Genomic DNA, 143,035 nt, shown 5'->3' with positions numbered 1-143,035 from the left:
ATTCAATCTTTCACCTTGTTTAGCAGAACAGGCGATATTCATCCCCGTCGGTTATAGCATACGTTGTGCGAGTCCGATCATTACCCCATCCCTTCTCCTTTCTCTATCCCAACCCCCCCCCCCTCATTCCTTTTATCTCCATCCCTTCCAAGAATAAGTATCTTTCAGAACAGATGTTAATAACTGAGTGGCCCTCGGTGCAACGTATAAAGTTTGGTTTCGTAACCACTTCATAAGGCATGTGTACTGCAATCGGAGTTGTTGCACAATTATTGATGTATTTGTGGTAAACGTTTGAGTGAGAAGAGAAAAAAACTAAATTTTTAACCTTCGTTTTGTCCTGCAAAAGAAATGTTTCGCTTTCGCTGCAACAGTTTGTTTATTAAGTTTGCACATCTTACTGCTGTATCTATTTTTGTTTGTGTGCACAAACGTTTATATCAGGTGCCATATACTCGTAAACACGGAGGTTAAAAAAGGAATATATTGTAAAATATAAAGATTATAGATTCTCAACTTTGGAAAGCGGTTGTAACCAGAAGAGAAATTACATTCATTATTTAACATAAAAGTCTTGTTTCAATGAAAATAACAATAACGATGATGATGATATTGATAATGATAATAATAATAATAATGATGATAATAATTATAATAATAATAATAGTAATTCTTGTTATAATTATAATTATAATTATACATATAATAATTATATATATACATATATATGCTGAACTTGAAGTAACAGTTTCCTTTTCAATTACCCTACCATGATTACACTCCAAAGACTGATATAAGCGCTACGATGTAATCCCTTATAAATTTTGACAGTCATCCAAGTTTGTTGACCCCTATGGGCCCCTTTTTTTCCCCTTCCCCACGTAACCTAATCGCAGAGTCGAGTGCAGGCCACGGTGGGTAGCTTAGGCGGCAATGAGAGACCCGCGGTATCTCCACAGCCTCTTCAACTCATCGACTCCCGCCAATAAGCGGTGTATTGATCCGCGACTATCGAATTCGATGTGACGCGGCACGCGCCGTGGCCAGGCCAGAAGGGCGGTGAGGGCAGGGTGTGATCCGCTAAATTGCGTTCCGCGTCAAATTCCAAGGCACTAAAAAAGGAGGCGCTTGGGACATGATGCTTTCCTGCTTAAACTCTAAACTCCTACAGGGGGGAAACGAAGCAAAGTCGCATGCACCTCGAAGAACACGAAGACATACCACAAATATTTTGCTTGATTCCTCACACAGGTGCCGTTTATAGGCTGTCAAAGAACGGTGAAGTACTTACTACCTTCAGTATAGGCATAGGGAAGTTTATGAAATTTAATGCACGAATTACACGTCTTCTCCTTCTCGGCGTAACGCAAAAAAATTTTGTTTTGAAAGTCGATGTTTGTGGCGACTCCACCGTGCATTCATACACCTTGGAAGACAGGTCGGCTAAACTACCCCCGGGAGATGTTCGATAACCGCACTGCTTTTACTGGGTCGCATTGACGCTGTTTGAACAAACAAGTGAACAGAAACATTAGTCCAAAGAAGGGAAAATGGAGACGAAATGCCAGCAGACTGTAAGCAAAGAAGTGAAATTCGACTAGGACAATCGTAGAGAATTAGGACAGGTTTGGAAACATGAGTAACCTTCCAGGTCATTTCATGGCGGGTCGAGTTCGGCGTAAGACACAGGTGATGTAGTCGTTAACAAATTAGGTTCAAACAGAACGAATGGTTGTTGAAGTCTAATACTACGGCATATTGATCCTTCAGGTTCATGGTAGATCTCAGGCATCAGTCAAACCACCTGAATCTATTTTCATGCACTCACAATTACTTCGTAGTGCTACTTTGTGCTACTTTCTTGACTCCCATCATTGTCAGTACATGTATTAAAAGATGTGTGCTGTATTGAGTATGGTAGGCCATGTGTGTCTCGTGTCGCATTAGAATGAGGCAATTTCATTTATTTTTTTTTCTCATGGAAAATAATTGAATTTCTTTGATTTCTACTCTATTTTTTTTTTTTGCGTAGCGTAGCCTGAAATCTATTTTCATTAGTTCAGTTACCGAGTCAAATTGTTGTTTGTATTACTTCATCACGAGACATACCTCACGCTGATATAGAATGACAATTATGTGCGTGTAGTTCTCCGTACAAGGAATGAGAGCCATCTATTTTGCAACATGAAACAAACAACGAATATGGAAGAAATGTAAATAATGTATCTCGGCTTCTTTGTGCTCCCAGTCAGAGCAGATGAGACTAGGATTTGATGGTAAATTACGCAAAGTAACCGTGATGTGGTTAGATTGATTTTTTTCACAAGCTCTGTCTTCTAATTTCCTTCATTGTAATCGTGTAGAATGGGTATAGGTAATATTATGGTCGTCATTACATGAATGTACATTAATGTATATTGAATCATTTAATGTACCATACACATATTTATCTAATCTCTCTCTCTCTCTCTCTCTCACTCTCTCTCTCTCTCTATCTCTCTACATGTCAGAACCTGTTTGGATCATAAATAAATTATATAACTGTTTGCATCATTGGACGTGTGACTTGTGGTTACCTCAACGGATTGGATAAGCTCATGTGCCTATAATGAGGGAAATTTCAGCCCTGTCACGTGACTAGCGTGCGGCTTTTTGGCGGCTGCCTGCAATATTAGATTCCTTCACATCTGTCGCACCAGGGCGAAGTCATCTCACGTTAAAGGGATAGATCAAACTTCCACACGTTTCACGCTATTATCATTTGATCGAAATGCTTTTTTTTTTTTGCTCACTTTATTACATACAGCGTATATATAATATATACTTACATATATAAGATTATATTATTAAGATTAATATACATATATATAAGATATTACTAAGATTAACATACGTATATATATATATATATATATATATATATATATATATATATTCATTAATCTTGATATTGATATATATATATCATATATATGATATACTCATTTGTGTCTTTGTGTCTGTGTGGTCGAAATCCTAATACGATAGAAAATGCCTTTCATTAGAGAAGAATAAGAAACTATTGTTTATTCCAGCAATTATTCAGAAAGCAGGAGATCAAATCAAATCAAATCACATTACATCACATCAATCATTGCTAACAATGCGTGGCTATAGAAATGAGAGGCGAAAGAGAAATGAACGCTGATGTTGATTACGTTTATATCGGTGCATGATGAATATATGAACATGACAACATGATTGGAGTGGGTTTTAATTAGTAAACTGAGCTCCTTTTAATCTTCTACTCGCCGCGCTTGGGTTTTCATCAATGATTACAAGCCGGCAGAACCGTGTCTTTAATTGGAGGAGCTAATTTTGCAAGGCCCCAAGACTCCCTCACAAATTTGATAATATACTAATAACAACGGGGGCAATATGTGCCGCGTAATATTGGTGTTATCAGAAGAAAAAAAGTCCTGAAATCTTTGATCCTAAAAGAAGGCGCTGAAAGTATCAATCACCGACTCAAACGCTAAATTTTCGTTTTTTGCAACCGATAGGGAATCAATGCCTTGAGCTATCGCAGAAACAGCGGGCAAGAAAACAAAATGAGAAGAAAAAAAAAAGGTGTTCTGTTCATTCTTTGTTTGTTTCTCGACTGTGGAAGGTCCGTTAAAAAGTGGGGTATAAATTCAAGATCTATAAAATTGAAAGCAAATAACAAGGAACATAAGAGTAGACAATTTCATTTCACTTTAAAGCTAATCCTTCTGACTAGGCCGACGAGCAAATGACAATGAGTATGCGTTTCGAGGAGGGGAAAAGTGCTTGGTAAGCCCAGAATGCCTGTTTCATACCATGAAGTGGTTGTGATTGCATTGTCGAGAGATGTAAGGCCGATATCTCGAAACGGAGCCCGGAGGCGGAAAACGACTAGAAAACCTGACTCCCCCATATTGTATGCATCGCATTGTTTTTTGTCTTTAAGACAAATCATTTTTTTTTTCATCATGTCCTTGGTTATCAGTGTATTATGCCTCCGTGTCTGCAGGCATATGTACGCTCCCAGTACGATGGTGTGTTTAAGCTTGAGAGCGGAGTACATGAACACTTGAATGAATGGTCCGTTGGATAAGTGGTTGTAGGTTTATAACAATTGTGCATGAAGATGTGTCTTGGTAGTGTGCACGGGTGCCTGATGCTAAAAGACACCAGACAAGATGACATTCGGAAACAACAACATAACACTCCACGCTTTCATTTCACGAGTGATCCCGGGTGTAAAGTCAAAGCAGCGAATGCTGTATTTTTTTATTTCTGTTCATTAGGAGATGAGTAGAAACTGATTTTGCCATACGGCAATTTATGATTACATGTACACATCCTGTCGCGTCTGAAATATGAATATGAAAGACTGAAAGACACGCACTAGCACACACAAGGTATGCAGTCAATATCATCGCTGTCTTCACTCATTTCGGCAATAAACACTGTTTCATCTTAAGTCTATACAAAGTAAGGAAAGTGCACATAGTACTTATGAAGACAAACAGAAAAAACAAACAAACAAACAAACAGATCACAGCTGAACGTTACCAAGTGACGTTTACCTAATATTTATACCTTGCATAGTAGCATAAACCAGTTTACAATACTAGAGAAATACACACAAAATTAATGAATTGAGGGTCAGTGGCAGTAAAGTATGATATTCAAGATCACAGGGATGGTGGCGTAGGAGAAATCTGAGGAATAAGTTCAGCAATCATGTTGGGTATGCAAATGGGAGTTGCATTGTGCACGGTAGAGGGATATACAGTATAGGAGGTGGGGAAACTGTTTTCTCACCGCATTTTATATGCACCTGTTAATTAGCATGGTTTCCAGTTATTCATGCCTACTTGGCGCATGCGTATCTATGGCAACGGGAGACAGGACGGCATCATTGTCAATCAATTTATATCAGCAAAAAAAACATTCATTCCTTCAACATTACTTTGTATGCATTTTCCCTCTGAAGAAATCTGCGATCGAATTTTCCAGAATCGGGTACTAAAACGTGAACGCTTGTGGTATTCTACAAACTTTGCAATGTAAAACTCACCCTCCTTCCTTAGGGACGTAGTGAAAGGCAGTAATATCGTTTAAGGTAGAAATAATCAGTTTGTGTATGTTGTCATCAAAAGAAAAACACGTGAAAGAGGAAGGCTAGAGTGAAAAAAGAAAACGAAGCAGATCATATTATAATCTGACGACCTTTGTAATGTTTGTAGGACTGCGTACGCAGAAAAAGAAACACAATACAGAACCGTCCTAAAGGCTAGGGATAATTTACTTTGTTTCTGCCTCTGATCAATACTATCCACTAGGTAAGCACGCGCACGCGCACGTACGTGCACTCTGAAATACACGTGCGCAGGCACACGAACTCATAGATACATACACACAAGCAAACGATTTTAGTTCGTTATTCCGAAGGTTCGTTTATCCGAAAATGAAATAGGGTTCCTTATTCTGAAGGTTCGTTCGATCCAAAAATGAATGACAAAAGTTTCCTTATTCCGAAGGTCCACTAAATCGAAAATGAAAAAAAAAAGTTCGTCATTCAAAAGGTTCTTAAGTATACACCATTTTCCTTTATTATCGGATTATCTAACTTCCTTCGGAACAACAGACCTTATTCCATTTTCGGATTAAAGACCTTCGGAATAACGAATCATTTTTTTTTTTTTTTTACATTTTTGGAATAGCGACCCTTCGGAATAACGTACCTGGGGAATAAAGAATAATGATCGGATTAACATACATGCAGGTATACGGAATTTGTTGTTTCGGAATAACGAATATCACCCCAAGCAAACCTACATAATACACATTATTTTACACAACAGAATGCAGAAGAAACACAGGAGGTGAGGAATCTCGTCTTACAGTATGATTACGGAACACGAGAAGCATATTTTTTTTTTTTTTTTTTTTGCGCATGTTACAGTTTGCAAATCGATAAGCGTGTCGTCAACGATCAGGAAAAGGCGCTTTTTACCAAATTCATGTTTCATGATCAGGAAAAGGTGCTTTTTACCAAATTTATGTTTCATGAACAGGATAATGAGAAGACTTTATGAAACTTTCATGAGACCTGTACACGCAAAGACTAACTCGTCATTTTCCAGGGGTGTTCGACACAAGCAAACTGAATTTTTTCTATATGCTTGGAGGTCGACAGGGAAACTGCAAGAATTCTTTACTCTGTGAAACATGATCGATGGAAATGCAATTTCCTCCAAGACAATATTATTCCCTAATGAAAGATTTCTTCGCTGTTGACGACTATACACTGTGTATTTATGATTATATAAATATTAGGGCATAACACACCGTAGAGGTGGCATCCCCTTGTGCCAATCAAAGCCACAATCAACAGATTATCATCAGCAAAAGAGCGTTGTGGTGCTTTCATATACTTAATTCATAAACATCCTCGGTGTAGCTTAACTTGCTCATGATAATTCAATTAACTGAGGCGTTGGACCGCGGCGCAGTGCAATATTAATGATCTGAAGGAAGTGTACAATCCAACATTTGTCCAAGTCCTCACGACTTCATGTTCCTTGAATTCTAAATGAGTCGGTTTGGGCATTGCTATCGCTTGCGGTTAGTGATGTAAATAATCATTTTCCGCCATCTTTTTGTTTGTTTGTTTTTTTTTAACTTTCCGGGAGGGCACTGATAAAACAGATGTTAAAGATCTCCCGTGGCAGACCAAATTGCACCCAGGAACTACGTGTCAGAAGTTCAAGAGGTCTTGTGTGAATTGCATGCAAGATAGATGAGGGTGTTTGGATGAATTTTTTAGTTACAAGGGAAGGCCGAGTCTCCCCTTTAATCAACGTCACCGTATCCCACTCGGTAGGTCGTGTGCATTCGGGTCATCTTCAACGCATGAACGCTCCCCGCCTTATGAAGGCATTAGGCCTTAATATCACTTTAATTGTCAGATCGAGAGGTGGGGGCCTTTCGTGAAACGTCTTTCTTTCCTGATCTTTTGCTGGGTTCTCACTGGCGTGCGAACCAATAAGCACGCCACGACTGGACACTAGCAGTTGATCGTGGACATCTTGTTTATGTCTATCACCATCTGCGCCACTGTTGAAATCATGGTGATCGTATCAGATCGTGAGGTCATTCGTGGCAATCGCAGTGATCATAGAAAAGTTTTGGACGGTTCCAAAAATGTCTGCGACCAACGCAATTGCCACGAATGATCTCATGATCTGCTAAGATCTGATACGATCACCACGATTGCTCCACGATTCACTCCAAGGTTTAAATTGTGGCGCATGTTGTCATAGACATAAACAAAAAATTCTGCGATCAGCTATTAATGGGCAATCGTGACGTGCGCGCAGCGGATCGCACGACAGTGGGGGACTAACATTACGAATTCAAGCAAAATACTGTGAACGGCGAGAATGAGTCCAGCAAGGGAGTCATCGTCAGATCGCAAAAACTTAAAAGGAAATAAGAAGGAACAGGGAATCAAGTGAAAGTGGACTACGCGTGATGACAGTTGAAAATATTGGTAAATTGCCATTTCTCTCGGTATTTCGGAGTCACCTGCCCCTAATGGTTCTTCACTATAACCTCTCTTTGTCTGGATAAAAGGATAACCACTTTCTCATTTATTTCTGTATCAAAGTGTTTAATTGATGGACTATACTCTCTCTGTTTGAAGACATTTTGATTGCAGTGAATCGATATCACTTATAAATAACCTTTTAACGGGTATGCATGAAGAAACAAGAGAGATGTAATGAATTCAAGTCCTATATTTGAACTTGCTCTTAACGCGAACCTTATCGATCATGTACAAGGTCCATAAATATTTCATTATCGCACAGGAGACGGTATAAAAGGCTGTAGCCGTTAAAACCTTCGTTCTACTATCGGTAGCTTGACAAAAACATTAAAAAAATAATTTGCATATACCCTGATATTTGTGGTTTGTATAAAAAGCGCCTTTACGGCATACATATATGATTCCATCATTAGGTAGTATGGATAATAAAAGGAAAAGTAAGGATCACTCTGTCATTTAAGTGATGTGAATAGATATAACTTCCGCTTGTGTTTGCGCGCAAACAAGTGTAGGTCGGCAAGGAGACTGCATATCAAGGATGAAATGAAAAGGAGCTTATATAGAATTTTAATATTTAACACAGTTTCCCCTGTTGGATATTACCTGCATGAAAACCGACACACCTGCTACATAATCCATTGAGAAGCATTTGTATTCTTATGTGGCGATGGCCACGCAGGGTAAAAAAAAAATGCAAAATTTCCATCAGGCTAGTTTGCGGTTTCAGTTAATCTCAATTTATAATTCCATCCTATTTCTTTTTTTTCTGTGCAACGCGTCAGCCGAGGCCAGACGAATGTGACCGCCACACGCACACGCTCACACACACACACACACACACACACACTTATATTGTACAAGCATGTATATATATATATATATATATATATATATATATATATATATATACCCGCTTACGCACACAGGTGAGTCCCCTTGATTATTAATGATATCAAATATGCTATCGTGCGATAATCCACACTTTTACCTGACCGCCCCGGGTGCCGCTCTGATGGAGAGAGAGAGAAAGACGGAGAAAAGAGTTCTTTGGCCAGTTACGCAGACACAGCAGGGAGGGCAATAATGCTCAGTGCAACGATATGGCCCCGGGACATATAATACTATGCCATCGCCTCCCTGCCAATTTCAAATTTTCACTAACATATTCATTTAAAAAGATAACAACAACTCACTTGTCTCACCTCATGATCAACTCTTCACCCCCACCCCCCTCCACACACATACAAGTGAAATAAAAATAGTCATTGAGATTTGACCGATCAAGATCCCCCTTGAGACAGCATTACATTGGATATCAAATTTCCTATTGCACTCGACTCTTTCAGTGAAAATGGAGTCATCGCAGTGAAGTGGGCTTATCCGACACACTAGCCAATTTTTCAAGAATCTTGAAACTTTTCACTATACATAATTTCCTAAAACTCATTAGGTGAAATATTTATCCTTCCATGTATACGCAGCAATCTACTTCTTCTCATGCCAACAGGAACCAGAGTGTTATATTTTCAGTGGTTTAAAGTGGAGTGTCGTTAAGAGGTTTGGTTAGTTACGTCACAATTCCTCCAGACCTCGTAGTCGTCGGTAACAGCCTCCTCAACCGTACGCGCGCGTCGAGTTGTCATTGAGCAGTCTTGAACGAGTCATACATCGAAAGTATTCTGAAGTGTCTCCTTTATATATATATATATATATATATATATACAATATAAAGATATTCTGTCGTCTTGACAGTTGTTTTTGCTATACCAATGTTAACATTTACCTCCCTTCTTTTGGCATTCTAGGAAATTATAAAAATATTTAGTATAGTCAAACAATGGTGGATCTTCCATAATACTATGAAGACTGTACTGCGAAAATTATTTAATGCCGTTCCATAATTTGAATATCTTAAGTATCATATTAGCTTAATATTATGTGGGGGGGGGGGGGGCTCAGACACGAAAGATGGCATCTGGTTTTATATTTCAGTTATGAAAGGGGGTGTGGCGCGTGAGTGCAGTGACATTGCTTTAAAGAACGTGTCGTATGTAGCTTCATTCGGTCACCCCAGACAATATTTGCTCCGCTCAAATTCTTCCTTATCTCTCTCACTAGGGAAAAGGATACCTGCCATGGGCGTTTCGTCCGCCTTAGCCTCATTTCAAGACGTCCTACAACAATGAGCTGCCTATATAGTCTCGGTATAATCACTACTCTAAAAAGAAATCGTCTCGTATAGCATTATTGCTTGTAACAGTCGGTAACATTTAGTTTTGCAGAGGAACTGCGAACTGTCGTGTGCAACATAACACTGTACTTATATCTATACTCTTCGTGAAGATGATTTCAGCATGCGAATCTCAGGAGAAATAAACCAACCTATTGACGAAGTGACGCCACGGATATCGTTTTATAGATAATATAGTCGGAAGAAAAGACACTGCCACAATGCTGATATACTTATTTTCCAGCGCAATTTAATGATAATCTGAACAAAGGGCGTGAATCATGATTATAACAATGCGGCCTAAAGGGAGGAACAACCTGAAGTGGAGACTACTGTCGTCCTCTCTGGCCTGGCTTGCCCCGGTGGTCTCACAGCCCGTGTTTGCGGATGAGGATTCATTTTTCGCGGTAATACCATCACTTTGCGTTCTTTTCCCCTGGAGCGCCGACCAGCATTTTCTTCTCATGATTTTTCCCTTTTCTTTTTTTTTCTCCCGCCTAATCGGAGTACGTGCATCACCATCTGCTCGATGCAGGGTATAGTCCCTATAGGAGTCCAGCTGGTCACCTTTGCCGATATAATAGAAACGTAGGCAGCCTTTAAGAGCAGGCTTGAAAGTCTGAAGTTCATGATGATGAATACAATGTGCCCATCTTTAAATCTATTCGAAGTCTGCGGGAAGAATATTATTAATGATGATAGATCATCTTTCTTATATGAAACTATACGTATATAGCTTATAGGGGCATATTTTGCATTGAATACAGCTTAAAAGCGGAATTTCATAAGAAGATGACTTATAATTGAAGTATACCATCAGTGCGTCGTGATATTTTCATATCTTCCGTAGATTACACTGGATTATATATATATATATCCTTCAACGTCTTTTTATTTCAAGTCCTGAAACAATGAATGCACGAATGTTTGAGAGAAACGGTGAAAGGATAGTGCTAAAACAGTCTCATCATCATATTATTGGATGAGGCAGACAAAATTTCTCACATTGTGGACCATCCGGCTCAGTGCAACAACATTTAACACTTCGATCCGGAAACCCGGGAAAGGGTAAAGCGGTGGGACTAATCGCACCATTGACAAAAAAGAGCCGTTTGAAGGACACGAGGCAGCTCATCTTTTGCGATGATTTAAATGGATTCATCTTAATTTCACGCGGATGCGGCTCTTTTCTGAGTCATTTGGTCTGTGATTAGTCCGTGCTATAATCACCACAGTTACAAAATTAGCAGTCTACACGTTTTATAGATAATCGTGTTTCAGATAATCATATTTCGGCATTTTCACAAAGTAATCTTAACGTTACAAACAATTTTCCAAAATAATCATAGATTGGACAAACACACACATATAATATACCAATTAAACAGTACTCGTTTATTGTAGTAACACACAAATATTATTTGGAAAATCATATAATTATGATTCAATCAAATTATTACGGACAAATGCAGGAGACTGCCATTTTAAACGGAAGCTTGACATTGATGATGGCCTATATCAGGTAATAACACTTCTCCCAAACAGAAGACTAATCCAGCAGGGTAAATGAATTGCCATAAATGATATTCAAGGCGTTGTGTATTGACCTGCTGACACCATTATTGTTGTAGCTGCAATCTCGATTGACAATGCATTCGTTCTGAACGGACTGTGGCGCGTAAAGTCTATATAGATAACACATGAAAACGCAAATCAGATATTCTTCTCTTTTTTTTTTCTTTACCCACCCCCTCCCCTCCATTTCCTCGAGTGAGGGCAATCTCGGCACTGGGAGAGATCGACCCGTGATATGATTGAAATCACCACTGTGGCGGAATCTCACTTCTGTCACCATGTAGAAAAAAAAAAACACTACAGGGTAGCTCAAAAACAAGACAACAACTCTATGTCTACGGCGTAGCATCTATACCTGCCCGTCGTTTCCTCTGTTAAGCCTCAAATATATATAGTTCTGTGAAAATTTCAGTTGCTATTCGATTTGATTAACACGATATGGTGTATGGTCATAAGTCATACATCTAGCAGTGACAAAAATAATGAATATATACATATATAAATATTAGATAGACACATGAGGAGAGAGCTACTCGGGAAAGACGTCACAGTTTCAACCTATGACCTTTGTTTATATTTGTTTTTTCAACATAAGATGAGAACTGTTATCGCCTCTGTTCTCTCAATTCTTAAAAATCCAGGCAACCGAGAAAAAAGAAAAATGAGTGAGTGTCACAATTTCTTTCTTTTTCAAGTAGATCAACTTTGAAATCTATTTGTTGTGAGACTCGAACGGTTCATTCAAATTGTTGAGACCATAAACAAAATACATTCAATATAAAAGAACTACAAGTAACTGGGTAGACAGGTAGGACAGTCTAATACGTATCAATCTACATTAATGATTCAGCTTTGGGGAAAGCAACCTGATTTTACGTCAACTCATGATTTCTTCATTTTTTATATTCCATCAAAAGTATACGAGGATATCTTTACTATTTATTACACAATGCCCTGGGAATATTCGACTATTCTATCTGCTGTTATCCTATTACTAATCAAGCATTGATCTATCAGTCAATAACCTGCTTATACATAGTATATAATTTCTCTGGGTTTTTTATGGAAATGTAATTTGAATCTTGAATCTTGAACCTATTATCAAGACAGGTAAGAAACCGAACCGAGACACGAAAACATATCAATCCAATTAGCACCTAGGCCTATCGGAAGCAGAACAGTATCAATTGTGTCTCTTTTTAAAACGAATAATAATGCTCTAATCTTGTAATTGACATGATGATAACGTTTTCTTACTTGATAATCGTACTAACGTGTAAGTTACCTTATCTTGCACTGAACACTGTGGAACACGTTTTTTTCAGTGAATATGAACACATTGATGCTATACTGCCATTCTCAGATCTGTATTCCAGTAGGCTTGGGAAATGTATGCACTTTTTTAAAATCTGGTTGATTTGGGGTTCAGGTGCTTTCTGTCTGGATAACCCTCTTTCTACGTAGTTAATAGACTACGTAGTTAATAAACTGTTAGCCTCCAAACTCCTTTTCTTCAGAGGAACACTTTTGCATGTTTGATAATCCTTCATGTATTTTGTTGGGTCAGATATATATGATTTTAATGGATCATTTATCGTAATAAGCCTGAGAATCACATCTTTCAGGATTTGACCTCAACCGAGAAAAAAAAATCGAATCTGGCAGCGTTTTTCTCGTTTTATAAGGCGAGGTCACATTTTAACATTAGGTAGAAAATGATGGATTGTTGCTCTGTTTGCTTCAAGGATGTTTTCTAAAAAGTAGCGTTCCTATATATTCTATATTTCCCTTGTTTTGGTGGATAAGAATATCCAAATTTGATGAGTTCTATATCATCATAATCATACAGCTGAGAATCTCCCTCTCAAGGATTTAACCTTTACCCCAAAATCTTGTTTGGCTACTTTTCTCCTTTTTTCGAGGATGTCAAAAATGATAGATCGTTAGGTTGTTAGCTTCAAAGCTTCTTTTCCATAAAGTAATATTCCTACATGTTTGAATTTCCATTCAGGAATATCCATCTTTGATGAGTTACGCAGTTTAAATTCTCCTGTTTTCAGGACATGGCCTTTACCCAACAAATGCAATCTTTATGTTATTCGTTGTTGAAATGCAAGGTCACATTCGTTTCTCTAGTGCATCACAAGTAAAAAGTGATAATGTGCAATTTGAATAGGCACCTGTCATAATCTGGTATTCCGACACGTGAATAGTATAAGTCTGTGAGTCAGAAACCGAATTGTACAGTCATGAATTTGTCATCTTAAAAAAACGAAGGTCATGAACAGTTTCTCAAGGTTTCAAAGCGCCAAAGAGAATCAAAAATGCGTCTTCAAGTTTTCAATGCATCAAAGAGAATTTGGCCTTCAATCTTTTTTTTGCGCACTTTTTTTTTTTTTTTTGACACACGTTTTCATCTCGTTAATCTGACGGAACAGATGCGGCGAATTTGGCCGCCGACGAAGTACATCCCTATACGCTTGTCTCCATACCTCAGATTCTTCCCTGGACGTTTAGAGTCGGATCTCGTGTATCCATTCTCCCCTTCTCCCCTCTCCTCATCAACAACACCTGTCTCGATCAGTCTCGCTTCAAGACTGAGAGGGGGATTACAGGCTCCTCTCCGCTGTCGCCCGATGTCAAGGCCCCGCCCTCCCGCTAACCGCTTTCCATTACTGCACAGCGGCTACGTGCACGCTTGTTGATTATTACATATCTAGCATTGTTTCCAGACGTTTGCCGTTTGATACGAGTGGGGACCAGCAGCGGGAAATGTAATCAAGGCTGAAATCAAATTTGAATAGATTTATTACACACAGTATTCTCACTTTCATGTGTGTATGACTGGATCTCAACATCCAGATTTTTTTTTTTTTTTTTCCGGGGAGGAAAAGATTAAACCTACTAATTCAAGATATGAAATCGGGGAGAGTTAACATGTCATTATTGTCAAAAATGTCTGCATATAGTAGCGTGGAAACAAGAAGGAGAAATCTAAAAATAAGTAGAATAATGTTGCATGACCTGTTAAACATCTTCGATTTAAGAGAATCTAAATCAGAAACTGTTGGAACAATGAACGGATTAGGTCTCTTCTTTGAACTGATAGCAGCCATCCCTTTAAACTGTCTCATAGATCACATGCATATAAGATCTAGTTTTCGTTTGCCCAAAATCAGGGTAAAAAAGGAATCTAGGGATTTAGAATAAGAATTGGGATCGTGGTTAGAGCCGGTGTCGTGGTCGTGGTCGTGGTCATGCTTATAACGTTGAGCATTAGGTTTTTAGATGAAATTCGTGGCTTGAGAAATTGATTCTTTGTTTTTTTGTAAAGCAAGATAGAACTTTCAAAATGAAGAGCAAACCAAACGTGATTAGTCAAGACAATGGCTTACATAACCATCTCAGCATCAACCTCAACATAAACCTCATTTGCAGCTTACAGCTGTTTCAATGTCTCTTTTTTAATGCAAATACACACACTTACACACACACACACACAAATATATATATATATATATATATATATATATATATATATATATATATATATATATACATATGTATATATATATATATATATATATATATATTTGCATAATATACGCATATATATGAAAATGTTTAGTTTTATATTATAGTAGTCTTATGTTATATAGCACACACAACACGAGGATATCAAATTGACGTTATTGTTGTACACCCCCATTACAACCAATGGCACGGGAATGATCAGTTTGATATGATTATATATTTATGAAATGCACCTAATAATATGAAATTAATGAGTATATATTATTATCATTGTATACATACATCTCTCATCTTCTCATGTTTTGTTGAAATCACGTCTAATCCAATTATTTCCTCTCAAGTTCCACTTTTCTATCCCATACCCCTCCGTTCGTGGCTATTTCTTTGGTACTACATATGATTGCCCAGACAAATAAAGCTTACGAAGACAGAAATGTCCAATGCTCCTAAAAGACTGGTCTCCTGCGACGATTTTTCTAATCATTTACACACATATGTTATATATGTGTATACATATGTTATGTATGTTATACATATGTGTGTATATATATATATATATATATACATATATACTTGTTTACTCTTTAAATGTCTACTCTTTTGCAACATACAATGAAGTGCAATCATTTCGTATTCTCCTAAAAAAAAAAGAGGGGTAAAAAAAGAGGAGACTGCAATCACAATTATAATTTCCCTGGCTATAAGAGGACATACAGATATCGTGTGTTGAGGAGGTTGACTGTGGTCCGTCAGTCAGTGTTGTAAGCCGTGATCGATCCTGGGGAAAAGTAGGAAAAGAATGGCGGTCGATATGACGTCACCGCCACGCCTCAGTGGGTCTGGTAGCCCGGAGGTGATGAAAACATCGTCATTTGATATGAGGATTCACGTCCGTGTTTGTCGCGCACCGGCGACCCTGGTTTCACGGATGGCGGACGACGGGAGAAAGTGGGGGGAAGTGGCCATCGAGAGACGGAGGAGGGGTGGGGAAGGGCGGGGAGGGGAGGGGCAGGGAGGGGCGATTCAGGACTCAATTTCGCGAGTTGGTTGTATCAAAGGTTTAATCGTCATGCGTTAGCAAAGCATGCTAGGAAAAAACGCGGCAGACATTCTTGCGTAAAGCCAATTTCAATTCACAGGTAGAGAGGGTGAAGCGCATCAAATTTTATGTGTGTTTTCATGTTTTCCTTTTGCGGTAGGAATGATCTGGCAGGGTTCAAGCAAACATATCGTTCAATCAGCTAAGTAGGATGTAATAAAATGCTGCTGCAAACGCGTATGGCTCGTTGGGAATGGAAAGTATTTTTCAGCTATCGGGGTAAGGGAATCTGCTTGCAGAATGATGTTACACGATGAAAGAAGAAGAGGCGGTTGGAACAGGGTATGAGAGATGTTCGGAATGATTGCCAGCGTTTCAAGTAGATGTGTAGACAAACTGGAGCATCAATTTGGGATGTTTGAACAACATCCTTCTCTTTTGTGCCATATTTATGTCATTCTTCCTATATCATACTGACTCACCAGGAAATATAGTGTTGTAATGCTGATTATCTGTGTTGTGTAAAAAAATGAGATACACCTAAAGTTGAATTGATACTACAAGCCGAGCTTCTTTTTCCGGAAATATCAGAAAATGCTACAGTAGGTAAAACCACAAGACACTCTCTTATATTAGCGACCTGGTTAATGCTTGTGTAGTGTTCCACCAATTTCCCCAATGTCAAACACCATTCCAATTGACATCTCCCCCATTCCATTTGATATTTAAATCAACATTCGATTGTGTATTTTGTCTGTTCCATCTTTATGGACAAGAGAAAATAGTACCCCCGAGTGTTTTCGCATATACACGATTCATGAATTCCGTTAGGCTCACTACAGAATGGCTTTGTTCAATATTGTAAAGGGGCTATAGGAAGTATTCTGACCACGCCCATCGTGACAGGTGTTTGGGCACTGCGCCCTGGCGTGGTGTGGTGGTCGCCAGTGAATGTCGAGCACCGGCGCGCCGAACGGTCGTCTCCGTGACGTAGTGATGTCCCTACAAGGTATGACAGACTCATGCATCAGTACCGATCACGAGGGAATTCCCCTGCATCAACTCTGGCAGGGGTGGACACGTCTCAGATGTATGAGGTCTATTAAGAAAAATGTGTAATCGTTTATCAGAGCCTAGCGTAGAAACAGGGAGATATCCATCATGTCTATCAGAAAAGGAAAAAAAAAAGTCATCTCAGCAGATCGAGAGCAATTATCTACCTGTGCTGTTAAAATGTCACTTTCATGGTGCGATGATTCTGTCGTGCTCATTATTGTAAGTAACATGTCTTGTTTTCCTTGTCATCGATTCATTCTACATTCAAAGTTATTTATGCATTATTTTATATACATTTATATTCACACATTTGAATGACAAGGAGTGCAGATACACCACATGGATGTGTCAAACTGGAGACTCTCATTTCACTTTCATCAGCTCTCCAACTCTCTTGTCTCTCCCCCCCCCCCCCCCCCCAATTGTGGTCCAATTTGATCGAATCTCTCCGCCGCCTCTCACGAGATATGTTTGGGTGGCTGGAAGTGGGGGTGTGACTATACACTCCTCCATCTCCGAGTGTGCCGGTTGAGACGGCCAAATAAGATTTCGGTGACAGAAGCGTCTAGCAAGATCCAATTCAGGCCGCGAAGAGCCTCGGTCACGAGGGCCTCACGCGACGAAGGAGGGAAGAATGGGATTTCGGGGACAGGGTGGCGAGAAAATGAGACTCTCAGGGATCTTCGACATCTTACATAAGGGAAGCATGGAAAAAGTACCTGTTTCAATAAACTTCAGGTCCTTTTACGTTTATAGTGACAGCGCTGTTACAATAACAGTAAAGCATGAGTAAATATATACAGACCATGGATGCTTGTACGTCCAGCCGCGAATGGGAAATAAACAATCTAAATCATGAATCACAGACCATGAAACCGTATCATGTTGATAATGTTAGGGTCCACTTTTGATAAACTTTGGTCTCGGGAAAATTTAATAACATCTGCTCAATTTTCCAAAGATAAACACTGAAAATTGAATGTATGTGTCACCTCCTAGGCAGCAGATTCGGTGGCGCCGAGAAGCGCATCACAAGAACTGGAATGTTTTGAAGAAATGTCCCATCATAAAACATAAGTTTCTCTGTCTGTCTTTCTGTCTGTCTCTCTTTCTTCGTTTCTATTCTAATCTTTAATTTGTTGCATTTGTTTTATTTTTCCACTTTCTAAAGTGGTTTGTTTTCATTGATGAAAATAAAAATCCGCAGAAGCTCATTGGTTTATTTTGCTTTAGGTGAGTTTCCCTTCCATGACCAGCACCGGTCTTTCCTGTTCAAAAGATGAACAAAATCTAATCAGCCGAATTGGCATTCACGAGGATTCACAGCCTCAAGATCTAAACTTTTCTTGACGAGCCTCCACGGGGATGTGCGTTCGGATCCAAATTAAAAGACGAAACTTCAATCGACAGACTGCAAGGGCGGTGAGGAAACAATTCCACGTATTTGGGAGGCAATCTTGGGGTGGGGCACTTGTGAAGAGGAGGAGGAGGAAGAGGAGGAGGAGGAAGATAAGGAGAAGACGGAGGAGGAGCAGGCCGAACACCGTTAAGAGAAGGGGGCAAGTGTAACAATTTTGTAACAAGTTTTAAGAACATTCCCCTTCCGTAAGATACCATGGGGATCATGACAGACACAAGCAACAGACAGACAAACCATAAGCTTACATACAGACAAAAGACAGATCATGGGTAGAGGTAAAATCGTGGTAGACATTCATATTCATACAATCACCTACACATTGTAAATAGGGAAGATAATCAGTTCAGGTTTACCGTTAAAAAAAAAAAAAAGTTCATTTTGTTTTCAAGATTTCATCATTTGAAACCAGTATCATGTACGGCTCAGAGAATACCAACGGCCGACATAAGAAATAGGTCAGGTCAATTTCGCTTCAAAAACATTGTCTTTTCCCGCGAGAGAACCCACGTGTATGCCCATGGCACTCTGCCATTTCTGTAACATTTTCGCCAAACTTTAATCATCTTCAGTCGGATCGATCTGACATCATCCGGCTGCATTGATCGCAAAAAGCTCGAATGTCACAGCAGCTTTTCTAGGCCCCGGCCCCCTCGTTACAATTTGTCACATAAAGGAGGGCGTCTTGAGGCGTGGGGGTCCGATGTGTTAGTTCAAGCCGTGATTGTGCACTGATTGGACAAAGCGGTGCGTGACAATCTGAGCAATCGACCAATCATAATGCAATTTTAGAGGTACGCAATATCTCCGCGTTTATATTTTGTCACCGGTTCAGGTCATTGACCGGAACTGAGTTCTTAACTTGCTCTCTCACTCATTCTTGAATGATAATATTGTCACTTTGAGTGTCATCTGGGGACAGTTTCTTCCCCCGAGGATTGGACGTATCAAGGTGACAAGGATGTGTTTTCACCGACTTCGCAAGATTTCTTTTTTAATCTGACAGCGATCCCGTCATCAGTCATGATCATGAACAGGTTCCTCTGGGTGCAATTTCCCTCTTTTTTAACAATCGTACCCATGCGACTCTCCCGACAGAAATACGTTAATTTTTTACATGTGGCTAATACACGTATTACGCTTTCCATAATAGCAAGCTTGGAATAAAAAGAGAGAATTGTTAAAAGTTTGAAAGTTGCCTTTAACTCTCCTCTTAATTCGCTGTCGTACTATCCGACTTCCTCACTAATGGATTTCGCTTAGGGTCTTAAGCGTACGTGTCAAAGGAAACTGTGAATCAAGGCATTCCCCAACTATACAGTTGGTGAATGAGGTAGTCTGAAATTTTGCGGTTTCGTTCACCTTATTCTACAGACGGAGTGAAATTGGGAATGGCTGAAAAAAAAAATCGAAGAGAAGAAGTCTGATGCTTGGTATTGATATTCTGGCACAAAAATAAAGAGTTACGGTAGTTTTATGCTGTAAGTGTTTGTCTATGCTCATTGAAGTCAGTTTACGTCACACACACACACACACACACACACACACACACACACACACAAGCACACACAAACCATTGCCTCTTTCGCAACCCTACCCCCTAATTACACAAATATTACGTTTCATTTCATTTACTCATTTTCAGATTCAACAAAGAATATAAGTGTACAAACAATACGCTAAGGAAAGCAATATGAATATTCCAAATATATACCAAAATATAGTAATTATCACCAATAAGTTGTGAAACCAAGATACATGATATTTACTTAATAGTGTTGAAAATTTCTTCACCTTACAATATATAAAAAAAAAAGATAAGACGATTTTCAACGTTCACAGTTTCCTCGTCAGGCTATTGTCTGACCAGTTTCCATCAGGGTCATGCTTGTGTGTGCCCGTATAGGTTTAATACAACTCTTCCTCGGTCTATTTTGGGATTCCGCACAATATCATCATGCTTAATCCTACAGCTGCTATAATGAATGTCGTTATCACGCTGGCCAATTATCCGAAAATGGATTCCTTGCGTCAAACCAATCACTGCGAAGCAAGAGTATTTTTTTTTTCACTGTTTATGTCCTGTTTTTGTTTGGTGTTCATTTCATTTCAAGCTCTACATCCCTCGGAATATAATGCTTAATTCAGAGGTTTTTCATTTAAGTTTTCATGATGAAATATTGGCATTTGTTAGTTATTGTCAGCAACGCTCATGAAGTACATCACTTTTACTCTATTCACACAGTTAACCCCAGCGGGCTCATCAACATACAATTCTATTAACTTCGGGTGTACGCTGGATTGCAGTGATCGTGACAGAGTTAAATTGAAGTCATTTGGGTTATGGGGGGGGGGTGAGAGGGGGGAGATGATATCCGTAAGTAGCAACTGAGGGAACTTGGTTTATGAAGTAGGCCTATATGATAAAGCAAATATTAAATGAACATCTCGTACGGCACAAAATATTGTATGGATTCGCCATCTATTGCATAATGGCGTCTCAATCCAAGTCGTTTCCTCATGGTATATAGACAATGATCTTCATTTTAATTCTTTTAAAGAATCGATCATCTTTTCACATACCCTAACATTTCGAAATACTTACGTATAATGATGTATGTATTTTGTGATAAAGATTTTCGACTAATTGAAAAATGTAAAGAGAAAATATAATTTTTTTAAATCTTAATCGTGGAATACATAAGGACATTCAAAGTAGAATAAAACAAGAAAAATAAAAGCAATAACATCGTCCCTCCCCCCTCCCCCTCCGGAATGGATAATATTAATTCTCTTCTATCTTTAAAGTATTCTTGCTTCCCTTTTCTTTCAAGAAATTTTTCACCTCTCTCCAGTACAGACGGTAACCTTATTAGAGAATCCGTATGCATGGCTATTGTTGTTGTTTTTGTTAATTGTTATTTTTATTATTGTTATTGTTGTTATTGTTATTGCCCTGTTACCGGGACTCTGTTGTGTTAAAGATACAAGAATACATTTTGTTAAGTGTCAGTATTTTCCTGCCGTTTCCCTGTTTCAAGGTCGTGTGTGTACATACATATCTGGGTTCTGTTTGTGAGCAAGTGCATGACTGTATATTGTGAGCATGCGATTGTGCGTGACTGTTTGTATGTGTGTGCGTGCCTGTAGGTGAGTGGATACAATGTGGGTTTGTTTATATAAAAATGCGTATACCTGTTCGAGTGCATTTGCATAGGAATAGGACTCGCGTTCTCTATAATTTTTTTTTTTTCATGTTTATATTGGGCTGTCCTCCTTTTTCGGGGTCGGCGGTTTTGATTTGTTGCAGCAAAGTGAAATCCAATCATCCAGGAAATATCAAATTCGAAAAGAAAATTAAATTTTTATCAAATTATGGTGCATGTGGCCCGACACGCACACACACCAGACATAGAACTCATCGGGGCGGCATGTTGCATGTTTTATACTCACCGAGTCAACTTGAGGGTATAGAATGAAAAAAGCCGCATTCATTTTTTTTTTCCTCTCAATAACTTGAATTGTTTGAATTGGCAAGCCTTTCTACAGAAACAGTCAAATTGACATATATATATAATATATATATACATATATATATATATATATAGAGAGAGAGAGAGAGAGTGTGCGTGTGTGTGTGTGTGTGTGCATGTGTCGTAAACATCTTTTTAAGCTGCCAGTATATTGAAGTAACAACCTTTATAGTCTTGTCGGTGCAAACAGTAGAAACATTGTTACCATTTTAAGCGCAAAAAAAGAAAAGTAAAGGGAGTGAGCGCTAATGACTGATTAGAAGATGAAATAATGCTGACTATAATAGTAGACGAAAACATCTCTCTGCGAAAAAAAAAGAAAGAAGATGGGCGTGTTGTGTCTGACATTCGAGAGAGTGTGATGCCACAATTTGTCCTCGTCCATATTCTGCTCCCCGAGTGCACTCCCTGAAGAGACACCAGCCATGGTGTGACAACAACAACAAGAAAAACAACAACACGACAAGCGGGAAGGTGCCTTATCTTGCTGGGTAGCTCATCCCGCCATCTTCTTACAGGCTGTTGGCGTATTGGACAGCGCATCCCAAAAAAAAAAAAACGCAAAGGAAAGGTATATGCGGTGAAAGTGCTGCTGCAAGCACACACGCACACCGTCGACACACCCGCCGCCGATCAGAACTATACTGTGTGAACGAATCGGCGCCGAAAGTGGGGCTTCCTAACGGTCTCCCTGAAGGGAGCCCTCAACGTTGATGAGCTACCAGGTCATCTATTTCCTGACTTTTCTCCGCACTGGCTCTCGAACTCGCATTTGACGATCAAGCGATCGGCTGCTGGGCCACTTTCTGCACTGAAATGCACACACGCCGCCGACACCACAGGAGAAGAGCGTAGCACGCTTTTTTGGGTGAAGATTCGTCTCTCGGCCGAGGAGCGAAATCTTTTTCTTCGGAGATTTGTTCTCCCCCTTCTTCCTTGGAAGAGAGTGGCTTGAATGTCTCAATCATTTGTTGTTTACTCTTAAATCTGACTGAAGAACAAGCAGGGAGAAGAGGTGTATAATGGTAAGTACGTTTTCGCTGATTCGATATTCAGTGATTCTATTTATGTGCTTTTATATATATCCCGATGTGCATCAAGCTTTTGGTTCAAACAGCGCCAGTAAAATAGTTTGGACTCTTTAATGTGTTAAACGGAAAACCATTTAAAAAAAAAAAATGGTTTAGCTATAAGTTAAAGTGAAAATTTTGTTACATCCGTTGATTAATCACAATAATTTTTAATCGCGGAATGGAAAGTATTCCATACAGTACAGACTCCAAAAGAATTGCGTTTGGAAAAACAAAGGATTACCATTTCGTGATATTGTGCGTCAAGCCGTAGTACTCCGAACCATCAGTAAATTTGTATGTCCTCTTAGCGTGTGAGGTGGAGCAGAAATTGCACGCGAGTACACTTTTAACTGCAAACAAGAGTGAGTTCAAGAACTGGAAAGGCAGAACAGAAAAAAAAAGAAGTGATCGGTCTAGCAGAAGCACGCAAACACATCTGTATCACCTCGTCGCAAACTATGCTAGAGATACCGCAATTATTTGTAAAGCATGCGAGCCAGAGCTTGGGAGGTTTTTGAGCTTTGCGTGTATACTGAGCTCGTGTCTCCAAAAAACGCGGCAAGTAGTTGCTTAATCCGGTTGCACAGGGAATGAGGTGCTAGAAACAGAGGCAGACAGTCAGAGCCTGGCGAAAGAGTGGCGGAGACGTAGCCTCATCCCCTCCCATGGCACGGCATTGAAGAAAAGACAGGACGAGGATAAAAGGAGAGAGAAAATATAATGAGAGTGAGAGAAACATATAGAGAGAGGAAGAGATAGTGAGAGAGAGAGAGAGATCGCAGGTAGGAGATACGATATATATAGCTTGTCCTGTCCATGCACAAATGAATTAAATTCAATTACGGCGGAGGATTATGAAATAATAGGAGCACAGAACACCACCTCCCTACTTACTAAAGCCATCCGTCATTTCGTTTGCCTGATGACTCGCTACCTCTCACGTCGGTCGGCGGCCGCAGGACAGGGTGCAAATTACCTAACGATGTGCTGGAGACAATGTAGGGATTCCATTTTTCATAGAATACGGCATATTTAATGAGAAAGCAGCGTTGTAACGGGCAGTTAAGAAAGTGATATAAGAAGAAAATGTATCGAGCGAGGCGTCGTGCTGCCTCTGCACGACCGCAGCATGATCGAAGTTTCTTTTTCTTCAGTTTCGCGGATGCCTGCCTGATTTACGTTCGTCGCGTGTCGGTGAAATAACGCCACCCATCATTCTTTTCTGACATTGCCAACTCTCTGCCAACAGACAGAAAGACAGACAAACATGGTATACATGTACGCACACACACACACACACACAGCTATTAAACACAAGCAAGAAATGACACACTCAGGCATTATTTTAGCCTTCGCGTTAGACGCGGGTGACGATGTATGTGCTACTTTGGCTGGTAGTGAGCCTGGTGCAGCTAGGCGGAAGGGCGTGAGGTGGATGTGAATACCCCCGTGACTAGCTGCATCCTTTCGGCTCATTGTGCCATCCTCTTATCGCGCGAAACCACAATACCTACCAACAATATTTATGTGATGTTGGCATAACATACGAGTAGAGTAGTGCGCGAGAGTATCCCCTATGAATGTGTGTGTATGTGTGTGTGTTTATACGACATTAGGTCCGTTCACATGCAGATGTGTTCTTTGTGCTTTGCACATTTTTGTTTGTGTGCATTCATTAGGTGTTTGTGTATCATCAGGAGTTCGCCAGGCAGCCTTGGGGACGAGCCTTGCTGCTGAGTGTGATTGATTCATACAAGGGTCAAACGCTGCGGCAACCTTAAAATACGCCCACTTGTCATCCAAGCACTCCTGGTCGTGTTACACCGTAATTTGGTCACGTGATAAGTTATCTGAAATATAATGAAGACAAATGGCGCACAACCAAAGATAGCCAGAGGAAAAAAAAAATAAGGAGACAATCAACAAGCGCTGTTAACAGTAAACCGTCACTGACAACTGACTGCAAATACAAATCAGAGGATAACTGCTTAGATCTATCTCCATCAGAGAACTTGAACAATGCCACAACACTGTGGCCTTTGGTGACCTGTTTTCATTCTGTTGTACATACCTATATCTGCCTATTTTGACTTGTTGTTCATTCAACTGTCGAGTAGCTCTGCAGTGTGAAAAACAAAACAACAACATCTCACGTCTCCTCTCCTTACAGTGCATTCTCACTGTAGAGCACGTTTAAGGCAGAATGTCTGCATGCATCCTTTTTGTGGCCTAATCCTCCTCAGGGACAGGCAAAATGATAAACACATACTCCGATGTGTATTGTTCTTCCCATATTAATATAAAACAGCTATCATGAAAATGTCAAAACGGAAATGATCATGCCTTGTAACAGCGGGATTTTTGTCTTCTATATATGAAGCACCCGAGTGGAAAGAGCCCGCTTCATTAGAGTATTTTCTTTCAGTACCTGCGGGGATTTCCTCTTGCTCGCAAACTAGTCCTCTCAAATACCTGTTTTCCCATTGCCTTCCGTCTTCTTTCCCCCCTCGGCAATCCTAGGGATTGCTACATCTAGCTGTTTGAGGAATTTCCGAGCAATTACGCTCTAGCGCAGGGCCGGAATTTATGTACCAAACAGTGCTGTCACCGCTTCTAGTGAGATGTATTTACCAACATGATCGCGAACGTGTCTCCGCACAAAGGTGGTTTTAAACGCGAGATAGTTTGAGCAAAGCCCGAACCCAGGTTTGCGGACGCATTCAGGGAGCAAGAAGTTAAAGAGCGCTAGATCAATGCGGGTAGCTAATTGGGTCACACCAGCAGGGGTGGGTGGGTTCTGCCGGACTGGTTTTTCCCCCGGGGACCGGATGTTAATGAGGGGTTGCTAGCAGCCGGGGGACACCTCTGGGCACTAGTCCCTCCTGTAAACTTTGATGTATTATCGATCTGTCCTGGGTACTACCGCATCGCAGCACACCTTCAGGGTAGTAAAGGAAGATGGGAGAAAAAAAGGAGAAATTGTCTGCGTAAGACGATGCCCGGGATGGGGGGGGGGGGGAGAGAATTCTATTCTTCAAATATTCATTTCATGTGTAAGAACGAATGATGGACAGCTTATGCCTTCTCGCTGCTTCTACTCTTAAAAAATGCAGCACTGAGCACATTAATCTCATTAATCTCATTAATTAAATGAGGCCAATATCACTGACTAGAGCATAATTGGTATCTAAGCACTATGTTCTTTGCTGTTGATGTTTTTTATTAACCGCATTTTTAGGGATTTTTTTTTCCTCGTGTCTCACCATCGAAATGTCACGAGGAATGGTGTACTAACTGGCGTCGCACCGCTGGGCGGCTTTTGTCGACAAATTACCAAGCTAAATTCATTTACCCCGCGCTAGCATTATACCCTTTCTTTTGATTCTCCGTGTCTATCTGTCGCACATCTGATTTCAGGAGCATAAGTCTGTACACACTTTCTCTATCGAGTTTAGTGCAACGTGAATACACGTCAAAGTAAAACCAAAGAAGGCTTTCACAGAAAAGCTAGCTTAGCAACTGATAAAGTCATATTACGACCCTAAGTATTTCCCTAATCTGCCTTTGCAACGTCTAAAATTATATTCTTTTACAGTGTGAAAGTACCTGCAATCAGTGCTAAGAATAGATACATACATGCTTACTGTTGTCCTCGAAGCTGGAGATGGCGTCGGGCTGATGTTAATCTGAACATTACCTTTGATACATGCTCTGAGAGCTCCTGGCCAAAAGCACTGTATCCAACCAAAAGCATGAACTTAATCATCATCTCAAATTAATTCCATCTACGCCCACCTAACCAGCTACGGTACATGATTCCATTTTTACTTCTTGATCTTGATGCACTTCCCAATTCATACGGCAAGAGGTACTGGTTGTTTTATTCAAACGTCCTCCCAATTCAAACATGGCTCTGAATCTTATTAGATAGAGGATTCTCATCGTCAATATCGGTTCTTCTTCCCCACTGGTTCACTTGTTATTTCATTCTCATCATTTCCATCCATTTCATAATGCTGTTGACCATGATTCCTAGTCAACTAAGAGTGGGGTCATTGGAAAGTGTGTGATTTATGTCGTCGACATATCACGACATGAATTCATGTAACATTCATTTCACCCGTTACATGATTCCATTTCTGCATTTTTTTTTGAATGATACCCAATCACCTGACACTCATGATTCATCCGCCCATGCACCCGTCGTTTTAGTGCATTGTTCTCATCTTGTAATCCCAGTCCTCTGCCCCATTTTGATTCCACGAGCTAACTTCTTCGGAGTAAGCCTCCATTTTCTTTTTCTTTTTTCCCCCCAGTTGGAACCCCTATGAGTCGCAACAAAATATTCGAAGGAAATCTCTTGTACAAGGAAAAATCAGATACAGGATCTGGGAGGGATTTGTGCGGCATCACGTCCTGTCAAACTTGGATGACAATCACTATGCAAATACAAGAAATTCATGAAGTGTATACGATCATCCGCACATTCATCATCGAGGCAGGGAAAGTGAATATTTTCGATTTTGACTCGTGCAGTGCCAGTCACGTCTAAAAAGGGATTGTCTCCGCGCATTAAGGGCATACCTCTGACGCAGGTGAAGATTTCTGTGATTGGAGTGACACTTATTAAGTATTTTTGGTGTTGTACTATAATAATGAAGAGGATGGCGCTTTACATTGGAAATTGTAAAATCCTTGTCAACGGGTAGGATAATGAGGATTAATAGGTAAATGCAAAGCTAAGGCCTACACAGAGGTAGAAAGATATGTATATATATATATATATACTAATGTATCATTTCATGCAAATGCATTCATACGTATATGCACGCATTTGATTTTACATAATCATTATTGTGCGTAAATCTAAAGCTATACGGATATATCTACCTGCACAGACATATGCATGTCTATAGTTTTTGCACTTTGTCATGATCGGATTGGGGAATAGAGTAGCCCCCCCCCCCCAAAAAAAAAACAAACAAACAAACAAACAAACAAACAACAAACAAACAAACAAACAAACAAACAAACAAAAACAAAAACAAAAACAAAAACCGAGACGTGTTCAGAAATCACAGCCCCCATCTCACTGTTATGTCTTCTGTACTTCACTTCCTTTTATCGTAAGGCGCGGATCCGTGCCGTCAGCTAATAATAATGTGACCTGGGATGGTATTTTCAAGCTAATTTCTTATTGAAAGTTCGACCCACTATATTGCTCTGTTTCTTTTTTACGAGGCAAAAAAAGCGGGCTTGCCTACATCATATTTTGCATGATTAAAGCGAGTTATGTTTGATTGGACACGCGTGTGCACGCATATTTCTTATTATGCCTTCTGACCGCTGCACCTCGTTATTTCGCCCGGTGTTCCCTGCCTTCCCCTGTTTGTGCGGCTGGTGAATGAAAATGCCCCCCGCTGGGTGGGTCAAAGTTATCAAGACGAACACCGGGAGTGCATCGGTGTGCTCACTCGTGATCCCTCGCTGATTCTTACTCCATCCACGACGCAATTTGCGTACAAATTACATTCCTAGATCTGCATATATCTTGTCGTTATTGCCATTTTCTTTTGCCCTATATTGTTGACGATGGAATTAGGTTGGAATGGGATTTGTCTCAAAACATGTTAATATATTTGTCAGAATTAAAGATGATCCTATGTAATGTTAATTAGTACACCGTCATTTGCTTTATGCTCTCGTTATGCACACGATACCGTATTTCTCTCAAGCAATTCATGTCATTCACCCAGCAGCCGCAGAAACCTGCAATCGTCATCTGACACACACACAAAAAAGAAAAAAACAAAGCAACACACACAAACAGACATACACACCCACACGCATTCTGCATATGCGTGCTACTGGATAGAATAATTGCCCTAAGACAACTGAAACGTAATACCGATATATAAACACACATCGGCAACAAGGCTTTAGTTGGTGCGCGCGCTTGGTCTGAGCGATATTGCGCCCACTCGATGAAGGATGATACGTGATTGAAATCAAACGGTGCTCGTCCGTTTCAAAGCAATTAATCACGTTGAATAAACACCCGCATTACGAACAGCCCCTCCGAGATTCTAACAATCCCATGACTGGCAAATGCAGACAAGCCCCTTGTATACAACGTGAAAGAAGCTTAAAGGGAAGCCCCGTTCCGAGTTCAAGTTGACTTTCATTCGAAAAGAAAAAACAACAACAACAACAACAAACTGTAGTGTCAATAGAACTGCGAAAGGCTATCAAATTCGCAGGAATCAGATAAGGTAAGAAACTTGAATCAAAACATAATCATCACCACGTCAAACCCTTACATTAGTCAGAGCAATGAAACTGTAAAAAGAAAAATAAAGTGTTCATATTGTCAGTATTACAACAATATATCACCATTCAGCGTAATATATTACATACCATAATCTTATCCAGCTGTCGAATAATTTGATGCGGTGTATTTAATTTCCTTTTTGTTTTCATTTCTGAAATTCATTTTATTTCAACAGAAGGAATTTAGTGTAGATTTGTGAGGGACTCCATCACCTTGTCTACTAGCAAATTTGCATAAATGTGAATATGACCCAAATGGCTAGAGTTAAACGTCTCTTTAAAGGAGACTTGCAAATGATCTTTTTTTTTTTTAATTTTGAACTTGATTATCTATAAATTGTTTATTTCCTGAATTGAGCGGGCTGGTGTATTTGTATTTTGAATAGGCATTTAAGACCATCAAATTTGTGCTTGTATAAACGGTTTATGATTGTATTCAAATCCCATCTGATCTATTTTTTCCTTCTCTGATATCTGTTGTTTTTTGTTTTTTTATAAGATCTTACTTAATTTGGTAAACCCATCCGGGGTTTTTTTTTCCGCAAGAAAGAAAACACATCATAAACGAGTTATCAAAGTTATTATTGTAATCATTATCATCCTTACCACGATAAGTCTCGAATCATGTCTCATCTTGTTCAGTGGAACACACACACACACACACACACACACACATTTTCTACATACATATATATATATATATATATATGAAATTCTTCACGCTTTCGACATGCACGATCTGAATGAAAAAATAAACAAGTGTAGTTATATATATATATATATATATATATATATGAAATTCTTCACGCTTTCGACATGCACGATCTGAATGAAAAAATAAAGAAGTGTAGTTAGGGAGGAGGTGTATCAAAGTACTGTACCCAGTGAGGAGTAAAGGGCAATTTCCAAGGTGCCATATATCTTTCCTTATATAGATTCCCGGAAATACTTTCGGAAAGTGAATCATTATGAAAAGGAGGCAATTGAATTCACCATCTCCTCGACACGATATTTTAAGATGTTGTGGTTCGTACTTGTTTACAGCAGTCAAGTTTATGGCTTGGGGGCTTAACGGTCCGGGAGCAATCTCGTATATGAAGCAACTAGATTTCGTTGAAATTGGTTTTCGCGTTCTCTGAAAACATGTTCTCAATGTAATTATCGATGCATGTAGAAGGGCATGGCAATTTGTGCGTGGATCTGCACATAATAACGTGTGTTTCAGTGTGAAATCATGACTGTGTAGGTCTACCCTTTTGAATGTGTGTGTATTGAAAGTGTGTGTATGTTTCTGTGTGTGTGTGTGTGTATTATTTGGATGCGTGTGTATAAACATATACACAGAGGTATATACATCATATCGTTCTATGGAGTGTATACGACACCAGGATGAACAACTGCGTCACTGCATTGTGATAGACACACACACACACACAAACTACTTCCCTGCGATCTTCGTTGATTCCCCTTCTATACACGGCATTGAATGCTTAATCAGCCGAGGATCGGAAACGAAATTAGTTGTCGGGCAAACGACTCAAATCTGCAATCTGATTTACTGCTGTAATAGCCAGCTTTTCGGGCAGAATTTAGCCTCTAATTGACGCATTTTGTACGATGATATTCCCATGACACGGCCCTGCCAAAGACATCACCGCAACCAAAGATTGATAGCGGTAAAGCGCAAATGTATAAGTGGTGCATATTGAAATCAAAATTTGTATCTCTGGGACTGGCAAGCGAAAAATGATTGTATAATAGTCGGAAGTGAAAATGCCCTTTGAAACAATGTCAGTAGACAATAGACACTGATAGAGGTAACCCGACGAAATTAAACGGAGTTCTGTATGTGCGTTTTATACGAATGTGAATTATTTACAAAATTTACACAACTGTACAATATGTACAGACAGTCTACTGCATTTTGTCCAAATTTGAACAGTAATGAATGTTACATTAGGGCCTACTTAGAACAGCATATCTGTCTTTTGGTGATATAGATTCCTAATCTTGTAAGATTTGTATGTGTGTTTATTCAGTACGTGAACACTATTGACTATGTGCGCAGAGCAATTAACCTTGTGTTGATAATGCTTTACAAATTAAAGTAAATGTATAGGATTTCTATACTCACATGTACTGTATGTGTTCATGTACATACATCTTTGTGCGTGTGTGTACACTTACCCATGTACATGTATATGTGTGTGTATTCTGTATGCACCGTTTGTGCGTGTGTGTACACTTATTATGCATGTTTGTGCTTGATATGTAATTTGGCATTTTATAACACGAAAAACGAAGTATTGATATGCATGCGTATGTAGATATAGAGATAAGGAGATAAAGACAGAGAGAGATGGGGGAGCGGACTATAAAATGCCACCTAGAACGTCATGTCAGTTGTTCAAGATCTACGTTAGATAAGCTATAATACATTTTTTTTTTCCTGCGTATGTTACTCTCGTTTTTGCTGACTCATCTCTTCGTATCATGCGTTTCTTTTCCTTCTAACATGGCTCTCTCCGTATATTCATACAGTGAAAGTATTCAGGAGACGATGGCTGAAGAATTGTGAGAGAAAAAAAAAGAGAAGACTAAATCGTGGCCAAGTATTATGATAGGAAAGCAAGGCTCTCGGTGAAGAGCTCGTAACCCCGTGACTTTTTGAGTGTGAAACGCGTGCATCGAATTTGCCGCGGTAAGGTAAGAGAGCGAGCGAGAATTCGCCGGCGAGTTGGCATTTTCTGGGGAAATACAACTACCGCGTGAAGACACGACCTCTCTCCGAACAACAAGAGTAGGATACCAGGGTTGAAAACTATACCTTCGTCACTGCGCCACCAATCCCCCTGGTGCTGATAGATGGACTTCGTATAGATACGTGCAGGTTGGTTACTCGCAACCGATAGATGGCGCTGGAACAATTATCCCAGCTGGAAAACCAGTGTACGAGTATTTTTTTTTCTTCACCTTTATTTTCAATCTTCGCAATTTACGCACGAAATTGGTAAATGTAGCTAAGCTGCGAAAATACCTTCATCCCATTTGCCCATCAAGTCGGACCAATTGTGCATTATGCATCGCATTGTTCGCAGCAGGGTATGCAAGTAGATCTAGGTCAAAATTAATGCATTGTCGTCACGACTGACGCTTGGTCAGTTTTCATTTTGCCGAGGCACTGTAAGCCTGTTATGAATAGATGACAAGCTCTTTCATAGACGTCTAAGGGGCGTTCTCTCTCTCCCTCTATCTCTCTCTCTTACTCTGTCTCTGTCTATCTCTCTGTGTGTGTCTGTCTCTCTATCTTTCTATCCATCCATCTATCTATCTATCTATCTATCTACCTATCTATCTAACCATCTACATCTATCTATCTATCTATCTATCCATCCATCTATCTATATCAACCTACCTCAAGATCTATGCATCTATATCTATCTATCTATCTATCTATCTATCTATCTATCTATCTATCTATCTATCTATCTACCTACCTACCTATCTATCCACCTACCATCTATCTATCAATCTATGTATCTGTCTACCTATCTATCTATCTCTATTTCTCTCTGTTATGTTTTCCCTGTCTGTCTCTATCTTTCTACTCATTAGTCTCTTTTTCTCTTTATCTCTCCTTTTATCTACTCCTCCCCCTCTCTTTCTTCTTGCATAGGAGTCTATAATATGTGCCTCTCGCTCAATGTCTGAACACCCAATAAGCTTGCTGTCCCTAAATCGACATGAGATTGAAGGCTTTTCTTGGTTGCCTAAATATAGTTGTGGAATAATCTGGGTACAAGAAACTCTGTACGTCTGACAGTTCAATGAACGGCTAAAAGATTACATGATACAGTCTTAATCTTTATTATCATTACCATCATTATGATCAAGATATTTATCTAACCCAGTCTATCAACCTATCTATAAATATATATATATGTATATATATATATATATATATATATATATATATATATATATATATATATATATGTGTGTGTGTGTGTGTGTGTGTATATATATGTATCTATCTACCTATCTACCTATCGATCTATTTATCCAACTATCTCATTTATCTATCTATATCTATCTATCTATCTACATCAAAGTGTCAATCTATCTATCCATATATTTATCGCTCTATCCATATTTCTCTATATCTATCAATCTATCTCTCTGTCTATTATTATCTTGCATGCGTACCTATTTATCTGTCTGTGTGTCTGTCTATATCTATGTAACTTATCCCTTTATCTAAATCTGTCTGTCTCTCTTTCTCTCTCCCGATCTTGCACCAAATTGGTTCTGGCAAGTTGAGGGAGTAATGAGATGCGATCCTTCCTCGTTCATGGCACGGCATCATCTACCAGCCGGGAGGTTCTCCGCACAGAAGTGCTAAAAGCAAGTGACAGCTCACCAAGCTGCCGTGGCGCGCTCCACCCTTTGGGCAGCTATATCAATAAGCAAGGTGCACGTCACATGAGCACATTGTGAAGTTGCAAATGGGTTGTGGAAGACATCCATAAGGGCAGAACATATTATCGTATGCTGGAATATTGTCCTGCGACTCTTGCAAGACCAAAATTGAATACAAAATAATGTTCTTCTCTTTCTCTCAAATTGTTCTCTTATTGTGTGTGTGTGTGTGTGTGTGTGTGTGTGTGTGTGCGTGTGTTATGGGTGCCCTCCTTATTCCAGGTTTTTCCTGACCTTTTACCATTTACTCCGCTGACTTCAAGGAGAGAGTGATCGAATCCAATTATGATCGGAGCCGTACGATGGGGTAAGGCAATGTCAAGGGTGCAATTTCGGGGTGCAACGCTCGGAGCTTGGAGGGCGCGGCAAATAATGTGAAGAGCTGGTTGAGAACCCGAATACCGTGGATGATCGTTTGAATTTGAAAGGGGCTCATCTTTGCAGATGTCAGTGACACTCCATCATGTCGTCCCATCCATCATGATTGCGACATAATATATATCTCCTCGGGATAAAATCTTTAACTAGGACAATGTGCAATTATCTTCCTTATATGTCAGGAATAAGGGTACAAGCGAACATTGAAATAATTAATTTGAAATGTCTGTAGTATTGTTCATACATCATCTTTCTCAACATACTTTGTTTTCTCATTCTCTCTCTCTCTCTCTCTCTCTCTCTCTCTCTCTCTATATATATATATATATATATATATATATATATATATATATATATATATATATATGTCCTATGAACATGTCAGCATCATTGTCAACTTTATCATCATCATCATCGCCATCATCATCATCTCCAACAACACCATCATCATTTCTTTTTCTGCATGCCATACATCGCGTGGACGTGTGCATGACTCAACTCATTTCAGATTATTAAACCACTATAATGTTTGAAATTGTTCGGTCATTGGTCAGTTTGAGGAACATTAGTTAGATTGCAAGGGTGTATACAAAACATAACAATGTATATACTTTTGTAATATACAAGCACTACATAAAATTATTTTCTTATATTCATTACAAAAAACTTCAGGACAGAAATGCATGATAATCTTTGCTATAACAATTTACTCATTTGATTGTTATGTCTAACACGAGAGCATCATAAACCCAGGGTTAAGGTTTGTTTTTATGGCTTTTAGTTTTTGGCTTTTAAGGAAGTTGAGGAAAAATGTTCAAATAGTCCGTGGAAATAATGTCTCGATTTCGTCAAGTGGGACTGCATCATGCATTTGACCTAGCTTTGATGCCATCCTATAGCTTACTTCCTGTAATGTGTTCCTGTAGAAACAACTGTTATTGTTGGTGTGTGTGTATAAATACACAATGCCAGCAAACTGTAATGCTCTGCAGTGGGACTAAACAAACTCCGGCGCTCACTCCTCCAATTTGGCGCGGGCATCCCGGACTCCCTATTCAAACAAGGCGCCTTGAACATTGCATTTGGGGATCGCCTCAGAAAATTCTACTCATGTCCAAATACGAGTGAGAGCCTGAATATTACACAGATTCTAACTTCTCTGTCACAGAAGAAATTCGAAATCGTGATAAGATTATCACATTCTCGCGAATTACCAATTAATAGTTGCACATACGAGCACACATATCGTGCATACAAAATATGATTTTCTTCCCCTTTTTATGTTCCTTGTAATAATGATGGGGATATCAAGTAGACACTGCGGGATAATATTGCCGCAAACATCTAATGGTTTCGACATTTTCAAATTGAAAATCGGTCTGACTCTGTCATTCATTGATTTCCGCTTCTACGAGGGAGAAGCAATTACTGAATTAATGGTGAGGGGGGAAAAGCTTCTGTTATTCACCAGCCGCTTTAATCAATTATTCATTCTTCATTCAACGATCCGTATTGCATTAATAATGTATTTTCAGAAGACTCCGCGAGTAGGAGATTAATAACAGGAGGGAGATGTGGCATATAACGGTATATAATATACATTTATTTAGAGAGAGATACAGGCAAATTGAATTATGTGTAATATGATGCTATTTTTACCAAACGCTTTTATCATCTTGGGAAGGATGATATAATTGCGACAATGAAGACGATAGGTGTCACACGATATCTATCTATATCTATATCTATCTATCTATCTATCTATATGTCTGTCTATATATGGATGAATATTATATATATATATATATATATATATATATATATATATATATATATATATATATATTGAAACAAAGAAAGGGAAAACTGACCAGAAACAAATAATAAATAGTGAAAACTTTGAGCAAAGAAAACCGATGAAAACCCATTTTTTTTTGCTCAAAGTTTTCACTATATATATATATATATATTCATCAGCACCGATATTCTCATTGTACTATCCAATTATATTTCAAATTGAATGGTGCAGTGGTTAGCTATCATGATGATAAGAATTCCAGTGATCATCATAATGTTAATTAAAAAATGAAATGGCCAAATAATGATGGCGAAGGCAATGATTGCAATCGTCTTCGCCGTTACTGCGATAAAGCATGGCAGTTGAGATAGGTGAAGAGGGGGTGAACTAATCTTAGAGATGATTCCGTCTTGTCCACCCCACCCCCTTGCCCCTCTCTCTCTCTCTCTCTCTCTCTCTCCTTTCCCCAGTTCTATAGGTTTAGCGTGCAGCGCGAGTTTAATGCGCACGATATGATATATATCTCAATCAATGACTTGAGCGAAGCGTGGGTAAGTTAATTGGCCTTGATGGCTCCAGCACGTGCTTTTCCCCCTCATTGCCGTATCTTTCCTTTCCAGATCGAGATGTCTCCTATTAGGACATCAGGCCTTCTCGAGTCAATAGAATTGGAGAGAATGCACCAGTCAACCTGACTTACCTCTCTCCCTCTCAAAATATTCCCACTCTCTCCCTCTCTCTGTCTTCCTACCCCCCCCCCCCTCTCTCTCTCTTCTCACTTACTTCTGCTTTCTAGAAAATGCCAATATACAACATCGACAATTTCCCCCGGTGGGAGTATGCCGTATTCATACATTGCCTATTTGCCCAATACGCCTAGTTAGATTCATTTTGTCGTAAAGTTGACGCGGTAGACTCGGGCTATGTAAAGTATTTACAGGAGCAACATGGCTCGATATTGGACGATATTGTTTCGACGATTCCGCATGACAATACCAATTGTGAGTTCGCATTGCGGCAATGTTTGGTTGTTGTTGTTTTTTTTTTTCATCTCTAGCACGACAATCCATTCCATATCTGAAAACGCTGGAGTACGTTCGAGGCATGTACGTATGTAACCTTGTTAACGTGCGTCCGCAGATAAACGCAAGTCAAATGGCAACGTGGAAACCTATATGGACATTTTGACTCGTTTTGAGCAAAGGTCAGTTTGCTGTCCAAATGCATTCTTCCATTTTATCCGCGTCTAAATGCTTTACAACATTTTATTACTTACTGTATGGAACTTACTTATTTATCTTATAAAGATCTTTTGTGCTTGCAAATACTAATACAATGTGTGGTATATAACTATATTGTGGTGATTACGAATGCAGTAGAAACCAGATATGAATTCAGTGTCCTCAAAAATCTACACTATCAAAAACTTCATAAGATATCAGCAATGTTTAATATCTTCATTTCCCATTTGGCCGTTGCATCTAAATAGTATCAAAATGTTTGTTTCTACTGGTTGGAGAGGAACCAAATTCTAGGTTGCGCCATGTTACATACCTCAATGTTACAAGAATTTGGACAAACGACACATCCTTACCACCCGAACAAACCCATCGCTAGCACCCACTCCCTTGCCTGCCCGCCGCCAAATAGACCGTTCCACTCGCCCCTTACGTCACTCAGATGAATAGCAATGCAACACACGGTCCCACGCGGGCACGCACAAACAACAGACGCGAGAACATCCGCACGTTCAATCAAAATGAAAATGATGTAGTGCAAACATTGACACACCGTGTATATTCGGCTTAAGAAAGAAATTCTTCTTGGCTGTGGGTCTTTTCTTTTTTTTTTTTTTTTTTTGCTCTTTTTTGGTTTAAGCCTGATGTAAATTCTGATTTGTCGCTTGACATAATGCTTGAGGAGATAGGCGACGTCTGACTGATATTATTTAATGTAATGCATGTTGTATGTAAGTCTTTTCTCAATGAACTGGTGAAATCAATGTTATGGACCACTGCCAATTATAGCACGCCACGCATATGGATATACAGATGCGATTCATCACGTCCGAAATGTCGTTTCAATGAATTCATTTCGGCTGACCAATGCAATCAAATTACGCATTTAATGTTCAACGAGAATATCTCATATTCAAGGGGGTGCGTATACTTATTTGCATCTTAATGGAAACAACACAGCTGCGTGTGTTACAAATAATATGCGAGTGAAAAATGATTTCATAGTAAAACATTGACGACAATGATGAGGAAAATGATGACTATGATGATGGCAGAATGGGGTTATCACTAGTTACGTTCAGACGGTGATTCTTTACCTCGAGGATAGCCATCTTGGAGGATAAGCTTTAGCCCCTTAACTAAGCGTGTTCACACGACGAAGCTTATCCTCCCCCCCCCCCCCCCCGGGTGGTTGATAGAGCGTCAACCCTGAGATATCTCGTGGATAGTTATCTTCAAGTTAACTTCATGTAAGGTATCAACGAGTGCGTCTTTTAACTACGAGCTTTTCCTCGACGAAAAAAAAAAAAAAACACACACCTAACCTCGAGGTTAAGGATCACAGTTTGAACGTTACTATATAGTAAAAACAACAAAGACAATAAAACAATAATACGAAGAAGAAGAAAGAAAAAAGACCGAAGAAGAGTATAGGAATAGGGAATTTAAAAAAGAGAGAGAAAGAGAGAGATAGGAAAGAGATACCAAGAGGGTGAGTGAACTTTATCGTTAAGGTATACCTGTCAGGGGGTCGCTCGGTTGACGATTTCATTTCACGTTTCCAAAACCAAGAGATTATTTTAATTCAAGAAAATGGGGCTTTCGATTCTGATACAAAATACAGCTCTACAGCTCAGATCGGGAAGGATAATATATTACAAATTCAGACTCTGAGATGGCTTTTATCAGGCAGAATGTAGCATTTCTTCATTCACAATGATCTTTGGAGTCTAGAAAAAGACGGGGGGGGGGGGCTTGTATCGTGGCTTAAAACGACAACGTTGACGTCACACATGTCACAAGTCTTTTTGTCATGATGCCCATGGAACATTTAAAACAGAGCAAAATGTTATGTCTCTGCACGCGATGAAGAAGGGTCAAAAAGTCATGTTTACCACTACAAGAAGTTATACAGTTGATTCTTCCTTTATTTCTTGTCGATTAAAGTCTTCTCTGAATAGCAGGGCAAGCCATTCAATATATTGGAAACATGCTTTTCGACGGAGCGCTGCGAATAAATGATGGTCGGAGAGTAGATATCCATATTTCGTATGACAAAATAGATTACTCAGGCATTTTGTTAGGTACACATCGGCAGGACGCGAATGATTATAATAAAAATAAGATATAATGTAAAATAAAATGTAAGTATATTTCCCGCACTGTTTAACTGTTGATTCTGAAATGTGTTTCACGAAATTCTGCTCCCAATATCCGTCTCAAAATGAGATCAAATTGTTAGTTTTGTCAACTTCCTGAAGGAAGGTTTACCATAGCTATATTTCTCTTTTTTTTTCGACCTCCCTTCATATTTGCTTCCTTAAATTCTTATAAATGTGAAAAGTTTACTATTATTTCTCTGCAGTAATAGTCCTTTAATTCCCCGGATCAATGCTTCTCCTCGGTTTATTGACCGGTTTGCAATTACCATTCCGCTTAAAAACCGAATCAACACGCTACGGCTTTGTAATTAGCAGAGGACACTTTCTTGACTTGGAAAAAAAAAAAACATAAAATGCGTTGTGCAAATTTGAGGTTTCCAAATAGACCAGGCTTAAACAGAAATGCCCGAGCACTTAAGAGAGATAATCGATATACGTGGTCCAGTGCGCATACGAGAGGTTCTGCTTTTTTGATGGCATTTCTTGTTAATGCAATCTGATCCCGCCTAAACGGCGAGTTTGCACTTTTTCTCTCGAGGCGGACCGACTGAAAGTATCCGAACGATAAGGTGTTAGTGACGATCACACAAGTACTGTTTATCTAATTCTCTCCTGCTTGACTGGAATGGCTGAACTGAAATCGGAGTAGCACCCATCACACATACTTCATGCTATATATAGCATTACTTGATACCTTTAGCTGAATATCTGCGCACGGGTTCCAATGCAGCTTATATGATTAATGTCGTGATAAAAGGTTCGACTAGTCCAACCCGTGTGGCTACATTAAGTAGATTTGTAAACCTTTTGAAATGTTTGAAGAGATATTATGCGCTAGAGAGAAGCAAAAAAAAAAAAAGAAAAATTGCTGATGAACTCTCTTTAAAAAACGCGCGAACCCTGGTGGTCTTGTGCACTAAAATAATGCGAGATTTTTATACCCTGACCATGCATGTCTTGAGTTATTTACGCAATCGAAAGGGGATAAACTTCAGTTTCCATTTTAGTTGTACTCCGCTATTTGAAATCGGTTAGATATATATACGATTCTCTTAACGTTAATGAGATTGGTCTACCAGAGATAATCCTGAAAATAAGTGGCAACGAAATGTTTGAGATATTGAAATTCATCCGGTTATGTGCGACATCAAGATCGTAATAAGTGCGTCCATCAGCTTGAGATAGATAGGTAGGTAGATAGATATATATATGTATAGATAGATAGATAGATAGATAGATAGATAGAAAGATAGATAAATAGATAGATAGATAGATAGATAGATAGATAGATAGATAGATGGATAGATAGATAGATAGATTGATAGATAGATAGATAGATATGTTGGTAGATAAATAGATAGATAGATATATATATATATATATAGATAGATAGATAGATAGATAGATAGATAGATAGATAGATAGATAGAGAAGAAGGGAGGGAGAGAGAGAAAGTGAATGATGAAAGTGTCAGCTCGTGTCAGGAAAGATATTACAGCCGTTACGAGTTTTAAATTCGTTAAGGAAACGTCACAAATAACAAAACGGGATGGACACACCTCACCCACCATCAAATCGCATGCATGAGGAAGTTTTATGGTGAATCAGAGCAACTGTCTTTGTAATGTGTGAAAATGGCCTTCGTACAGATTGAATATGTTTAGGAGTCGATTGCACCCAATATCACAGTTCCTAAGGAGACCTGGGCTGAGGAAAGTTGAGGGGGGGGGGGGAGGGCTCTTCTGTTACCCCCAAGAGCATGGCTACCCTTCCTCCATGTCGTAAATGTCGGAATCCTGCTGTTCGGAGTATGTTTCTCCTCAACGCTAATCAACGCAGCACATCACTTCCAAACTAATTTATTGATGTATCTTAATGAGACTTTAATCTTGCCGACAAAAACGGACCGTTCATTTGAGTGTCACTTTGAAATGTTTATCATTTTTAAATGTCGTTCCTTTTTTATTCAGTGAGCATCGATTAGGATATCGTTCTTCGATGCCATGAAGCGAGAGAAAATTCTTTAACACGTTTAACATCGCACCCTGAAACATGAGTATCACAGCCTGGAAGGATTGTCACCAGCGGTGCACTAGTTGAGGCTTATGGCAACCATGCAGACATATTTTCAGTCTGTTTTCATGTTTTCTGTCCCTCCTCGTCTCTCTCTCTCTCTCTCTCTCTCTCTCTCTCTCTCTCTCTCCTTCTCTTCCTATCTATCTCTTTCTCTCACCTCTTCCTCTCCTTTTTATTCTCGCTCATCCCGACATAATCCACAATCGCCCAGAGCGAAGGGATTCGCCGTGCGTCCTTGGTGAAGAGCAGGCAAACCTCAATAATATGCCAGGAACATATGAACATCAGCTCTTCTCTTCTCAGTTCAACGAACCGGAGCATCAAGACATTTGCATCACATACTGCATGGTATTCAGACCAATCTCCTTCGATCCTCTTTTTCAGTCTGTCTGTCTGTCTATCCCCCTCTTTCCCTCTCTCTCTCATTCTTTCACTCAGTTCTTTCTTTTTGATTTTCTTCCTGACTTTTTTCCCCTTCTCCTATAATCTTATATGGTTTTATCGATACCATGGCAACCAAAAGTAATTTTCTCTCTCACACAAATACACACACACTCACACGCAAGTATGTGTGTATGTATGTATGTGAGTGTACTGTGTATACACTGTGTGCATACATGTATGTGTGTGTTTGTGTTTGTGTTTGTGTGTGTGTATATATATATAGTAGTATGATGCTGACATTTTCATCAAACGCTTTTTCTACCTTGGGAAGGATGATAATGTGACAACGAAGATAATAGATGTCGCACGACCTAAGGTCGGTCGTGAGACATCTATTATCTTCATTGTCACAATTCTATATGCACACACACACACACACACACACACATGTATGTATGTATATATATATATATATATATATATATATATATATATATATATATATATATATATATATATATATATATATATATATTATATACACCAGAGAAGTAAAAGGATAGTTAATAATACTGCTTTAAACATTTCCATCCACATCACAGCAGATTTTCAACAAATTCGCATCCAATCACTTGTTTTCCTATATAAATACAATGTACTCCCCTTCTCCATCTCTCTCCTTCTTCTTATCTTTTTATTTCTCTATCTTTCTATCTTTCTCTCTTTCGGACCTGGTTCTCGCGTTGTTCGTATCCCACTCGTCTTGAGATGAGCTTATCGAGTCCGCCCCGCGGCGCCGTTTTAACGCTGCGCGCTCTCACAATACACGCTTTTCGCACACTGCATGCAGTGCATTGCATTTTGGACACGATTGGTGAGGAGAGAGACCAACGTAGATGCACTCACCCCTCTCCTCCCCCTCCCCCTTTTCTCTTTCTTTCTCTTTCCCTTGCTCTCTCTGGCGTTCTAATCCGATGGGCTTTCCGCGAGTTAGAAGTAATCGCTGTCTTCAAAGCGACTCTGCAAACAAAACATTGCTTTCATGTCAGTTCCGTCAGGCGGGGGAGGGGGGCATGACTCGCATGCAAGGAGGGAACAGGAGTAAAAGGGTTTAAGACTTGAAGAGGATACCCCTGTCTCAATGTATGCAGTGAATGCATGTTTGGCTTGTATGATTAGTGTAAATGTGAGAGACAAAGTTACGCGTTAGATATAGGTGTATGCTTAAGTGTGGATGGCTAAGATTTGCTCCTCTATCTACACACCTTCTACTTAAAAGTGTTTTTTCCTCATTCCATTATTATTGATATCGATATGCCACGTCACAAACTATCACATTGAGTGATACACGATGGGAATACTTGATGCATTGTCACGCTGCTTCCTCCGTGTAAGCTGCAAAGATGGTCTTCGAAGCTCCTCGTTGAAAACACGCAGCAGATTCAATTATGAGGAGGTATGATCATGACCACTGAAGTATTCTTTCGACTACAGATTATACATGGCTTCCTTTAAGTCCAGGTACGCACCGAATGGAGGGATGGAGAAAAGGAAAATAATATGATATATATTCGCTCCGGGCATGTCTGCTCCCGGCGTGAACCGCCTGCTTAGAGAATGAATAAGAAGACATAATATGATGAGGAAAAACTCGGACAAATCATCGATTCCTTTTCCCTCCAACCTCTACAGTCATGGTGATGGAGAAATGAAATCAAAATGAAGTTAGACCGTAGGGAAGCGGAAGTTGCTAAGCAACTTGGGCGTGTGAGGGAACGTGAACATGAAATGAAAGGAAATTGAAAAAAAAATGAAGTACAAAGACTCATGGCAGATTTTTTTTTCTTAGAATCCGCATACTTTTTCGTCTTATTGTAAGTAAGCCCTACCGTTTTAACGAACGAAAAATATTGTGTATTTTGATTTTAAAATTCTCCATTCATTTACACACAAAAAAAATTAGAGCAGCTAAGTGCTATGTTGACAAAAACAGACATACCCAGACTCAAGCATTAGGCGTGATACTCACGCCTCAGAGGTCTTTCTCGAGCTCACACTCCTGACAAGCCTTTCCTCACGCCTAAAAGAAAAGAACAAAAACCTCACGAGACATGGATTTCCAACCACCACCACCACCTAGAAAAAATCACATTACGAAGCAAACATTTTTCAAATCAGAATAAGTCAAAATGTTGTCATTAATATGTACCAGATCGCACGATTTACAGCTTAAAGGCATTAAATCTCCTTATCGCGGGAAGCGTCACACCACCCCAACACCCCCTCCCCCAACTCTGATCTGTCGCTTCGCTGCCTCTCGCTTCTATGTATAGCTGCTCTCTGACCTTAGCAACTCTGCAAAAGGCTGGGTTTCTCAAATACTTTAATAACTGCACACACTCACACACACACGCACACACACACTCACACACACCCGCACACACACACTCACACACACACACACACACACACACACACATAACGTAAGAAATGATCAGGGTTATGTGCACGAAAGAGAATGTGAGCGCGTGGATTTATAAAAAGAATTGTTCCTTTTCATCCCGACGACATAACGCTCAGAGGATCGCGTCATATTCCCAACATGCCAAACATTATATTTCACTGATACCTTGTCATACAAATACGTATAACTGCTCATGGATTAGTAATATACTATTATATCATAACCTAACAACACATAATATAACCTCAGATAACAGTGACCTTGCTAGATAGGGTTTGTATGTTCATGATGATGATCACAAGGATAAGAAAAAAAAAATTAGTAAAAATGTCAAATTAAAATGTGATTTTCCGCCTTCATGTCTGCGGTATTTTCTTTAACTCTTACTCTATTATTCATTCTGCCATTCTTATAAAGCAAAAAAGTTGTGAGTGAAAGTAAATTGTTATTGACTATTTTGTGCCATCTTGTTAGCAATGCTGTCAATTTTAACGCAAGTGGACGGTTTAACGTCGTTACAAATTTGAGTAAGTAAAGACTCTGCTCTGGCATTATTAATTGTTACTTTGTCTTACTGAATTGAATAACGTCATCAAATAATGTGCAATTAAGTGATGTAAAATTAATGTATTAGTCGTGTGCGTGTATTTCAGAGTCAGAGACCGGGCAAAAGTGATGAAAAAGAGAAGCTCGAAAATAGATTGGAGATCTATGTTCTTTCATTCGTTTGTTCTTCATAAGTTAAGTAGAAGTAATTACGTAGCATGCTCGCAGTTTTGAAGTAGATCCAAGATGTGGCACAATAAAACTCGTTGACAGGATATAATTTCGTAGGGTATACAAAGCTCTTCCAGCAGCTAAACGTGCAAACGGAGAAGAGGATGTCAAAATACTGAAACATTGCATCAGAAGTTATGTCTTTGATCACAAGGATAAGAAAAAAAAAATGAGCAGAAATTTCAAATTAAAAGTTGCAAATAGTTTGCTTTTGATATTATTGCCATTATCACTTATCATTACAAGATAAAAGCAACCAACTAAGCGGTAATGTATCAACAATATTTGCAAACAGAAAGATTTCAGACTATTTAAGATGTAATGTGATTTTTCCGCCATCATGTCTGCGGTATTTTCTCTAAACTCTTCCTGTTTAATTCATTCTGCCGTTCTTACAGAGCAAAAATGCTGTAAGTGAAAGTAAATGAGCATTTGCGGGCTTTTTGTGCATAATGCTGGATGGTTCGGAGCAAAAAATAACAGCTGTGTGTAGCCAGGTTGTACGAGACTATTTAGCTACCATGTGTTACAGCACTACGACCACCGTTCAGCAAACGTACTGGCGATCCGTCATTTGTTTCGGAATACCCACCGAAGGGGATTTCTAAGTAATGGAAGTGCCCATTACTGTAAGCAGACATCGCTTTTGAAACTTAAAAAAAAAGAAGCCCCCTTCTCACCTACAAATCCCGTTACGCTTCAGTTTGAATGAAATGCGCTTCGTTATTTTGAGCGTGTCCCTCGGCGTCCAAATAAGCCAGTCGAGCCTGGAAATGAGAATGACAGATTTAGACGGGAAGCTGGAACTACAGTTGAAATTTTACCACGGCGATCCACCAGCCTCGAATCGATTGACTTGCGTGCAGAAATGCCCGAGTCTGGCTCCATTGGTTCATCTACAAACAAGCAGTGTACATGAATTCTAATTTTCTTTCTCCTCCTCATTGTCAATCACACCATGAATTGCATTTCTTTAAAGTTTTCACCAAACGACATTCTTCCGCTTTTAATGTTTGCCCAATCTTAACGGGAGCTTATTGAAAAAAAAAAAATCCGCTGTAACGATTCTCACGACAGCCATTTAATTTCGCTTCACAATGTAAAATGACCAAACCTGTCATAATAAAACTTGTCTCCATTAAGCTAACCATTGAAAAATGTTCTATTATTAAAGAGAGCCGACAAGCTAAAGCATGTGCGTGTCAATGAACAATGCAAACACTCAATATTCCGGTCGAATGAGTGCTGTTTTTTAATTACCTTCTGATGTTCATTCTGTGTTGTTGTTGTTTTTTTCCCCCTTTCCCTTTCTAGTATGGGTTCGTGAATCATGCTTTGGAGCTACTCGTCCTCCGCGAACATGGAGAGGAGAAATGGGAGGAAATCAAGTGAGTACTATGTCGATAAGATGTCACTTCTTTCGTCTCCGTGGTTCAGTGAACCAGAGTCACTTTGTTCTGACAAGGGACTGTATTAATGTACTAAAAAGTCAAAGCTATGATGTTGTTGCTGTTGTTTCTGGATGATCAAACAGCCAGTAATGCATGCACAGAGTCAAAGATATTAAATGTTGTCGTGTCTTTGATGGAGGGACACAGCAATACATTCACGTGGATTCTCTCTTTACTTTTCGTACAGTGGTACACCCACACCACAACGTTATCCCAAGGTTGATCTTTTCAATGATGCAAAAATGGGCGAAAAGACAAATCTCTTTCACTTTGAGAACAGTGGCAACATGTAACATTCTCTACAGACGTTTCCCTTTCGTGGATATGGCAATTCACTATTGCTTAAATGGCCGTATGTATGTAGGCCTACTACATGCTATTAGCATCGTTCGTGTTCTTTTTTTTTTCACTTGGCTGGACAAGAGTAAAATTCATGCGACCTAACATGTGCACAAATGGAGCATCAAATTCCGTCGTCTATCATTTTAAAAAAAGTAGAAAAAAGACGTTTTTTTCTTATATTCTATTGCCCCAAGCCGCACCACTGAAGATACCGCTAGAAGCAAAATCGATGCATTATTCTAATGACATTAAAGCTGCGTGTCAGTCTGAGGCCTTGGTGCAGAGAAGAAGAAGTTTCCTTGACAACGGCGTGTCCAAAAAGAAAAAAAAAAGAAGAAGACTAAAAATTATGCAGGATGGAAAATGTATCGCAGCGTCTTCAAAAAGGCGTCAGCAAAATAACCTTGATGGGTGTTAGTTACGCAATGTACACATCTGGGACTTGAATGAATGGAAAATGGTGCAGAAAATTCAGCATGTTTATCAATACCACAATTGATCTTGGTGGCATTATAAATGAGCCGAAACGTTTCGTAAAGTTTGAATAGAGCAACCAATTTTGCTCTACTTGTATGATCATGAAACGTAATTGAACCATTTTTAAATCGTTAGTCTACCGCCGTTGTTGAACAATGAAAAATAAAAAATCATTGTTTGTGTGTTTGTAGTTCTGTCTTGTGTTTTGGTCGGCGGATTTCTCCTTTTAACTAGCTTTAAAAGAGAAATGGGAAATCCGTTTGAGCATTCGTAAAGCTCGACTGAAATAGGGCAACCATTCCTGACTTTTCTTACACTTTCAAGGTTTGTTCACGAAATCACGTGGGTTCGAAAGTGTCGAAGTTCACTGGAATGGTTAACTTTGAGACTGGAGTGTTTCCGAATCACCCCCCCCCCCTTGCCTTTTCTTCACACCCCCTACACTCCCACACACAATCACTTTTTTTTTTTGTTTTATAATAATCTTTATTTGAGTTTCATTCAATATCAAATCCATATCAACAATGAAATTAATATTACCAACAAAAAAAAGCAGCAGTATTCTTCTTTCTTGTGCTGCTGATTCATTTGTCAAGCATACAGTACAATATATTTGGGTTTTTCCAAATCATACCATGTTTTTGTAAGAAAAATGACATGAAATTCTGCATAACTCTCAGAAAAAGCTATTTTGATCAACCTAGTCAAGCCAATCCGAATGTGCCTTATTACACACACACCTAAAAAGAAACTGTGCTACTAAATCACTTTTTTAAACATAATTTCCTTCTTTTTTTGCAGAGCACACGATATATACATAAATATATCAGATTAAGTATAACTCTTAAAAGGGAAAAAATGTCTTAATCAACTTGATTAGATTACTCAATATCCGCTTCATTACATAAATTCTCTTACACTCTCTTGAGAATACAGCATTTCCCAAAACGTGTCATAAAAAAGCATGCTTAAATTAACCGAACAAAACTCACCATTTTTATTTAACCTATCAACCTACCCCCCCCCCCCCGTACAAAATAAAATAACCATATGTGTATATTATCAAAACAAACCATATTCCTGCCTAACCCCTTAACCATTACTCTATTATTACCTAACTACATCTACCTAACCTCGACCATCCCCACTTATTTCCCCACTAACATACCCCCCTCCCTTCCTGGTAGCTTTCCCCCAACACACACACCCATATATACACTAAACATAAAAAAAACAACAACAACAACAAACATACCCACAAGTGCGCAACTCACAAACACCAACACTTGCACGCCAAATCACACTACATACATGTGGTATCATGGTTACCTGTTTCCTTGACAGTTAGACACACACCAAAAACCGAAGCTAACATAAACGTTTGACATGGGAAAGAAAAAAAAAAGTGACCACCATAATGCTGATACATACCGATTCCTAAACATTAGTACGGCTCAAACCTTAAGTGACCATACATCTGACGTAGGGGAAGAGAGATTAAAAAAAAATAACGTATATAATTCATACTATAAATGTGCTATGGGCACCTATCCCCTGCCAACAATGTGGATATATCAATGAAAAAAAAAAGAAGAAAACACACACACACACGCACACACAATCATACATACACACACACACACACAATCATACACATAATCACACAAACCACACACACGCAAACGAACACACACCCTTACACGGGTATATATTATCATATAAAACATAATACCAACAGCAAACAACAATGCATTTTTTCAATTACACGTATATAGTTTTCGTCTACCTTAAGGAGAAATATTCCTCTGTTCGTTTTTGCGTTTACGCATTATATCTAGCCGTGGGTTGTTCCAAAAAGGATCTTAGATTTTCTTTCTCATCGGCTCCACCAGCAATGAAGTGAAGTCACAAGTTGCACTCACATTTTTTTTTTTTTTTTTTTTTGGGGGGGGGCATTTTTACCCCTGATTGTGTGATCATTGCCATGATTGTTGTCCTCAAAAGGGCTGGCGGTATGTGGTGTTTATTGCCCATTGAGTGCGTGAGTGCGATTCAAAATATCTAAGCATTGCTCGTCATGCTGAAAAAATGATTCGACGAAATACGCTTATAACGCCCCGTCTCATTGCCGCAGTGTCAGAATATCTCCGCCTTGTTGTCAAACCATTAGCATATTCCTATTGATGTTGACATTTTATATTGAGCCCTCTGTCCGCAGGAAGGGCAGGCCTTTGCGCACGAAAAAAAAAAATGAAGAACCTAAACACGATGCTGGGGATGGCGTCTTATCCTAGCTTTGAAGACGCAAAACATTATTACCGCGTCGCTGACTCCACCCCATTCCTTCTTACGATTTTTTTTTTTTTTTTGCCGCGGCATTTCTTATCGTCTGCCGTTATTTGCACACATGCTTGCCAGCACGAACGCGAGAGGGGGTGATAAGGACGTGAATGTAATAAAGGCAGAGTGTCTTAATTATGACGTCGCAAAATGTTTGAAGCGCAATCGATTGAAGCTAAGCGAAGATGACTGCGTTTTCATTTTCTCTTGCAGTATCAGATGGCACGGACGATATGCTTTTTCCACTAACCTATGCAATGGCAGTTCCGTGGCTGGATGTGGTTGCTTCTCACACTTCTACATCCCCCCCCCCCACTTTCCCCTAGTAGGCGTCGATACGTACGTGGCGTCGAAAGGCACGGAGCGAGCGAACAAAAGTACAGGAGCTCTCCCTCTTGTGCATCAGTAATAGAGTCAAATCGCCTACTACGCCCACTAGAATGAAATGCAATGATACAGAGAATTTCCATAATAGTCAGCTGCCAACCCGCTTACATTCATGAGCTATCGATTTCTTCTCACACGCCATGCGCGTGCTATCGCAGAAGTTTTGACTTGAAGTACAGTCAGGATTTCATTTCATTTTGGTACGCCATGTTCGGTAAATTCCTTTCATCATTTAATTAAATTAACATGGTCGTAGTTTTAACCATCGACTGAGTGTTTCAAGTGTCAATTAGTTAACAGGATTAACGGTGAGGAACCTCGGAGTTATTCCTGGGGCTCCGATATCAAGATCATGTGAATTGTAAACTTATCTGTAGGGTTAAGATTTCGTCACAGAAATTAGGTCAACGACTTTAAAGAGGAGGTTCAAGAAATTGTATCAAAATATTTTTTGCCTCGAATCAAATGCAAAAGACGATGTTTTAGATTGTGCATGAGCGTGACGTTAATGCAGTTAATGCGTATAGTCGATGCTTGTGTGTGTAAATTTTGTGAATTTTTGTGATGCGTATGTTTGCTGGTTTACTTGTAGTAGGGGCCTATAATATTTGCTTGTATGGGCTAAACGTCTGTGTGTTTGTGTGAGTACCTACTGTAAGGGTGTGTGTGTGTGCGTGTGTGTGTTTTGTGCGTTTGTTTTCTTTGTGTGTGTGTGTCTGTGCGTGAGTGTATATGAAAATGGCTAGGAGCAGTGAAAAAAAAAATGCAATCTATACGTGTTTTTCACATCGTTAACATTTATATCAGACAAAGGGGAGCGAAGTGTAGTAATGCCATTAGATGGCTGGGATTGAAGTGAAGTAATTCTCATAACTCAGGGACGCTCAAGGACAAACATGTACCGTATGCATGAAAACCGGTGTGTATGCGTTTTAAAATGAAGGGAACAGTAGGAGTGCGTTTCAGAAGCTATCCTAGTGGAGAGGGAATAATGATAGCAAAATAGTTTTATTTTTTTTAAGGGGGGGGGGGGGCAAGGCGATGGATATTAAGTGGTAAAGTCACACATGCACGAAATATCGGAACGTAAAAGAAAAATTGGTCTGAATGAAGAAATCTTGGCACCATCGTACAAAGCAAAAAATAAAAATCCAACCAAGGACATTCATTTAACTACCAAGAATGGACCACACGACCCCAGCCATACTCCCATCTCGTGCTGCTACTGAATGGGCTCAGTAATGAATACGGCTAGCGGAACTCGGGTACTAGCGGCATCAGAAATGCAGTGATTCCATTAAATATGAGATATAAATCATCCAGAGTTAGCGAAGATTTGAGGCAGATACGACACGAGGCCCCCATGTTCGCTGTATAATGAATTTCCCGATCTATCTGTTCTCACAGGGCACAAAGGGATATTAATCGTTCCGCAATGCCCCGCTTTGCCCCCGCTTGGATGCAGGTTATCAATGAACCCCAGGTGAATTGGCAAAACAAATTCTTATGATAAATTCTCCTTGCAAATGTTGTGCTTTTGATCTGTATATTCTGAAAGTCTGGTAAACAGCACAAAGCCAGTGTTGCAGCTAATGTTTTAACGTCGGACAATGTTGTTATAATGTATCTGTGAGTCATGTTCTGTTAACTCTCAGTGAACGCTTAATAGATTTCAGCCACTGTCAGTTAAGGGCTTTTGATAAAACTGGAAACAATTCTTGTTTGTTTTTGTTTTTAGTTTGTAAGTTACGTCTATACGTGGCTATATTAAAGGGTATACTAAAGTGGCTCCGATCTGATAAAATGAAAAAAAAAAAAATCTCTTTCAATAAGCCAGTTCGTAATTGGCTCATGTGCATGTTGGTACAAATAACCTTTCTATTTTCTCAGTTGGCTAGGCACTTCACTCATATTCAAAGCAACATAATGCGTACCGGTAAGTTTGTCCGGCGTAACAATTTATGGAATTCGTGTTAAACAAACAATTAATGATCTTGCATAGCGAGACCAGGGGGGGGGGGGGCATTTCATGAAGGATCTTGTCGGATAAAATGTCCGACAAGTCAATTATATCCGACAAGTTCAGAGAAATCAGCCAATCAGACTAAAGAATTTCTCAAAACTTGTCGGATATAATTGACTTGTCAGATATTTTATCCGACAAGTTCCTTCATGAAATGCCCCCCTGGTGACCAGAATGGTCCGTCAAACATCCCTCGGGGGATACACCCATTTCTTTGTTTTGTATTGAATGCATTAAAACATGTCTATATTCGTATTGCCAAATACCAGGTTTGCTGTCAGATGGATGTAATGGCAAGTATCATGTACAAGGACGCATGAATAATCATTATATGACAGATGCCTATCTCCGTGAATTTAAAAACCATCATGCGTTTTGGTACAAATTACCTTTTTCTGCTCATGCGCAAAGAAGAACTAAGAACTGGCTTATTTATGAAGTCGATGTATTGTGATAATAAAGAAATGATGTTGTTCCTCAACTTATCAGAAATCTACTCTTCCTACTGTGGAGTACATATACTTGTATGGCAGGCTTTTGCCTTTTTTTTGTGGTAAATATTCATTACGACAGGTGGTAGCTGCAACTTGCAAGGTTTTCTACCGCAAACTCGATCCTATCACTTTCTTCGGGCAACAAGGTGTTCTTCAACTCACCAGAAATCTACTCTCGCTTCGATGAAGTATACCCAGTATAGCAAGTTAGGGCTTTTTGGGGTAAATATTCATTACGACAGGTGGTAGTTGTAAGGCTTTCTACCGCATATTTCTATTACTCTGCCCCAGTTTCCGGTCGTGCATGTTATTATTGTATGACCATTTCCCCCTTCGGCTTGTATTATAGGGGTCTACCGAGAGAATGGTTTCTAAACGCATCCTCATTCGAAAATCAAAATTACATGTATACTTTTTACAACTTGTATATGAAAGAAGACATGTTACCACTTGGAGCTTAGAGAGGGGAAAACAAGTCTGAAAGCAATTTTTTTTCAGAAAATTACAATGTGCTATAAGGAAATGTTATTAGGCTATGCAAACAACTTTTCAAAACAATTCAGTCGTTACGATGCACTAAGCCTCTCAGTACTTGTCCATACGTCAGGTTTAGCATTTACAAATATATTTTAGCATGTTGTTAGCCTCGGTGAATTTGGATACCTAAAACGTAACCGAGGACCACCCCGACTTTAGTATCCAGGGACATCTCGAGCTACCCCTCCCCCTCCTGAATTTTCATCTTCCAGCAGGGATGGATACTTTTTATTAGGAGAAAATTTTGAAGCGCACACATGACTCCAGTCGCCAGAGGGCATGGGTGATTTGCTTTCTTCACAATGGCTAGCTCTGAACACAGTGGCTGTATACTATGACGGAGGGTTGAACTCTAAGATTTTCCCAGTCACTTCCTGGTGAATTCCGCCATTTTGTTTTACAGCTCACAACAATGGGTCGTGTGAGAGATTTCAATGGCTTTCGCTGATAGCGAATATACCCTGAACCCTGAAATGTCTTCACCGAAGAACGTCTATTATACGTTTGTATTTAGGTTGGTATAGGTTAAACGCTCCTTGGAAGAGTACGACCTCTCCATCCCAACCAGTGTTTGCAACAATGATAATAATTTAGAAATTTAGATGAATATATTCCTAAAATAAAAGATAAGTTAGTTAACTATAAAACATCCCCTAAACTTCCATGGATTTCTAAATCCCTTTTGCGTTCTGTGAATAGGAAAAATAGGTTATATTATAAATATAAAATGAAAAAAACTGAAGAGTCAAAAAGGAAATATACATCGTATAAAAATGTTTTAACTAAAGTTATACGATTTGAAAAGAGGAAATATTATGCGATTCAGTTAGAAAAATATAAACATGATATGAAGAATACATGGAAGGTATTGAAACAGGCCATGAATGTATCAAAAAAGAAATCAAGTATTACAAAAATTCGATTCGATGATAGAATTTTTGAAGATTCTGGTGATATGGCAAATATTTTTAATTCTTATTTTTCAATGATTGGAGAGAATTTGGCGAAAGAAGTACCACCGTCTAATACACATTTTTCACATTTTTTAGGTGAATCTAATTCTAGTTCTATTTTTTTCGTTCCAACTACGAAACATGAAATAATGGATATTGTTACTGGAATGAATAACAAACGCAGTGCGGGTTATGATGACATAAGTAATTTCATTTTAAAGGGTATTATATCTTCAATTGTGGACCCACTTGTACATATTTTCAATAAATCTATGTTATATGGCGTTTTTCCTGATCAAATGAAAATTGCTAAGGTTGTCCCTTTATTTAAAAAAGGAGATGATCTTGATGTCAGCAATTATAGACCCATTTCTTTACTTTCATCCTTATCTAAAATTTTAGAAAAATTAATATTTAAAAGAACAATTAATCTTCTTAACTTTCATAATGTTTTTGTAAACTCTCAATTTGGGTTTCGTCGGAAACACAGCACTATTCACGCTCTATTGAAGTTTATTGATAATGCCGCGCATACAATAGATAATCATTCACATCTTGTTGGTATCTTCCTGGACTTCTCCAAGGCCTTCGATACAATTAATCATGACATCTTATTTCATAAATTGTCACATTATGGCATAAGGGGGAAGGCCTTGGAGTGGTTCAGGAGTTACCTGCAAAACCGAAAACAATATGTATCTCTGAACGAGAATAACTCAAGTTTCAAATTTATTAAATGTGGCGTCCCTCAGGGTAGTATATTAGGTCCTTTACTTTTTATTGTTTACATCAATGATTTTTGCAGGTCATCTGATACACTCTCATTTATACTTTTTGCTGATGACTCAAATGTTTTCTTTTCCCATCAAGACCCAGTCACTTTAATTGACACCGTCAACTCTGAATTGAAAAAAGTGACTCAATGGATAAGAGCTAATAAATTATCACTTAATCTTCAGAAAACTAAGTATATGCTTTTTAGTAAATCCATAGAAACATTAAGCACAGATCTTATTTTTGATGGTACTCGATTAGAACATGTATCCCACATAAAATTCCTTGGTATTACAGTAGATGATAAACTTTCGTGGAGGCCTCATATTATCAACATAAGTAAAATAATTTCACGAAATATTGGTATTATCAACAGACTTAAGTTTCACATTCCATCGTCGTCTTTGTTAACGTTGTATTTTTCTTTAATATTACCTTATCTTAATTACGGAATTTTAGCATGGGGTAGCGCCCATCAAACTTTATTAGATAAATTATTATTATTACAAAAGAAAGTACTTCGTATTATTTGTGGGGTTTCGCCACGTTCTCATTCAGATTCATTGTTCATTGAATATAAGATTTTGAAAATTAAAGATTTGTTTCTTTTTCAACTGGGCCAGTTCATGTTCAATTATAACACAAATGCTCTCCCAATATTTTTAATTCAATGTTTCCACGAAATCAATCTTTTCATGATTATCCTACTAGGAGCTCTAATGAGTTTCACTTACCCCTTTTGAGAACCTTATTAGCTCAGAACACATTTATATACATCGGCCCTAAATTTTGGAGTTCATTAGGTCCTGAAATAAAAAATTCTTCATCGTTATACATTTTTAAGCGTAATATGAAATCTTTTTTGTTAAATTCTAGCTAAGATATTTATTTTCATTACCTATACAGGTTACAGCAAACATGAGGGTCATCATCGGTTATTTAATTCATTATTACGCAGTGAAAAACGGCATTACTAGGCAATGAAATACGGCATGTTATTCGCATAATTTCTACACAGCTGCGTGCAGTCACCAGCTGTTCAAAGCACCTCATCAATTCTCTCTTCCGTTTCTCTTGTTCAGCGTGTAGGCATTCTCTCTCCTTCCCTCCCTCTTCCCCCCCCCCTTCTCTCTCATTTCTCTCTCTCTCTTTCTCTCTCTCTCTCTTTCTTCCTTTCCCTTTCTTCCACTAATTCTGTTTTTGTCCCATTCCGTTCGATTGTATCTCCTTAGTTTAGTTAAAATGCCATGTTGTTGTGCATATGTGTAATGTATTTGTAATTGTATGTATATTTTTGAAAGAAATTCTTGAGTGGTCCACAATCTACAAGCACTGCTTTTTAGTGGACCTCTCAGTTCTCTTCTTTTTTTTTTCTCCTCAAAATATAACTTTGTATTTTCCCGTATGTATACATGATTCATCTCTATTAGTTTGTTGTATATCGTTAATCCTTCGCACTTTGTTCTGTATACATGCTTATGATGGATTTTCTGATTTACCTCGTGTTATGTTTTGTTGGAAAGAAAATGAGAATGAAATAAATGAATTGAATTGAATAATAACAACAACAACAACAACATCATCATCTTTATCATCATCATCAACAACAACAATAGCAACAACAGTAACAACAACAGCCACAACGAAATGGCAGCATTGTACTCTTTCCTCTACCCAGAATGATGCCAAGCTTAACTATAGTGTCAGGTGATTGATCCTAAATCTTCGGATGGGCAGGTTCCTGCTTCTTTGAAGATAACTCCCAAGTGTGAAGTTGCCTTTTGATGAAGCTTATACCTGTGATTACTCTCCTATTCTGTGAAAGTGTAAAACAGATATAAAATGGTCTTAGATATTTGTCCTTGTATGAGATGGAAGCTCGTCACAGATTGCCAACGTATTCTTGCCTGCGGTGAGGTTGAGTTGCTGAAAAGCTTTCAGCCAAAGTCATTGCGCGTGGAAATCCTCTGGCTTTACAATATGGGGAGGCATGGAATCTGTGCTTTTCATTATTTCGCGAAATCGAATCGTGATGGAAGTTTCCGCAGGCAGCGAGGTTGTTGATAAATTTGATGGATGAAGGAGGGTTATACACTGACCATTGCTATTAGTCCATATAGTGCAATAGCAATATTTCTCTCCGTCTTCTTTATAATCCCAGGAAAAGGTCATTTACATCTTGGGATTGAATTGAAATTAGATACCACTCCTTAATCTCCAATTATAAGCGGTGAAAAACAGACTGACAACTCAACGAAAGTCAACATCAACAACAACAAAGTTTGCATACTTTAAGAAAAAAAGTGGATGAGGTTAGATACACCTTACTTTTCGGAGAGATGTGAGATAGATAAAAAGTCTGTCTCATTTCATAAGTGCAGAAAGAAACCACGTCGAAGACATCGAAGTCTTATTTGAGACTTTTTATGACATTCATGGAAAGTGCAAAACACATAAGGAAGATTCGTCTGTTGACTGCAAGTCTGTTGGCTCTTCTGGATAGAACAAAATTTCCCCCCGAAAACATAGCTTTCTTAATGCAAGAGGCGCAACTGTTAGTATATGTCGATTCTTTGGTTTCTATCTGGATTGTTAGCTGACATAGCTGTGAATTGTTCACTACATGTTCAGTTCAGTTCAGGTCAGTTCAGTTCAGTTCGGTTTGATTTTATTTCTGTATTTTCCAACGGAAATCATACATGAAAATGACAACGGAGGTATCTGACAACAACACTATGAACACCGATGAAAACAAAAATTATAGTATAATAATCATGATAATCTTATGAGTGTTTGGACATAATACGACGAAATAAAAAAAGGTAAAGAGGAGATAAGATGCAGGAGCCTGTCATCTTAAGCAAGTGCTTGGTAGTGATGGCAACCTCAAAGAGAAAATAAGAAGCATAAACATATACAAAAATGGGCAATTTGCCAATGTGAGTACATGTGATTCTGCGAACAAATCTGTTCTTCTTGGAAGACATATTTCCGTTGGGTATCAAAAATTTCACATATGTAAACAACAAAAGTGCACATCATGAATTTGTTTAAGGAGAATTATGACCTTGCAATTGACAATCAAAAATATAAAATCGGTTCGAGAAAAAAAAATGAGGCTTAAAAGGGAATACCGGACCTCTGCAAAGTTAGCCTGATAAGAGAGAATAACATTTATAGGCATATCAAACAATGAATGTTAAATCAAAATGGGAACAAGACGAAGGTAATAAAAAAAATATAGGAAATGTTGCAAATTTTCACGAAACAATTCTTCAACAAATATAAAAACAGATATAAATACAAATATCCAATTTAGTGAGTGGATGATATCATTGCCTCACACTTTGTCCTCATGATCTTAGATTGTGTAGAAAAGCTTGAATTTCTTTATTTTTTGTTTCAAATGCCGTTTTTAGACCTACAGTCTCAAACCGTAATACATCTCACTGATTATCATTTTGAAGTTATTTAACCCGGAATAACATTACGTTTTACACGTTTATGGCAGAAAATTCAATTTTAGTTTATAGTTGTTGTTTTTTTTTTACACAATCAACGGAAAATTGTGATGTCATGACATTTTCAGCTCACTCATTTGCATATTTGTATGAACTATTCTGCCAAAAAGAACTGACAAATTCTTCTTTACAATTTCATAACTTTCCTAAGCTTTTTCTGATTTTTATCATATTATTTTCACCGTTGTGTTTATAGATTTTACGCTAGCTTTCTTTCCAAACGTATTTTTAGCTGGTCCAAGATTTTCCTCTAATCTAATTTTCTATATTTAACGGAACTTCTTTTTTGTTTATTAAAAATACAACACATAAAGGTCATATTTCTGTAGTGGACAAAAGTATAGTCAATGATAAGTTGATTACTTATTCATATGTGTTCACCTTCGTGAGGTATACGCTGGAGTGACTTTACATGTGCTCTGCCATACCCAAGCATACGATATATGAAAAGATGAATTTTCACCATTTTATAGCCGCATTCCCTGAAAATACAGCACCATCATAGCGTAAATTTCGCCGGCGGGTTGAGCGAACCAAGTTAGGCCAAACAAGATCACAACGCCAATACCAGCGTCATTCTCAAAGAACAGCACCGTGACATATAACATCCAATATGCCGCAGTTTTTCAATGTGACTTTCTCGATCATCCATCACGGAGATGGGGGGGGGGGGGCGGCGGTGGGGAGACAGAGAAATAGACAAAAATGCTTCTGGACAGATCTTTCTCTTACGCCGGGTTTCGTTATATTGTAGTATGAAAAGAAAATAAAAATAGACATCCATTCCACTCAATAATGTTCTACGCAGCAGAGTCAATTCAATTTACCAGCTTACTTTATCCGACAACATTGGTCCTTTTCAATTCGATTCATCTTGTCTTCTTCTATTGTTCTCTTTGAAGATTCTAGCAAGATCAAGAACAAGAGAAGATAAAACAAGGCACCACAATGAAAAGGAAAAAATGCACCGTCAGTAGTCACAGTAGTCTCCGTAAGAGAAACATCATCCATATGATAAGGTCATGAATGTATCTTGTGGCTATAATAAGTGTCTTGAATATCCGCATAAACCCTATTATTGAGGGTCTATGTCTGACCAGCGGGCTTTGAAACCTATTACGATGTTGTGCGTTCTCATCACTAATGGAGCATATTGCCTTTCAAACAAGGAAATCCCAAGCATGTCTCTTTGGAAAATATACGTCAAAAATGTATAATATAAAGATGATATCAAAATAGTAACAATTTAAGCCTTTTTGAACATTTTCCATGGTTGGCGAAATAGTTAAATACTTGCTCTGTACGCAGACAAAATGACCCCCCCCCCACACACACACACACAGACAGACGTACGCATCATGCATCTCTTCACCAATAGGCAACCCAACTCCCCCTCCTTTTTCGAGCTGCCCCACCCTTGTGCCTTCTTCGGCATTACCCCGTGTCTATTTATTAACTCTTTCTTGATAGCGGCTGACTTCTATTTCTGGACGTTCATCATATGGCTCCAAACTAGCAGGTGATCGGCAATGAGGCTTAGGCGAGCCCAGCGGGCGGGCGACCACGTGTGCTGTTTCACGCAGCGCTCACCCGGGAATTTGCAATAATAATGAGTACAGCTCAAACTCGTCGGGCTGTAATAGCCTCGGACACTTCTGTGTTCCTGGGATCATGTTCTTTTCATTACATGGCGTGGGATAGGCCCGTGACGTCATCATCCCAAGGGTTGGCGGGTACGTTGGTGGCGTAGACAGACTCGTCTCGCCCAATCTAAGTCCCCGATGTATTCTCGTGTGTGAGAAACCCGCCACCGCCCTCACATCAGCTTGCTATGGAGAAAAACATCACGACAGTGTATGGTTAAAAGTTTACGTACTCTTATCACGTACGACGAAAATTGTCCGTACCGTCTAACTCGCTCGTAATATTTCTGTCGATCCACAACTGTCTTTGGGTAAATGTTATATCACTGCTCATAAACGGGAAGATAAAAATTAATCGCGGAGACTTTCTCTTTTACTTTTGCCTAGGCATAATACATTCACACAACCTTCAGGGGTATCTCTTTGTAATTTCGGCTCCCAGATTTCATTTGTAATAATTATGATAATTAAGATCGTGTGTTATCAATTGAATTACAGATGAGGTTGCAACGCATGATGCACTAAATTTCCATCAGCCAAATGCTTCCCTGAAGGTCAGTATAAACTTAAAAGGTGCGTAGTCTGATGAACTAAAACATTAGTGTAAACTTGCCAATTATAGGCGCCAAATGATAGATAGGAGCTTAAATCGTCACCGTTTTCTAAATGTCCATCGCTCAGGCTTAATGGCCCATTTAACACGTACGAAAGCGTTACACGCCGCTTGAATAATTCTGCAATATTAACCGGGAACAAAGCAGCGACAGAAAAGTCTGAAATATTACAAAAATCAAGTGCGGTGAGCTGCATCTTGAATATGTCTTTCTCCGACTTATTACCATACGTAGGGTGATGGCGCACTTCCGTTCTGAGGAGCGTAGACTCTCATCATTCAGAAGAAGCAAGCTTTCCTTACGCTGCTAATAATACATTGTTTTGACCAGTTTTACCCATTATGTTCATTCTACAGGCTGTGGGGACATCTAACCACAGACTTAGAACCATGTTATTCCCCGACCCATTTCCCGCTCTTTTCTATTACCTGTCACACGCAACTGGGGCACGTGATTCTACTCCAATCTACGTAAGATATGAACTTATACCTGTTATCGCTTATACCATAACGATATCAATTCAAGAAAACTTAGTCGAAGTCTTGTCTCTGACTCTTATTTAATGGTAAGATCATGATGACTGTGAACTTGTATGAAGCCGCACGCTCTAATTCCTTCTCTCGATTTGATGTCCTATTCGAAACACGACCCCTCAGTTTCCCGCCCTCACTCACGTCAATCCTTGTTTCTCCAATAATCATCATTATTTTATTGTTCTCTAATCAAACATCAAAGACTGTTAGTCAAACCATTGACTCAGGCAACGGCATGAAACTTTTATGCTATAGTCATATCATCTAATTGTTTTCAGAGGCGTGATTAAAATGCCAGAAGGAAAAAAAACATCACATCGCCGATCCACCGGACCATTTCCTCGCCAACTCAAATTTGGTAAACAACAAGAAATGTTTTCAACAACTTTGCAGTGCCATTTTCTTTTCTTCTGTTTTTATGGAACATTTGTCAAATTGTATATATTCGTCAATGTGTTGTCACGCCCGTTTCGTCACGTTCTCTCTTTCCTGTCAATTCACCACATTTTCCACATTATTTGTGAATATAATAGGAGGAAATGTGAGGAACTCGCGATGTGCTTATTGCAATGTTCAAACAGGATAATCTGCAAGCTCATTGCCGAATATTTTTTCCAAGTAAATTTAAGCAGTATCCCTTCTAAGAAAAATAATTTCAAGAGCCACTTAATATTTGTGACACACACGATTTTATGGCTATGTCCCATTGTTCATCTAGAACATTAAAGGGATGATATAGTTGTGGTTGCGATGGGGCTTCAGGTTTCCAACTTTTTTTGTGAGATAATGAGAAATCTTCATATTGAAGAAATTCTTCCGTCGAGTTGTTTTTAATTGCCCTAAATCGACATAAATAACTTAAAATATATTTACGTCGGTGGAGGACAACTTGTTAATCAGTCGCAATGAGAAACATCTTATGAAATACGAAAGAGCATACAATTCTAAGAGTAATTCAAAGTCTATTTGATGAAAATTGGTTTTAAAATGGCTGAGATATTCAGAAACAAAGCGGTCCTGATAAAAGGGATATCCATTTTTTTTTCAGGATCAATTCACTCTCTCTCGTTATACACACACACACACACACACACACACACATATATATATATATATATATATATATATACATGTATATGATTCATAACTTGCCTATTATAGTTATCTTGCTGTATGTCTGCTGTCTTTCTTTCTCGCTGTCTTCCCCCTCGTCTACATCCATCAAGAAATCTATACCATACATATTCATCGATCTGTCTCACCGAAGTTACCGTATAATGCTATCTCTCTATAATATTTCTCCATCTTTTGTATGTATGCCCTTGCTGTGGTACACGTGCTGTTACCAGGAAGGTTTTCTTGTTTAGTGGTTCGTTACATGCCGTTGCTTGGGCGAGAGGTGCGATTTCTGTGTGCAGAGAAAATGAGGGAGGCGTTAGCTCAGGCTTGATGGTACGTCCCCTCCTGACCAAACAAGTCTTGAAACATCGTCTACGAATCCAGTCACAAAGTTATAAAAAAGTAAGAGAGATAATCGAAAGGAAGGAAGTTGAAAGCAACCATCGAAGAGATCAACGTGAGACTGACGGATAACGCAATGTCTTTCCAAAGAGGATGGAGATCACATGATTAGCATGGTGGGTTATCCCTATGCATTTCGCTGCCGCACGTATGGATACATGCCTAGTCAATGAAGAGATTGACCAAAGACACGGTATGTGCAGGGCTGCCAACCTTGAGTGAGAGTTTGGCGTGAGACACTGCGAGGGAGCGGAGCGACCTCCTGGCTAGCATCTGGCGGCCTGCTGTGCGGCCGTACGTACGTACTACGTACACAGTCAGTGTATGTAAAGCGATGTAAAGCACAAGTCATAGCCATACATGTACTGTAATTTGCCAAAAGTACAAGCTACGCTCACGTGGTATAGGTAGAAGCCAATCGTAATCCAATAGCTCGTCTTTGCGCGCGAACCGAAAACGATTATTATTGGTTAAGCTTTACACCCGCGCTGGAAAATCTCGACATTTTAGGCTTGGGCATATCGATATTCGGAATATCAGAGAATTTACAGATATATTTATTTTTGTAGTCATGTACAGTCCATTTAGGGGGTTTAGCGTGAGATTTCGTTTCATTTAATAGATAATCAAGCAAAATATAGCCAAGATTAAAGGAGACCTCCGGATGATTTCCAGATTTTTACATGAAGATGTGTCAGCATCGTCAACGAATCTTACCGCGAGGTGGTTGCCGCCGTGTAACTAGGTGGTGATGCCTGTGATAATTCGGAATGTTGCAGTGACCCGCCCGGGGCCCAATGGCGTCTCTGTCAGGACCAAGCTGGAATGTAATCTTTCAGCCCATTTATCACTTTCATTTTGTTTTCTTGTTCTTTCTTCGATTTTTTTTTTTAAACCGAGTACCCACAGCAACATCCTGTAACCTCTCCCAACTCAAGCCGAAAATTAATCAGGCTTTTGAACGAGGTAACCTGCTTCTGTTCCCCGTGTTGTCCTTCCTCCCATGTCTACAAACACAAGGCACTCTGTAGGATTTGTACAGGAGTCATCACTCAAGCGCCCTGGGCGTTTCTCCGAGGTTGAGTGACAAAATACGAAAAAAAAAAGAGAGAAAGAGAGAAAGAGTTAAAATGGCTTCGGTTTCGGCCTCGATTTTGGAGCGATTTATCTTCTGGCTTTCTGAAAACGAAGGTCACTCTGTGTGGGCTTCTATAGGGAGACAAGACATACAAAGCACATTGCCTGTAGGTACTTGAATGTGTGCGCGCATAATTATGTCCGTACAATGTATTTACCTATAAGATGTACTTGAGTATGTGAGTTTCAAGATCATAGCCCATAAGAAGAATGTTAAAGGGATGGTGCAGTATTGGTGGAGATGAGGGTTAAACTTTTTGCGAGATATAAAAAAAAAACCTTATGAAATGTTAAAGAGCAAGCCATTATAAGAGGAAATCAAAGTTTATTTGATGAAAATCAGGTTTGAAATGGCTGAGATATCCAAAAACAAAGTAAAACAAAGCGATCCTTATAGAAGGTGGGTCCCACCTTTTATTAAGATCGCTTAATTTCAAAATTCCAAAAACCAACTCCCTTCAATATCAACACCCTTTCTTGTACGCTCCAACAGTTGCAGTCATACTACAACATAATACTATACGACTTCTACCACAATATCACAACTACTACCACCACAACCAATATTTCTCTCACCAGCCATAGGACTATAACCACTATCTCTACTGCTTCTATTCTACTACTACTACTACTATAACTATTGCTACTACCCGTAATACTAAATTCTACTTCTACAGATACTGGATGTGCAGTTTCCAGTTTTAGTTTTACCATCAGTATTATACATTTTCAAATAACACCATCACACAGTAACCACCGCTACTACACTGCAACTGTTTCTCTCCTTATTTTCTATCACCTTAATTTTTCGCAGCTCTCATTGATTTTTATCATCGTTTTTGCAGTTCCTTCAACTTTTGTTTTTTTTTTCTTTTTCAGCGTTAGCAATACTGTTGTTATTGCTTCACGTTCCACCACCAGCTACTGATACATATCTTGCCACAACTACTGCTTCTCCCTCTATCACCGGCATCATCTTCTAAAAGTGTAAAGTTTTGAGCCTTTCATATATAGCCATACAAGCAGCGGGCTGTGCAAATCTTATGAACGAGTTGTTCTTAAAGGGAAACTATTGTCGGCTTGTAGCGGAGCGTGGAGCCAGCAGGGGTAGGAGGAAAAGAAGAACATGAAGAAGAAGAAGATCGTGCAATCTTGCTCGGCCACTTAGTCGGTGACAGCTAAGATGGAAAGCACGTAGGAGCACGGTAAACACGGCGGCTGGAAGAGAGAGCGAGGGGAGACGCCGCTTATCGCCCTCAGTTTTTCCCCCTCTATCGTCTTCCTGTATCGCACAGCCCTTAAACGATGGCCTGCACGGGCATTCAAAGTGTATACTGCAAATGCATGCTCTTAAATCGTTTTAAGAGCCCCGCTTTAGTGTCTTTCCCCCCTCTTCTATTCAGGATATAGCTTCATTCTCTCTCATCCTTTCTCCCTGTTATCATGCCCTCACACAATTCCTTTCTCCCTTCGTCTGAGAGGGTAATAAAGATGATGAAGAGGCTATAAAGATGTATTCAAGAGATGATAAAGCGTTATTACTTTCGAAAAGATGGAGGAAAAACCGTGCCCTTCCAATGTCAGATGTGCTTTGTACGATCTGAAAGGATGTCTATCGCACTGAATTGAAAATAAAAACAACAAAACTAATTTTCCGGGTAAGAACCCCCTCCTTCAGTCACTGCCAGGAATAGTTTTCCATTTCCCATGCATTTTAAAAAGAATCTCCCCTCAGCTTTTCATTCATCCCTTTGGCTGACGTTGTAAGGGGGACTAATTGTTTAAAGAGTCAAACTGGAACCGATTCCTGACAAATAAATAATAGTGTTTTGGCTCTGGTTGTACGTATCAGCGCATCAGAGATATTGCAATCTACACTGTAAAAAAAAACATACAAATTAGTGTGTGTGTGTGTGTGTGTGTGTGTGTGTGTGTGTGTGTTGCGTGTGTGTGTGTGTTTTGGTGAATGTGTTGTATGGACCGTAAGGTTATGCGCATATCATAGACATATTCGTTTTGGGTGTTGCAGCAATAACTGGGGGCTTATAGTTTATTTATGGACTGACATTGCTATGCACCTGACTCTTTGCATAACCCATTGAATTATATGTTATTATTCTTTTGGAAATCCCCCCACACTTTATGGCCGAAATAAGTTATACAGTGTTTTAAAACCAAATAAAGGTATTAAAATATATTAACTAAACATGCAGCCTTGTTAGTTGCACTGACAATGATTTTGATTTTCTTTGATTGGAAATAAACTATGATTGATTGAACTTGAATGATTGAATCAACATTTCATTTTTTATTTTTAGATTCCTCCGGAGAGAATATATACTCTTTGTTCATGTCTCATAAATGTTTGGGTTTTTGTCCATGACAACAATCATTTAAACATTCCTATAATAATTTATCCTGATGTCCATTTGTCCCTTTTACATTCAGGCGCGAAGCAGCGGTGGAAATAGAAGGTAACTTCCTGGTCCGTATCGTGTACGACGATGTCCTCTCCTACGACCTGGTCGGAGCGGCGGTCAAAGTTCTTGGTACGTGCTCTATGTTGACGATGAAGATGACGATGATGATAAGATAAACTAAAACAGAAAAATATAATCACTATGTACATGAAAAAAAAAATAGTAACACTTTCATGATGGTGAGGGGCACTGCAGCAGGTTAAAGAAATACCGCCATAAACTCTTAATCTGGAGATCTCGAGTTCGAACCCCACCAGGGGTGAGAAAGTTTGCCTTCTCACTTCCAGTCTCTTGGCCACATGTTGTCATACATGATACAGGTTACACGACACTTCATTGGAATCACTATTGGCGCAGCCCTGTGAGAGAACAATACTAACACTGCATAATATGTAACTCTTTGTAAAGAAAACCATGTTATCGCTATTCGCATAATGATATTGTTGTATAGTCTACATCAGTGACTTTATTCCACAACCGCGGTTTTCAAGTCGAGGATGATTAGTCCAGTCTTGAATACTGTAATGAAATTCATAGAAGTGAAAGTCGACGAAGGAGTGACGCGCAAAACTATTGTGATAAATGCACTGATAGTCTCAAAAACGATGTTGACTTTTTTTTTTTTTGTAAATGGCAACAACTATGATACACGTGTCACTCTGAAATTTTTAAGGAGACATCTCCTAATAAAACAAACGGAACCCCCCTGCTCAGCTGTGAACAGCCTGCCATGGCTGTAGCCATTAGTCTAACTGAACAGATTACTAAAAATGTTCAATTACACACATTATTGTGAGCTGGGCGGTCACAATGGTCAGTTTGCTCACACCCCTCCCCCCCCCCCCCCACAGGGCCAAGAGCATCACAATTATTTTAGTTTAGTTTACTTTTGTTTGTTCTCCTGGTGATTTCACTATGCCCTATACAATGTTTCATAATCCTAGGGTAGAATAGAAAAGGAAATAATTTCGTGTTCATTATTGTTAAACTACATTTTCAGACATTTCAGAGGACAACGACCATGACGACGGACGATGTAATAACTTGTGGAGAATACAAATCGCTCGTTGGAACTCGAGGATGTTTGAAGCATCCTTTAGAATGAAGAAATGTGTCTTACTCGAAGTTGATAACATTGGCACGAAATCTGGAGGATTCAGACACTTATTCTCCAAAATTGCTCTTTATTATGTTATCGTATTCGTCTCATTTAACACGCGTATTTCCAAGCATGCAAATCTCCGATAAACAAACCACTCTCTGACTTTTTTAAAGATGTTCCCCCTTGATGAATAGCGTCTGCGACCGAATATGCTCCGACATATCGGATCTTTTTGGCAAATATGTCTATATCTCAGCAGCCTGAATTGAAATAGAAAAAAAGGAAAACTGCCATGCATTGCCAAACAAGAATTTTTACAAATGTTTCATGATGTTATGATCATGATCTAGAAAATGAGAACCATTACAAAACCAACCCCCCCCCCCAAAAAAAAAAAAAAAAACAGAAAGAAACGAACTCCCACTAATCCAACGTTCAAACTAAAACAAAATTTCTACAAATCTGTCAGGAGGATTATATCCGTCTGTTTATGTGTAATAACATCTCTTCTGGAGAGCTTGTCAACACGTTAGATCTCCCTTCTGTAGAATGCGCAGGGGTAGTAAATCCGACAGGCATCGCACAAAGTACAAGTCCATTTACCGCTGTTATTTGCTGCCGTAATACATAAATTGAGATCTCGTTGCTATAGTTTCCTACTTAACTATAGGGATTTGACGCTCTTATAGATAGCCATGGAAGATGCTGACAGGAAATCTCTCCCGAACAGTCCAACTGGTACTTTTATCCGTTTCGATTCTCCTAACCGAGCTCCTTCTTTTCTGCGAGTTGACGAGAGCGAAAGAGAGCAATGTGAGGGGAGGGGGGTAAGATAGCTGAGCCTTACTGAAATCCAGTTCATATCGGAATAAGAATACCATGAGTGTATGACAAGCAAATGTGACTGAACGGCACAAAAGAAAGCAACAACAACGAATGAACGAGTAGACAAAAAACATAACCACCAGGCTTAACATAGAGGCAATTTAGTAGGGTATATCCTTATTCCGCTCTTATGAGCTTTTTGGAAGGAACTTTTCCATCAAAGTACCACGCACTAGTATACTGACAGTACATACACAAGGTCAGACGCATTATTCCGCACATGAACAAAATTACAAGAATCATCATTACACAAGCACCATTGCAGGAGTTAAACTGCCGTTCAGTTTTAAATTCGTCCAATGTTTGATACCAAGCCTCATCAATAATCGCATCATTCTCCATTTATTGAATTTCCGAACGGTATAGATACACAATTATGATATTACATGACGTGCAAGACACTGGAAAGTGATACATGTAATGCTCTGTTACAAAACAAAAGTCTTCGTGAAATATTAGCGAACAAGGTATTGGTATCTGTTTTTATGTGGCCTGGAGATGCCGCTGGCACTATCATGGACGTAATTATGGCGCATCCAATAAAATGAAGGCTAGGAGGGGCTCAGCCATTATGTATTGACACGAGTAGGATGCCGCGCTTTTGAGCATTAGTCTGACGAGCAAGGCGTCACGTTCGAAGTTGATTTGCACTTTTCACGCCTAGCACACGGTATCCGGTTTATGTTACCTCTTAACCGCCATTTCCCGCGACAAATTTTGAATTGACAAAGAACTGACGCAACTACATGCAGGAAAATAGCTTCAATCTTCTTCTTCTTTTTTTTTAGACCAGTCCGTCATATATCAAATAAAGAAGAACTGTCATTATCTTCCACAGTGGAGTCTGCGTTGTCAAACTAGGTGATAAACGTGAAGTGCGGATGTCCTCCTCACTCTCTCAATTAAATTGATTATGAATGATCGCGCCTCTTCCTCTATCAAGGCTGGCGAGAACAGTAATAGGGCACGAAATGCTCGGTGGCGCCGATTCGCTCTGACTGACAGTCGTGCTTTTTTTCCCCACCAGAACTTCGCAATGTTTGCTTCATGCCGACCTCAAACGACGGGAATGGCGTTTTAGATTCGCCTTCCTATGTGGAACCATCATCCCGTCATACAGGAAAAGGCAAAGCCACATTAAGGCAGATGCAACCACCATTACCGACGATTGCCCAAATCAGTTCTGGTTCTGGGGAGAGACAGACCATTTTGGGGGACACAAACTGATAATCTGGGCTTGATACAAACAAATATCCCCATAGCAGGATGTAGGTAAAGAGACAGGTCATTCTCAAGCAATGACTCGGACCCTGGCTTAGGGTTAATGGAGGAGATTTAGTAAGAATTCAATCGGTGTAACAGTATATGATGGATGAAACGATTAGCTGATGACAGGATAGTAACACCTCTTAAACACCTTACTTTATTAGCCTGCGGTGATCAGTAATTCCCTCTTCCGCATCATCGTCTCTCCCTAACTGACGTGGTTACCTTAGCAACCATCAAACATGATCCGTGGGCGTGCAAAATCCAGAACACATTCGGATAAGATATCAATCCAAGTTTTCATTTACGCATGCCTTTGATGCACAGACGTCAAAGAACTTAACAGCTTCTCGGTTGGTCGATTCTTCAAACCCCAAAGGCGTTGGATCCACAAAAGTGCTACAGAAATAATGGGATACGAAATGTAGTGTGAAGCAAGTTTTAGGGCATCATCCACCATATCTTGATCCATGTGTCAACATAAATTTTATAAGTTTACGAACGCAAATGTTCTAGTGAAGAATATACTGTGCATCTTCCTGATCTCGTCGATAATCTCCGCAATTGATTCTGATTTATACTCATTCCGAACTTGTAACGCCTTCTTATATTTCCTTCTCCCATCCCACATAATCCTACTGCACGACCGTAAAATGATTTCTTTCACCAATTAAAGTAGGTTTCGAGTCAAAAGTGGGTGTGTAAGGTGGTGACATTTCCATTAAAAAATAAAGACGCTAATGACACACATGCAGATTGTAATGATGTTGATCTACATGGAAAATCAGTCACACAAATTTGAGTGCTTTTAGACCGCCTAATATTCCCTGTGACCAGAAGTTTTCTTTAAGAAGTAAATGGCAGGTGAGACTAGAGATTGATTCTGACTTGTCATTAATCACACTTGTGATCAACGTCACTCATCTTAAATTCTCTGCCTCGGATTTTAGCAGGAAAGGTGTTCTCGTTGATGAATGACGATGAATTCGTGATATGAAAGTCTATTGACACTGTTTTTTTCTGTCTTCTGTCCATTTTTAGGCATCAGCGCCAATGATTTGCTGGAGGCGTTCGGCAGAATGTTTTTCGAGTTCTGCGTCGAGTCTGGATACGATAAAATCCTCAACGTTCTCGGCTCCAACACGCGCCATTTCCTGCAGAACCTTGACGCCCTCCACGACCATCTGGCTTCCATCTACCCCGGTATGCGAGCACCCTCTTTCAGGTGCAGCACCCGTGAAAGTGATGGCGCCCTCGTGCTCCACTACTACTCCGAGCGACAGGGCCTGGAGCACATCGTCATCGGGTTGGTTCGCAGCGTTGCCAAGACGCTCCACGGCTCTGAAGTGGAAGTCGAGATCATCAAGAATAGAGGTGAAGACTGCGATCACGTCCAGTTCGCCATCATCGAAAAGAAGAAGACAGAACGCATGTCGACAGCTCTACACGACCAGCAGAGCCTGCTGACGCTTTCGAAGGAGCCCAAGATCAGTCCGTCATCCCTCTGCAGAATCCTGCCTTTCCATATCATGTTCAATGAGAAAATGGAGGTAGAGCAGGCCGGGAACTCTCTCCGGCGAGTCGTGACGGCAATCAGTAAACCAAACTGTCTCATCACAGATTTATTCCACATTGTGCGTCCTCACATGGATTTCACATTTAAGTCCATTCTCAGTCACGCCAACACCATCTACGTCCTGGAGACCAATCCTGGCGTGGTCTACTCCAAGAATCCCCGCAACGGATCCATACCTGCGCTCAAGCTCAAAGGTCAGATGCTGCACGTGCCCGAGTCCGGCGTGCTCCTCTATCTCTGCTCCCCTCATGTGATCAACCTGGACGAGCTGCGTCGACGCGAGCTGTACCTGAGTGACATCCCGCTGCACGACGCCACGCGGGATCTGGTACTCATCTCGGAGAGGTTCGAGGAGGAGTACAAGTTCACGCAGAAATTGGAGATCCTCACCGACAAGCTGCAGCAGACGTACCGTGAAATTGAGAACGAGAAAAAGAAGACGGACAGGTAACTTCCATCATCAAATACCCAATTCATGTCTTCATGAAATGTCCACATAGGAATTTATACCATCAGCATGCTTATTACGATGTGATTCGTTAAAAGTTGTACAGTATTTCTGTTACTTGCGTCAAGTAGTGCAGAGGCACGCTGAGTGTTCATGTCATAATTTTTCAGAAACAAGACTCTTCTCTTGTCATTTTTCAAGGACGGGATCGAGTATGGAGTTACTTCTCAGGATTGAATCTTTTTTGCGGCTAGGGCAAAATGTCTGATTAATGGAACTCTTCGTTCTCCTGTCCATAGATTGCTCTACTCCATTCTTCCACCATCCGTCGCCAACGAGCTCCGTCATCGACGGCCGGTACCGGCCAAGAAGTTCGAGTGCGTGACACTCATGTTCAGCGGCATCACCGGCTTCGGAGAATTCTGCAAGAAGTATTCGAGCGACGCCATGAAGATCGTGAACCTCCTCAACAGCGTCTACACGAAGTTCGACGTCCTCACCGAACGAAACCCCGATGTATACAAGGTAATTTGAGGGCAGCAGGACAGGTATTGTACATCCCATAGTACCCTCGGGAGGATTTAGCAACCATGCTGAAATTAGTATGATGTGTGAGCAGTACCAAGAGAGCGGTTAGTCCAATGCGGCTTAGTCATCAGTCTGTGTACATGTAATCGTGAATTTATCCGTTAATGCAATTACATCGTGGTAACTGAAGCCAGACAATCATCTTCACTTTAATAGGCTTTCATTACAACCTGTTTGTGTACGATTATTGTTTGTTGTTAATTTTTAATTTTCTGCAGTCTGACAGTGGTGCCTATCTGATCGCTTAAAATGGTCTCCCTCATCGAGTCTTGCGCAAGACATTTTATGGAGTGCTTTCAAAAAGGGAGTTCTGCCTTTTGTTAATAGAAGATCCTCTTAACCAACGACATGTCATTGACTTTATAATTTTATTATTACTTTTTATACTCATCGAACATCGATCAGAACGTACTGACTAAATCCCCTGACATTCTCACACAGGTGGAAACCGTCGGTGACAAGTATATGGCTGTGAGCGGCCTCCCCGTGCCCTGCGCGGACCACGCACGATGCATCGCCAGGATGGCACTGGACATGAAAGAGCTGTCCAAGGAAGTCATGATGGAAGGAGTTCCAATTGTTGTAAGGGTCACCACTGGTCACCATTGGTCACTGGTGTATTGTTCTCTTTCTCTGTGGTTATCTTCCTGTTTTATCCCCAATACACAACGGTACTGACTTTTCTTTTGACAAAGAATAATAAGAGTCGATATTGCGGCTATCGAGATTACTGCTTTAAGGAGGCAGAGGTGCATTTCGGTGTTACTTGACATTCATCCTGACTTCGTCTTGGTTCTTTTCCTTGCTTCTATCACCTTTCATAATCTCTCCTCTTCTTCTTCTTCTCTATTTTCATTCTTTCCGCTCGCATCACTCTTCGCATTGCTGCTTCTTCTTTGACGATTCCTTCTTGTTTCGTTTTTGCGCGTTCCGATTAGGTCTTCCTTTCGGCATCCATCTCGGTTTTTTTTATTTTTTTTTATTCCATCTTCCAGCATTCCCTCATCCATGGAAAGTCATTGCCATCCCAAAGCGTTCCGCCACATCCCCCACACCCTGTTCCTACATTTGGTTTGTGTCCAAATGAAAGTTGATTTCAAATACATCACAGTGATAATGAAAATATGAATGAAATGATTCCCTCATCCATGGAAAGTCATTTTCCTCGTAAAGCATTTCGCCACATCCCCCACACACTGTTCCTACATTTGGTTTGTGTCCAAATGAAAGTTGATTTCGAATACATCACAGTGATAATGAATCAAGCAGAAGGATTTAATAGCAGTACCGCTTACGCACTCAGCAGCTCGTGCACGTGGTTAATTCACTGGAGAATTTTATTACACTTGGCCATGCCCGAAAAGTCCAAATTGCCCGGAGAAGAATCTTCTGGCGTATTTTTCTCATAATCCCCACATGCACATCTTAAGCCCAAAACTTAAAGACGAACCCCTTGGCTTGAAGCTCCCTCATGAGTTGCCCCCCCCCCCCCCCCCCATAACAGATTTATACTGTAAATGTTCATGTTGACAATGACGATAATCCGTCTTTCTAGTACAGAAAATTAACGAAATCACGGTCTTACTTAGCGTTGTTTACATTCTTCTGTTATTCGTCGGCAGATTACCATAGTGATAGGAAAAACATCATACTTAATAAGAACTGCCGTAAAATCTGCTTACCTCCATATAAAGATGCGTGTCATCTCGTTGAACATGGAAATGGCCGATACCATCCGGCTTGTCGAGATGGTGGTCGTAAAGTCGTCTAAGTTTCACGGTGGCACGACGCGACGCATCCGCATCCTCAAGGTTTTGTCAGTGATGAATGTAGCGAACATAATTTACCTCAGGATCCACGACGAAGCAAAGACACAATATTCCTGTCGTGGCAGAAAGTATGCCAGCGTCCCAAACACGCTACTATAATTAGAACATGGAAGCATTGGGCTTACATGGCGGTGTCTGAGAGCCGTTAATTCATTTTTATAGGTTCCTTGTGTACTCTCTACTATCATTTATACATAAGAGAGAGTACGTGCCATCAATTTCGTCATAGGCCGTGTGGTATAAGCTTTTCTGTCGTAAACCTACCGCCTATACACTAATCACTAATGGCATACGCTACTGTGTACGCTATTACTTTTGCTATATATTATATTCTACTCATACATTGACATATACCGAATTTGTGATCTATACACATGCAGAAGACGAGGCGGAACAGTAAAATGTGAGCGTGGGAACTGAATTCAGGACTGAAAGTGATAGAATCGATTCCAGTGTTTAGGCCGTCCGAGATTTAATGCCTTAATCCATACCATTCTCCTCATCTCGAGAAAGATGAACATCGGGAAAACTTGTATTCTTTAAAGCTCATGAACAAATGCGACAAATTCTTACATAGTGATGATCATTGAAATGTTTAGGTATTGTCACCTCATCGTGGATGTATTGGTTCAATGACAGATGCACCTGAGTAAGCGCGTCGGTTGAGAAATGGGCGTTAAGTTGTCACTATGGCCATAGCGTTCGAGGCACCTCAACGCTCTTTTCAAACTCAAGTGACGCATCTTCGTTTGATTTGGCCATGAAACACCAATATCAATCATCGGGCCGTGAAGCATTAGATATCACAATCTTTATTCAGGAATCCTGTCATGATTTATGAATTTGTTACGTAAGTGCCCATCATTAAAGTCAGAGCAAGTTAGATGCATCCTAAAGTATTGGGAAGCCATATCGTAGTCTTGTTGCTTATATATCATGATAGAGAATTTCAAATACACAAGCAACGCCCTGTACATTGCAAGGCTCGCTCGGGACAAGATGACAGATTTCCAGGCCTTGGTAAGATGTCATGTTATGTGGCTTAAAAACAAAAACAAAAACAAAACAAACCAAGTCTTCGGAAATGTTGCAAAACGGTGGTTTACTTTTGCTCATATGGCCTTCAGTCCGTCCACGCCCCCCCCCCCAAAAAAAAATGATTACCTTCTCGATGTACATATACCCCCTCTATTGCTATGACGATCGTTCATTCTTTATTCTCGTGCAGATTACGATTGGTATCCACAGCGGGGAGGTGGTGACTGGGGTGGTGGGCCATCGCATGCCACGCTACTGTCTCTTCGGCAACACCGTCAACCTCACGAGTAGGACGGAGACGACAGGTGTCAATGACAAGATCAACGTGTCTGAAAACGCCTACGAGTAAGCAGAAGTGGTCTTCTCCCTTGCAGAAAAAAAAGAAATATGAAAATTACAGCTATTATCATACTTCACATTATGATATGCTTTTCTCGTCTTCTTTAATGTGGTATAATGTGCTTACTTTGACAATGATGGTTAATCATCTATAGACAATCGATCGAGATTTATGTCTTTCATTATTGAAACTGGTATTATTATTATTATTATCATCATCATTATTATTAATTATTATTATCATTATTATTATTATTATTATTATTATTATTATTATTATTTTTATTATTATTATTATTATTATTATTATTATTATTATTGTTATTATTATTATTATTATTATTATTATTATTATTATTATTGTTATTATTATTATTATTATTATTATTATCATCATCATCATTATTATTATTACCATCATCATCCTCGTTACCATTATTATCATTTGATATTTTTTTTACAGTTGCCTGATGGACCCACAGAACGAGGACCCGACCTTTGACTTCGAGTACAGAGGGCTGGTCAACATGAAAGGCAAACCGAAGCCAATGAGGTGCTTTTTCCTCACCCGCAAACCGGCCGTGGCGGCGGCCGAGCCCTAAATGAGTCAACGGAGCTGACGTCACGCACAACAAATGCCAGATTTCACCTGCGAACAAAATTGATTTGTCTTTTCTCTCTGTTATTGGGCGTTCGCCTATCACTCACTCCCAGATAGATAGATGTAAAGTGGTCGTTTTATTTCTCTGTGATCGCGCGTGCATGAACAAAGATTCTGGTTTAGAACAACGAAGCGATTTTATTTTTCATTTTTTGTATCGAAGAGAAAAAGAGGAGACTGCTTCAATTTCGGCTGTCTTAACTCTCGTATCACCTTTCTTTGCGTAATACTTCCTGCAGATAATACTCTTATAGAGGTGTCATTTATTTGACCTGGCTAGCTCTACGTATGTAGCACCTGGCGACACTTAAAAGGGTTTATAGGCATTCTTGAATAAGTCTAAGCAGTGGACATCAGAGAAATCTTATGTATGTGCCAAAACTGTGAGTGTGTGCATGTGTAGGTGTGTTGGTGTGTTTGTGTGTGTGTCTGTGTGTGCGACTTTCTTTCAACGGTTTGCTCATAAACTTTAGTCGTATGACTTCAAATGATGAGTTAATCCAAAAATGCAAGTAGACATGTGTCCATTAAACGTAAAGTAGAAGTAGTGTCTTTCTTACTTGCACAAAGTTTCTGTCAAATCAATATTCTTATCTTTGTTCACTTCTTTTAAGTATTTCGGAGCTCTTTCATAATTCACAGAGCACAACAGCACTTAAAGTGGGCTTGTCAGAACAGTAATCGCTGAGCAGATGTGAAGTACTTTTAGGAGTTGCGATTCGTATCCTGCGCAATGTGGCATTGATAACCGTGTAGTGGTGAGCTTGCATCATTAATGACCGAGTCAGGTGCTGCGCAAACGTCTCATGGCTGCATAATTACCGTATAGCTGGAATGTATTGCATTTGTTTCCTCGCAAGTTGCCCAATATAGCGCTCGTACAGGGCTTACATTAAATTTGCATGTTTGAACGCGGGCAAATGCAGAGCTGCGATGGTCAATTTTCATTTGTTCGTTTTCTTTCGTTTTCATCAATAATAAATCATCGTTCCTAGCTTGCCTTCATTTTTTTTCTCAAAGTAGTATTTCTGAATAACTGTTCTGAATTTGTTCTTGTTTGGTTAATCAGAATACCAATCGGTTCTGTGTTGTCTGTTGTTTTTGTTACATTTTTGTATGTGTTTTTTATAGTGTAGGGAGATGCAAGAATAACAAACAGGACGAGAATGTTTTAATAGACTCTTTCAATATATCCTTTTCTACTCTAGAAATACGTTCTCTCCAATTTACACGACAAAGGGTGCAGAAAAAAAAATTAGTCGCAGAAAGGTATTTTGTCTGTAAATAAAGTTTAATTATAACTTACAATATACCCGTGTTCGGGTTATTCGAATAACCCAAACACGGATATAAGAATTCTTATATTAGTTGTTTCTATGATGTTCTATAGAGATACAGTATATTCATACAGAGAGCAAGCCAATAGATAGACCATTGTGAACTCAGCATTCAGCCCTAAGCTTTAGTAGCACTGTAAGGAAGTCAGCCCCTTCGTAAGTGTGCAAGATGCAAAAGAAAGTGTGTCTCAGTTGTTTTGGTCTGAGGACCTGGGCTGAATGCCTGAAGTTTCACAATGGTTATTTTGGCTTCAGCTTTGTATCTCTGTATGATAAGTTCTTAGAATCATGACATTCATATTGTGGAATTCTCTCAACGAGCTGATAAAGGGTGTAATTTGTATATATTGTATATATTTGACACAAAACAAGACTATTTCTTATGATTGATTATTATGACCAATACTTTTTCGATTTTCATTGTCTTCATAGATTACTGTTCATGGATCATATTATTCTGTGTTACTATATTTTGTTCAGGTTGATAACTTTGTTTCTCTGATTGACTGAATGATCCTTCTGTACTGCTTTCAAACTCAAATTTTAGACCTGCTGTAAGACAGCTTACACTGCAAACAGTACTTGAATGTAACAGGTGGACAATGCATAAAAATGGTGGAACCTAAATGTTCGCTGCAATTTGTATCAATTCCCGAATCAGTCCTGTAATGCCAAATTTTCAATACCGCTTATGCAATAAGCAATCATTAATGACCCACAAAGAAACAAAAGCGTGAGTGAAGTGTGACAAGTATGGTAACTGAATGCAGAAACACACACGTCATACTTCTCAGGTGTTTCATTAATAGAAAGTGTGTGGACATAATTGATTCAGTTCCACGATATAGACTGCATTTGACAGGCCCATATGTATCTACAAGAAAGTATATTAGATAAGAAAAATATCTCTGTTTAATCACTTGACAATTTTGAAATGTAATTGGGCAGTTGAGATCACGTTCAGGCAGTATTAGCTTTCTATGATTGGTCAACAGAGATGATATAAAACAAAATTATATCAAATTCGAATATAAGATGATTTACTAAGTGCACATATTATGCATAATAATTTATTGTCCAGTGACGTTTTGTTTCCGTCTTCTCAATCGCATTTAAATATCCAAATATCCACTGCATGGTTTTATATTCTGATGTATACTATTTGTTGCTAGTCAAGAAATATTGAATCCCGTCTGAATATTTCATTTCCATCAAACAGATGTTATGTAAGGCAAAACACAATTACAACTGTATAATCCATGTGTCTTCACCCCATTTATTACTGTCAATAATATAATTGATTGATAGCTATATCAAGAAATTTACATTAGAGACATATAAACACATAGAACACCGAGTACACGTATATGAATCAGTTCCCAAAAAATCTCCCAAAATGCATGGTAATTTTCACACATGTCCATTATAATGTGAATATATATATATACATACATACATACATATAATTTATGTATTATGTGTGTGTGTGTATTCATACATGTACGTGAATTGTATACTGTATATGCACACACAATAAAATCATACACATATGGAAGTTTATACATGATGTACATGTATATGTGTGTGTGTTGAGAAATACATTTGGCACCATGATAAAACATCCACATGGGGCAAGCAATAACTGACAAAAGGCCACAAAACATGTCATCCCAATGAATAAGCAGATTGCAAAAAGCCTGTTACATGATCGACAAAACTGTCAGTCACTTTATTCCCAATACAATAAGATCACAAAGAACTCATAACCTTAACAAGATAATTTTTAGGATACCCATATTTTCGTTTATTGCCTTTAACACGGCTGTTTTATCTGACATTGTGAAATGTGAAACACCAATGTACATTTTTACAGCTGGAAATATCATGGAGTTTTAATTCAGTCATACCACTATTTTGTCTATTTAGTTGTAACATGAATGCAAGATTTCATTACTGCAATACTGTATCTGCAAGATACTACAAAATCATTGAAAACATCCTGATGCATGTGAAAAAAAAAATCCCCACAAACATTTTTAGGGGCAAATTCATACTTTGATTAAGGAATGCTAAATCAAATTTCATCAGGTTTATTTTTGGGATGTATGTATGGCCTATGACTTTTTTTTTTATGGCTACTACTCAAAGACGATGAATAATCGCGTTGTATTCATGTCGATGAAGGTCAATTCATTAATCGGTTGCAATAAACACAACTCGACGCAAGAACACTCATCTGATAAATCTGTAGTACTGTACCTCCCGCCATAAGGGATTAGAACGATCGTTATCTATTGGCGGAAGCTCGTCGATGAAGGGCAATTTGTAAATTAGGTTAAAAAACAGACAATATATGAACACTCCTCCATCACATCCATTTATCATCATAGTGTAAATCACTGCACATGTAAATTCACTGTGCATATTGTAAAAGTGGATATTTTCATGTGAGTAATTTTCGTGCTCAGCCAGGTAATGTGAATTCCACTTTTTTTATTCCGAGGAATCAAGGCATAAACTATTGGAACATATGGCAAGCAAAATATTCACATGCTTTTATTTTCACGCTACTTTCTGGCTGCACAAAATGCGTGCAAAATTTCCACACTGCAAAAATTTCCACTTTTACAGTAATATTTAAGCAAGTGATAGTTCAGCATGATAGCTATTTGCATAGAGAGATAAAATTGACACAAATACACACACATTCTGGACTGTGTGAACGAGCAAAGCTGACGCAAAGTTAGAAAACATGTAGATATAGGATTACTATTTTCAGCATATGAATACTCTATTGTACAAAGTTTAGTCCACTTTTATCAGCAGAACGTGAGTTGTACACAACACAAACAGTTTCTTCCTTCATGCTAGTGTGACATCAAAAGTGAACCTGCACAAAATTAGTGGGTTTCGTGATATGTAATTAACAATCAAAACAAAACAAAACAGCAGATTTTGCTTTAGCACAAAATCCCAACAACACATTGCAGTGAATCAGAAAACATCTTCAACAAGTAGCTCTCTGGGTAGCAGTCATAAGAATGACTGAGGGGTGGTAAATTTTCCCACTTTCTGTTTTACATCATGAAGATCAGAGAGACAGCAAATCAAAATAAAAATCTCCCGAGTATTGTTCTGCAATGTTTAACTCATACAAGCAACTGTTAACTCAGAAGAATTGTCCATTTAACAAGTCTCATTCCATGTTACCAAGTGTATTTTTTTCTCTAGCAACCATCAATCCTCCTCATGGCAGATGACTGAGTGAAATCTGCTGTTAACCCGTGGAGGATGGGCTGATTTTGCTACAACACACATTTCCAACAGACACCTGCTTGAGTACACTCGGAACTCGTCTTCAACGGTCAAGGTGAAAAAGTCCACACACACACACAAAAAAAAAAAAATGTGGAAAATACCACTTCTGTTTTTTTCCTTATACATGATCAAGAAACATTTGTGGAAGACATTATGAGAGAGAAAGAGATAGTGAGGGGGAGGGAGGAGCTAGGTGGGACAGTGATGGAGGAGGCAGGGAAGACAGCAATTTCTTTCTTCATTGCTTCCTGCAAATACATACCTGCCAACATTTCAAGATGAAATATCTTACTCGTGGATTGCAAAAAATCTTATTTTATATGCAAACTGAAGTTAAAATCTTACTTTCGGTCAAATCTTCAGAAAATACACATGAAAGGTATATCTAAATATTTTTTTAAAAATCTGATTCCTCTGACAGAAAATCTGATTTTGCTATTTTTAACGTAAAAAATCTTACTGAATCTGATAAAATCTTACTAGTTGGCATGTATGCAAATATGTTGATACCCAATTTCTTGCAGGGAAACAAAGAGAGCTTGAAGCTCCTAATGCTCTTCAAGAAGGCAGATCCATGTGAGCTGCATTTTCACCTTGCTCTCACATGCTCAGCAACAACACCAACAAAACTGAGACAACTTTGTGGTTTTTCTCTCATCAGCATTAAAGCAGTACCTCATCACTCTCTGAGGTAGTATGTTTTCACTAACCCTTTGTGTGCTTTTGAGCACAGATTAATGCAGAAAAAACCCACAACATTGTGCACACTGTCCAAAGTCTCTGGCACAGGAAGGGTTAACCATAGGGACTGTAAAAACTTACAACAGACAGGACAAAAGAAAAAGAGTAATTTAGTACTGTAACCTCTCATTATGAGACAACATGGATTCCACAAGATCTTGGAGGAATAAAGATATAATATTTTTGAAAACAAGTTGTTGGGTGAGGAAGTGAGTCATGATGAAATAAATGTTTGTTGACAAATATTATGAATGTGCTTGGTCTACATGGGTTACATATGCAGAGATCCTGCTACAAAAATCAATATTGCACTTTATATGAACTACACTTGACGGAGGGGGGGGGGGGGATGAAGAAACTGCATTTCTGAGCTATCATGTTCCCTGAAAATGTCAAAAGAGCATGTTTCTCACAGTTGAGTCTGCCCACGACCGCAGACACCCTTCAATCTCTTTCCAGGGGTTTCCTGTGCGGTAAATGCGGAGCCTCTTGCTTGGATGCAAAATCCTCCCAGTAAGCGAGGTCCTCCGGATGCATTGCGGTTGCCGTGGCGAGGAGCTCCTCCGGCTGCAGGACTGTGAAAGATGGGCAAGTCGGCTTCTGGTAGTCTGGTCCCAGCTGGGATGGGAAATAGATACAGAATGCAGAAATACAGAAATTTTTCATCAACTACAATGGTACACTGTAATTATAGTCTGGTCCAATTCCATCCTACACAAACCAGCCATGTGTAACTATCTGGTCCCAAATGCATAATGAAATTTGCGTGATATCGTCTTTTTATTTTCTTTTTCAATTCAATAAGTTAGATATTTCTCCTTGTGCTTCCTTTTATTGTTGCTCTGTATTCACTTGATACTGCTCGAGTCCAATTCTATAAAGACTATTAAAGCACATTTTCCCCACTGAGGATTCTACTGATTTACCCATTCCTTCCACAATTCTCAAAGAACCTTCAATGCCCCTATATGAGATTCTTTTTACCTGTCTACACAGGACAGCTCGGTAATTTGCCAGGAGCAAAAGCAGTCAAGCGAGCTGATGAGATGAATAGACTGTGCGCTGGGCTCGCAATGTTTTATTTTTTTTAATATACATTATACGGGCACCACAATGGGGTCAATGAAAGTCAAATCTAGTGACCTTAGCCTTGATTGCTATGTAAGTTTTCTGATGAGCTTTGCAGCGAAACACGCACACTACTAAACCGAAAAAGGTAAATTACACAAAAATGACTCCAGACAGTGCATAGTCATTTACACCATTCTGGTCTCGATATCACAATGTCTGACTGACATACCTATCTGAATAATGACCAATCAGGGCAAACACTTTATGAGCTATTCTATTACACAGACTGTGATGTTTTAGAAATACAACTGTGGCCTACGCTTGTACTCCTTAAACTCTCATGATTTAATCTCAGACATTACCAGTTTTCTTTTTACACCATATCTGCATCAAGTCTGATGAAGTTATGAGACATGTGTCAACAGATACGATCAGTTAATTTTTTGTACAATGCAAACATAGAGATGGACAAGCAAAAATAATCCTTTATGCACTGCACAAAATAGGACGACAAAATGTGAAATTTGCTCATCATGACATTAGAAGTGCTGCATGGCATACTGCCTCAACAATTTGTATCATTTATGGTATTTGTTTTTGTTCATGGTTAGAGAAATAATCTGTCATCTAAATCAGTCTTATCGTTACTTTTTACAAACTGGTAATTTTCACAATAACTATTTGTGCCTCGTTTGGCATACAACATCACACAAACATCATATTCCCCTGTGGGGGAAAGCAAGAGAGTGGAGACTTCAATCTGTTGACCTCATCTGTTAACATGAAATTTGTCAATGTGCCTTGGGGATAGATTACAAGATAGAACAATGTGCATGTTAAAGTCCACCTAAGATAACAACAGGAACAAGGAAGTATGACAAGATCTTGACGACGAAAAATACAGTACGGTGTAGTTGCCGCCTTGCCTGATGACATTTCTTCCCCTGGAAAAGCCCCCCATCCCCCCATCCCCCCCGCTAGCACTAACCTGCAATGCCACTGCCACATAATGCTCCTCGTCCACCATGGTTTCCTGGGAACACCCACTTCTTATCCAGCCTATCACGCAGGTACAGCTCCGTATCCATGGCAACGGACGTGGGCGACAGCTCGAGGGTGCCGAGCCGGAACTCGGCCCTCTGGAGGTCGAAGCCGAGACCGATTCCGAGGGCCTTGATGTAGCTCTCCTTCAGGCACTGGGGGGTAAATATGATGCATCGTTAACCCACTGACACGAGCTGATATTGCTATAATGCTAAAATGTATGTTTCCTATAGACACTTGCCTAAGTATACTCAGGACTATCTTCAACGGGTTAACAACGCTGGATGGGACAAGAGAGACAGAGTGAAATAGGGAGAGACATAGAGAAATATAGACAGACATAGAGAGAAATATATTATACTGTATAATAGAAGTGATGATGATGAAAATAACTTGACTACCAGAGAACACCATGGAAAGTGGGTGGGACCATTAAGAAAGAAAAATTGCACTCATACATGTATAATTCTACAGACCAAGGGGGGGGGGGGGGAAGAAGCAAGAAAACCCTCTAATCAACTCAAAGACTATCTACATAGGAAAGAGAGGAAAATATATGTGAGACAAGCAAGGAAATGAAGGAGAGTCACAGAACAGAAAATGAGAGAGTAGAGAGAGAGAGATAGACAGAGAGCGGGACTTTGAAGGAAGGGTTTTGAAACTGTAGAAAAAGAATTCAAGGAGATCTACAAATGAAATTTACTGTGAGAGAAATCTGACTCAGGGTAAAGGTGTCTCTCTTAAAAAATCCTCTGGGAACAATATAAAAGAATCAAGAATATACAGGTTTTTCATATGAAACATCCCCCTCACAAAGTAAACAATATGGAACTGAAGATTTTGAAACAAAAAGAAAAGACGAGACATGAAAAACTCGTCACATTGAGGACGAGTTAGGTGATACGCTTGTGGTCATCAGATGACGGTCATCTGTGATCGACAAAGAAAAGAATGTGATATAGGCACCTTGAAGTTATATTGAGCGTGCATGCGAAACCGTTTCTGTAACCACTCGGCCACGGGTCATCCACGGAAATGGTAAGACAAAAAAAAAAAAACCAATGTATAGATATAACAGGGGGAAAGTCAATGCCCACTCAACTAACGTGGCCTGGTGAACATCTATTGCATTGCGAGACGGAGAAGCGGCCCTGTACGACTGAGGTCACTATGCCATTTCTGGCAACTTGGGAAAAATACGTCCCGCAGACATAAAACCTATAATCGGCTGGTTTTGATACCTTGCCTTTTAATCACAATTTTCAGTGTAATGACGTCATCAAATTACAAAACAATGACATCGTCTTGAAAGACAATTGTTCAAAGTACAACACCTCAGTCGTCGTCATTACATACTATGATCGGTTTGACAAAGTCAACCTGCAAAATGTTGCTGCAGTCGAAGCAATGTGGTCTCCAACACACAAAAAAGAGGGATATGGCGTGTGTGTGTGTCTCTGTGTGTGTATAGGTGCGTTTATATACGAACGTGATTTCTACATGGACGAATATGTAATACAAAATTGAAGTAAAATAAAAAAAAATGTTTCGTGATCTTGTGGGGTTCGAACCCGCAATCTCACGTCTCTGAGACGGCGCCTTTAACCACTCGGCCATACGTCTCGACGAGAAAATATGGGGAACGTAAACTTATGTATGTGAAAGATAATGGGGAATCGTTTTGTCCACATTCCATTTTCATTTTCAGTTTTAAACTGCAAAATTGTCAATCCGATGAGGAGATTTCAAAGAATATAATGCATGATTACTGCAGCTGATTGTCTCAGCTACAACATATTAAAGTTTCAGAGGAAATGAAGCAAAATCAGCTGAGATAAAGGTGCTTAAACGTTGTTAAGTCAATGATGCTTTTAAAAAAAATCACCTCCCATAGACAATACACGTAAACTTGTCCGATTTTGCGTCTTTACCTTTAATCACAATTTAAGGTATGATGACGTCATCAAATATCAAAAGCATGACATGGACTTAAAAGGCAAATGTTCAAAGTACAACATATCTGATTTTGGGATAATATTGAGCTTAAACAACAGAGATACGAGCAAATGAATGTCAGAAACAGTACCTTAAAAAAATTAATTCCACTTTTTTGATTTCAGATGACGATATGATGACGTCATATTGTAATTATGGAAATAATGATACTTGAAATGTTATTTTCAATTCATATGCTTTTGTAATATGCAATAAAAACATAGGGTCACCTGACGTTTTAAAGAGCTATGGCGAAATAAACAAAGACATGTTTTTTCACTATATTTGCACATAGATGCGCACGCGAAATTTCAACTTTGACGCCAGTGCATTGCTTTGTTATTTGTCAAAATCGATCAGAAATCAATGGATATTGTTACTCAAAGTATCAGGAATCCAGATCAGTCAAAAAATGTGCATTTTCATGTTACTGACGCGCTGTGCGCGCGAAAATGCGCGGACGGACGCGCACGCGCAAAATTGTTTGAAACGCTTAAAATTGTCTGAAACTTCGAGATTTCCCATTGGAAAGTTGTTTTGAGCCTTTTAAATGTTTGACGCGCGCTTACGCTCCTAGATGACGTCCTAGGTAATTAGCATCAGAGAAAGAAAGATAGAGCGTGACCTGAACTTTATGTCCACAAAACTGATACAGAAAGGACCTTTAGTTATGAAGTTATGATCGATCATGTAACATGGTCCGAAAATCACAAAATGGCGCCTAGATGACGTCATAGATACGTTACTGTCATGAAAACCTATTGTGGCTAGATATTGTCATGAGACATGTTGACTGAAAATGTCATGTTACTCCGTAATGTCATTCTTGAGATATTGACTCACAAATAGGCCAGAAAGAAAGAAGAATAAGAAAAAAGACAGATTTTGACAATCACAATAGGTGATACGCTAAAAGCGTATCACCTAATAAAGTAGCAAGATTTAAAAAATAATAAATATATAATTTATGAATGTTACGGCCTGGTCCCACTGGCATTTAGGAAGACTTGCGTATGAATTGCGCACAATAATGGTTTATATTCGCAAACATCCACAATATTTGTAAAACATGCTTGTATGAGTTAGCCGACATCCGAGTTGTTCCCCCAGTCCAAGTTAGCCTGACCCCAATCAATAAGTTCTGAGATTGCGACTCCATCAAACTTTTTGGTTAATATTTTGCAGTTTTGTCATTACCCAACAAATACCTTGTTATTACAGTGTTATTCCACACATTTCTTAGGCATATATGTACATTTGGAAACGAAATTTGACAATTTTTGCAGGCATACCAGAACTATGTTTTGGCTTTCATACTAAAGGAAGACAAAACAAAAACTTTTGACTTTGCATGAATGAATACGTTACTGTGTCTCCAACATAGAATACATGAGTAAAGATCCATCTTATTATTAAAAGTAGCTATACATAGACGTGTACTGTAAAAGTGGATATTTTCGCGCGACTAATTTTTAGCGCTCAGCCAGGCAAGAAGAGTTTCATGTGTTTTTAATTCCGCGGAGTCAAAACCTCAACTACTGGAACATACGGCACGCAAAAATATTTGCATGCTTTTAATTTTCGTGCTAGGTTCTAGTTGCGCGAAATGCGCAAAAATTTCAACACCGCGAAAATTTCCACTTTTACAGTAGACTACAATCACGGCTGACACAAGCACAAATAAGCACTCCTCCAATTCATCTGTTTTCAAGAAGGAAGGAAATTACGTGTACCATACAGACAAGTTTCCCCTTTTTTTAAGAAGAAAACTCAAAACCAACAAAAATATTAGACTTACCCAATGTCGGTAGAACCTGTGAAGCGTTGGTATGGTGTGTCTGCTGCCATGATAGTCTGCCACTCGTATGGAGTAAACTGTCTCTTCTATCCTGAAGAAATCCTCCATGCTTTGATCTGGGAAGAATAACATTATAGAACGTCACAGGTAAAGAGAATCCTGTAATCTTGTTGGTCGAGAGCCATGCATCAATTTTACTGGTAGCACCCTTGATCACTGGCGATAGACGCAGTAATCATGTCGTTGCGCGTACTTGTAACAAAGAGTTTGCCTCACTTTAGCAAGCATACTAAACAAGCGCTTGCATGCTTGACAAGAGATGACCATTCACTTTTTTTTTTTCCCATATGCGATGTCATGAACTGTAGTAGTCTTCTCATCCAGCGTTGGTAGCACCAAAACTATAAAATTCATAACCTCTGAAAGGATTATTGATTTTCCTCAAACTTTCTCTTATGTGTTTCTAATGATATTGCTGCATTCACTCAATCCATATGTTTATTTGGGTTTCATTCGATGATTCCCCTTTAAAGGTAACAAGGCAATAGTCTTGAATACAGAGGCACTAAAGTTGATATAAGCAACGACATATTTAAACGATCTGAATCAGTTCGACAGGAGCTGCTGTGATTCAGTGGACAACTAACTCAACGGACTCTTCAATCCCGAGGTCCCTCCCTCCCTTCTTCCAGTCTACAGTGGTAGCAAAAGTGTCCATAGGCAAAGCACTTTATCCTTATTGCCCAGTCATTTGGAGTCAATTTAGCCCATTGAAGATGAGTCCTGAGAATGCTCAGGCAGGTGTCTATGAGAAATGCGTGTTATAGCAAAATCAGTCCATCCTCAATGGGTTAAAATGCTATTTTGTCTTTGTGAGAAAATTACATCATCACCTTTTTTGTCTGTATATGCTGTAGTGACAGACATGACAATTTGGTGAAATTGAGTGAACTCTTGAAATTTTACAGATCTCTTATCTCATGTCCAGTTTTTGGAAAGCTCTATCATTATGCAATTGATTCCATGGTGCATTGCTTTCACGATTTCAAATATTTCCTTATTGGTCACATTTACAAAAAAAAAAAAAATGAAATCTATACTCCTAGCACAGAACATATCTGATAGGTGACGTGGATCATATCATTAGTGGAAGTTCCACTCACATGATGTGCCTTTATGTTTCAAGTGATGATTACAAAAGACTGTGGCAAATGTTATCATATATTCTGAATTAAAACTAACACACTTCCAGGACACTGCAAAGATTTGTGGTGTCCATGTTATTCAGAAAGCTTCAACATGAATGAAGTTTTTATTGGTGCTGAGGCTTTTAAAAGAACAAATGCTTTAGGTAAGAAAAGAAGAGAGCACATCTCATTGGCCTGACAACTTTCATGACATCCACGCCGCAAGGTAGCTCAGGTTCTGTCGCCAGGACAGCATAGTCCCCATGGTGGGACGTGTTGAAATTGAAGCTGGGGTATTCGGCTCGGTCGATGGAGTCCGTGTTCACCAGATAGGGCTTTCCCCTCTCCGTCCTGGCCAGTTTAATGTCTGCCCACGGATGCTCAAGGTCTCGTGGATGGCCTTCCGTGCCAAGAGGCCGTCCTGCTGAATGGGGTAAAATGGTAGAAAGACTCTTGTATTTGACCTGGCATCACAAAAACTCACAATGGCAAGTGAGATCGTCGAGTTTATGTTAGACTCTGAAAGGCGATAAGATTCCGACATGTGGTCTGATGGGGATAATGTTTATCAAAGGGAGACTGACAAGTGATTATCCTAGTCCTAGCTTCCCACGTCATATTTCCTGTATGACAAGATTTTTGTTTTATTTTTTTCGGGTGAGGGGAGGGGTTCTGAGCTATACATGCACCACCATTTACTTCTCAATGTAAACATGAAAGTAAGTTGATTATTCTTTGAAATGGCAGCAGAATGTGAGTTAAATGTTTTGAATAATTGCCATATCATTTCGACACCTTCAGCAAATTTCCAGGAAAGACATGGACAGAGTCCCTAAGGCTCATTTAGTTGATACAGAGTAGACATGTGAAAATTTCGAGTCTCACTGCACCAGAGGTACTGATATGAAGTCATATCAAGCAGTGGGACATACGGCTGTCACATACACGTAGTTAACCCGTTGAGGACGAGCTAATTTTGCTACAAACACGCATTTATCATAGACCCCTGCCCGAGTACTAGTATACTTGTGAATTGTCATCAACGGGTTAATGGTTACCATGTACTATGTCAGAGGTGCTCATTAGCACACTTTTAACGGACAGCCTCGTGAATAAAACAACAACGGCTAAAAAAAACAACAATCATTTTTTTTTTTTTTTTTTGCCAGACTAGGTCACAATTTTCATACAATTCATGCAATAAGGTCACCTTTGCCATTCTCAATCAATGACGGCCTGCTTTGTGCAGACTGTTCAAGAAAGTAGGTGATGAACACCTACTCAGATTTCAATAGACTCCCTTAAGACCACTTGCAAAGTTCCCCATGAGATTTTATGTCCCTCAGCAATTGCCTTAATGTGGCTTTCCCATCCTCACTAATCAACAATTCTCTTCTTGATTCCTGTAAGGAGAGACTGGACTGGAAAACAAACCATCGCTGACTTGGCGTCCTTGGTGAAGACAAACTGACCAATCCTCTTCTTCTCCTCCGGCTGGATGCTGGACGAGGCCAGGAGCCATTCCGATTGATCAGGCTTCCAGGAGCCGCACTTGAAAGCCCATCTGATACTCGTCATGGTCTTCAGCTTACGGGCAAAGAACAAGGCAGACATGATATCACAAAATTAGCTGTTTCAGAATGGAAAACATTTTGCATTGTTGCGCTCCACTGCCAACTACTCTATCAGTTTTACCAGGTACTCTTTAGGTCAATACATGCTATTAATATAAAAGTTTACTGTATGTACACACAAACAGTTCACAATATAATACACTCTGTGCCTGGATAAGAGAAATCCTGTGCTTCATGATGTCGTATCTGTGAAACATGAACCAGGGCCTAATCAATATGGACTCTAAAAGGATGCATTAATGACAGACTAAAAAAAAAGAAGAAGATATACATGTATTTTGTATGATATACCTCAAACATAAAGGACCACAGTTTACATTTCCCAAGCTCTCATGTTGACGTCAACTTTAATATGTCACCATTCTAATAATCTGACTTACACAGTAGAGAACCAGCAATGCACATTCACATGTGCTCTTTGTCTTCACTGTGGCGATTTCAGAATGCAAATTGTTTACCCCACTGTATCTCTTTCTTCCGACTCACAATAGTTTTTAACTGATGCCATTCATGTCGTCGCTGGGGCAACAAATCTACAAAATGTCAAATGTTCAGGAGAGCTGTATATATATATATATATATATATAAAATGTCAGCCAAAGCACTATATCAAATGGGATAGCCTTTCCTTTGACATGCCATGGTGGCTTCATTTTGGGGGTTAAGACAGCTAGGATTTGGACAGGACTGATTATCTGATTATCTGACCATAAATCCAAAAAAAGCCATTTTCACCAAAATTTAAGATACAGAGTCTTGTCACCCGAGCAACAGTGGTATACTACCAATGCACACACATGTGCTTTGTATCATTCCAGCTCAATATGTCTTTTAAGGAAATGGTTCACCTCACTATGTCTCCTTTCCCCTTGATTTCGGACTCTTGCTACCATAACAATGGAACTCATCATACTGAGGGGAAAATCTCTAATGTGCATATAGTCTAATATAATATAGACCTATATACATATCTTTTAATGAAATATGAAAAGTCAAGGTGTCATTGAAGAAAGAAAGAAAAAAAAAATCAGCTTACCTTGTGTCCCTTAGTCTTGACTGTCCTCTGTAACAGTCTGGCACCACTGAGTGTCTGAAGCAAGACTGGAAGCTTTGGTGCATGGCTGGCTACCAGCACATTCATCCAGTCAGGTCATCCAATCAAAACCAAGCTGCAGGAAGTGGATGATTTCCTGAGATAGGGTAGGAAATGAAATAAGGGATTCCCCAAAGGAGTGCCTCTCCCAAGAACAATACACATGATGACATAATTAAGGGGGTGGGGAGAAAAAATAGGTCTTTGGTCAAATACTTTGTCTAGGTTTGTTTTTGGAAAGTGGTGGTCTCAAAGAAAAGTATAATGATGTACATATCTGCATAGATCTAGATATATTTTTCACTCTGCACTCGAAATGATCACACATACTGGTTTGGAGAGAGAGAAGGTACCAGCTACTCTACAAGACTATAAAGCAGGTAGAGTAACATACTGGTACATGCTGTTTGCCATACAATAGAGGTATATCAACCTGGTGACATCAAATGGATATTTAGTCCAGGGAATATTTTTGTACACATTTTATGTCGCAACTGCGGCATGTAAAAAAAACAACAGCAACAACAACACCACACACTGCACCATAACAGGACACTGAACAATACCAGGTATATATATGGTGTTTATATTCTTTACTGTACTGGAGAGATTCTGACATAGAAGATTAAAGGCATATTCCATAGTTTCACATTCAGCTGATGGTATTTTTTTTTTTTACAAAAATTGTTCATTTTACCTGTAACATGGAAGGGTGAGCATAGATAAATTTTGTCAAATGTTAATGACTTCATCACTGTATGGTATTTTGTAAAAAGTGATTTATTTTTAGACACAAAATGTATACAGAAAGAAGCCAGTTTGTGCATTTAATTCTAATGAGAACATGTGATATCATTTTCAGATTTGATTCCCTGCAAATGCATGATGCTCTGCAACGAATATCATAAAATCTCACAGAAAATGTTGAAGAGTGCATCAAATACCTATTTTCCCATGAGTCAACATGAGTGTAACGTGTGTTACTTGGTGTCAAACCTATTTTTCACCACGGGGTGCAGTGGTGGACCCAGAGGGGGTTGCACACCCCTTCTTTATTTTTTGTTAAAGCAAAAGAAATAAAAAGAAAAAATTAGCCAAGGGGGGGGGGGGGGGAGGGCGTTTGCTTTCCATTAAATTTTGTTAAGGCACCTCCCCTTTACGGATTTCCTGGATCCGCTCCTGGGGTGGATTAAGGCTTAACAGATGACTATTTAAACAGTCTCTCAAAAATTTTCTCCTGCTTAAATACTGATCCATTCACCACTTCCTCTAATAGTTTGCAATATGATGTGTGTTCTGTATTATTGCACATATGTATTAATGTAATTTGTTGATAATTGCACCTACATTATGTTGTCTAGAGGACTTTTTCCCCACAAGGCCTCTGAGCCTTTTTTTTTTTTTCAAGTTCTCTGTTTATTTCACATTTCACATCAACTTTAATTAAACAAAGGCGTAATTTCAGATTGTAAGAAAGAAATGATTAAGTGTATTATATTATGCATTGAATTTGTTGTATTTTTTTTATTTGAAATAGAAATAAATAAATGAAATGAAATGAAAAAAAAAAAAACCTTTTAAATGCATAATGACACAAAAGATGTAACCAAAATAATGGTAATTTGGCAGTGTTGCTAGCAATGCTGGGTTGTGAAATTACTTCCACCAAGAAGGTTATAATGTTTTTGTTGATATTAGTTTGCTTGCTTGCCTGTTTGCAAAATAACTCAGAAAGATAGTTGTGAATGAATTTGAATGAAACTTAAAGTAAAAGTTGATAATGACACAGGGAACAGATGATTAAATTTTGGTAGTGATCCAGGAATTTATCAATGCATTTTTTTTTTTTTTTTGCTGATTTTCATCTTTTGGCAAATAGGTTCAATGAAATTGGGAGTTCAAGCAGCACATAATTGAGGTTTGCATGTACACACTCTAACATGCATGCTCTGTAGCTGCTTGAGATGCTAACAGCAGGAAACTGATGGAAGTAAATGCCGTATCTAGTTGGGGCCGCTGGTGAGTGGTGCGGTTAGTGTAACCCATGACCATGCTACATCATGTGCCTTCCTATTTGACTTGCCAAGTAATGTTTTTCCAGATGATTAACAGCATTGCTCTTGTATGTATTGGCATTCACTTTGTCTTTGTTCGGCTAGGATCGATCATCTTATGTATTCTTGGTTCTTGGTTGATCAAGCCTCCCTTATTCACAAACCCTCCACTCGATTTCATACTCTGTGCTTTGCATGACCATGAATCTTTATACCAGTATCATTACCACCAGGAGCAGTATGGGTAAGCTATTTGTAAGCTCTAGCTCTAGTTTTTGTAAAATACAAAAAAAGAAAAGTGTTTGGGCTGGTCGCAGTTAGTCTGGCAACGTATAGAGTGGATATACTATCAAGTTTACCTCACACATCATTCTCTGGTGGAGAATGAAGACTCTCCACATTTTTTTATACTGATCGACTCTCACTTCGATATGTTTTATGACAAACAATAATATACGTACATGTAAATGGATTTGAACAGCAAATGGTACATGTTGATTATTCCTGGCATGGCTATATAAACAGTGACAAACAGTTAGTGTTTGCAAGGGTTAATATAGCTTCATGTTTGATCGCATGGAATCACGTTTATACCTCGGTCAGAAGGGCACCATTACACAGCTAATAGTAAATCATAAGTGGATGAAAAATATGCAACAATAAGAAACTAAGGGTAGGTCGCTTACTCAACGATGCAGTCCGGAGCGGTTGTTCACCTGAGAGTTCCCCGGAACGTGCGGGGCGAGCGACTGACTGTGGGTCCGCCCGACGATTATCATACCAGCTAGCTAGCTAGCTCCAGTCGCGTGGTACACGGCGTGTGTGTTTGCATGAGATCCGCGTTGACTCATATCACCGCGCGCCGCCGATCTAGATTTCTATGGGTTCAACATGGCTTCCAGTGGAGAGGAACGAATCGCCGGACAAGTCCGAATTTTCAACAAATACACTTTTATGTGCACTGGTTATGGACTTGCATCGTCGCTTGTATATAATGGACTTATGAAAGTTCCGTTAGTATCAGGTAATTTATACTCTTATGTTTTTTCCTAGATGTATGAGCTTCGTTTATGAAGCGTTGCTTCAACATAACCTTTGCTTTGTATTTGTAGACAACTCAACAGTCCGATGTGTGAGAAATTGTGTATGGAAACCCCGGGGCGCTGTGCTGTGCGGTTGTCTGTCATGATGATGTAGGCCCTAGAGTGACTTAAGCTAGTAATTTAGATTGAACTCCTAAGTCAGGCTAAGAAGATTGCTTCTCTACCCTGGGGCCGTGACCTGCGCCTGGGCTGGGGTCATTCTAACTGCGACCAGCCCGAACACAAAGTGTATTCGTGCATTGACCAAGCAAAAGATCGGTCTGTATCTTGTCTTCGGGTTCGTGTTCTGCAGAGACTACGTTAAGTACTGAGTTTACTCAGGGGGTTCTCTACCCTGGGGCCTGGTCCGGGGGGGGGGGGGGGGGGGGGGGGGGGTTCAGGCTTCACGGAAGGAGAGCTGTAACTGTTAAAAAAGTGAAAATATGATTAAAAAGACTCCTCCGGACAAATATCCGTAACCGCACCAGCAGGGACCAGCGACCCCAACACATGTGCCATGTTAAATACTTGTTACAGCACCTTGCACCCTGGTTACCGGACAGACAGAAAATTGTACATTTTATTTATTTTAGATTTGGATACGTAAAGATGTACAGTAGTTCAACTGGTGACAACTCGTGTCATGCAAAATTTGGTTCCTCCAAAAGTCTCTTCCTGTCCAAATTGATGATTTTTCTTGATTCGGTCAATCGCAGTTAAACCCGCCCATAGTATAACAACTGATCCACTTGAACCTGTGCACAGCGCACATATATCCTTCAAGTCATTAGTTTTACTAGGGCCTACTACAGACAGGTGTACATGTAATGGACACACACACAAAAAAAAAGGATTACAAAAATATCTGATTTCGTAACAAATCATGACTCTTGCAACCAAAACATTGACTGTAGTCCCATATTAATAAGTGTTATTCCACTTGTGTGTCATTGTGTGCCTGATTAGAAGCTGAATTACACTGTATGTGTAAACCATATCTTTGTATGACTTTATATCAACTTCAGGTGGGCATAGGCACATCATTGCATCCCTGGTCGGAGGAGTCCTCGGTTACTACATTGCAAAGTTAGAGAGCAGGAGGGTGGCAGAGAAGGAATTCTACATACAGGAGTACATTAAGAGGAATCCAGATGACTTCAAGAAAGGTATATATCCATCTCTTTGAAAGACAAGAAACCATGTTTTTCCTGTCCATACACATGTGACAAGGTCCACAAGCTTCAAATTCTAGAATTTAGAAACCACAAAAAGAACTCATTCTTAATCCACTGTTTCTCCTCCAGCACATTACCACTCAATATTGCAATGTTATGTTTAACATTGCAATGTTTACAAGTTTTGGGACATGCTGGAAACACAGAGTGGTGAATGTGAGAGAATTCAGGTGCTATGATGAATCAGTGGCAAGAGTATCTTAATCAGAAATATACCGTACTGAGTTCAACGTTACCTGAACATATCATTATTAAAGTGGTAGATTGTAAATGAACACAAACATTTCTTTCCTGTTTATGTCTTGAAGTGAACAACACCTCACCTCAACCACTCAACCTCAACACTAACAATTTTTTTCCCTATGTGTTTGTACAAATGTACATCATGAGTGACTTTCAAATTTTTAAGCTCACAGTAATACATGTCTTTGTATTTTGCAGGAGAGCCCAAGAAGCTGGCGGAAATAACACGACTATGGCTTCCTGTCCGCTGAGAATCAACCATGCCAATCACCTGCAGAAATCTACTCTGCATGCAAATCCGTGCATAATGTTATGCACAGATGTTGATGTGTAAATAGTATCAGATATGAAATGATTTTGAGAGTGATATGTAAAGGGTTACAGAGTAAAAGTCATGGAACGGGACACCCGTTTGTTGGAATCTGCAAGCAAACTGTTATTTACAATCGAGAAGAGTTTGTCTTCAGATCTTCCATGCACACTAATGTTGAAGCATACCTCCATATTGTATTTCCAGCCAAGCCTTTTTCTGGTTTGAAACTTTGACCCGACAAGATAGTCTATGATAGGGATTTGCACTTTTATGTAAATTTGTTCCATGCCTGCATTAAGTTACAGTTGGTGTACGTAGGAGCTTGATACTGCTAGCAGTCCTGCAATATTCTTTACTGCACCCATTATTCTCAAACAATTGGCAGTATTGAGGACATGACCCAAACATTATTACGTACTCAAATCATTAGCCATATTCAGGAATATGAGAGTTCCGAGTTTAATCTCATTTCAGACCTTTTTACTCTGCCCAAAACCCACTTTTCAGACTTTTCAGCAATTTGAATGCATTGAAATGTTCTGTTAGATGCACTTCAGTCTTTTTTTTTCTTCATAATTTTCAGATTTTGTTTTTTCTGCAAGTACTCTCACACCCCGCATATTGCACTGACTGCTTGTCCTTTGGAATGTAATAATGTCAGTTAGTGCATCATATAAAAGTATAAAGTGAAATGAATAACTTTACTAGTTTGCTCTACTTAACTCTTCCTTTGCAGAGGTTTCCAATGTCACTTGCCAAAGTGTGTCGAGGACATGCAGTCAAAACATGTCATTCACCAAATAGAAATGCAAGTACTGTAATTGCAATGAATTGAGCGTTCATTTGGCAGGGACTATCCTTTAGAAAGAAACAGTGGAATAGAATAGTAAAAAGATCTGTTGTTAGGAATCAATTTGACCAGTGGTATGTTCCCAAAATTGGTTCCTGCAAAGAACAGCTGTGAATTAGAGCAAGAGTAGCTTTGAATGTATAGTTCTCATGCATTCAAAGTGAATAAGACTAACCTCAATGTATGCTTGTCTCATGGAAATGTTTTAGTCATCAGTGTGCCATGTAGAGATGACTTTTAAATGAATTGTGCAGCTCTGTGGTCAAGGAGGGTGCATTAAACCTATATTTCATGTGCAAACACTGTACAACCTATTGAATTGTGTTTATTGTCCACATAAATTTTGTCCTTTTTGATATATTGAAGTGATTATTATTGCAGAAGAGTGTTCTGTAGATGCAAGGCCATGGGTGTGGAATTTTTGAGAGGTTGTTCAAAATCAGAGAACATGAAAGAAAAAAAAGAGCTTTAAAAAATTGTGTCAACAGTTGGCACAAATATGTTCGTGTCTGGTGGCCAACGCAAGTATGTGTGTGTGTGTGGTTTTGTCGTTTTTGATATGTGTCACGGTGTACAATAGGTGTTCTTCTTCAGGATGCAGTCAACCAGGTGTCCGTCAAATATTATGGAACCAAACAGATGATTTTGAGTTTAACCGATCCATTTTCCAGGAATCACATTTACATGTGGTTTGGTGTTGCTCATTATTTGTATTATTTAAATAGGCAGCATAAATTCTCTTTTATTTCAGCAATATTTTGATAATGTACCATTGTTTATATTGAAATAAAAATCTGTAAATCACTAAATTTATTAGAGATCCTTCAATTGGCAGCACATTATAAAAGACCAAGGTAAATGTTGCTCTCTTATACTGCAATTTTGTAATTTTTTCTACCTTGATTTTGTGCAAATTTGATAAATTCAACAAGTTTCAGGTCTTTCTTCCAAACATGACAGTGAAAATATTATCAAGATCAGATAAGAATTAGGGAACTTGTGAAATTTTGGGATTTCACAAATTTTCACAAAACAGTCCTTGGAACATTTTGATGTGAATAATATGTAAATGAGTCACCACACAATTTTCCACTGATCACATACAGTACAAGAGAAAGGGACACAAATTAAATCATTCTGCTATAAAAATGCAAAACAACGTTCCTGGCTGAAGAAATGTGAAATAACGAGCAGTCAAATATATAAGAGTTGGAGACTGAAGCGCAATTGCATGAAAAAGAAATGGAAATTTCAAGACATGTACAAAATATGTAGCAAATTGTGATGGTGATAACCAATCCTGGCATTTGCATATTTGTATTGACTGTTCAAGAGCTCTTTAGTGAAAATAAGCAAAACTTTACAATTTCATAGCTTTTTGAATTTTAATGTGATTTTAACCCGTTTAAAAAATTGTACTCTTTCTTATCAGACTAACTTTTTGCTGGTGTGAAATTTCCCTTTAAAGGGATGATACAGGTTTGATTGAGATGAAGATTCAGGTTTATAACTTTTTGAGAGATAATTAGAAACCACTTATTAAGTGGTTTCTAATAATCTTCAATACATTCATTTGGTATGTTTGAATCTTATTTTTACATGTATATGAAAACTTAAAAGCATACAATGCTAAGAAAAATTAAGCTTATTGGATGAAAATCAGTTTTGAAATGGCTAAGATATACAAAAATCAAAGTAAACAAAGAGCTCCTAATAAAAGTTGGGTCCAAACTTCTAATTCCTCCTAAATAGTATGCATTAATATTTCATATAATTATCATTCAAAATGAATTGAACTGAATCCCCATCTCAACCAAAACTATACCATCACTTTAAATGTCTATACACAACTTGCTGTAGTCTGGCTGTTAGTGAAGTACAGTATTGGGAGAGAATGTTCACCCCATGCGCAGTTGGCTCTCCTGAGACAATTTTGACACAGCTCACACAATAAGGTTAACACATTCACTTTTGATGAGGGTAAAAGATGTTTAATAATTGCCCTTGGCACAACTACATATATATCTACATTTATAATTTGAAATTTAAAATGTCTATTGCACTTCACTTGCATTAACTCTACACTTAATTAATGGGATGGGCTTCTCTTCACGAGTTGTAGAATGTGTGTTGGAATGTGTACAAACCTTTGTGCCATGACACATATATGAACATGGTACGTGTACAAATTAAAGCAGCCCTGAAATGCAAATCACCAAAGGGGCCTTAAATTGATAGTCCTATTGATGCTTAAAGCGATAGGTCAGGCAGTGTCTTTCATATTATTGATTCAATCAAAGCATCACCACTATGTTACAAAGGTGACTCTTTCCTTTCTTGAGACAACTGAAAGATAGAAAATGAAAGTTTCACTGCAGATAATCTGACCTCGATGTTGATGCAAGTTATTTCTTGCATGTCAACTGCTACATGCACATTCAATGGGATGCAAATTTGAAGAATTGCATTAAAAAAATGATAGTAATTATAAACACAACAAATAATTTGAACTTACACAGTCACATTCACACATAATTTCTGTAAGATTTAAGGAATAGAAGGAAAGTGCAATGAGGGAGTTGTACAGTCCAATACTATCTAGTGATTGGGGTTCTCATTGGTTTCCCCACCCCAAGTCTGCGAGGTTTATGCTTCAGCAAAGTGGAGATGATTAGTGTTATTCTATTGCATGGAAGTTCGGACAATGGGAAAAAAATGGCATCCAAAGTATTTGTGTTGTTGGACTATTGCCATGGACAGTCCAGTGAATATTATCTACAGCATGTCTCGTGCTTGGTGACCACAAAGGTGTTGAAGTGCCATACTCCTTGTATTTTAGCATATAAGCTCACTAGTTGGTCCAGAGATATTTTACTCTATCTACTCTTAGTGATCTACAACATGAAAATAAAGCTTGAAAAGTACATTGCATGTTCCAGGATAATCCCAAGAATATCTATCTATACCAGCGCAGTCATTTTGATTGCTAAAAAAAAAACCCTCAATTTTTCTCTGTTATTACCATTAGCTATTTTATTCTTGAACTTCAAGTGTAAAAGATGAGAAAATTTTTCGCTCTCAGGTGTACTCGAACATCAAAGGTTTTGCAAAACTTGTGATCTGATTTTTTTTTGTATTTGTTTTTGTTTGGTCTCGGAGAAAAGGCACAAGGATGGAAGATGGTTTTATCTTACACCACTGAAAAACATCTAAACTTTGCATGGGCTTTACTTTCTTCCAAATAAATATATGACATAATATTTTAACACAAAAATATCTACTTTTAGTTACACTCCAATGAGCCACTTTGTTCCAAATTTCAGTCTTCATGCCCACTCATTTACATCGTACAAGTACAAGCAACAAGACAGATGAATAAGCCCATAAATGTGAATGATAATGGTTCAGAGTCAAGGGACTAAATACAGCTTGTGCTATTTCAGCATAATGACTGTAAAAGACAAGACCACTTGGCTTTGCTGCAAGTCAAAGTTAAAGGTGAACCAAAGTTCTTGTGTGCCTGCAGAGACTGTTGATTTTTGCCCTAAAATGTACACATATGCATAAGAAATGTATGAAATAACTCTTTGATGACACAATATCTACTAGGTCAAAACCAAAATGCGAAATATTGGCCTAAAAAAAGTATGGTGACAGCATGGCAATCAGAGAATATATCTGATCATGGTTGCTATGTAATATTTCATAATCGAATATAAATTGAGCCATAGCGGCATCCATCACTCTTCTGTGCGAGAGTGAATTGCATACTGCTTGTTGGGAAATGCGACTGTTATAGAACAGCAGAATGATAGATCATCAAGCGACGTACTATGTACCTACCCACTTCTGAATGGTGAGAGTGATTGAGGAATAAATGTCGGGTAAACTGACTTCAATTATTTTAGACTTTCGATCTGAAAATACTCCAAAACAAATCATTATCCTGGTAAAATCGCATCGGCCAGACAAGTTTCTTGGTAGACCCTTTCAGTACAGTATATTGCAAGCAAAGTCCAAATGGTGAAAGAATAGCCCTTCTGAGAACTATCATACTTTACATGTAATGCTTTGTCCAAGCTTGCAGTGCAAGTTACATTTCGCAAATCACAAGACTACATGACTGCTCTATTGTCACTTCATGATATTAGCTATTGAAGAAGCTGAAGGTAGTCATTGTCAGCCACTCATGGGCAAACTAAGCAGGCTCTTGTGCACGGTGGAATCCGGTTTGTTTCTCACTCCAATCATCCTACTGCACATGGCCGACTTCATCACGGAATCATGATTTCACACTACGGCGTGTCCAACTTGGGTAGCTTCTTCACTGCGGCTGTCTTTCTAATGGGTCCCCTGCGGGGGTCTATAACTCTCTGGTTGTCCGGTACACTGAATGAAGAAAAAAGCAGCAAAACAGAAATTTTATGAAATGCTGCATATTATCAGGTTACCAATTAACATACAAACAAAGTCAAGCATATACAAGGGACAGGTCTTATTACCTACATTCAAACATCAGCAAGTAAACCCAAACAAGTCATCAAACAACTTGTGGATAAACTTTGAAGCATCTGTAAATCTGTTATTATGAAGTCCTCATGATCAGCAGTTTTCTTTCATTATACTGAAATTTTGTTATAGCTGAACACTGAAATAAATTACAAATATGAATATTACATAGATTATAACTTTTTGGGCCTGAATTTCTCCTTTGTTGACAAAAAAGAAATAATTTGTTATAACCATGTTTGTTATAACGGGAGTGCACTGTATGAGGTAAATGATATCTTCTCACTTTCTTCCAGGCTCCCTGCTTCCTGGGGTACTGTTCTTGCTGTCCCTTGGTGTACTAAAATTACTGCCTTTCAGCCCCCTCTGAGTCTGTCTGTACTCCTCCTCCTGAACTCTTGCCTATAATGGGAAGGAATTTAATCATTGAACCATACAAATTATTAAGCAGTTGACCATTCCCAGGAGTATAAATAGGGAAGGATCAGCTGTGGTTTTAGGCTTAACCCTAATCAGGCTGGGGGGGGGGGGGGCGGAATCCGCCCCCCCTCGACGTTTCGCGCAATATCTTCGCAACGCGATAAGCTCCCGCCGCGATGTTTCATGACTTTTTTCTTTCAAGTATCGCGCAACTTTTGAGACCCAAATTGTTGCGCCCGCGCGTACCGTTTTGACGCGACGCCTGTTCGAAAAAAATTTGTCAACCCCAAAATTGCTCCAAAACGTGATTTTGTGTACAAATCCAATGAAAATTGTGTTTTTTCAATTAATTCACATAAAAATTCATATCTTCACTTAGAATGGCCGAAATTAATCTATTTTACCATAATAATGCTTCGAAAAATATCTGTGACAAATTTTGGCCAAAAAAAAACAAAAACAAAAGGTAAAAAAACAGAGAAATACATAAGAAATTCAAAAAACAATAAAATACATAAGAAATTAATTTCGATACAGATTTTTTTTTTATCCTATGTCTCAGAAGAATGATACAAGAAACATTTTTAAAAAGAAATTATCTTAATTGGAGCATTAATAAGTGATTTAGAGCCCAAAACTGATTTTATGCATAAATTACAATAATTAATTAATATAAAATATAAGAAAAATTTTTCGGAGAAAGCAACCATACACTTTGATAGAATACGTCGCGGGCGTCGCGTGTGCCGATTTTCGGCGCAATCGCGCGTTCCATAGGCGAGATCTGAAGGGGGGGCGGAATCCCCCCCCCCCCCCCCCAGATATAGCATAGCCAAAAAAGCCCAGCCTGATTAGGGTTAATGGATGTAGCAGCAATAGCAAAACACACACATACACACACACACACACACACACACACGTACAGCATTAATCCTACGGTCAATATTTCAAAGCAATGATGTTGCATAACCGAAATGAATATATATTAATCTCTGATCCTCTTGACATTCTTCCCTCTTGAACTTCTAGTCTCCATGTTGTTTGTGTATCGACTTGCATCCTTGAACTCTTTTATAAATTTCATGGAACAAGGCCATTTTGCAGTGGTGTGGACACAGAACACATTGCCGCAAAGCATGTGGAGCTATACAAGGTAAACGGCGACACAGACAGTGGACCATGCTGATCTATGCATTGCCATGGAGATAATAACTACTTTGATATTTTGCTTAAACCAAGGGGCGGATCCAGAAATTCCGTACGCTAGAAATATTTCTGGTGCCACTTCCAGGTTTAATCAGCTGACAAGCAAAAAATAAAAAAACAAAATAATAATATTTTTAAAAAACAGCTCCGCCATGCAATTTTTGTGAACAAAATTAAAAGGGGGTCCACCACTGCTAACGCTTGAAAATTACTGTTGCCATCCCTTGCATCAATCATGAAGGTTGGCAAACATGTATCTGTATCATGGCACATTCTGCACAGGATGTGAGCAAATTCACTTTAATTTCAACAATTTTCATGACTCTAGTTTGACCTTCAAGCATAACTATATATACATGGTAAATCAGAGAGAAAGCTTTGCATTGCATTCCATCCATTCATTGATTTAGACAACTGGAAGTCAAAGTAATTATGGAGGACATTCTTTGTGCACATATGACACTACAATGGTCTGTAGCTCTCTCTGTAAAAACACATATGCCATTTAAAGTAAAATGAATGCAATCATCTAACAATGACATCAAAGGACCACAGCTGTGGTCAAAGTTGATCACTGATGATTGGAACTGTTTTCCTCTGCAAGTATTTCGACACAAAATCTAAACACCTACTCTTTGCTAGCTACTAGTGTATTAGTACAGTTGCAGATATACACAGGCTATACCTGTGGGGCTGAAACACTTTTTCAATGAAACACAAGTTTCAATGTTGCAGCTACATTGCATTTGGATTCATTACCAGAAACAAATTACATATCACATTAATATACCTTTATCATACAGCTCTATGAAAGCTCAGTATATACTTTTATAACAGAATAACGTAAAGTGTCTTACATTTCTCAATTCTGTAAGGTAGTTCTTTCTTGCTTCATGCGCCTTGTGAAATGCCTGTATGAGACCATGATGAAACAATGAAAGAGATAGTACCTTTGTAACAGCAAGCACAAATATTAAACATTGATATTATATCTTGGTTACAGTATTTGTAACCATTGGAGAACAGGTCACATCATACATGACAATTTGTTCTGACAATGCAGACAGTATACACTGTTATACCACATGCCATACTTACATATGTATATTTTTAGAGTTTCTTTTTTTTGTTTATATATCCAGGTATCGATTCATAACAATGGCAATTCCTTTGAAAAGCTCATAAAAATGGAAATAATAATTGTTTGCAAAATAATGTCGATTTCAGGTCGGCATCTGTCTTCTAGATTTGTGACTGAAAAGGACAGCATTGTTAGCAAAAGAGAGGATTATGAATGAACATAAGCCCAGATTACAACCATTTTACATTGGAAATGAAAGGAAAAAAAAGAACTTTTTTTATGAACATAAACAGCTACTTTATTAAAAATAGAACTGCAGTAACGTGTACATGCTTGCACTAACATTTACATTCACAGAAAGAAAGATCATGCATGGATTATATAGATTCATTAATCTCCCTTTTGTTGATTTCTTTGATAACTTGCACTTGCAAATCAAATGCATTAGGTCTCAGTGCATGATCTGACTCATCTCTCGTCCTTTGACAGAATTGGAAACAGGTTTGAAATATGGTGAATCCCTGACAATATCTTGTATGGTTAGAATCATGGGTAAGCACTACAGAATGCAACAAGCATACAGCAATAATAAATATTCAGGTCGAAAGATATATTTGAGGGAGATTGTTTCTTTCGTAAGTAAAAAAAAAAAAAAAAATAACAATAAACTGAAATGAAACCACTCATTTCCATCCCAAAGCAAATCAAGATATAACCGACAACTTCAACACAAAAAAAAAGATAAAGAAAGAAAAAAAAAAAAAAACAGAATGCAACAAGCATGCAGCAGTGATAAATATTTAGGTCGAAAGATATATTTGAGGGAGATTGTTTCATTCATCAGTAAGAAAATAAAGAAAAATTATAATGAAACCACTCATTTCCATCCCAAAGCAAATCAAAATATAACCTACAACTTCAACACAAAAAAGATAAAGAAAGAAAAAAAAAAAAAAACAGGGAGAATTAAGGGAAAATATGCAAATTCATGATTTCTGTAATGCAGCTAACCTTAGACTCCTGGTCCAGTCTCCAATCATAATCCCTCAACTGACTGTGTAAGCTATTCTTCTCTCTCTCAAGTTCTCGAACCAGCCTCCTTAAACTTGACTGAAAACAAACAAAAAATAGCACAATATATATGTGTTAATAGCACTGAAATAATTCAGAATATTCCTCTACACCAGATGATAGTATCTCAGTCATATCATCTGACCAGAGCACAGTACATGTATGTATGTTTGAAGTTTGAAGTTTGAAGTTTTTATTAGCAACAACATTTGAACATGTACAGCACAATATATATGTGTTAATAGCACTGAAATAATTCAGAATATTCCTGTACACCAGATGATAGTATCTCAGTCATATCATCTGACCAGAGCACAGTACATGTATGTATGTTTGAAGTTTGAAGTTTGAAGTTTGAAGTTTTTATTAGCAACAACATTTGAACATGTACATTTCAATTATTATGTATAAGAAGTTAATTGCAAAAGTTCTTCATATTTAAACTATTGACAGTCAGGCTTGAAGTGATAACAGACAATGCATGATCTAAGCAAATACTATTGGCATGATGAATCTAACTTGAACTCGTTATTATCTTCAACTCTTTTCCATGTGATGCACATCTTAACATTCTATCAAACTTTCATCATATATCAACTCATGTTTATGTGAATATCAGCATAAACGTATAAATTGCTAACTCAACTCCAACAACGACATGCCTCCTGTCTTTACAAATGAAAATTTCTTCAGCTGACAACTTGCTATGAATGTACCATTTCTTCATTGGCAGAATACCAAGCATTTTGTGTGAGACCTACAAATGTGTACCTCAGACAGCTCATCATAAGATTTGAGTTGTGCATCAAAACCATCTTTGGCATCTTCTTTGGACTTGTCCAGACGTTCCTTGAGGACGAGAATCTGTTTCTCAAGGAGAGCGTTGAGTTCTTCCTGAGTCTCAAACCTTGTCTTCCACTCATTACCTTGGATCCAAGGAACACCAGAACATGATAGAGACAAACATGATTCTAAGATATAGTCAAAGGAGAGCTTTGTTTTCATGAAATTAATGTGATGAAAGTGTCAGACTGATAAAAAAAAAAATTATACCCTTGTCACTCAAATGTCTAATGTGGCAGTAAACAGGCAACACAAAATAATCCTCTTGCATACATGACTGAGATATTGCCTCATACTACCAATCCTGAGAGAGTAAAATTGATTTAATCACTGTTGAATAAGCGAGTCAAATTCATCTACCTTTGCAGACAAATATGCCAAGCAATAGTCTGCGAGAAAACTCAAGCAGAGCCAGAGGAGTGAAAAACATGACATAACAAAAATCTAAACTGTTCCAGATAAAGTGATAGGCGGCTCATGGCTGCCAGTACTGTAACATTTCACTTATGGCAAATACTATGCAAACTAGAAAAGCACTTTGAGAGTGCAGATCTCTACCAAGCCAGCAACTCATTTACACCCAAACATGCATGCAATTTCCCAATATAGAAGCTTATTGTTTGCGTCATCAGCTTCAAGCTGCACAGTGCATTGCCTAAGCAGAGCATGCGCTTTAGTGCGCATATATGTAAACCTTCAGTAAGTGCAGCTTGAACTCTCAAGTTCATTGACCTTATACGCCAAAAGATAAAAAAATCTGTCACAAATCTAGAAAAACTCCTGGATCACTACCAAAATTTAATCATCTCTTCATTGTGTTATTATCAATATCATATCAACTTTCGTGCAATTTTCATTCAAATCCATTCACAAGTTTTTATTTATTTTGCAAGCAGACAAACCAACACCAATAATCACATACATTGTATAACCTCCTTCCTTGGTGGAGGTACATATAGGCCTACACTTATTAGCTTATTGAAGTAGAAATCATAATATAACATGTCATACATAATGGCTAATGCACATGACCATGTAAAAATACAAACAATGTCAAATATGTCACAGAATGTTTACCTTCATCCATGACACCATCATATCTTCTCTCCAGCTCCATGAGTGTGTTTGTCAACTCAAGCATTGATTGATCAAGCATTACGCTGTGGAAGCAAGAATATAAAGGGTAAGTTATAAGTTTAATGAGGAGTAGGCTCTAGTGTTACTTGATGCACACTATCGTCACTGTGTCTGTGATGATGAGAGTACCATCAATCCAAATACACAAATATCACTATTAGTATGGTGGGACCTACTACTCATCGACTGTTTTTTTATCAAATTTCATGTTATCTTTGAATATATTTTTCAGTTTCTCTTTAATTTCACTTTCACTACGTGGCAGAAAATACGCAGATTCATATCACAGGCCCAGATTGTTGACTCATATTATAGGTCTACAAGTGGAATTCTCAGCACCAAATGCAAGTGACATTTCTCACTGCGTGCCAGTGCAAGCTCGTCATTTAAACCGACCTCTTGTTTTCCATTGATACAAAGCACGTCATTCCAGTGAATGGAAAAGATGTGTTTGTTAAACAACAATAATTACATGCATGTGCATTACTAATGGGGATTTTCTTCATTTCCTTTTCCTCCCATTTCCTTATGTTTAACTGTACCCTCCTCATTTTTCTTGATTTGTGTTCTGTTTGAATAATCCAGGGTATTGCGCCCTGTTCCACTTTTGATTTTATAAACAAGAAAGCCAATATTGTGCAAAGTTGATTGATCATTCTAAAAATAGGTGGTCGATGAGTAGAATCTAGTAGGCCTAGACCTACTACAGTGCACTCCCGTTATATTATAATGAACACTGTTAGGGCCTATATCATAATGAAATTCTGGTTACAACGAAATAAACATAATATAGGCCACAACATTATCCACTCTGTAGACTATGAATGTATTTTTTATTGTTATTTGTTCGATTATAACGAAAGTTTGATATAACAAAAGAAAACTGCCGGTCCCGAGGACTTCGTTATAACACAACTAACACTACATACAGGTTTGAACAAAAAAACGGAAGTTTACTCTTGCTAACTAATGTGTTACAGTTGTATTCACCACTGCAAATTGCAAGCCGCCCAATCATGCCCATGGCCATGCCATGGTCCATTCCATCATGGTCATCACAGATATAGAATTCTAATTTATAATGCATAACCATCAATCATAAAGTACAGAATCAGGCATATTTATAGAATGTCTACATGTAAATCTGGATAACTGGTGACAGCGCCACGAGGTTACTGTTGATGGAGAGCATATTGTTTAATTTAAGGGTCTATCAATACTATTAATATAGCCAACCTCGAGCCGAGCAAAGTAAAGGCGTGAGGACGTGAGCCAATGCTAAACACCACACAGATCAAGGGGAGTGGGACTATACTTTACTTCCACGACTACGTTATTGTGATACCTCATCTGCTTTTCTTGCTCAATTTCCGCCCGAATTCTCTCGATCTCTCGATTATCATCAGAGGCATCTCTCCCCCTCTTATTAGCCATTGTAACTTGTTGGAAACATCGACGGCACGGTGAAAAGCAGTTCTCCTATCTCGGCACAAAGCACATCAAATTAACTCGAAGAAAATCGTTGCCAAGGTTTAGGCTTCGCTTGACGATAGTGACGTCATCACTCCAATTGCCGTGTTGCAAAAGTCACAGCGACATGCAGGACGTTTCAAGACATTGATTGTTGATGAAAAACTTTTTTTAACCCCCGATTTACAGAATTTCATTGTAAATATGCTATCTCAGAAGGGACTGTCTCACTTAGTTATACATGTGAACTACACACTTATGTTATTTGTTTGTTAATTGGTTTCTTTTCTTTTCTGTATAAGCAAAGGAAATAATTGTGTTGTCACTATTATCATTACTGTTGAGGCCCCTAGAGAAAATATAAATAACTTTTCTCTCAGAATATAACATCGAAATGACGGCTTGTTTTTGTTTTTGTTTAGTAAACTTTTTTTTTGTTCTTTTACGACCATCGCTTTCATCAATTAATGTTTATGAGAAGAAAAAAAAAAACAACAACACCAAACGAACAGTATTCTCAGTGTGAGGAGAAGGGGTGGAAGAAGGAGGGAAAAGATGATGAGGATAATGAAGGAAGCGATGGTGGCAGTGATGATCATCATAATAATCACGATGATACACGATAATGAAACTAGATACGGAAGAGATGATCCATTCACTACTTATTTCAAATCATTTGTGAAAACTTTATTTTTAATGCCTTTTACCATTATTCCGCACTATACTTGCAAGGTTTATGTCCTTTAATTATGATATTTGCAAGGCATATTCACACAGCCAAGCACATAAAAAAAAGGAAAAAAAAAAAGAAATGGGGAGGGGTGCGTGTGCCCCCCCCCCCCCTTTTACGGAATTCCCGGGATCCGCCCCTGCTGCTGTGTTTGTGTGTGTGTGTGTGTGTGTGTGTGTGTGTGTGTGTGTGTGTGTGTGTGTGTGTGTGTGTGTGTGTGTGTGTGTGTGTGGACTAATTCTTTATCCACAAAAGAAAATAACTGTTAGACGAATAAACATAATCTGTGATATTCTTGTCAAGATCGCCGTCTGAATTCGTCTTTGTCCTTGCATTTCAAAACGTTGTTTCTTTCTCTTTTTTCTTTGTATCCATGCTTCCCTTCATCTTAGCAGAAGAATGCAGCTGCACGGCGCACTATGAAATAGAAATAACTGGACATTGTATGTTTAGATCGTCACTCACCTTATTTCTCTTCAGTTCGTCTTCTTCTTCTTTTACTCCTCCTTGTAGTTTTTTTTTTCAATTCTTTTTTTTTTTTTGGTATAGTCTTCCCTTCTCTTCGTTACTCTGTGATATTATTTGGACCGATCACACTGCATTGTGGTTTTTTTTTTTCTTCTTTTTTTTTTTAGATGCGTGTATCTCCTACTGAATTGCATTGCTGTAAAACACCCTTTTCCTTCTAAATTTTATTATCCACACATGTGCGCATGTACAGGGCTGGTAAGTGCAATTCGCGACAGATTTGAAAGTGCCGTTGATCTTTTAAATTCTGCAGATTTTTGTGGTCTTTTTTTTTTCATCTCCCTTTTCTAAAGAACCTACAGCCGATTTTGATCAATGTTTTTTTTTTCCTCGCTCTTCGCTGATGATAAAATTTGATTATCTAATAAGATGAATCATGATCGCTATCAGCTATGATTATTTGACAGTCTCTCTCTCCATCTCACACACACACACACACACACACACACACACACACACACACACACACACACACACAAATTCACCCTCTCTCTCTGTCTCCCTCCCTCTCTCTATTCTCTTGTGATTAGCTAAAAGGAGAGCCTTACAAGTAAGTCAGAATGTTGGCATGTTTGACACGCCATGGAGTATATAGCCTACTACTGTAGTACACGTGTATTTGCATAAAATAATGATGACACAAAGCAATTCTGAAATTGTGCGCAGTTTTCTATCGTCTGTCTGTGAAATTTAACAATATCAAAACAATTGTGACATCACAAAGCAATTTTCACATTGCGCACTGTTTCTTTACCGCAGTGACTCTGTGAAATGTAACAATATTTCTAACAGAACATTATTGTGACATCACAAAGCAATTCTGACATAGCTCACCGCTTCGTACCGTGACAACTCTGTGAAATGAACATTTTCACAAGAAAAAAAAAAAAAAAAAAAAAAAAAAGCTGCAGTCGGGCCCCGTTTCATAAAAGATGTTAGGATGTCAACTCCTGCTGGAATGGCAACTTCCAATAGCAACAGCCAATCAGGAAGCTAAATTCTTGTCATTACTATGACAATTGCCATTCCAGCAAGAGTTGTTATCATATCAACTTTTTATGAAATGGGGCCCAGATCAGTCTGGCGCTGTTCCTGGGTCAGTGTAGGGTCACTTCACAACTTCGCATCCATCGCATGACTTCGCGCCTCGCATTTTAAAAACCACTTTCCCTTCATTTGTTTACATTTTTGACCCAAAATATAAAACAAATATACTTTGCCTACTTAATCAACCCGTTCCATACGGGAACCTGGTGGCCTGTGTATTAAGTCTATGGGAATTTCAGAATCTAGTAATTGAATGGGTTAAAATACCAACTATAGGAAACTATAGTAACAGGCCTCTGGTCTGGCATCACTTATGTGATAAAAACAAATTCATACGATCAAGGACAGTCTTATCCAACAATGTAATTTTCTGAGATATCTCAACAGCCACAATAGTTTTATTTGAAATACTGATAAGCCAGATGACTTGATACAACTTTAAAATCTTATATCTCTACAGGGAGAATCCCCCTCTCTCTTTTGTAGAAGGTTGTTATTGATGAGTGGAAACTGCAGATAAAACTCAATGTAAATTCAGGTAATCGTTAATAGTATCTGTTGGATAGATGAGGAATATTACAATACAATATTTTGTGAGAATGTTCCCGTCGTTTGCACATGAATATGAGAGAATTTTGAAGGAAGGAAGGAAAACTACAAAACAAGACTAAGATATAATACATCGTATTGTTTTGATAGATTTGTAATTCTTCTGGACCTTTGATTTTTTTTTTCATTCTGTGTGATTACCAACATCAAACATCGGGGGCCCGTTGCATAAAAGTTACAATTATGGTAACTTTGCCATCCAATGGTAACTACCATGGCAACACTACTCAACAGCCAATCAAAATCAAGAATTCCATGGTAGTTACCATTGGATGGGAAAGTTACCATTGTAACTTTTATGCAACGGGCCCCGGGTGTTCCTTTTTTAGCTCGAGGGACTCACCTCGATGATCGAGTAAATCTTGAATAGCGCCAGCTTGAGGCAAAAGTTGAAACAACGGGACCACCACATCATTTCACACGTTGGCACTGCATACAGCGTCGAGTATGTAAACCCTATGGCACGCTAATGTACGTGAACAACGTACACTTGTACGTACGTACGTACGTGGACTGTGATGTGTGTAATGTATGGATATCGTTCAACGCCGGCAGTCGGCTCTCATCACGGAGGAATTCTGGCTTCCGACGGATCAGATATCGGATATGGTTCGTATAGCTTCAAATTGATTTATTAAATTTACCGTATAGGGCCTACTAGTAATTCGAATTGGGGGCAAATGCTCTGAAATGTGTATTGCTAACACGCGCCACCACGCCGCTCGTTGGTTATGATTCCCTTTCAGTAGTTTCACTGAACATGGAACAAGCCGTGGCGTGAATGACATGAAAGGGCCTGGGCCCGGGGTATGGGGCCCATCAGGCAGGGAGTCTGCCTGACGTCTGGTAAGTGTTGATGAAGCTATAAGTTATAACCGCGTAGCCGCGTAGACAAGGTCTTCAAACAATGTTTGATTTAACTCAATACTTCTGACAGAGTTTAGAACTTGCTACCACAGTATCTGTACGTCAGTGCTCACAGTTTATTACAATGCAAGCCGCTAGCACAGACCAACCATTTGTGTAAGTTTAGATTCAAATTTACAACATGGTCAACAACTAGTCTATACAGTGACTGTTTGTTACTGTTGTGTTAGATAATATCTTCATGGCAAAGAATCTATCATTCTATGACTATGTAATTGTAAGCTGTTTTACTTTAGATGTGTCTATACTAACTAGACCGGTCTATCTTAGACAGAAAAAATCTGTCCAGAGGAGTTTATACAAATTGTCATTTTTTGACTTTTACAGCCGGCAGCCCTCCTCCTTAGGAAGCCAAGGCAAACAAAGGCAGTCTCTGCTCTGTGAAACATATCCCGACAAGATACATATTACAGACCAATCTTTTGGTCAATATTTAAAGAGTCAGACTACAATTTTAACAAGTGAGGCAAGTTGCCAGTCTTTGCCATTTCAGGGCTTGTCGAAGTTTTGTACTGGTATTGAAATATTGAATATTAATAAAATACCTTGACTTTTTTTTTTTTTTAATTCAGTGAGCAGGTCATAAGTAATCTAGCCTATAGCTATGGTCTACATGTGCAGATTCAATAAGGTTATCTTGGGTACAAGTACATGTTCAATACTGGCACGGCAGAATGTGTTCTAAAATGTTAAAGGGACTGTACAGTACCGGTTGAGGTGAGGATTCAGCTTGTAACGTTTTGCGAGATATTCAGAAACCGTACTCTACGAAATGTTAAAGAGCGTACAATTCTAAAGGGGAATCAAAAGTTTATGTGATGAAAATTGGTTTTGAAATGACTGAGATATCAAAAAACAAGGTAAAACAAAGAGATCCTATTCCTAATAAAAATCGTGGCCTGTCAATTAGGATTGCTTTTTTAGATATCTCTACCATTTCAAAACAAATTTTCATCAAATAAACATTGAATCCTCCTTGAAATTACATGTTCTTTCATATTTCATAAGAGGTTTCTCATTATCTCACCAAAAAATGTCATAAACCTGATGTTAGGTCTCAACCAAAACTAATGATCCCTTTAACTATTCACCGCCCTGTCGCTAGCAGAAGTTGTGTCAGGCTTCACACAGCATCTGGTCGGGATACTAACATGAACATGTAAGCATTTGGTTGATCAAATATGAGTGTAAATGTAACAGATGACAGTTAACAGCACGCTTCTTCCATTTAAAATTGCTGGCTTTCATACTTGAAGATAGAGTCTAAATGCACTGTTTTTGTGTGAGCAGGTGGTGGTTACTTTACTGGGATAGCACCCTGCCCCTTGCGATGAGTGAATGAAGTGGGATCTTTTACAATGCAAGTTCATGCGTGGGTTGTGCTTCTCTAACACATGGGGCTTTCATTTTACATTTTTTGCCTCTATATAGTCTTATGAGAGGGGGCAGAATGATGGCATAAAACATTATATACACTTGTACAGTACATGATGACTGGCGGGGGAGGGAACATACCGAATGTTCCACCTGAAGGGTTTGAAATGCTATTTAGGGAGGTTATAAGTCCCAAGACGAAGTCGAGGGACTTATCAAAAGTCATCATTTGTTATATGGGTTATTCAAATTATCACACTTTCGTACGCATTACAATAATCGGTCATCTGCATCTACAGATTTTACTTTTTCACATTGTATGGATAGGCAAATTTATCCTATATCGATTTGCGTGAAAAATATGACCGTTCAATCGTTTGGTATCGTTTTTTCATTTGTTCCGTGAAAATGTTTTCCCATGGGAGAACCAGGGAGGTGGAACACCCCCCCCCCCCCCCTGGGAGAACATTACAAAAATATTCTGCCCATGGGCGAACATACATGTAACCAATGTGCCTCCATCACGTGACTGTGTTTAGCCAATCACTAACCGATATTTGACTAACCCATTTGATATTGCTCAATGACACTTGGGTATCGAATCTGTGTGAGGACTTTGGATTTGGAAGCAGATGTGCAGCCAACTAAGCTGAAATCACCAACCAAAGCCAATGCTTACAAAGTGTCTGAAAGTATAATACAGTACGTTAAAACATGTTCATGTGTAATCATAGTTCCTCAACCACGTCTACACATACAAGGGCAGGCATGATATTCTGTAGATTTAAATCTGATTTCAGATTTTGGTTTCTTCTCGTGTCTTTACACAGTTTGCTTTTTCCATGTATCAAAAGCACCTGAGAATTTTGATTTCCATTTTTTTCAACAAACCTCAATATCATACCTGAAGGGTTATAATCTATGCCATTAATTTCTATCGTATGTAATGAGGATGACTTTTTCAAGAGGACAGGGTTTCCTTTGTTCTGTCATGAAGTGAATAGATTGCTTGATATGCACAGAATTTAATCTTGCTGCTGCATTCAGTGAGTGAGTGCATTCTTCTTGAGACACAGTGAAATCATAACCAATCAAGTTTTTATGTTTATAAAAAGATTACATGGCATTTTGAGGGTATCGCATGTGCTCGGCTCATCTGTGCTTGCTTTGTAAATTGTCTTCTCATTGTTATTCTTGCAAGTGCTAGTAAAGTAGGAACATCATTCTGTTTCTTCAGAAGTAGTTTGTGTGCATGTGTGTGTGTGTGCGCGTGCATCTGTTTGTTTCACCATTGAGCCCTACAGTGTATTTCTCCAATCTTACCAGTAGTTGTTCCGCAATGGATACAGAGTGTAGCTGACAATCCACAGCGGTAACAGCAGATATTAAAACAGGCAGCTTGGTAAAAACAAAAACAAAACAAATGTGCAGAGTGCATACTATATCTAGACATGAATGTTTCCATGCATATTCATCCCTACTATATTTTGCTTGAAAGATAGCATGGATCCATTGTGCAGCTGTTGTGTAGATTCCACTATCTTTGAAGAAAGATAAGAAGTGAAAAGAAAGTTAAGAAATCTTAAATCTTAAGTCTGGCAGCCTCGATCTTATAGTTCTATCAGCATGACATTGACATGACATCCGCCCATTCACGGCCGATATGCCTACTGTGGGTCCACCATGTCCTGTGGCTAGTATCATGGCAACCCCATTGAGCATCTCGCACACTGTACAAATTATATACACTTCCATGGGCGTGGTGTGCAATGATATCACACATGGCTTGTTGTGATTTTCATGTACAAAAATCAAAACACAAACAATTTGCTTTCGCGTCAGTCATCAGTCCACGCACCATTTCAATCACTGGAAGAGCAATGGTGGATCCAGAGGGGGGTGCACCAGGCATGCGCCCCCTCTTTACCTTTTGTCAAAACAAAAGAAATAAAAAGAAAAAATAGGGAGGGACGTACTCCCCCCTTTAATTTTGTAAAGGCACTTCCCCGTTACAGAATTCCTGGATCTACCCCCTAAAGAGGGTGCATTTGGAGCATATTGTGTGTTGTAGAAAATGAAATGAGGATACTGGTACAATATGTCAGAATATATAATGCATAGATGTATGATGCAAGGTTATAGAAACCTGTAGGCAACAGTTGTCATTCAGATAGGGCAATGTGATCTATTTAAAGGGTGTCCTTATGATTGGAATTAATACACAAACCATTGTTTGCAAATCTGTGTCTCCGCAAAGGTTACTTTGGTATAAGTGCAGGTCAAATGTAGGTCAAACTTGGTCTTAAACTCTGTCATTGTCTTTATCTCAAGTAGTGCGATGAGGCTGATTACAAGCCAGAGGTGCATGTTGATGAAGGACTAAAGTTCAGCCAATGCAAACAGCATGCTTTTATGTAAATGCTTTTAAAGGTTTAATCTTCCTTAGATGACCATTTTAAGATTCAAAGTCGGTTGCTGCTGTTTTATGCAATGTAAAACTAGTACACTTTAATACCATGCATCCAGGCTAGACACAGGCGAGTTGGACCCCGTTTACAGTGCGGGGCTGGGCTCGGCCGCAGCTCAGCCACGGCTGAGCCCGACCTCAGTTGCGCGGCCGAGCCTCGCAATTTTTTTCCATTTACACTGCTGGGCTCGGCCGCGCTTTTAATTCAAACCTTTCAATATTTTGTCGTAGTGGCGCTCTGCTTGTAAACAAACGCAATTTGGTACAGCCTGGTTTTCAGACCCTTTGCCAACTGGATTCCGTGGCGACAAAGTCGCCGTTCGGGCAAAGGCCTTTGCCGAAGGAAAAATCCTTTGCAGGACAAAACCACCTTAAACTATACTAGTTTTCCGCGTTGAGGGGGTTAATATCATGAATAACGAAATAGTATGGGCAGAGGGTCTGGAAGCCAGACTAAAATTGGCCGCGCATTTGGCCCAGTTTGCGTTTACACCAAGAAGAGGCCGTGGCCAAGACCACCTCCAGAGCGAGGCCAAATGCGATGCGAGGCCAATTTTGGCCTCGCATTTGGCCTTTTGCATGTTTACACTGAAGCGGGGCTGGGCTCGGCCGCAGCTCGGCCGCAGCTCGGCCGCAGCCGAGCCTCGCACTGTAAACGGGGTCTGATTTAAGCTGTGATTTAAGCTGTAATATTATGTCGCAACCTGACTGAAAAAAAAAAAAAAAGACGGGGAATGATTCTAGTTTATGGTGCTCTGTTTATACAGACTCCATGTGACTGTATATTGGAGGATCACAGTGAAAACATTATTTTTTGGGGGGAGGGGGAGGGGGAGGGGGAAGGGGATGCCTATTTCTTATTTGACATCAATTTTGTAAATTATGCACACATGTTAATAAAACAATAAGTCTACCTTCCACTGATGATTACATGAAAAATGTGACAAAGCCTCCAGAAGCTGTTACTTGTTTGATGGCAATAGTGTAGAAAAGCACAAGTTTAGGACAATACTGAAAAGTCTGTACTCAATCAGAAATGATTGAACAGATTTATTTTTTGTCTCTAAAAGTGTTTTCTCATTCAGCATTTCTTTTGATAATTGATTTGTTTCATATCCTCAGGTCTGTGTTGCTGATGTTCAGAATTAGGCAGCGCAACTGAAAGGCATACAATACGTTTCCTGACAGGGAGTATCAAAGGACAGACCAGTTTGTTTGTCTCAAATCTAGAGAGACAGCAATAAAGACTACTTCAGGCAGCTGTCTGAGGGTGATCCAGCTCACCCCCAAATCTTCTGGACCTTGGAAAAAAAAAAAAAGAAGGATAAAATTGGTCGGGAAGTTGACAGTGACTGATAACAAAGATGAGGACTCAGAGGAGAAGAATCGTGTACCTGCATCTTGTCAGCTGCATTATGTGTGGCCTGTGCTCCTTTGGACTGGCATACGCCCAACAGCAGTCAGAGAGCAAGGAACGAAAGGAAGACCAGAAGGCTGCCCTGGTATGTGAGGCGCTGATTATTGCTGATGGGGGTAAGGGGGGGGGGGGGGAGATGTGGGTCTAAGGTTGTGCTCCTTTTAGCTGAACTTTCAAACATCTTTGGTTTAAAGTACAGTGTATGGCTCCACACCACACCACGGTTTAATTGGTTGTATCAGAAAAAAAGAAAAGATTGTCGAATACTCTTTGTTGTATGTTGTACGTACATGATGCTAGGAACTGTTGTTCCATGTTGTCTTCTTATCCAGCGATGGCTGCACTGAAATTTAATCAATATTGATAACTGTTGAATGGATTGTCTGATTTTTCCTCCAAGCTTCACTGATGTGTTCTACCAATTATTGCTTCATCCACACAATCCACATATGGACCTAGTCATGAAACAGCCTGTGACAAAGTTAAATAAAGGCAATAGGGACCTTTTTGCAGTCTCCACTTGTACATTTAAACGATATGTCTATTCACATTTACTTAAAACCATTCCCTTCCTGAACAATACAGGGGCAGCAGAATGTTTTGGTTTTTCTTTTTTTTGGGGGGGGGGGGTGGGGAGCTGCAGGTGAAAGTTGGATTTTGTTGTGACTTTTTTGTAATTTACATAATTTTTCGATATCTTTTGGAGTCAGAGTGTGGGACTGCAACCATCATCCCACCCCCCTGTTCCGTGGTGGTCCCTGCATTATACAAATAAGTACTGTAGATTTTAAATCTATATAGTATAGTAACTTATCCCATTTGTTAGTGTATGAATATCATATCAACAATGACAATTTGAATTCATTGCTCTTCATAAATACATGACAACAATCACAGGCATCTACACCATTCTAACTGTAACTGCACTCAGTACCTTGATGCCACAAAATCTTTTTCTCATTCATAGCACTTATCGATGATGACTGTGCAATATGTTATTTGCCAACACAAAGAATGTGTATCAATGTTAATGTAACAGAGTTTGCATCAATTACATCTGTACATACCTGCAGGATTAGGTCTTGCCTTTGATGTAGCGTCAAGTATCATAAGGCTGTCTAAGGCAGACAATTTGACTGTCACAAAATTAACTAGAGAAGCACTCTGAAAGCATAGACCTCCACCAAGCAGCTCATTTCCACCACTTATCTTGTTCTTCCATGGAGATCAGTGATTTCCACCCAAACGTATGCATGCTGAAAATCGCCCAATTTCCCAGTATAGAAGCCCTTTGTTTATGTCATCAACTTCCTGCTGGTGCGCCGTGCTCTCGTAGAAACTAGAGCATGCACTTACAGTGTGAGTGGCCGTATGCAAACCTCAAAAAAACGTGCAGCTTGAACTCCCAAGTTCATTGACCCTACCTGCCAAAATATCAAAACTTCTTCATAAAATCCGTAAAAATTCCCGGATCACTCCCAAAATTTAATCTGTTCCCTGTTTCATTCTCAACCTTTCCTGTAAGTTTCTTCCAAATCTGTCCACAACTTTTTGTCCCCGCCGAACGAGTTCGAGCAGGGGACTATGAAACGGGCTCCGTACGTGTGTGTGTCCGTGTGTCCGTCCGTCCGTCCGTCCGTCCGTCCGTCCGTCCGTGTGTCCGTCCGTCCGTCCGTGTGTCCGTGTGTGCGTCCGTGTGTGATCAAAATCTTCAATTTGCTACTTCTCTGTCATTTATGAGCCAATTTTGATTCTGTTTGCTGTATATGATAGCACTACATGGGAGCTTTAAAACTTGTACACAGAATTTCAGTTGTGACCTTTGACCTTGACCTTTGACCTATATTGTACATTTTGCTACAAAATGCTACTTCTTCGCCATTTCTAACCCGATTTCGATTCCGTTTGCTTTATGTGATGGCACTAGGTGAGGGCTTCAAAACTTCTACACAGAATTTTGACCTTTGACTTCTTTGACCTTTGACCTTGATTTTTTGACCTATATTGTACATTTTGCTACAAAATGCTACTCCTTCGCCATTTCTAACCCGATTTCGATTCCGTTTGCTTTATGTGATGGCACTAGGTGAGGGCTTCAAAACCTCTACACAGAATTTTGACCTTTGACTTCTTTGACCTTTGACCTTGATTTTTGACCTATATTGTACATTTTGCTACGAAATGCTACTCCTTCGCCATTTTTAACCCGATTTCAATTCCGTTTGCTTTATATGATGGCACTAGTTGAGGGCTTCAAAACTTCTACACAGAATTTTGACCTTTGACTTCTTTGACCTTTGACCTTGATTTTTGACCTATATTGTGCATTTTGCTACAGAATGCTACTCCTTCGCCATTTCTAACCCGATTTCGATTCCGTTTGCTTTATGTGATAGCACTAGGTGAGGGCTTCAAAACTTCTACACAGAATTTTGACCTTTGTCTTCTTTGACCTTTGACCTTAATTTTTGACCTATATTGTACATTGGCTACAAAATGCTACTCCTTCGCCATTTCTTACCCAATTTCGATTCCATTTGCTTTATGTGATGGCACTAGGTGAGGGCTTCAAAACTTCTACACAGAATTTTGACCTTTGACTTCTTTGACCTTTGACCTTGATTTTTTACCTTTATTGCACATTTTGTTACAAAATGCTACTTCCGGCGGGGACATATGTTACGCACCGCGTAATTTCTACTTTTCCTTGTTGAGTTTTTACACGTGGACAAACAAACAAACAGACAAACACTGATTAGAATATAACCTCCTCCCTTGGCCGCGTACCGGTAAATAACACTATTAACACTACCCCTTTAATGCCGCTCATTGTCTTTGCCCATTTGTAGAGTTCAGCTTCAAGGTACTGATGACCATTCAATAAACAAATGACACAATGGAAAAGAGATACAGGTACTAACAGTTCACTATCACACGCTTGAGAAGTTCATTTCTTGCCTGATCACAAACATGGAAGACTTTATCAGGTATTCACCTCTCTTCCAGGAGACTTTGGACCTTTTTGACAGTGATATACAATTTGTAAGGTGCACTAAAGTAGGAAACACCGGCTTTCCGTTTCCCTGTAGAACATATTGTTTATGAAAGGTGTTTGATTCGCAACACTCCACTTACATTTGTAACTAACATTCCATGAGCAATGTGCTTTCCTATGTCGTACTTGTGATATCAATACACTGCATGTAATCACAATAAAACAAAGTGAAATGTTCACTTGTCAGGAATAGTCGAAATGTAATGTAAAATGTATCACATAATCATGCCGTACTATATTTTCTAAAGCCATTATTTTCCCTGGTTTAACATTTATCTATCAAATTGAATAAAAATGTGAAGTTGGATCTGCGTCATTGCTTTTATCACACTGGCACCAGTCCAACAGTCCCATACTGATATTAAAATCATTGTCCAGCCATTAAATTTTCAGGAATTACCAAATTTACTGGTCTGCCATGCCGAGGAAAAAAGAAAAACGTTGTCAGGACCATTCGAAAAAAGAACAGGACCAATAAATTGTAGGTTCGGACCAGTAAAAAAAAAAAAAAAAAAAAAAAAATGGGCATCTACTGGTCCAACAGGGACTGGTTGGACCAGTAGAAAAAATGGGTTAGTGTGGAGTTCTGAACACACATGATGTGGTATGTAAAACGGTCTGAATGTCATGTTGGGTCTTGTCGTACATGAACAGCAAACACTCTGTGATAGGTGTTGGTGACTAGCTGATGCCAGGACACTGACTTTTGATGAGAAAGTCCAGGGTCCACAGCCCTGCCAGAGTCCTTGAATCTTTTTATAACACACAGTGCCCCTCTCTTTTCAGATGTAGGGATGTGGTGACCTGGTAGAAAAGCTGAACATCAATGGGGTCAGGTTTGCCTGAGAGAAGCTGCCTACATTTTGTAGCTTGAATCCTCTCTCAGCAACTGATTTGCTCCCAGTGGCAGGAGTGTTTTAAAAAAGGGGAATTCTGGACCAGTTCAAAGAAACGGCTGGAAAGAAAGAATTAAATTTTACAAACACAACTGTAAAAATTTGGTCAAAATCATGTATCAAAAGTTGAAAGGCATTGTCAATTTTAAAGATTTTTCTAATTCTTAAAAAAAAAAAAAATACAGTTCCTGTACAATTTTAGTTGATATGACTATCCAAATGAGTCAGCTGATGATGTCATCACCTCACAATTTTCCTCATTGTGGCTGTCTTGCATTTGTATGCATTCAGGATAATGACATCGTTGTCAACGACGACCGAGGAGAGGGTGCCCTCGATAGTCCCGTGGAAAAGGCTGTCGTCGACGTCACTTTCCTCCATGCATTTGTTGCCTCGCTCTCCGTCATCATTGTCAGCGAACTAGGAGACAAGACTTTCTTTATCGCTGCCATCATGGCCATGCGACATCCCCGCATCACCATCTTCACTGGAGCGCTTGGCGCCCTCGCTGTCATGACGGTGCTTTCTGGTATGCCAATTCCCTTGTAGCCCTCTTCGTGCCCGGTCATGAAGCTTAACTTGCTTACAGTTTCGGTTTTTCCAATGTTTTTGGTGATGATTTTTTTGTCCCCGCCGAACGAGTTCGAGCAGGGGACTATGAAACGGGCTCCGTACGTGTGTGTGTCCGTCCGTGCGTCCATCCGTGCGTCCGTGTGTGCGTCCGTGTGTGATCAAAATGTTCAATTTGCTACTTCTCTGTCATTTATGAGCCAATTTTGATTCTGTTTGCTTTATATGATAGCACTACATGGGAGCTTTAAAACTTGTACACAGAATTTCAGTTGTGACCTTTGACCTTGACCTTTGACCTATATTGTACATTTTGCTACAAAATGCTACTCCTTCGCCATTTCTAACCCGATTTCGATTCCGTTTGCTTTATGTGATGGCACTAGGTGAGGGCTTCAAAACTTCTACACAGAATTTTGACCTTTGACTTCTTTGACCTTTGACCTTGATTTTTGACCTATATTGTGCATTTTGCTACAAAATGCTACTCCTTCGCCATTTCTAACCCAATTTCGATTCCATTTGCTTTATGTGATGGCACTAGGTGAGGGCTTTAAAACTTCTACACAGAATTTTGACCTTTGACTTCTTTGACCTTTGACCTTGATTTTTTACCTATATTGCACATTTTGTTACAAAATGCTACTTCCGGCGGGGACATATATTACGCACCGCGTAATTTCTACTTTTCCTTGTTTTTTTTATAGAAAATGTGAAGTATCTTACAAAATATGAAAGGGCATATAATTCTAAGTGGAATTCAAGGTTTATTTGATGAAAATTGGTTTTGAAACGGCAGAGATATAAAAAAAAGCACTCCTAATAAAAGGTGGGACCCATCTTTTATTAGGATCGTTTTGTTTTACTTTGTTTTTAGATGTCTTAGCCACTTAGTAATTATGGATTTTCATCAAATAAAGTTGGAATTCCACTTTGAATTGTATGCTTTTCAGTATTCCATGAAGTGGTTTCAAAGTATCTCACAAAAAGTTTAAAGATGAATTCTCACCTCAATTTATACTATACCATCCCTTTAACATTCAGTCATTCCTCCAAATGTAACCTAGTTGTAATGTGCCTCAGTCCAACAGGAAAACCATGGTTACACTAAAAGGGACATGGGAGCAGGGGATTAGATTTAACTGTAATCTGTGACAATTAGTTCTCAGACATAGTGTATTGATGTGCCAGTTGCTGAAGCAAAGCATGCAAGCATGCATGCTAATTGGTTACCAAAGCACGGTAAGATTTTAAGATTTAAGTGCCTTGTCGACATTCATCATATTGCATGTTTCCATCCCAGCAAATACCTTGTGATCATTCTCTACTCAACTTTGTTGTAGTTGTACTTTTGTATGAATCCACAGTTCATTGCTTAATTGTGAAGTATGGATTACACATGTAAGTCCTTGTACTGTCTATTATTACTTTAGATAAGTGTTTATTTATTCATTTATGCAAAATGGTCCACTTCATGCTGATATCTGAAATCCGTTGTTTGTGTACAGCCCTCCTTGGTTATGCCATCACCATCATTCCGCGCAAGTTCACCTACTATGCTTCGACCATCCTCTTCTTCATCTTCGGTGTGAGGATGCTGCGTGAAGGGTGGAACATGTCTCCGGACGAGGGGCAGGAGGAGCTAGAAGAAGTGCAGGCTGAATTGAAGCGGCGAGATGAAGAGGTAAGACACTGGCTGTGTGCGTATAAAGCTTCTAGCATTCAAAATCAAGAGTTCAGTAATCGCATATACTGTGTATGCCAAATATATTGCCAAGGTTTCTATTTTTGTGAATTTCGCCAGTCGGGTGTTATTCGCAAATTTAAAGACACATGAAAATATTGACTGTGATCACGATATGAATGTGACGTGCACATATACATTTCTCCGTTTGGTATTGTACGCACGATTGCTAATCTAACCACTCGCAAGATTGTTGGAAAGTCCTGATTCTCAAAAATTTACACTTGCTAAATTTATGGCATATACAGTAGTCTTTGCTGTGTTGAAACATTACTTTAGCATTCAAAGAAGCTTTTAACAACACAAAAAACATTACCATTGCAAGACTATATCTAATGATCATATATTTAGAGTTGTCTCTGGCTATCTGCTTAGAGTGAATATTGAAATCTAGTTAAATCTATTTACTGTAAGTATTCATGAATGGAAAACAAATGTGTGAAGTGAAGCCTTAAAATGTGGTGCTCACAAGAGATGTATTACCCTCAGCAGAAGGGAAAGAAGCACACCAAACTAACCAAGAATTGCTACATACATGTGTACTTGGCTTGTTGAACCCAAAGGGCAAGAGAGATTTTTGTAGGAATTTAAATTTTGTAAAGAAAGTGAACAATCAATGTTGCAAAAGTGACTATTGGACAAAAAGAAAAAAGAAAAAAAAAAAAAAAAGAAAAGAAAAAAATGTTTCATGGGGGTAGGGTAGGTAGAGCAGACCTCAATTCACTTTGGAATCACAGCCATTGTGATTTTTGAAGATATCTTCTAGATAGGTGTGATTTTTTTGAACCAGGAGAGGGAAAGGTATTTTACATAATCTTTTTGTGTGATCACAGAAAAGATCTACTGTAAAAGTGGAAATTTTCGCGCAATCAGATGCTAGCGCAAAAGTAAAAGCATGAGAATATTTTTGCATGCCATATGTTCCAGTAGTTGATGTTCTGATTCCACGGAATTAAAAACATGCGAAGGCCATCTTGCCCGGCTGGGCGTGAAAAATTACTTGAACGAAAATATTCACTTTTACAATATAACCCCTTCCCCCCTTTTCTCACTTTCCTTCCTCCTAGTAGAGTGCATTTTATCCTGTACTTTAGTTTCAATTAATGCTGTATTTTCCTTTTTGTGGTTTGCTGTGGCATTATTATATTTCTCTGTCTTGTGTACCTTGTTTTATTTTTAAAGGGGCATAGTCCCGGTAGTGTAGATGGCGCTGTTGATGATACTGCCGATCATCGTTAGCATTGATACGAAGATTACCGAAGTTGAGCTGTCATCAAGAGTAAAGTGCGTGGGTGTTGCTAAGTAACGTTGCCTTTGTTGTTTTCTTTGCGCATCGCGCAGTCTGTAGTAATGCCAGGGTGCGTGCATATGTGCTTGTTATTGTGACATCACAAAAGAAGTTTGCTAAAGTTGTCATCCCCCTCAGCCGATTCATGAGCCGAACTGTGATCGGACCACTGACTACACTGAATCGGACTTCTTCGGACTCGGGAAAGTGGGCCAAAGCGTAAACGCCAAAGAGAAGTCGATAGCATAGGTCTCTATAGGAAACTTGCGCCGTGCGCCCGCATACGCATTTGACTAAAACACCGGGACCATGCACCTTTAAGCATTTTACATTTTACCCCTTGTTCATGCTTGCAGCTATCTAACTTCAAAGAATCTAGTTAAAAGAATCAAAATATCTAAAGATGTATCTATGCATGCATATTTTTTTTTTTTAGTTTCAAGAGAGAAGTTGATATAAAATTATTTGCAAAGAAACGTTGAATCAAACTAGCTTCATTTGTATGCAACACACATACAAATATGTGTGTCATATGTTTAAATGTGTGTATCTCCAGCTTGTATGTGTGGTTGCTCATATTTTTAAAGGGATCGTACATTTTTGGTTGAGACCTGATTTCAGGTTTCTAACATTTTTTGGTGAGATAATGAGAAACCTCTTACGAAATATGAAAGAGCATGTAATTCTATGAGGAATTCAATGTTTATTTGATGAAAATTGGTTTTGAAATGGCTGAGATATCCAAAAAAGGGTGATTCTAATAAAGTGTGTGACCCACACTTTATTACGATTGCTTTGTTTTACTTTGTTTTTGAATGTTTCAGTCATTCCAAACCCGATTTTCATCAAATAAACTTTGAATTCTTCTTAAAATGGTATGCTCTGTACTATGTGTTTTCTTGGTATCTCGCAAAATTTTAAAGCCCAATTCTCATCTCCACCAGTATTGTACCATCCTTTTTAAACTTTTATTTTGGAAGAGTTTAAAAGTGTACATGCATGTCTTACTTCTATTTCTTTGCTTGCCATATTTAGCAGGTATGTTATGATTTGGGTTTGTTTTGCATGCCTAGTTGTACCTTTTGTTCTTGTGTAGGTACAGGAATCCCTGAAGAAGGGAAGTTTGCCTGTTCTTCAAAATCACACATCAAACCATGTAGAAACCCATATAGGTGTAGAGAACGGGACTGATGAGGTCAGTAGGTCAGAGTTCAAAGGTGACACCATGTGCCCCTTGTATAACCTTCAGAACATCTACATGCTGCAGCAGCTACTTGAAAAGTTTACAAAGTCCAGCATCACACGCGTCTGTGACTCGCCATTTGTCTCATCTCCACACAAGTGTGTTCAGCCTTCGCAGATGCCTCATTTTGTGTTGTTGCATCTCACACCACACTAAGTATTTGGGATTCATGCACCCTGAAGACTGCCAGATGTATAGTTGCACCACCCTGAATTCACAACCAGAGAACGAAGCCCGCTGTCATGCATAACATTTGATTTCATCGTATTTGACCGTGCACCACAAAAACCAATTCTGTATAGTTGAAATGAAATGAAATAAAAAAGTGCCCCTTTTTTGCAGTTTTTCAAGAACACTTTTTTCCCCAGTGAAGGGTTCTGATGTCGAGTTCTTCTTATTGCAACTGATTGACAAATTGCCCTTTGTTTATGCAAATAAACGCTTATTATTCAGTGTTTTCGTAGCATCCGTGATAGAAAATCATGGGCATACACATACTTGGGTTGGACTCAAACCGAAGTCTTCCTGATTGCTAGACAGGCATCATATATCCAAAATTAGACCACAAAGCTTCCGCCCAACAGTCAGTGATGGTTTTGATCTCTTATAGCAGATGGATACTGTAATCTGGCTCCAGACCAGCATCACAACATACCCAATACTGTACGAGCTGAAATTTTCGCGGTGGTTTTATTTTCGCGAATTTCGCGAATCGCCTTTGAACCGCGAAAATAACAGCACGCGAAAATAACAACGCGCAAATAGTTACATTCAGTTAGACCGTCGCAACCGCGAAATTAACAACACGCGCAAATGTCCTCCAAGTAGCAATTCGCGAAAATATCTGTACGCGAAAATTTCAGCTCGTACAGTACTCCTTTGACTGTATGGAAGATGATAATGCAGTTTACACTAGAAGTAAGAAGTAACAGTCTTCCAGTGAACACTGGTACCTATTAAACAGAGCAAGACTTCAACCCGTTCTCTCACTTTGAAGCCTCGCCAAAATGTGATAGTGTGGCCTATTCCAATAGGCAGGGCTGCACACTAACCTATTTTTTTCACTGGTTCAACCTGTCCATGTGGGACAAGTACAGGTTTCCAGTTTTCCATTTCACTGGTCCATTCCTGAAAAAGTTACTGGTCTGATGCTGATTTTTATTGGTCTGGACCATCAGATCAGTGCCAGTTTGCAGCCTTGCAATAGGTGTACCATAGCAAGATCTTAAAACTGTAAAAGTTCTTGAGTAACTTTGCATCTTTCTTTGTTGCTCTTTCTCATACATGTGTACAGTGTACATACACATGCACAAACATACATGCATCATCAGTAAAGTCTTTCTGTTCAATCCAGGAATGTCACAGCGTGTACATATCTTCCTGTTATTAAATCCAGGAATCTTCCTGTTATTTAATCCAGGAATGCCACAGCGTGTATTATTATACGTAATGCAACAGTCAAATGCATGTCATACATGTATGAAGTCAAACATCAAGACACTACTTCCTTCACAGCAATCACGGCAGCAGCGTCACACTGCAATGCAGTTTCACAAGACTTTACCTCTGGTTATTTTATGACTATCATCGCTATCATATTTGTTTGAAGCTTATGACCCAGTTTCTGTTGAAATGTTCTCCCATTAGATAAATCATTCACAGTCCATCTGCTGCACACCTGTGGGTTAAGTTTAGGTGCTGACATGATCTCACTTGCGAAACCTCATTTGTCTAGATCAATGAACATCATCATATCAAAATGTGAATAAAGGGCCCCCTGTACTGGTAATGCTTGTTAGGCACGTACATTGGTTACATGGGATCTACATTGTACATTATGGTGCAGTTGAATTGCTCTGCATGGGGTGGTTGTTGCTTGGTTGATCTTATTGGGTTTTTTTAATCAATGGAAATAGTGCATCTTTTGTTTTGCTGACTACACATCATTTTTATATATTGGCCAGCAACTGGCCAGTAATACAGTCTTTTTTGTTTCTAACTACAGATCAAGGAAGTAAAAATTGCAAGTAGGATGACCTGCTGTGCTGGCATGCACTTAAGTTATGATGGTATTGATATTGAATGGGACATTTTTATTACAGATAGTTCTGCTGTACTTTGAAATAACAGAAAATGAAAGTATTTGATACATTAATATAGGTGTCTCTTTGTCAATCCTTTATGTAATACATATCATGTCTTTAGTGGTTGACAAATAGGTCTAATGTTTGGTACAGGAGAACATTTGCCAGCGCATTGTATGATTTGTTAGTGTTTGATACACTTTGAAGCCATATTTTCCATAATACACATCTACTGCATGCGTAACTGCATGGGAAGAAAAAAAAAATGAAATCATGCCCCCCCCCCCCCCCACACACACACACTATATACGCATCACTCCTATAACTTGCTAAAGATACTTGTGTGTACATTACTATATTTAATGAAAAAGTAAAAACAACAGTATGTTCTCCCTATATGTATCATTTGTTTTCCATGATACATGCACATACATGTACGTATGTATTTCTGCATTGAGAAAAAGGAATCCCCTCCAAATTTATCTTACATGCATTTAAATACAACTGTGGTTGTTCATTGCCTTGTCTTGTCTTGCCTTGCTTTTTTTTTTTTTTTTTTGATTATTGCATTTTTCACCAAAGCCTATACTATATCCCAGCAACAAAAAACATCCTCTCCATATCATCTGTTTTGATTCAAATATATTGTTACATTCTTTCAGCACTAGGGAATTTCCTCTTGCTGTTTTCCATGCCTACATGTACAATTGTACACTTGTAATTTGCCAAACCATACAGGTCTATTATGTACAAGGTGTAACTCAGATACAGCTGTAACAGAGCAGTTTACAAATAGCATGATATACACATGGTTTGGACTACAATTGTACCTGTATTAAACATAATTTACAACATCTTGTTACCAGGGTTTAGAGACTTAATTATTTTTTCAATCTTAATTTATTAATTGGTAATTCACACTAATTTTTTGTTTGGTAATACAATATATGTGCTGTGGTACATGAAAATAATGTTCTACAAAATATTGCCCTTTACCATGAACATGTTAATGAGGCTATGAAAAGTGTTAGAAAAAGAAATTTCCCTCTTAAAAGTGATGACATGGAATTATTAGGCAAGAGTTAAAATCTGTATGAAATTACTCTTTATGAGGAAGAGTTCAAGATTCATTATTTATGGAAATTTCTAGGTAGTAGAAAAATGATTCCAGTGTGGATGTGTATGTTTTTATGATTTTTAAACATGATCTGCATTCAGGTGTGTTGTCATTTGTTTTTTGTTTTTGTTTTTTTCAAATATATCTGACATACTCATAACTAACCTTGATAGCACTAAAAGTCAATAACAAGGAACCTTCCCCATATTTCATTACTGACCATCATTCAAGATTTGACTAGTTTTGATCAGCTTTTTCACATTTCTTTAATTCAGGACTTCAGAAATCTGAAAATTCATGCAACTTGAGCTGTAAAAGCAATATCCAGGAATGATCACTTGTTGATCCTAGATCAAGATCTGTATTTCTTTTAGATGTGTTTATTTGTTCGTTCAAGTAGATGCTTTGGCAAATGTTGTGTAATATGATGGTGTCATGTTTTGTATATCAAATGAAAATATGTTGATTTCCATATTTACCTCCTTGTCTGATTTTCATCAGAGAGAAAAAGAAATGATGTCAAGTGTGACGCAGGATCCAGAGTCTGGAATTATAAGAGGCGGGCAGCGGCGGAAAATTCTGGGTCTGTTCTCACCAATCCTGCTGGAGGCGTTCACACTAACATTTTTAGCGGAGTGGGGTGACAGGTCTCAGATGACAACAATAGTATTAGCAGCAAGAGAGGTAAGCACCATTGTAAATCGTTATTGTCTTCTCTCCTCACGCTATCAAGTTTAGCCATGCGAAGTAACAGGCCTGAGATAATAAGGCGAAGGTGATGATGATAGTGTGAACAACATTGCAGGAAAGCAGAACATCATGTGTTTGATGGCCACCTCGCGTTCACATTAGAATTTTGCCAAAGTGCGTCAAAGACCAGATAGCATGGAGAAACGTGGGTGGTCCAAAATGAATTGATTTTCATTCGCTGCCCACATGGGGACATTTGAAAACCTCGAAAATTGCCCATCAGTCATGCATCGGCAAATACATGTGTGTGTGCATTGAAGCGTACGCTCATCGGTATAAGGGTCAACCGCAGTTGTGATTCTTTAGCTGTGTATGTATAATGTACTTCATACAGATAAGTGATAAAGCTGTACACAATTCCATTGGGGATTCCTGAGTATATCCAAGCATGGCCAGCCTTTCCACTCCATGGTATCTCCATGCTACCTGGTCTTTGATGATGCTGAAAAAACCATCCAGTGCTGTTCATTGTAACATGTAGTGATGTTAATGTCTCTACCCAGAGGGATTCAACCGAGTTAAATTCATCATTTGGCATTTAAGCATGATAAATGATAAATCTCTCTGTTTTGTTTGATGTGAAAGGTGTAGATGTGTTTGCCAATGGTTGTTTTTTAAAACAAATATAAGTTGACAAAGGAAGAGATTCTTTTTCTGTCAGTTTGTTGTAGAAACAATCTCAGCAGATCACCTGTGCAGGAAAAGAAGAACAGGGTTATCAAAATGGAATCTGTAGATAAAAAAAAAAGGATGTGTAATGGACGCGTGTTTATTTTCAATAATGATTCAGTCCATATCAACAAATAATGAACCTACCAGACAGAAAAACCCCCAAACACAAGGAGGTTTGTGACTTACAGTACATCTTTCAATAAACAAGATGTGCCACTAAGAATAGTTCAGCTAGACAACTGTACAACTTGCCCAACATACATTCTATGTAGTGATTGCTGGTGGTTTGAACTTATACATATATATGCATAGAGCATTCTTTTTTATGTTTTGATAATTGTCAAACTCCGGATTAAGTTAAAGGCCAACCTGTGGAAATGTAGTTTAAGTTAAACATAACTGTACATCTATCTCAAATAAAGTGTATGTATGAAAAGAAGGAAGTAGGCCCTGGATACATTACGAAATGAAGATTCATACCATGATTCAATCTCTGGGCAAAAAAAAAAAAATATATATATATAATCAAAAAAAGTGTTTCTGTGGAGATGCATTATATGCAAATTACCATTGTTTGTTTGTTTGTTTGTTTTTGTATGATGTCATAAATGTCAACCCCTAGAGTTTTATTTCTTCCATATGCTCTCTCATTACTGATGATAGAATGGTAATCGGTAGTACACGTATATGTATCTCCCAGTTGTACTGAAGATATCGACTGCCCGGGAGGGGGGAATGTCTCACTGTTTAGTCTGTCTCAGTGATCATGGGGTCAAGATACTTTATAGGCCTATGATGTAGCACTTCTTTTAGATACATACTGTACATCCAGGAGGACTCTTGCCTCCAATGATTTTATCTAGTCATGTGCATCACTTTTTTTTTTTTTTTTGCCCCCGCTGACAAGCCACTTGACCTAGTGACTCCCGATGTGATTAATGCCAGATCGGCATTGTCAACGGCAATGACAGGCAGTAGTGGCATTGTGTGACAGTGCACTGTTTACAATTCATTATAAGTCAGCAGTCTGATAAGAGTATGTTGCACTGTTACATTCTAACATTTTTGTTTGGAGGTTTTTTGTTTTTGTTTTTTGTTTTAAATTGGTCACATCACAAGACGCATTGCCTGTGATTGACAAGATAAATGAGGAAGGCAAAGTCTACCCTCTGGTTTGAGCTGACTCCCTGTGACATCTCTTGTGTCAACCCAGGGAAAACATTAAACCATTTATACGACACAGAATGCCATTTAACTCAAAATGAATTGATATGGCGCCATGTTTTCGTCTAAAGCCATGACAGTTGGACATTAAGGCAGTCAAACACTCCGTTGTGCTGTTTTGGATTTAGAAGGGAAGAATGTGTAATGACTACATTTGGTATCAAGATGAAAATAACATCACAGTGTTAGGTACTTAGAATAATTCAATTTCCCCTGGTATGTATTTCAAATCACAAAAACTAAAAGTCTTATAGTCAGAAGACAAACTTCTTGTATGTTTTTGTCTTCGTATTCTTCTTTCTTTCTTCTTGTTGTTGGACTCTACAGTGTATTTTTGGAATGCACTTCCGTTTATATTAATGTTGATGGACAGATTAATGAGTATCAGTTTTTAGAATGGTTAAAACTTCAATTTACCGATGTTACAAAATCAAAGATAGTCATAATCAAGAATATGATGTCACTTTATTGACATTGTTCAAAGGTCTCTGTATGTCTCTGTATCAATTTATTTTTAAAATATTTGCCCACTTTAGCTTGTTATTAAAATTACTTTGCATAATCTTGAATTAGTAGATTTTCTGTTGTATTTCAAGGATGTAAAAAACTTCTCCATGGCTTTTATTTTGTGAATGTATGAGAATATGCAAATTTTCAAGCTTTCTCTCTCTACTGTTAAAAGAGGAATGTTCGCGTGCGTTTTAATTTCATGAGTTTTGTGACAGCCAAGATTTGCGAAATTAAAATGCATGTGAAAGGTACGTCTTGTCTGCACTATATGCACTGAATGCCAGAGGCACTTTATGAAAATTTCATGCTGTGAAAAAGGCCGTGGGCTCCAATTCGAGGAAATTTCATGCCCTGAAAATATCATGTTTTACAGTATCTCTCCAAGATTAAATATATACCCCGCACTTCTTTCACTTTTTCCTCACGCAGAACGTGCTAGGAGTGACAATAGGGGGGACACTGGGTCATGCATTCTGTACAGGCTTAGCTGTGATCGGTGGGAGAATGGTGGCTCAAAGGATATCAGCCAGAACAGGTATGGAGTCCAGCTTGACCTGCTTAGACTTTCTGCTCGAGAATTACAATTGACATCTTGTGTCGTGTAGTTGCTACTATAGATGGCAGACGGAAATCGCTCTCATTTTCCGGTATTCATGATTTGTTTTGTTTCAAATGTAGACGGTAAGAAAACAAACTGTTGATAGTTTATTGAGGACAACCAGTTCTAGAATTTGTTTAACAAACCAATTGGCCCTTACAGACGAGAAAAGCATTCAAGAGAAATAAATCTGCATTGTGACCTTCAACAGGAGATGAGTGTAATGATATTTCCTCCTTCCAAAATCTATGATAAATATCTCATGATATTTTTGTATAAAACTGCACAGAATTTTGACTGCATCTTCCTTTGCTATGTAGCTTGTCGTGGGAGAAAAGGCAGCTCATTGTAATTTTCCTGAAAAATATATTGCTGCGCTTGTAGATGAGGCTTGACACTAACTTTTTCCTCTGATGGCCCTAAAATCTTGGAATTTGAAATATTGGTGGTGTGAAAAAGAAATGTCGCTGCCTGAAAGAAAATGAAATATGAACATTTATTTTGATTTGCAGCTGCCCAATTGGGTCACGGAAAGATAAACTTTTTGGAAATTTGGTGGCCTGACATGATCTTTAGTGGCCCAGGGCCACTGCTGATATCGAGCCATGTTGTAGGTACCCCATCCCCTTAGCTGTAACTGTAATTTTTGTGTGTATTTTGCACTCTCCCTTGTAGTGACGCTGACTGGAGGTGTGGTCTTCTTGGTCTTTGCCCTGTCGGCTCTCTTCTTCTCCCCCGATGAGTCGTGAGTCGGGGAGAGTCGGTGCCACTGCCCCTGCCCTGATGGATGCATGCTCCAGCATGTGTTTAGCAACATGTTTCTGAGATTGGGCCTTCTTGCGTGAAGAAGACGAGCCACTCTCGGGGGCCCAGTCGTTTTTCGCACAAAGACAAGAACGCAGAGACAGAAATTTGCCATTTCATTTCTTATTAATAGTTTGTGTTTTTTTTAAAAAAAAAAATTGATGTCCAATGGTTGCTGCAATAATGAAATGGTATGTGCATGCCTTGTCATATAACCAGCTCACATTTACAAGCAATCATACAGCTTTTGGCCAGTTTGCTTTGCTTATGCGGCATCTCAGCAGGCTGGAAGGTCAAGATTAGATGTTTATTTGTAAGCTTGGATAAATCGATAAGATTTAAAAGAAACAATGTCTCATTGCACGTCAAATTGTATTGCATCTTTCCGAACACACCTCGACTCGCATGAACTACACTTTGTAGCAACACCAGCCACCTGCTATGAATCTTTCTTGCTGATGCTACACCTAGGGTGCTCTTTACTTAGTCAGCCAGATAAAATGAAATATTTCTATACCCACACTGCCATGATGATAATAGTATTTCAAGGAGTGTGATTTAAGCAAGATAGGGTGCACTGAAGATTACTGTGATAGAAAACTTTGCTTACATTACATGCCTCACAGGTCAATCTATAAAATGCAATTAATTGGATAACTCTCTACACGTTGTAAACTTCTCCTCTCTTCATATACACAATAAGTGTGTAAGTGCTTCTGAAACACTTGAAAATAAAATTCTCGCTGTCATTATTATATTTTTTTTTTTCGCATTGTGCTTAGCACAGCCACAACAAAAATTCTGCAGCAAGTTCAGTCTGAATCTTGTAAAGGCCTTGAAGGAATTTAATGTAGCTTATCAACAGAGTGAAATAAATTCCAGCTGTTACACAAAATCCAAGGTACTCTCTACTTCACCATTGAGCAATCAGCAGTGAACAAGTGAATTAAATCAGCAAAGTACCCCCCCCCCAAAAAAAAAAGTAAAGAAAAGAAAAGAAACATGTTATAAAAAACGCAATTAATTTGGGAAAAACACATGAAAAAGATTGAGGTATTAAGACCCACCCCCCCCCCCTCCTTGCTCCTTAATTGCCAATTGGAGATTTGTGAATGAAATCTCATCACTAGTTAGTATTACACCCCATTTGTAGAATGGATGAAAAAGGTCTCATGTGTTATAATTAGGGGGGCTTAACACTGTCAGGACCACGGCTGACTTTTTGCTGACAATCCCTTTGCTCTTTGAAATGACAGTCGTAAGATTGTTAACAGGTTCCCATCCATATACTTCAGCAGCCAAGGCTAAGGCTTTGCACATCCCTGTGTCAATTGCGAGCTTTTGAAGGTCCTCTTTCTTCACAGTTGGTTTATGGCACGTTTGTACAGAGTGTGTGGTCTCACACCTCTTTTCCAAGAGGTTAGAAATGCAATACTGTAAAAGTGGAAATTTTTTTGCACGAGTTGTCTTTTGTGCTCAGGTAGGTCAAATGATCATATTGCATGTTTCTAATTTTGCAAAATAAAATATGAAATACTGTTACATGAAACAAGCAAACATATTCATGTGCTTTCATCTCAATGCTAGTTTCTAGTCGCAAGAAATGCGCAAAAATGTCCACCTTTTTTCAGAACTGTGGTAATAGCCAAATGGCCTGGGATGCACTAACAACAGACTTTGGGCAGTAAATTGGCATATGCATGGATAGAAGAAGATATAAACACATATAAACTGCAGTGTATGACTCAAACCTTGTAAAGATAGATTATATTTCTACTTGACATGCCATAAATATGCCTGCTGCATTTTGGATTGCTTTCTTTCACTTTATAGTAGTGTGCATGCATCTAACCCTTTCTTTGACCTGGGCAAGTTTAATCCAAGCGAGGTCAACTTCTCCAATGAAAAATGTTGTTGTTGTTGTTGGTAGTGCGTACCCGTGACTAAAATGTGTTGCAGAAATGGAAATTGGCATATAAAACATTGTAAAAATGAGAACGTGCTGTACAAGTTTGTGCAAAGCGGATAAGTATTTATGAGATATTTTTTGAACATTCCCAGAATTTTGCCATGGGACAGCCCGGATAATTATGGTCTCGCCTCTTTTGCTCACCTAATGATCCTATTCATATAATGTGCCAACAGTTTACTGCATTCTATTCAAACTGTGCTTCACTTCGTGTGTGAGAAAAAAAAAGGTAGGAGCAATTTGAATGTATGCACAATAGCTACAATTTACAGTCAACATTTCCTAAATCAAATCTATTTGGACTGAAGAAGTAGCTTCGACTTAGAGAAAAGTCCATGTATGAGGGATTAAAATCAAAGGAATATAAAGAGAAGAGGCCTTGAAAAGACCTTCAACTTGGGTGATTGCGAGGTTGACTTAAGCAAGGTTGACTGTGTCATTGTATGTGTTTATGTACATGGTTGCATTCAGCCGTAAATGCCATGTTCCATTCTCTGCCATATTACTAAAAAATATACATTTTTTTTTTTTTCTGGAAAGTGTTACTAGTATCAGGGTGAGCCAAAAGAGTTTATAAAGATGGAACCTGAAGTGAATTTGGACTTTTCAAGGCCTTAATATCACTTCATTTGAGATATGATGATTGCCGTCGTCTGCTGCGGAATTAGGTAGTGAATGATACGTGTACTACATTTTGCCAGTGCCAGGGAATTTCTACCCAGCGCACAATGATGACTCTATGCACTGATGCTTGCAATCTGGCTCTCCTCGATCTTTTTGTGTGGAATTTGGAGAGAGCGGTCAATTTCATTTCGTTGTTCGTTTGTTTTGTTTTTCATTTGTTTCTGAGGGAAAGTTGTTGCTTTATACAGAGGATGAGTGCAAATACAAAGTCAGACTCTAGATTTATATGTAGCATTAAATTGTCAACACTTTGTGGTGTGCTGTGTGGGATATTGCAAGTTCTTAGAATATCTGACTTACAGCTGATCAGTTGGGAAGGGGGTAGGGGAGAACACCTCCAAAGAAGTGTTTTGTTTTGTTTGTTGTTGTTTTTTTGACACTTACCTTGGGGTAATCACCATGGTCCTGTCTGCTATGTATAGTGTTGCCAGTATTGTTTGCCCCTCTTGAAGAGTTACTTGCCCTCAGCATCAAATGTACTTCATTTACCGAAAGCTTTCCCCGACTCATATCGCTATGCCATGTCTTACTGTTTGAACAACCTGTCGTTTTACAGTGTGTTTTCTTTCTTGTTGTTATTGTCTAATTACTCCAGGGTTAGCACAATTACAGAATGATCAGTAGTTGATGGTTGTCCTTTACTGGCTTGCCTGTTACATGAGGTTGAAATGTACAATCATGTAGTATGCTAATTTGTAGTGGACAGGGTTCCTGCAGTCATGGAAAAACTGGAAAAGTCACGGAAAAGGGAATATTGTAGATATGTCATGGAAAAGTCATGGAAAAGTCATGGAAATTTATAAATTTGTATACTTTTTGCCTTTTAGTGATGTTCTTTTTTTTTGCATTTTAAACTTTGTTTTAAAAGAAATCATTTCATCGAATAAAATCGGACCATAAACTTGTTCACTACGGACAGTGTTGGGGGTGGTAGACACACTGTCGCCTTCACATGGATGCTACTTTGAAATAATTGATAGTCCTTATCTACTTCATTTCGTTTATTTAACACTAACCACTTGGTTTTCATGAAGTTACCGTCCGAAAATGGGTCCTGGATTTCTGGAATTTTACATGGAACAGTCATTAAAAGTCATGGAATTTATTTGTGTACAGGGTGCAGGAACCCTGAGTAGAATTGGATAGTCCCACTCACTATGTATGGTGTGAGGAGCAGGAAGTAGAAGCCAAGAGGAGCTAGCAGCCTTTTGGTAGAGATTCACAGGGAACAATGGGTACATAGGATCCTTTCAGGAGTAGGTTGGTTAGGAAATCATGTAAAATTGGTGAAGAAGTTTGATGTCTGTAAAAGGGATTAGTGAAGATTTCAACTCGTGTCAAATGTAGATTGACCTGTTTTGGCTCCGTTTGGAATGGGATGCAAGAAAAGACCCATTGGTTTGGTCTCGCAAGATTAGATTGATGGTGAAATATATACAGGAGTGCGTGTTACTTGTGCATTACCATTTGAGGACTGCATGTGCAAAGGTGTGTGTGCTTGTTGTGGGTGCTAGCTGTCAAGTTAGTATGCCAATATTCTTTAATCAATCAATGTGATGGCGCTTACAGCTGTCCATACTCAACACAGCGTGTAGCCTTTTGCAAAAAGGCTCGCAATGCACTCGCATGCAGCGGGCGATGGACTTGCGCGCACACAGAGATCAGATGGGAGCGACCTCTCGCAGCTCGCGCGCTGTGTGTGCGAGTCCATTGTTCTCTGTGTTTGCAAAAGGCTACACAGTGTCAGAAAAGTCTTATTTTTGTGTAAACATCTGACGTCTCCAAATGTCTTTGTGCACGTGAACGACATACATGAATCACTGTTAAGAATTTGTAACATACTTTAAATACATGTATTTTATGTCTTCTATATGAAACTGTATTATGTCAGGCAGTTCTGGCAAAATGAGCTGCAGACAAGGTTTCTACAGACATTACCATTGTAATGTGTAAATGCATTGTATATGATGGCCAATAAATTCAATGACCTCCATGAGTTTTCTGAAGTGATTTTTGTTTCTACCTGAGAGAAGGGTCAAAGGTCAGGGGTATGGTTTTAGTGAGGCGAGATATGAGAGCTTCCAGTAGTACAGTATGTGGTGTGGAAGGAGGCACAGGATGGAATGCAAAGAAGAAGAATGATTTGTTTCCATGACCTGAAATACAGCTGAAGAAATGTTTGCGTACAGTGTACATGAAGGAGGGATAGTTATTGGTAATGATTGGAGTATCTTTAGTCTCGGGCACAGGTAAATCGCCATGATAACCTTAAACCCTAGACCTTTTTGACAGCAATGCACCAGTTGGAATACAATTGTACACCATTTCGTAATTACATGTAGCTCATGTGCTCATTTCGGAAAGTGACCTTTCTTTTTTTTTTCCTTCTCATTTTGTTCGGCACTTCACTCAATTTAAGAGCAACATAGTGCACAAGCTTGCCCCGACATAACAACTTGTGGATTTCATGTTTGAATCAAAGAGGAACTTGCGTAGACCAGGTGACCAGAAAGGTCAGACAATAAACACTTTGGGAAGTGTCCATTTCCATTGAGTGCATTCAACAGACTTTTTTTTCTTTCATCATTACCAAATACTAGGCATTTAACAACATTTACTCTTCATTGCCATCAACTGGATGTGCTTGCAAGCTCTATGTACATGAGGATTACATGAATAATCATTACATCACAGATGCTTATCTCAGTGAATAAGCCAGTTCATAATTAGCTCATGTACACAATGGGCGTTTTTACATCAGCCCGATAAAAATCCAAGCTTGAGATATTTTTCGCGATCGCAAATTAGCGCGCTATTTTATTTCCTATTCACATCAGCCCGAAGAGAATTAGCCCGAATTTTTTTTTAGAGCTAATTCGACACCTGAGCATGCGCAAACAGTGTCGGGTATACCGGTAGAGCGCGCTTTCAAAAAAATTACCCTCGTGATCGCCATCACACACGCTAGGCATGATGGGATGCATCGCGCTAATTTCTTGAGGCGATTTCACATTATCAAATAGCGCGATAGTTCGCAAATTATCCCACTATTTCGGAAATTTCCCGAGTTGGTCTCGAGAAATTTTCTCGATCAGAGTGATAAAATTAGCGCGCTAATTTGTATTCACATTATCAAATAGCGTGCTATTTCGTGATCGGGTCAATTTCCCAAGTCAGAAAATAGCGCGTTATTTCAAAACATCGGGCTGATATGAAAATGCCTATTGGTACAAATGACCTTTCTTTTTTTCTCAGTTGGTTAGGCACTTCACTCATTTTCAAAGTAACATAATGCACAAGCTTGCCCGATGTAACATTTTATGGAATTCATATTCAAAGAAAGAATGAACTTGCGTTTAGACCAGGTGACTGGAATGGCCAATTGATATTTTCAGGAGGCATTCATTTCATCGTCTTGTATTGAATGCATTAACATTTTCTTTTGATATTGCCAAATACCAGGCTTGCTGTCAGGTGGATGTGCTGGCAAGCACCATCTATATCAATATAAGGATACATGAATAATCATCACATCACAGATGCTTATCTCAGTGAATTAACAAACCAAAATGCCTGTTGGCACAAATGACCTTTTTCTGCTCATGCGCAAAGCGGAACTACAGACTGGTCTATTTACAAACTGTCATGCTTGTTATGGTAAATGACCTTTTTCTGCTCGTGCACAAAGTGGAACTATGAAAAGGTTTACAGACTTCAAGTCCTACACACCGCCATGTTCATTGTATCAAATATCTTGTGTTAGTGGAAAAGTGAGCAAAGAAAATGGGATTCCATCGGGATTCGAACCCGAGACCTCCGGATTGCTAGACCGGTGCTCTACCGACTGAGCTATAGAAAGCCCTAGTGCAGTGTTCGTCCCAGAAACCCTTAATTCTCAATGCTCGGGTGGTCAGAAGCTATAGCAGTGTGTTTGTGTGTGACACACACGCACACACTTGAACCTGGCATAAACCCGAAGGATAATTCAGCTTGGGGATAAATGCGAGGGATCACCGAAGTGATGCAGCTTTTTGAGTTTGTAACAAATAAAGACAGAATAAACTGACCAGAAAGAATATAAATTATTAGTGGAAAAGTGAGCAAAGAAAATGGGATATCTTGTGTTCATAGATACGATCAACTTTTATGGATTTATATAAGGAGGCTGACCACATACGCACACATCTCACGATGGAAAAATTACTTCAGACACAAATGGACTCAAAAGATGTGTAAATTGTATGTCATCTGAAATGAACAAGAAATCTGACTTGGCAATCACTTTCTTGCTTTGATTTATTCCAACTTGATGTTTGTTAACACATTATCTTACATAACAGGCAAATATATATACAATGAAGACATTTACATATACATAATTGAGTAACAAGCATCATTGTTTTTGTTTTTTGTTTTTTGCAGAGATTTGTGATAAATCGTTTCCCATATCATCATTTACTTTTTATTTACACTATTCTCACAAAAAGAAAAAAAAAATCTGAATGTACAATTTTAAGAAAATAGTGCATATAGCTTGACTTTCTTATTACTTCTTTCCATTTCAAATTAAAAGAATGATTAGAAGTTCAAAACAAAATGTGGTTTGATTCCAATGTAACAGAATATACTTTTTTTTTTCCTTTTTGATGAGGGACATGAATGAGAAGGAACATGTACATTCTACATAGGAACTGAAATCACATTTTTGCTGGCAACTGCTATGCACTTTTCTTGGAAAAAAAAAATTCAAGAACAGCTTGTCTTCTACTGGAAATTGATACCATTGCAAATAATGATATGATTCGAGGAAAAGCAGGCTGCCTTCTTATGGAAAGTAATGCCATTGCAAATAAAAAAAAAATAAAATAAAAATGAAAAAAAAAAGAAAGAAATCCTGGATAAGCCAGCATCCAGTTAACAAACATAACAGAACAAAACATCCAACAAGAGACCTTGGGGGTCTGACACTCACACGAGTATCACAACTCCACACACTCTTACATACTACATGTATAACCTAAGAAGAATATAGCTTCCAAAGGGGCATGGTGTCCATTTGTATATTCTATCACACTGGTGGTAACTGCTAAACTTGTAGAAAATTGAAACAGTCATTTTCAAAAGGAAGATTGATCAAAGTATGAAATCTGGCCACTAGTTTGGTCCTGGCCTCAACGGGGCCACCCCTGGATGTGTCATAGTGCACTCACTACTGTATTTACTCGGAGCATTTCTGGTTTTAAATGCATTTTCTTTTCTTTTTTTTTAAATCTCCATTTTGGTGCTCTAGGGTAACATCATGGTCTGAGGCAGGGGCATGGTGCTCATTCATACAAATATGAAATACTCTATCATCTTTAGAAAATAATTATAACACCTGTTATGTTTGGTTATAAATTTAACCGTATGTTTTCACAAGTGACATGAAAATGTGAAAATTGCCCCCATGTTGGCCTCAGAGCTGCCATGAACAAACTTGGATCTACATTCACCGATCAACTTAGCCATATTAGTTTAGCTCTATCACTCCTGGTTCTAGAGAAGAAGATTCTTCGATTTTCAAGAAGAAGATGAAATTGTAAAAAGTTTGTGCAAGATGCACGACAGAGAATGCATGATGCATGCAGGACAATGATTGATTGCTAATGGCTCACTTGAGCCTTTGGCTCAGGTGAGCTAACCCCCCTCAAGATAGGCAACAAAGAAAGAAACAATAACACCTACCGAATGCTACACACAAGAACAGGTTTAAGGTGCTGGCAGCACAAAGGCAGCAACATCCTCGGACTATGCACAATTAGGACAGAAACGACAAGAACCGGTTGCAACAAGCAACCATTTCACCATTTCGGCAACTAACTGCTGACAAGCGG

The 143,035-nt window shown here is 38.8% G+C and overlaps 4 protein-coding genes and 1 pseudogene across 4 annotated transcripts; 3 read left to right on the top strand and 2 right to left on the bottom strand.

The window, feature by feature from the left end:
* Nucleotides 1-22,860: 22,860 nt before the first annotated feature.
* Nucleotides 22,861-76,064, top strand: LOC140235046 (guanylate cyclase soluble subunit beta-1-like). Its single transcript, XM_072315083.1, has 8 exons — nucleotides 22,861-23,030; nucleotides 46,479-46,552; nucleotides 66,360-66,460; nucleotides 70,686-71,667; nucleotides 71,968-72,193; nucleotides 72,698-72,838; nucleotides 75,314-75,468; nucleotides 75,926-76,064. Exons 1-8 carry the CDS (start codon nucleotides 23,028-23,030, stop codon nucleotides 76,062-76,064), a joined length of 1,821 nt encoding a protein of 606 aa, XP_072171184.1. The 5' UTR covers nucleotides 22,861-23,027.
* Nucleotides 76,065-81,134: 5,070 nt separating this feature from the next.
* On the bottom strand, nucleotides 81,135-91,433 carry LOC140235044 (L-aminoadipate-semialdehyde dehydrogenase-phosphopantetheinyl transferase-like; annotated as a pseudogene).
* A 2,814-nt stretch (nucleotides 91,434-94,247) lies between these two features.
* Nucleotides 94,248-97,437, top strand: LOC140234679 (uncharacterized). The gene is made up of 3 exons (XM_072314714.1): nucleotides 94,248-94,419; nucleotides 95,503-95,643; nucleotides 96,154-97,437. Exons 1-3 carry the CDS (start codon nucleotides 94,287-94,289, stop codon nucleotides 96,204-96,206), a joined length of 327 nt encoding a protein of 108 aa, XP_072170815.1. The 5' UTR covers nucleotides 94,248-94,286; the 3' UTR covers nucleotides 96,207-97,437.
* A 1,553-nt stretch (nucleotides 97,438-98,990) lies between these two features.
* On the bottom strand, nucleotides 98,991-108,922 carry LOC140234751 (coiled-coil domain-containing protein 169-like). Its single transcript, XM_072314790.1, has 7 exons — nucleotides 108,731-108,922; nucleotides 107,326-107,408; nucleotides 106,177-106,331; nucleotides 105,346-105,444; nucleotides 104,111-104,164; nucleotides 101,914-102,029; nucleotides 98,991-101,507 (listed from the first exon to the last, which is right to left on the bottom strand). The coding sequence occupies exons 1-7, from the start codon at nucleotides 108,817-108,819 to the stop codon at nucleotides 101,414-101,416; spliced, it is 690 nt and encodes a 229-aa protein (XP_072170891.1). The 5' UTR covers nucleotides 108,820-108,922; the 3' UTR covers nucleotides 98,991-101,413.
* Nucleotides 108,923-112,324: 3,402 nt separating this feature from the next.
* Nucleotides 112,325-134,648, top strand: LOC140234650 (putative divalent cation/proton antiporter TMEM165). Its single transcript, XM_072314682.1, has 7 exons — nucleotides 112,325-112,378; nucleotides 117,660-118,039; nucleotides 122,197-122,434; nucleotides 123,984-124,159; nucleotides 130,453-130,635; nucleotides 133,537-133,642; nucleotides 134,381-134,648. The coding sequence occupies exons 2-7, from the start codon at nucleotides 117,902-117,904 to the stop codon at nucleotides 134,452-134,454; spliced, it is 915 nt and encodes a 304-aa protein (XP_072170783.1). The 5' UTR covers nucleotides 112,325-112,378; nucleotides 117,660-117,901; the 3' UTR covers nucleotides 134,455-134,648.
* Nucleotides 134,649-143,035: the final 8,387 nt, after the last annotated feature.

Source organism: Diadema setosum, chromosome 11, assembly GCF_964275005.1.
Source record: "Diadema setosum chromosome 11, eeDiaSeto1, whole genome shotgun sequence".
NCBI classification, from domain to species: domain Eukaryota; kingdom Metazoa; phylum Echinodermata; class Echinoidea; order Diadematoida; family Diadematidae; genus Diadema; species Diadema setosum.
Note: the sequence above shows the minus strand (reverse complement) of the source record. Positions and strands in the feature narration are given on the sequence as shown.

Bases quoted from the DNA above. Each gene is read 5' to 3' on its own strand.
- LOC140235046 (XM_072315083.1), top strand. The intron at 66,461-70,685 runs GTACGTGCTCTA...GTCCATTTTTAG, and splicing joins AGCGGCGGTCAAAGTTCTTG to GCATCAGCGCCAATGATTTG. The intron at 75,469-75,925 runs GTAAGCAGAAGT...TTTTTTTTACAG, and splicing joins GTGTCTGAAAACGCCTACGA to TTGCCTGATGGACCCACAGA.
- LOC140234650 (XM_072314682.1), top strand. From the start codon at position 117,902: ATGAGGACTCAGAGGAGAAGAATCGTGTACCTGCATCTTGTCAGCTGC. The intron at 122,435-123,983 runs GTATGCCAATTC...GTTTGTGTACAG, and splicing joins TGTCATGACGGTGCTTTCTG to CCCTCCTTGGTTATGCCATC. The intron at 133,643-134,380 runs GTATGGAGTCCA...TCTCCCTTGTAG, and splicing joins AAGGATATCAGCCAGAACAG to TGACGCTGACTGGAGGTGTG.
- LOC140234751 (XM_072314790.1), bottom strand. From the start codon at position 108,819: ATGGCTAATAAGAGGGGGAGAGATGCCTCTGATGATAATCGAGAGATC. The intron at 106,332-107,325 runs GTAAACATTCTG...CTTGGATCCAAG, and splicing joins TGATGGTGTCATGGATGAAG to GTAATGAGTGGAAGACAAGG. The intron at 102,030-104,110 runs GTAAGACACTTT...TTCCCATTATAG, and splicing joins ACCTTACAGAATTGAGAAAT to GCAAGAGTTCAGGAGGAGGA.
- LOC140234679 (XM_072314714.1), top strand. From the start codon at position 94,287: ATGGCTTCCAGTGGAGAGGAACGAATCGCCGGACAAGTCCGAATTTTC. The intron at 94,420-95,502 runs GTAATTTATACT...TATCAACTTCAG, and splicing joins GAAAGTTCCGTTAGTATCAG to GTGGGCATAGGCACATCATT. The intron at 95,644-96,153 runs GTATATATCCAT...TGTATTTTGCAG, and splicing joins TCCAGATGACTTCAAGAAAG to GAGAGCCCAAGAAGCTGGCG.